This window comes from Calonectris borealis, chromosome 3, assembly GCF_964195595.1.
Source record: "Calonectris borealis chromosome 3, bCalBor7.hap1.2, whole genome shotgun sequence".
NCBI lineage: Eukaryota > Metazoa > Chordata > Aves > Procellariiformes > Procellariidae > Calonectris > Calonectris borealis.
In genome coordinates, this window is record NC_134314.1 from 50,107,227 (window position 1) to 50,251,405 (window position 144,179).

At 40.0% G+C, this 144,179-nt stretch overlaps 1 protein-coding gene across 2 annotated transcripts; it reads right to left on the reverse strand.

Moving 5' to 3' along the window:
• Positions 1-590: 590 nt before the first annotated feature.
• On the reverse strand, positions 591-118,111 carry PREP (prolyl endopeptidase). Of its 2 annotated transcripts, none has more exons than XM_075145580.1 (15): positions 117,867-118,111; positions 116,446-116,520; positions 109,485-109,618; positions 106,325-106,455; positions 103,540-103,749; positions 102,185-102,306; positions 89,631-89,736; positions 57,194-57,385; positions 47,268-47,465; positions 43,497-43,600; positions 18,801-18,937; positions 12,678-12,772; positions 9,612-9,743; positions 4,634-4,790; positions 591-2,256 (listed from the first exon to the last, which is right to left on the reverse strand). In XM_075145580.1, exons 1-15 carry the CDS (start codon positions 118,092-118,094, stop codon positions 1,962-1,964), a joined length of 2,316 nt encoding a protein of 771 aa, XP_075001681.1. In that variant the 5' UTR covers positions 118,095-118,111; the 3' UTR covers positions 591-1,961. The 2 variants fall into 2 exon arrangements, with proteins under 2 accessions (XP_075001681.1, XP_075001682.1); XM_075145581.1 differs by lacking the exon at positions 117,867-118,111 and adding an exon at positions 116,696-117,715.
• Positions 118,112-144,179: the final 26,068 nt, after the last annotated feature.

Sequence of the window (144,179 nt, forward strand, 5' to 3'; positions counted from 1 at the left end):
CGAACGCCTGAGGACCATGTTTTCCACGCATCCGATCCTGCAAAGCTCTGGTCTCAGAGGTGAAGCTCTGCCCTCTTGATGATACTGTAACATTCAATCAAAGGCCAGATGCTGCAACTGTGAGGTGTTCCAAGTGGAGATGGCACTGCTTTACGTGCTTTGTTTCTGCCATGCAGGCAAACTGTTGAAAATTCCCAGGTGATCACAGAAAGCAGTTCACATACCTCTGGGAAAAGGGGGGTGCTGAACCTGAACCCTGTTTTCACAGTCTGGAGGGTAAAAAAAAAAACCAAAACCAACCCTCCGTCAACTTTCTATTCTGATTGTTTAATTCAATGCTGTGATCAGAATGCATCAGTCCACAAAGTATCTAGTAAAACTGTAATGCCCATGGGTCACAGATAAACCCCAGATCACATACAGGTTTTAGGTGTGGTATTTCATAGGAAAGCAGAAATCCCTTTTTCTTTTTTTTTTTTTCTTCCCCTAAAATCAACTTATGTATAATAAGGGCCTGGGAGGGATGATCCCTCCTGGATTGCAGAGGGAATCAGCAGAAGCCCCAGAGCATGAGAGAAACACAGAGTGAATCTGGTGCAAATTTATTTTTAATTTTGCTGCTGTTTACAGCAGCATTTTAAAATTACATTTAAACACAGGTTTAAATACCACTCCCTCCTCTTCCTGGGCTGAGACACTGTTTGCTTAGAGATGAAATTCCTGAGCCCAGTGTTAAAATACAGGCCTTAGGTCTAAGTATGAATATAATGACGAGCATGATTCTGGAAGAATGTATCAGTTTATCCAAAACTGAGAAGCAGCAGTGTTTTATGGCGGGGCAACAAGACTAGTAACAATTGGTAGAATGCTTTTTTGCTTTGCAAAATCAAACCCCAATTGCTGCAGTGCATCAGAGTTTAGACAGCTAGTAGGCAAATACTCGCATCTACTTTATAGCTCTACAGCCCAGATGGGAAAGATATGAAATGGCAGTTCAAATACTGTGCCGTGTCAAATCATTAGGGAGTCTGACTATGAGCTCTTGTTGTTCTGCAGCCAGAACTAGGTTATACACGTATGTTCAGATTTTGGCTTGTTAGAGAACATTCTGTCAAAAGCATCAGGAAAAACTGAACTTGAACAATCTGGACAAAGCTGTGGTTTTGGGTTGGGTTTTTTTTTTTTTTAAACCAGTGTCTGGTCTACCCTTCAGAAATAGTTAAAGAGCTAACAGCAGATGGGTTGTTGGAAAGTATCTGTATACCTGGACTGAGATTACAGTCAGAATTTAAGAATTCTTCAAGTTTTCCAAGCTCTAATTTTCTCTTCTGTGTGGAAATAAATGACAGAAGAGAAAACTGGTGACATTTTGAAGTCTCTTTGAAAAGAAAGAACAATTTAGCAACATCATTATTATAGACTGTAACACACTTACGAACAGCATGTAATATAAGCTTTTTAATAATATTTGACTTAATTACCCAGATTACTGTCTCTTCAGTATTTCATGGTTATCACTGAACACCTTCAATTTACATTCTTAAATAAATTACTGTGTAAATAAAGTATGCTCAGAGTTCTTGGATGTGGACAGTACTTACATTTAATTACAGATGATCTGGATATGTTTATAGGTGCAAAATACATTAAAATTGTTTACAGGAAATAAGCTCAACTAGCACTAACTCTGGAAACTAAATGTTCACAACAGTACTGACAGTAGCTCAGCTATTTATTTGAACATGCTTTTCAAAATGTACTTTGGATCGCAGTAGAAAAGAAATTCAAAGAAATGCCAAAAAGAGGGAAGCACAGAAGATCAAAACTCCATAGCAGGTTGGATCAATAAAATATTAAACTGCAGTCCTTAAATGTAAGTACTACACCAAGTAGTAGTCTGGTTGGTCTTAAATGGTGTTAAAGCCCTTGTTTTCTAAAGTAGACAGTAATAAGCATTTTGCCTATTCAATCCAATCAAGATTTAGGCATCGTGCTATAAAAGCAAACATATCTGACACTTCTTCTATAACTTTAGCAGTTGGCTTTCCTGCTCCGTGCCCAGCCTTGGTGTCAACATGGATAAGAAGTGGATTGGTTTGTTTACGGCTTCGGCCCACAACATATTGCAGAGTAGCGATAAACTTCAGTGAATGTAGAGGGACCACACGATCGTCGTGGTCTGCTGTGAGAAGCAGTGTAGAGGGATACTGGATGCCATCTTCTTCTGGTAGTTTGATATTGTGAAGTGGAGAGTACCTGAGAAGAGCACACAAATGTTTACATATTTTTTCTTCAAGACCCAACAAGAAAGTCCTCTCATACCGGAATTGTCAGAGTGACATTTTATAGCGCTCAGAATACTACAGTTCTCAGTTGCATAGATCAGAATTGCACTACTGGCAACTGATACGTGGTATGGGCCACAGATCTCTGTCTCTGTGAAATGTGAAGCAAGTACATGTCTTTAATTTCAGAGAGATATATGCATACATCTCACAGAAATGCCAAAAATATCAGGAACGGGCAGCAGGGAAACTGCAGCAAAAGATGTCAAGTCCATAGCAGGATCCATCCTGCTGGGAAACAGGGAAATCGAGACTTTTTCCCAGGATATGTATGTAGTCCAGGTATGCATGTGGATGGCTTCTTCCCATGCAAATTTGGAAACAGTCTCTGATGGTAAGCCACAAGTGCTGTACAGTTACTAAATTTGCTCCCTCCAATATTTAGGCCACCTTTGAACATGCATGTACTCTGAGGGAACACCATGCAGGAAACTGAAAGGAGAACTGTAAGTCTTCCTGCTTTTGATAGATACCTTGATTCCTATTTTTTGAGCAATGAATAATCTAACTTTCAAAATTTGCTTTCTTTGCAGGAGAATTTACATCTTTTAGCTACTGTAACGTAACATAACGTAAAAGGTGTATCTACATATCTCAACACAAACTACTCTTCAGTATTAGAAATTAAATGTAATAGTAAGTCACAAAGAATTCCATCTAACCATTTCATACTTCATTTAGACAAAGCTACACCTAGGAAGAATGTTACATTCCTTAAATCAAGAGTAGGATACTATTTCCCCCCCCTATTTCATGACAGGAAATACAGAAGGAAATTTTGCTTTATTTTTGAATGAATTTCCCACTTGGAGGAGTACCCATTAAGTAAGTCCAAATTATTTTTAAGAACATGTGACAATATCTGAATGTCTAACCTAACAGATTTCCTGGCTTCCTCATTTTCATCTAAGGAACAATGTAAGTGGATTTGCAGACTATGATTTGTTTTGAAAAGAAGTTAAATGATTGTCACTACATGCCACTCTAGTTGCCTTATGTATTTTTTGGGGGCAACATCTAAGCAACATTACATATGTATCTTCCTACATTTGATACGCAATTGCCAGCTGTTGAAAAGGAGGCAAAGAAATATTTCAGGTATTGCTATATAAGATGTTTCTAAACTACGCATTAAGATTTTGTGAGTAAGCATGTGTGTAAGTAGGTATGGAGTGACTCCTTCCTCCAGATGCTTTTCTCCTAATCACAAAATGAATTAAAAACTTTGCTTCTACTTTACCTCTTCAGAATATCTGAATTCAGAGATGTGCAGGCAAGTTTCAGTGTCCAAAACCATGAAGATTATTTGGATCATTTTTGTAACAGTTAATCTTTTATCTATTATCTAAGATCTAAGTTATCTATTGACAAAAGATGAATTATGAAATTTGTTAATTGTTTTGTGCACTATATTTACAAAAACGTGTTTGTCATTGAAAGCTTAAATTAGACAACTAGAGGTTTTGAAACAACCTAGTTACAATGGGCCCAAGTTATCATCTAGTATTTGGACCTGACATTGATTTTTTTTTTTTTTTTTTAATAAATGCTTTAGATCAAGTTAGATCTCAGTATACTCGTAGCACATGTACTTTTTAATATCTAAACACTCTATTAAATTTCAGACCAGCCAAATTGTTTAGTGTGTTGAAGCATTCTCCTGGAATGTCCATCTTTATTATTAAAGGAATACAATTACAATAACAGAAGACGACGTTCCAGAAAAATATTTTAAAATGATGGCACTTATTCTAACACACTCATTATTAGCCATATCCAATGTGCAGATCATTTCTGTTCTCACATAGCTATCCCTCTCGTCTCTTTTTAAATTATCTTTCCAGACCTCTCAGCAAGGAGTTAAGAAATGAATTAATATCCTGTTATGGTCTACTGCCATTCAGTTCCTACAAATAAATCCCATTCACATGTAAAATATAATTCACAATGGTGGTTGTCTCTCCCCCATTGTAAAAAATATGATTTATGTAGTGGTTCACTTGAGAATATTCTGTTGTGACAGCCTAAAGGAGTCCTTATTCAGAAAGAAAACTTTATGAGTTGTTAAAGCTGCTAGTAGAACAAGGTCTTTGAAAATATGAGCAGTTGACTCAACCGGGTTTTGAAGATAGTCTTTCATGCAAAACCGACTTGTAAGGAAATGCTGAGCTCCCCAAATCCAGCGTGGGAAAGGAAGAAATAATTCTTAGAATAGATTTTGATCATGACAACCTGAAACTGTGCAGACTATGCATTTTAACAACATAGAAGTATTTAAAGGCACTTACTTGCACAGCCATTCAAACTGCTCTTTACAGTCGGAGCAACCGTAGTCAGTGGTCCAAGCATGGCCAATGGTGTACTTGTGGAACTTGAGCATGTCCATCACTCCCACTTGGGCAATAGCACAACCAAATAGGTCGGGGCGCTGATTAGCACAGGCAGCTTCGACAGGAAAACAACTCTATTAGTATTCGTATCTTAAAGAATTAAGCTCAGCAGTGAAAGGTCCACTGCTAAGTTCATGAAAGACCAACTTCCAAAAAGCTGTCTTTTATAAACTCAAAGTTTCTTTTTAAAAAAAAAAAGTAAAACTGTTAAGTTAAAACAATGTGAGAAGAAATATAGATTACCATATAATTCCTGCAGCCAAAAAACTTCAGTACAAAATACCTGATATAAACCCAATTGCACTGGGAGAAGACTGCCAGTGAATATGAAGTCAAATAGACTTTTAAGCAAAACTGAAAGCAAATACACAAATGGATAAAAATTGTAACTCCCAAAGATGGTACGTTCAAAAGAGCTTAAGAGCCATTTCCCTGTTCTCCAGGCACCGAACATGCTGTTCTTTGAAAACTGCCTTCCAAACTAGCAAACTGGGTTTAAAGGAGAAATGTGTTTTTAAAATATGTGAGCTTTTGGACTACTGAATTGAAGTTTCCTAAACCATTCACTATCTAAACTTTTAATATTAGTATCAACAAAGAAAAGGGCATTAAGGAGCAAAAGCCCTCCATTTATTGATGAATGTTTTCTTCCATAATTACTACGTAAACCCATATGAAAAGAGTTTTGATAAAAGCAGACTACTACAAAATCAGAGGAATAACCTCATTTTAATAAAGCAAATTACAGTTGTATTTTCTTTTTTTATTATTTCCATCTTCCTACTACTGGAAGGGACAATTTCTTTAAGAATAATGCTTGCCTCATATATTTTAAAAATAACCACAGTAGGCCCACACTAGCAGAGTGTTCAATTTATAAGAGTGGCAACTGGCAGATGCTCTGGGAAAAGGCATTAAGCAAATACTGGGACATACTTCCTGTACATATCAGCTTTTGAACTACTTGTTTAAGTTTTCCCTGAGTTGGAGTTATCTCCAGCAATCCTGTCAAACAGCCATCAAAACACATATCCTCCGTAAATACATCTGTTTCCTCTCTTAATGTTTATTCATCTAGTGTTCATCATATCCTGTAGCAGTAAGCTCTTCAATTCCAATTTCTGTTGCTTGATTCACATCTGTTGCCTGGTGATTTTACAAATTCCCCCACTTTTTTTGAATTTTAAGAAATAAGAGCACTGAGATTTTCACATAAATACTACAGTGGATCCCAGAATCCCTTTCTTAATTCAGTGCTAATCACTGTGCATCCACACGTAGGTATCTTCTTTCCCAAATTCTTGTATCTCCTCATTTTTGTCCATTGTGAAAATGGATCATTTATTCCCATTCTTTGCCTCCTGCTAACCAGGATATTGCTATGACACGACCTTGCTTCCAAGCTCAGCAAGAACTTTCTTGCATAGCCTTATGCGAGGGACCTTGTCAAAAGCTTTTGAAAAATCCAAGAATAACTCCTCACCTAGATCACTGTTACAAGCACCATACGCTGCCTGACTTCTTCAAATAGCTCTATTAGATTTGCAAGATGTAACTTCAGCCTGCAAAATTCTTCCTTATATGTCAACTATTATTTATTGGTTTCAGTTGGTTTGCCCATTAGAGAAGTCAGATTTACTCATCTGCAGCTTGTAGATCACCATGAACCACTTAAAAATTGGCATTACACTTGTCCCCTTCTGTTCCTCAGATATTCAGGCTCAGTAGCCTGCAATTTCATATTGGAGTTCACTTAGGATCTTGCGTGTGCACCATCTGGTCCTGGCAACGCACTACTTTTCATTTGATTGATTTATTCCAAAACCTCCTCTGCTGATGCTTCAGCTTGAGTCAGCTCCTCAGAGTATTCCCCATGAAGAGAGACTCTGGTGCAGGGAACTCCCCATGCTCCTCAGGAGGGAACATCAATACAAATAGACATTTAGTTGTTCTGCTCTGCAATTATCTTTCTTTAGTGCTCCTTTTACACCTCACTAACCTGCAAGTCCCACAGATGCTCTGGCCGGCTTCCTGCTTCTGATGTGCATAGGAAGCTTTCATTGCTAATCTTTATATTGGAAGCAATTTGCTCATCAGTCTCCTGTGGTCTGTCAGTCCCTGTCAGAGTTTATGCTCTACCCTATTTTCTTCATTTGAAGGTGATTTCTATTTTCTGAAGGATGCGCTTTTACTTCTGGTCATCTCTGATACGTAACTATGCTAACTCTTCCTGGGTCTCTTCTGAGCCATTTTCATAAGGTATATATAGTGCCTTAAATAGCTGCCATGTAAAAGCTCTTTATCCTGTTAGCTGAAGCTTTTGATCAGATCCCTCCCCTGCATGTTATTTCCTTTTATGAACATAAATTATATTCTGGTAGGAAAAAAAGCGAAAACAACTATCATAACATTTAATTTTAGTACTCTTTATTGCAGAGTGTCTCTTGAAGCACTGGGTGTTGCTCAGGATTTTATAAAAAATTGCTGCTCCTAGTTCCCTAAATAGTTACTTCAGTAAGAAATCACTTACGGAGACACTCATCCACTCCCACTGCACCCCTTTAATTAGCTATAATACTTAATTATATGCATTAATAAACTGTAATCTGGAACAACAATTTATTCATGACTTTTACTTGGAGCTTTAAAATTCAATACAAAAGTAAGATTTCAAAACCTCAGAACTGTTTGTCTAAGCAAACATGAGAGGTCAAACACTGCGTTTCCATGAAGGAGGTTTTCAGCTGACAGCTGTGCTGCTCTACTCGGCTTCGGGATCACACTGCAGGACAAGGAAGTCTTGTTTTGCAGTTGAATGAGGCAAGAGCTCAGGGCTCTGCACTCCTCAGAGACACCTCCTGTTAGTCAGACTAAAAGGAAACAGGATTTTGGAAGAGTGACAATACTCTTCCTTGTCAGTTTTTTCTTCAATAAATTAGAACTGAGAAAATCTGGCAGTGGGTTTTGCACCTAAAATATGAGTTATGCTCTCTAGTGTTGCATGAACAACTATTGCAAAATTTAGTTCTGCTTTGATGAAAAAGCACTTACAAGAATTTCCTAAGTTCACCTAATTTTACCCAGTCAAGGAAAATCCCTATCTGCCTCATCAAGAGCGTGGAAATCAAACTGGATTGTAATCCATCTGCGAGTGCAAGGGAAGGTTTCTAAAAACAGGTTTTTCAGAGCAGGGAGGTCTAGATTCCTCACACCTGTCTCCTACTGGAATAACGTACGCTCTCCAGATGTCAGTCACTTCCCCTTACCTAAACAAGGAGCTCAGCTGACTTGTTCAGCCAGAAACACAGTTTTTTTGATGACTAAAGCTGGGTAGGATGAATCTCATCTTGACTGAAACTGAAGTCCATGTAACCATAAAATAGTATTTTCAGAAGCTATGTAACATGTTGAAAGTTTAACTGCATTTCCAAACATATATATACACACACATAAAATTGACTTATGCAATGCTTGCACTCCCAATGGTGTGCAAACCCTTTAATCCTTTACCATATTCATCCATTTCTATTGGTGCTCTTATTTACAATGCACAAATACCTCCTGCCACCTGTAACCGAGAAGCATATAAGCAGAAAGCAAAAATACAACTTTACATGTACTTGTTATTTATCTTTAAAACAATTGCTTTTTAAAAATAAGAATGCAGGAATAGCCAAGATGGCTTAGACCAAAGATCTGTATAACTCCAAATCCTGTTTCTTATGCTGGATGCTAGTTCACTGAAAAATAAAATAAAATCAATAGAGCCAGTATTCAGCAGCAGATAAATAGGGAGGAGTATAAAAAGAAGAGCAAGCAAAAAGTGGGCCTAGTAAATCTGCTCATTTTCTATAAACCAGTGGTTTATGAACCTGAAATGCCTTTTTTTTTTTCTTCTCACGAGTGGCTCAGCTCTGTCATACTGTCACATGGCTTTCATGCTGTTCAAAAAAAATACAAGCAAACCCCAATTTATTCATTTGTTTCCTTCTCCTTTCAAAATTGAACAAAATCACCTCCCTTTTTCTTCTACTACTTTCAGATACAGGAATTTAATCAGAAATAAATTTTGTAGCTCTTTAAATACTGCTTAGACTATGAGACATTTTTGTGACAAGCTTTTCTGTTTAAGAGGCGGCTATTAATTTCCTTGAATTTAAGAACACAGCAATGAATTATATGTGAGCAAGATGCATTTGTAACAAAGTGCTACATTTATATAGTCCCTCAAAAGCTCATGACTTTTTCAAGTAGCTGTACTTCTATTTTTTCGTTTCTCACCAGAGACATTCATGATTTTATTTGTGGTCATGTTTTAACTACACAATGAAAGTAGAGTTAAATTGTTACGTGTCCCTGTACAAAGGCTTTAAACGCAGAACTGTCATGTTTTCATTTGCCCTCTAAGAACAAGAATGCATGACTACAAAACAGTGAATGAGAAACTGATGAAGGATTGCAGGACATGGGATTCTGGCTTACGCTACAGACCACACAAAGTTTACTGATGCTACATAACAGATTTCTGGTTATTCAGTAATTATTTTGTAATGGTTAGCCTTAAGAAAGAAAAATCAAAAACCAAATGTTTTTTAAAGCATTCTTACTTACTGTGTGATTCTACCACAGGGTTAGCTTTACCACACAAGACAGTAATTTTAAGTACGGCTTTTAACAGTCAGCCTTTGCTAGAGACTGCAGAATCCCAATGTCCTATGCAAACAGCAAATGAAATACAATTGTATATATTTAACACCTGGTATATATTAATGTATTGACATTCTGGCAACTTTTGAAAAGAGGACCTCATAAATTTTTGTCTGGTTACTTTGATAAACCCAGCACCAAACCCAGGAAATATATGAGCAGTTCTTACCGACTAAGAGACCCCCATTTGAGCCTCCATTAATAGTCAGCTTCTTTGGGGATGTGTAGCCTTCCTTGATGAGGTATTTGGCAGCACACTGAAAGTCATCAAAGCAATTTTGTTTGTTGGCCAAGATACCACCTAGCACACAAATAAAAAAAAAAATCAGTTGATGCCATAAAATCCATTTGATACCATCTCGTCAGAAAAACATGTGTGCAAAAATACCTGGGAACAATTCCAGTTTCATGAACATTTTAATAATTGATGCAGCTCAGAAAAACAGCGAAAATGAAAGATTCTGTCAACACAGAGAGGCTATAAGATGGTTCTGTCGATAACTCTAATGCTTTCAGAAACTCTGAATAATATATACCTATACTGTGGAGTGAGTGCCAGGTAATGTTCCTAACCAGTAAAATTAAAGCTAAAAGCTTTGCATTGCAAAATACATACAAAATGACCACATACAATCCACTTGAGGTTTGATCTAATGGGACTTTAATAGCATTAAACTCAGTGACAGTTTCTTAAGGCAATAAAGTTTCAACTTATAAAATAAGCTATATAAAACAAGCACTTCTAATTTCCTGGACATAGAATATGTGGCTGGTAATTTACTTTTTTTCCTATTAGTTGTTTTCAAATCAGGTGATATATAGCTATGGTCAAAAAGGGACTTCAGACTTGCATCTAGGTTTGAAATTTTATTAACTATCAATATGGAAATCCTTAAGATGCTGCCATCCTGTTGAACAGAATTCCAAACATGATCAGATGTATGAGGAATAAATCATGACTGAAAATGTAGGTCCAGATGACCTAATTGGTAAGACTTCCAGTTCTCAAAACAAAAAGTTTTGCAGGGTGGGATAGGAAAGGAAACGGATGGTTTTGCCCTACAATCTTTCAGCTATTTGAGCAGAAGAATATCAACCTAGAGAACTCTCAGCTGACCAAATCTCATAATCTTCCCGCTTTGGATGCTTGTTTGGGAAGAGACTAAAACTGGCTTCTCCTCGAAGGTTATCCTACCTTCAGACCTGGTATGTTCTTTCTCAGGCATTAACTGTGAGTAAGAAATGGGAACTAGGAAGAAAATCCTCATACTCCTGTAGCAAAGGCTGTGGTCCAGCCAGGTAAGAGGGACTCAGTGGATGCAGAAGTGGAACTCCAGTTCCTTCTACTTTGTTTAAAAGCTTAGTTTATTCTAAGCTAATTGCGTAAGGTTCCCACTATGGTCCAGGACAATTAATTCTACCCTAAAATAAGTGAGATGAGCTACAATCTGGAGGTGTCTTTTTATCTCCATTGTCCACCCAGTAATCCTAGACACCCAGCTTACACTGGATGCTTCGTTTCTATGTTGCAAAAGTTTGGTAAGACAACTCTGACATTTAGTCATACAGATCTTGTAGAAGTGGGACCAGTAAATTTTTAATTTTTAAATTTTTTTAACAAATACACATCATTCTCACATTAACAAGACCATTGGAGAGAGATATACTGGGACAATGAAAAAGTCTTCAAACGTGTGGCAATAAAGGAGAAATAAATCTTACTCTTTGCTCAAAGTTCTGGTCTGGTGTAAGGTCAGAATCCTATCTATACAATTAAACCTACGTAAACAGACTTCTGTAATTGCTTCTGGAATTAACAAAGAACAGATACATATCTTATTATGCAACAGCAATGAAAGACTTGGATCAAAATTAAGCAGGAAATAGGTGGACCAAAGCAGCATTATCATATTAAGATAAATTTTATTAAAAACTATTACAAAGCAATTGGCAAATTAAAATTAATGAAGGATACTTCATCTTTAGCAATAATATCCTGTATCTGCAAGCATATATAGCTTCTATTTATGAAACTATTACATATTTAACTCAATTGTGAGGAAATGACCCAGACAAAAAGTTACCGCAGATGAAATAGTAAAACCAAGATGTAATGATCTGGGAATACTGTTTCGTTTGATAAAAAGTTATAATTAACTACTCCCATAGCAAATTGCTGCATCATAAACACCATGGTTTTGGTGCATTTGCCTTGCTGACAACATCCCCAGCAACTTATCCACCAGATTCTTGGGATATGAATAACACGTCACCATTAAATAATGATGGGTATGTTACAGAGATGAGTAGGACTTTTTCCAGCTTTTTCCTCTAGTGAAGGGATGCAGAAAATTGTCAACAATAAGGCAAGTGGACAAAGACAATCAACGGATTAAGACAAGGATTGGATGGGAAAAACATGGAGAGAAATATATCAAAGGTATTAAGAAAAGGGGAAAAGAGATTGACAGGGTTTTGTAGTGAGTGACTTGGTTTCCCTGCAGTATTAAAGTCAGCCTAAAAAAACCAAAAAGGTCAAATGCCTGCCTACAAGAAGTTGGACCCTCTAAGAGAGTGTGGAGGGGATGACATGTCACTGCACTTATGGAGCTGATTGTTTTCATACCAACTTCAATCACATTCACTAAATATAAAAAAAGGGTCTATTCATAACTTGTGCAAAAACGATCCGGAAGAATTACATTCTGAACTCAAAAGTTCACACCATCTATAAGGTTCTGCAAATGGTTTATTTTTTTTGTGTGATACCAAGAAAGTCTAAATAGCCAATGCTGTTGTCTTGGGGATCTAGAATTGTGGGGCCATGTGCACCTGCAAATAATGAAGGAGGTATGTGAAAGCAAGACAGGTCTCCTGCAATATAGACAGACATTTTTTTGAAAATCAGTTCAAGATAAATAGCTGCATTTTCAGATCCTTAAGTCTAGGGAACTTGATCTTGCTTAAAAAAAATGCAATAATTTTCTTGGAAAATACTGTGTTTGTGCAAAACCATTTTTAAGTAGGTTGGACAAATTAAAACAATCTAATGAAAACCATCCGATAACACTGGACAACTTACAGATCTAACATACAAGTAAGGAAAAAATTTACTTTTCTACAGAATAAGTAAAAGGCAAAAGGAGATGTAAGTATGGAAGAGGGAGTGAAGAGAAAAAGTTGTCATTTTCATTGCTAAGCCTGCAGTTTTGTTCCTCTACTTTGACTGATTTACCTTTGTGCCAGGTCTCTCCATATTCACCACCACCCCTGATGTTCGCCACCGCTAGAACACCCCCTAGATGTCGCACAAAAATAAGTCTTGACACACTGAAAAAGCAAACAGATAGAGGATTATTTTTAATTTCCAGTTTTTATATCCCTACCACTTTTACAAAAATACTTTGAGGGAAAGATCTCTCCCAAAATCAATGATGAAATCGTGAATGAAGTCCCCCCTTGATGGCAAACATGAGTAGCCAGGCTTTTTTCAATGGTTATCCATGGAAATAAAACCCTCTGCAGCCTCGGGATAGGGAGGAACCAGTGCTGGTCCATTCTTCCTCCTTCAGTTCTGCACTTCGGAGGAGAGTGGCCAGTGGTTCTGCCTAACAGAAGACCTCCCAGGACATGCCACCATTTTTTTTTTATCATCTTCAAAGCCTTCAGTGTGGGGACTAGAGCTATGCAGCACTACTGGATTCTCTGCTTTTTCAGAGAGGAAAGGAAGGCTTAGCTCAAATGAAAAAACCAAAGAATTAAGACTTAAGATCAGCACTTCATCTTTGTTTATGAGCAGGTATTTTCAACTTCCGCTTAATGTAGGTTTTTTTGGACCTTTATAAAACTGTGTTTGCAAGGAAAAACTCTGCTTCTACCATTGTTTTGTGTCAGGGTCTGCAATCAAATTCTGGCCAATCCCCTTCTTATTTATTTTCCACTTGCATTGCTAAATACAAAACAAATAGTAAAAAATAAAATTACAAGTTCTGCCTTCCCTAGCATCTCTAGAAACTGGCTGAAAGCTAAAGTAGCATAAATTTTTTTTAAATGTCGAACTGCAAAAGTATCAAAGCTACTGCTATCTTTTTAAAGGGGACTGAAGTAATTTAAATCATATTTGACAATTAAGAAGAGAGATAGATCTCTGATCTGTTGAGGCAGTAGCTTAACATTAGCAGAAGCTCCAGATGGCAAACCACACATATGCCAAGGAGACCAGTAAAATATTAAAATTTCATCCCAACAAGTCTTCTTTTTTCCTCTAGTAGGTTTAAATTTCTTATTTACTTGAAATCTTTGCTCATGCAAGAAACCACTGCCTGCAGAAATTAATCCTATTCAAACACAAGAGCAAGAATTGGGCCTTTTTACCTTTAAGTCCCCCTACTTCTTATCAGAAATGTCCTGAAAGGCAGTAGTCCTACAGTGTGTCTCATGTGGATGTAGTATCAAAACCGGTAAATTTTTTGTACCTCCCAAAGCAATTATCTATGTACTGGCATTTGTTCTTGAGAGTATATACCAAGGATTAAGGAAACAAAAAGAAAAGCAGGAGGATGACTGGTAAGACATTTCTGTATTTTCATAACCCATCAAAGGAAAAACTTTCCACCTAGGCTGGTTATCTGTGGCCATCAGATGGCTCAGGAAGCATGAATTACCTCTGCTTCCGTAAAATCAATTCTGAAGTCCATCACTGTGAATTGTATTTTCCTTAGATTGCTGTGACATGCTGATCAGATGCAAGATTGATATTCTATAAGCACACTGTGCAAAGCCCAAAGAGCATTATTCTGCTAAACTCCAGGATGCCTAATTTTGACAGGTTGCTACACAGCTACTGTGGAGTAGCCTGACAGTAGGCTGCCTCATGAGATTGTGGCTTCTTAATTTTTGGTATGTTAGAGCCACAAAATCTCCCAGAATATTCTGCACTTCTTTTCCCTGTCTCTGTCCCAAACAAAATCAATAGAAACTTTTTGGTCCAAACTTACTTGATCTCCTAGTAATCAAAGGTAGCAAGTATAGGAATTGCAGGTAAGGTAGGAGCTTGCTACCCAAATATATTACCTGAGAATATTTAAAAAAAAATTCCAAAATAGAGTCCATCCTCTTCCATCTGCTGAAAAAAACTGTGCCCGTCTGAGGGATCAGCATATTTAACTAGCAAAGAATATGTGAGCAACACAAAACCAAAGTATTGAATGTATCCTATCCTGCCCACGGACTCCTTTAACAGAGACGGTACCTTGATGATAATTTTTGGAGGGGTCTAAGTGACTTAGGAACTCATAGGATATGCAGTACTCTTCTTATAGGAAGCTAATCCCCATTTCCACAAGCAAACAATTTTTCTGTCACACAGACCCTCAATGGGATAAAGTCCAGAGTCTGGTAACAATCATTATATTGCTCAACTTATAAGTAAGGTTTAGTGTATCTGTGCTCACTCTCAGCAATACCATTGGGATTTCAGATAACATTACCCCATATACCCCAACATATACATCTAGTAATGTCACTGCCAATGACTATTAATTAATACCCACTCCGGTATGGTCAGTAGTAAAGTGAGTCCGGACCCTAACTTGACCAATACTTTGAGGTAGATGGGCCTAAAGCTTATAATAAGCTTTCTCAAAGTGACTTTTAAGGTCAAGGAACCAGGTTTTATAAATATATAATCACGACTCATTAACTTTTAAAAAAAGTGAAAATTCCAAGTGATCAGACAGCACAAAATTTGAGTTTCATACACAACCCTGCTACTGCCTCCTGTGTTCTTCCAGGTGGGTTCTTGCTTTCAGATTTGATTTCAAGTCAACTTCGTGTCTGAGTCACAGCAAACTGCCCAGTTGCCCTGGATGCCTACAAAACGGCTCGTTCTGCAGAGGAAAGTCTGTCTCCCTGCTCTTCCCAACAGCCTCTACAGCCTTTTGCTCATTATCCCTGTTTTCGCTTCTCTCCTGGGAGCAGCATAAAGAAAGAGAGTAAAGGAAAAGGCAATAGGGTCAGGAAGGAGCCAGCGGAGGGAGCAGAAGATAGTCCCTTCCCTGGAGAGCTAATTCCAGACCCTATCACTCTTAAGGAGCATAACACAAAAAATAAGGAAACAGGTATTGTTTTTTACAGTATAGAATAACGTGAGGAGCTGTGCTTCAAGGAGCAAGAATGCTTTCCCAGAATTACTGATCTGCTGTCAGGTATTACAGCTGACAGAGAAATGCAGGCTAGTGCACTGGTGATGGGGAAAAAACCCTGAGTCACTGGACTTGGTTGCTTGCTTGGCTTTTGTGGAGCAGGAGGGCGTGCTACCAAAGTAACCGAAAAGGGTAATCTTGCAGGCTGCACCCGAGGCTGCTGTGTTGCCTGACCTTTCTGTGGGCTTACAGTCTCTCCCTGCACCACCTCTTTGCTTAAAGGCTTGGCACAACCTGGCACAATCAGCTGTATTCCAGGATGCTGTAGAAATTGCTTCTCCTGTACCCACACGGGCACATACAGAACAGTGAAGGGAAACACGCTGGTTCCTGCAGGGTAATTAGCTGAACCTGAGGCATTAGTGGTGGGTTTGTGATGGCGCTTCCCCAGCAGCTCTGCCAAGCCACTGGTGTCCGTTCCATCAGCCTTAACTTGCACTCGCTATGCAGGCTGTATAATTAATGACAGTGTTCTAGTGAGCACCGTACTCAAAATGCTACCAAATGCAGCTCTTCAGTCCAGAGGAGCGTATAAAAGATGCATGCTTGCATTCAAAAATAAACCACTACTGTAACCGACTTAATGACTTTGTCCTATGATTCGCATAGTTATTTCTGGATCCTCTAACCTGTTGGTTTGTTTCTATTGCTTTTGGTGAAAAAGATTTTATTTTCATTTTTTGCGTTAGAGAATATATGAAAAGCAACATCAGTTTTTGAATTAAGCAGAAATAAGGTCCCCAAGCCAGAGCGTTGTCTCATGTTAACAGGTGCGAAATACCAGTGAGAAAACATTGTATTGGCTTGAAGAAATACAGGACAGAAACAAACCACTGGAAAGGAGAAGGTGGAATGCTTTGTGAAAAGTTGTAAGAGCCTTAAGTTCAAATAAAAAAAATCAGGAATATTTATCCAGGAACTTGTTTGTTTGTTTGTTTGAAAGGTAAGTAGGCTACTACTTGGTTGCATTTCCATAGCCATGTCTCGCCTCAGGATCAGGTGAACTATGTGGCAAGCCTCAGCCTTGACCATCCTGTGGCTGCTTTCTAGCACTTGCGCCTGTGGTCTTCCACAAAAAATGGCTGAGTCGTGGTGTTGGGCTGTGGCTGGAGCAGCACTTGGACCTGGGAACTACTTGTGGAATATTGCAGTACATAGTAACAGGGATGCAGTCAAACTTTACTTGAATCTGCCAGATAAAGGGGGAACTAGATGTCCTGTCTTTCTGGCATAAATTCTCTATTACAATTTCCTTTCCCTGATGTTACCTGCCTACTTTTGGAACACACTTCCCCACCGAGTACTCAATTCTCAGGTTATTAACCATAAAGACAAATTTGAAGGCTTTGGCTTTTCTTATTTTTCTTTTAGAAAGGCTGAGAAGGGATATGTTGATATTACAGGGAGAGAAGGAGGAGGGAGGTGTGGCCAATCATGTTTTATTTACATTGTCAGTGAGATAATGTGTTTTGATCTGGAGGTGACTGATAGTTCTCTGTGCATTTACTTTTAAGGGACTGTTACAGATTCATATTCTTATTTTATGAACTATATAATAAAGGTTTCACAGGGTTCAGGAAGACATAGGTCACTGCTCCGACCTCCCATCTTCCTCTCTTCTGACTGTCAGCTGCACCCTTCTGCTGCTGTTTGCTGGACTCCTACGAGAGTCGATTTTTAACTTGCCAAAAGGCAGAAAATCACCTACCCCTTTTTGTTGGGATAGTTTTCTGCCATTCTTGTGAGGTAAATCAGCTTAGCAAAGGTTCCAGCAAGGACCAGGGCCAATGAACAGGAGGTGGAAGGAAGCACCATGAGATACCTTCTCCTTTTGCCAGCAGCCAGCTTGTGTCAGCTCTGCAGTATGTGAAATTTTATCTTAAATCAATCGATACATAATATTTACTTTAAAAAAGAAAACATGATAAGTTTTATCACAGTTTTCAGCATCTACAATAAACTGTAATAAATCAGTGCTTGAGCCTAATCTAAAAAGGAATTTAAAAACTATTCTGGTTATATAATTGTGTCTCTCAAAACCACAGGAAATTAAAAATGTAGCTTTACAAGGCAGATAAAAACCACTCAAATAATCATGGAACACAAGATGGGAGGTCCATTGTCAGACAAGGTATTTGCTAGAAAGGACGAGAAACTGTAAATGCTAATTAGAAATACAATCACAGTGACCTGGAAGAGCGAGAATTACGAAGGATTCTCGAAGTGTGCTGACTCTAAAGCAAACCTGATAGCACCTAAACTTAATAGGATGGTTTCATAATAAATTATTTTTGTGTTGGTGAGCTGCTCTTCTACTATCTGAAAAACTGCTCTCCATTCAGTCCTTTGCATTTCTATTTTCCCCTGCCTCACCCAGGAGCATTTCTTACGTATTACAGACAATCACTGCCTCTTGGTAAGTCTATTCAAATACCCTTGCTGAGGAAATTAGCCTTTTCTTTAAAGAGATCATCTATTCAATAAAGCTTATGGCTTTTGAGGGCTACAAATCCTGTTTTGCACACAGCATTTTTGGTTTACAATCCATTGCTTTGCTTATGCAGAGCCCATATCACGTGCATCTCAAGACAATCATCTTTCCTCTTTCCTGATTATATGGGAACACAGTAGGATTTTGCTTCTGACGTAATCTCCTCAAAAGTATAATATGAAAATACAGCTAAATTTCAATTATTTACATTAAACAAATACTCGATTTTCTATAATATTTAGACATAAGTAATTGTATAACTTAGAAAAAAGAAAACTTCCTATGTTACTAGTTCAGCAGAGGGCTCAAATACTTGCTTAATGTAAATACGTCCATATGCTTTTCTGTTGAGCTCAGTGACAAAGCAGGAAGAGGTGAAGGTGTAATCCAAAGGGCAGGGTGCCTGCTGTAAACCTCAGAAGAGCACAGCGCTTCTCTGCTCCGACAGAGATTTCTTCTGTGACCCTGGGCAAAACCCTTGAATTCAGAACTAACAAAGACAAATGATGCCTGGTCACTGATGTGCAGTCCTTATGGCCCCCATCTTGCGTCTCAGGGACCCTAAATGCATTACTCTGTCAGATCCATAGTCCACCCTGCCCTCAATCTGTGACAGTTGTTAATACCAGATACTTCAGAAGAAGGTATAAATTACCCTGCTTACCTGTAGCTTGGTGTAATTGATATGTTGAAACCTCCATATCCATACAAGAAGGCAGGATGAGAACCATCCAATTTAACTCCTTTCTTGTGAATAATAAACATTGGGATCTTAGTACCATCTTTGCTAGGGTAGAAAACCTAAGACGAGAGAAAAAGAAATCTGAAATGCTGTTAGTGTTGTAACTCTCCACAACTACTGTTAACAAGAATCAGAGGCGATCACCTCCATGGTGCCCAGTGGGTAAAACTTTACGAGCAATCTGCACCAATTGCCCAGGTCAGGCTCAGTAATGGCCATCACCCGCTTGGTTGCTTAATAGCTCTAGAAAACCTATCAATACAAAAGGTATGACAGTATCATTTTTACGTATCTTATCCACCAATTCTACATACAAGGGGGTTTAAGAAAATGCTACAAAACCAATACCATTCTCTGCAAGGGAAGACTGGCATTGTGAAAACACAAGAACTGCATGGTCCATCACATATGAAAGCAGCGAAGACTGAGCTGGCAAGGAGAATGAACCGAACTAAAATCAGACTTCCAATCTAAAATTATAATTTCTAAAAATTTCTCCTTTTTAAAAATTCAAAATTTCAGACACTAGAGAACAGTGGACAGAGAAGAAAGAAACTCATGGTAGGGTGGTGACTTAGTGAGACCCCCCATTAAACATTACATTGTTTTGGATAACAGAGAGCTGTGTTACTACCAAATAAATATGTAAAACTCTCTGAAGATGTGGTCTTGTACCGCTGAAATCACAGAGAATTCCTTTATATCAGTTGATGCAGCAGTCTTTGCTTGTGAAAACATAAATTTAATCACAAGCAGAAGGCCAAAGATATTTAAAAAGTCACAGTATTTTGGTTTTAGTATTAATACATCGGCATTAACAACATTTCTCAACGGAGTCACTCCACACACCAGATTCAAGTCAAAAGAGTAAACTTTGAATAGCTGAAGACACTGTTTCTTACTAAGCCGTGTGAAAACAGCAAAAAGCTGACTACTCAACACTTGCACACGCAGCACGAATTCACCAGAGCAACTCAGTATCCAGCAAAAGTGGACTAAGCATTGGCCAGTCTTTCCAGGTTATGTCAATGACCACTGCACCCCATCAGGGTAGTAACATAAGCCACGACAGAAACTTTCACAGCACTCAGTGCATTTTCAGGCACTACCTAGTAGCTAGAACCAGGAGCCCTAATGCTGCAGAACCCCCAAACCCATTCAGCAAGACAACGGAACTACCCGCTGGCTTTCAGGAAATCAGCTCCCAAAACACCAAGTATCCACATAGTACATGCTTTCATATGTCTTTCTGTTACTGCCACGGCACTGGGTGAACTTAAAAGCTAAATTCCATGTACACAAACATAGACTGCACTTGCTTAACACAGTTCCCATATCTTGTTGTTTTGATGCATGTACCTGCCTGCACGCTCTAATTTAGGATCCAGTGTGTCTTATTTTGCCAGTCAAGCAAAACACGTGGATGTGAATGCAGTTTACTGCTTGTTGTAAAGTGCTGGTTAGCTGCTTTTCGTTGCTTTGGTTTCAGCATCATTATTTGCAGCTTCTAGTCTAATTAGAACAAAGAAGTAGTAAATGAAGAATGAAATTCTTATCATTTTGTTGTATGTTTACAACCTCTGTGCTTTTAAAGGAAATAGACCTACCATACTTTATAAAGCACACGATCAACAGGATCTATTTTTATAACACATGAACACCAACAGTAATATGAACCTGCGCAACACATTTATTCTGAGCATTGCCTGTAATGTGAAACGTATATCCACATGGCATGTTGAAAACAAAATAATCACATTTAATTTTAGTTTAATCATTGCTAAGGAAATGTGAGAAATTTCAAATGAAACCACGTGTACCTCTGAAGGCTTCACCAAAACCTGTACACATATTCCAGATGAAATTCAGTATATCACAGTTCCCAGCAGATAGGAAAATTCAGAACAAAAGCCTGAAGGCATTTTTACACAGATGAAATCACTGTTTCCAACTACTTCCACAACTGTATCTTTACTGACAAAGCGCTCATCAGAACTCACTGCAGTAGAATACAAAGGATTTTCATTATAAATATTTAGCTGAACACTATGAACAAATAAAATATCTGATGGACAGGAGAACTGCTGAGGCTGGTGAGGAGGAGTTCCAGAGAGACTCCTCTCTAAAATGCCATCCATCATCTTCAGTTGTTGCTGGCAATTCACACAAAGTGAGCACCTGGCTCTCCTATGTTGGCCAGTCCTTTCCTGATGATCAAAGGATGCCACTAATTTTCCTGCTTCTTTCTGAACAAGCTTTTTTTTTTTAGACAACTCTCTGAAACTGACTTCAGTAGGGCTTTTATCATCATCAGTTGAGATTAAATAACATGCTATTAAATGAAAACTCAACAAAAAAAGATGCATGTCAAGGTGACATTTGCAATTTAAGAGTTTTCACTCCTATCTTTGCTAAAATAATGATTACCTCTCCCTCCAAGATGAACAAACGGGAGGGGGGTAGAAATCAATTCAGTGAGACACCAAGATATGTGAAGCTATTTGAGCTTCTCCAAATAGACTATTTTTCAACAACTGATTCAATCTCACCTTTAAATTAGGTGTTATCTCTGAAGCAAGTCCAATGGTTTATTCATGTAACCAATAAAGGGACGTGCTTCTAATCTCAAAGATTAAGGTAAACTGGAAAGGGCAAGCCCTAAAAAGAAGAATTTCCCAAGATGGTATTTCATGCCTAATTTTAGAAGCTGTCAGCTTTTACAGGAGTAAATGCTCATAAAAGGGTACTATCATTTTCTGCTTTATCACAGATAGGAGTGATCCACTTGTACCGGTCACATTATATTACTCACTGCTCATGTATTTTCAAATAAAGACTCGTGTCACTACAGCCATTAGCACATATAAGAAGAGGACAAATTAGCAAAGTGATTTGGGAGAGAAAAGGATGGAGAACAATGCTTCAGACATATTATTATGAATGCTGAAACTCACCATTCAAGGAGGGACATGCTAAAAATAAATATTTTCAGCCTCTAGGAATGCACCAGCAATGCTGTGTGGCTGACAGGGCACTCCTGCTGCATGCAACCCTTCGTGCTATTCTAGGAGCATACCGCTGGAGCAGTACAGCAGCCCTGAAATAGTTGTAGCTAACTTCGGCTCACACTGAAGTCCCTACCTGTCACACAGCAGAGGGGTCTCAGTGCCAGAAAGAATCACTTTCAATTCAGATGCCTGAGGCATGAATTTATAGTCCCTATTCTTCTTATGACCCAGGGAGAAAGCAACACTGTTCGCACAATTACGCATTATTATAAACTATGTGAAGATTAAGCTATATAAGCTACACATACAACAATCTTAGTCATCTTTCTTTAGTGCATACACAAATATTTATAGGGTGGTGGGGTTTTTTTTTTGTGGTTGGTTTGTTTTTTTTTTTTTTAATGTACCATTTGAAAGCAATTTACACTCCATTTTCACCTAAAAAAGACAATGGAAGTTTACTTCCAAGACAGTTTACAGAATAAGTTTTACAAGTAAATATAGTTAATGTCTGTGTATAGGATTTGTAAATTTACTTAGGAGTTTAGGATAAAAAAGTTCTGTACATTCACTACTGTGGAGGTCTTTGTCCTCCTAATTACTATTTGCTTTAAACGTGCAGTATTTATATTAGGTGAATCTTCACTCAGGGAAGAGGGGAACAATCAGCCAGCATTGTAGACACAGACCTAAATTCAGAAAGACTCTAAGTTTATCCACTTCTGCCTCCCCATCTCAAGTCACCAAGAGGCAAAACTAAGTATTTTAGCTTTTGAAAACTTAAGAGGATTTGAAAGAGAGAGGTTGAAGACAAAGTTTTTCTTTCATTTGTCTATAGAGATAATATAGCCAGACATTGAGACTTACACACAGAACTAAAAATAAATTTGGCAATCATCCACTATGCACTTCTTTTGTGAGTAAACATGAAATCAGCATCTTTGAATATTCAAAGGAAGTGATACAATCATCACAACAAATAAATAAATAAAACTAATCTGCCTGAATACTCACATTGTGCCACATAATTAAAAATACCTAAAACTACTGAAATTGAATAGAAACTTAAATTTTTAAAAATTGAAAAACTCAGCAATTTGTGAGTTTTCAGTTTCACTTTCTCTCCCTTTCGGAAATGTTTTCTCTGTTTGTATAACAGAGAGATTAAAAGATGTATGTAATTACAATTGTTAGGGGAAAAAAATGCATGTACATCTGAAATCATCTTACTTTTACAAAACCAAAAATCCTTCTAAGCAAAAACCAACCCCAAACTTGTATAGATTTAAAATTAACCTTATAAAGGTAAGATTCAACACAGGTTTTGAAATACTGCTGTAAAACACAAATAAAAAATAATCTTATCCACACAGGTCTAATGCATATATTATTAAGCTGTGAACAATACCTGAATGTCTAGAATCCTTTTATAATTTTTCTGACTCGCTCATTAATGGCAGAGAGAATGAAAATCCAATTAAAAAGCAATTAGTTTGGCTTTTCACAAAGAATTATTTCCTGAAGATAATACATGAATTTTACATGTGAAAAGAAACTTTCTGGGACTTGAAAACACCCCCTAAGTCACAGTAGGCTAATTATTCTTAGAAAGCCACTAGTGATTCTAAAAATGTCTCTCTCAACCTCTCTTTCAAGATGAGGTACTACATACCAGAGATATAAATTCTTTCCATGTCTTCGTGTGCTTGATCAAAACCAGGTAAGAATTACACTTGTCATTAGATTGCCATCCACTGTGTGAAATGCCAAAGAACTTTACAAAGAACAACTAAAAAGGCATATAAATCATGCTGGAATACTCCTTATTAAAAATGCGTGTTCAATAATTTAGGTTTAATAACACTATTAAAACGCCTTTAAAATGAGTTTTGTTCCAATGTCTTCTATATAGTTTTACTGAGATAATTCCTTTTCATTGGAAACAAATACAGGATGTAGCAGTCTTGTGAAATTTAGCAATTGTTTTCTGCTTCTAGGTAAGAGCGGCTGCCCTCACACACGGCTGCTGTGATTCCACTAGCAGCCACCACAAAGTTACAAGCAGCGCTAGAGAAGCACAGTATCCTGTCGAGTCCTAGCAGACACAGGTGCGAGCGAAGCACGCATGGCTGCTTTGAGCAGTCGATCAAAGGGAACGACTACTTCAGCTTTTATTTCCTGGAACTGCATTTCAAGCATCCAGTTTCACATAAAGTATTGCCTTCATTGAGTGTGAAATGAAGACTTCTCATCACGCTTACATCAACATTTGCGTTTCGAGATTTGGGGAAGAAAAGCATAAGGAATTCGTAGTAAATTACTTAATGTCGCTCATGTTTTCCCAAACGTCGCAAATGCTTTGTGAAAGGCTCACCAGTTTAAAAATCCCACACAACTATCTTCGAAAGATGTCTGGAAGAGTAAACTTAAGGCAGTAGTCCCTGGGGAAAGTTTCTTACACAGACAGTGGCATCAGGGTGTTCAAACCTGTAAGTACAGAGGTAATGGCGCCTAAGGCTGGACAATGCTATACAGCAACACCTCCCACTGACAAGTCCGAATAGCTGCTACTCTGTGCTTCAGGAAGGCAAGTCACAAAGACCCTGCTTTCACACCAGCAAGTCTGAACTCTTCCGCATTGGCAGGCAGGGAGAAATCCTCTCCTTGAGATGCCAGGGCAGAAATCTCATTGATTCGAAAAGAATCATGCACTGCTGTGCACACCACCTCCCCACAGCCCATTCAATCCCTCATTGCCTCTGACCTTACAAAAAACCTGATACAACTAGTCTGGGGCTAAAGACTATATAGCATATCACAAGCAAAATGCATTATTTATTGCAGCAGTAGCACAGACCCAAGTATAAGACCACCAGTGGCCCCATGGACAGCTTTGCCAGCCAGCCAGTGGCTACCTGTAAGAGCAGCTCTTACTAACCACCAGTTTTTGTATTCCCATATAGAGGATGAGCCAGAAGTCAGGAGAAGTGATAGAGAACTATTACCACTACACAGCAAATCCACGGGATCTGAGGTTTCCTTTCTTCAGAGGGGAATCCTCATCAATCTTCTTTAAGCCTCTTAAATTAGCTTCAAAGTAATTCTGTGCGGGTTGCAAAGCTTACTTAATATAGAACTGGACAGGGGCCAAAGTAACTTAGTACAGTAAAAATTCATGCAGGTAAAACCCAGAAAGAAGAACACCCACTACAGACATTTGCAAAAGCACTACAAAAATAATCAAGAAACCTTTTAGAAGAAATTGTTTCACCACCCACCCACCGGGACAAAAAGCAGCCTCATGTTGAAGACGGTCTTTTAGAAGAAATGCATCCTTGCTAAGTTCAGCTGCCTAGCTGCAAGTGTCTACAAGGAGGTATCTCACAGGGTGGTGGGAGAAGGGAGGGGAAGGCAAGCGAAAAATATGGCTGAAAGTTCAGAAATCCTGCAGGACTGGCATGGCAGAAATTGCTTTTAAATCACACTTTTTTAGATTAATTAAAAGGCAGCATTCCCTTTACATAAAGCCTCAGTGATAAATGGCATCCAATGAGACCTCTCTACTCCACTTTTGCAACCTGAAAGTTTTGTCTCTTCTTTAAATGTTTATCCTCTGCCCCTTTCAGTGTGATCTCAGAGCTTCCTGAAGCAGAATAATTAGATCTGCCATGTACAGTTATTCCCTTTCTTTCATCAATTTGCCTTGAAAAAACTTAGTATACAGTGTAGAGACAGATAGATATCAGATAGGTAACATTTACCTTTTGAGTTAAATATACATTATAGTCATGTTAAACAGAAAAAAGTCCCAGGGACAAAGTTACAGACTCTCTCTTGAATTACCTCTGTGCTTACACATTCAAGAACTATATTACTATGAAGTAGTATAGCAAGAGATAAGCAAAGGGCTGTCTCAATTGAAGTAGCACGCTGTTATAAATAAAAGCATAAATAACAGCTGGTGGCTAAGTGCAATTTCTTTTCATCAAATTAAGCTTTACTTCATTGGGAACTTCATTGTGAAAACTGCTCTGACAGGAGGCAACTCACTGTAATAGTGTGTAGGCATTAGAAAGCAAACACCACTCATCTTCACCATGCTGGAAATCAGTTCAAGTTGTAATGAAAAATGCTGTAAGAATAAAAATGTAGAGACAACTTACCACGGGGTAAGCAAGGGGAAGAACTTACCTTATGCAAGCCACTCCACAACAACTATTCTTATTTACAGTTTTATGCTGTGGAAGGTACACACATCTAATTCAACACGCTGAGAAAGAGATATATTCACTCAAACAGCAACTGGCTAATTCAGCTTTTCTGTTTCTGACTCCATCTTGCTCAAGACTTGCTTCGCTGTTGAGCTTCAGAAAGATGACACAACCCCTGTTGGTTTTTCTCCCTAGCACAAGGGCATCTATATGGTTCAGGGTGCTCAGATTTCACCTATAAACCTGTATCTAAAAATTCTCGCACAGAACAAATTCAGTCTTGACACTGGTGATGTCAAGTGCCCAGCTTGTGTCAAAGTCCCAACGGGACCCACATATTCCACTTACATTGCCAAGAAGCTTTATTTATGACTTTCAATAGCTGGACAATTTCAGAGCGCTCTGCTCTCTTTTCCTTAGAGAATCATATCCTGTTTATAGATGCCAAGTTGGCTACCCAAAACCAGAGGCGCTATAAATCACTAAACACCTACAAAAATTCTGCATATGGTTAGTACAATATTGAAAAAATAGCTGATACTCTTCATTCCTACTCTGGTTTGAAAAGAAACAGAGATCATCTACACTGGACAACTCATGTTTCAAAATCAGTCCCAGATCACTAATCCTGTGAATATTTGTTCTGAAGAACTTACTGAAATAAACAGATCACTTAAAAGTATTGTGAAGCACTTCCATGTGCAGTCTCTCACTCAAATTATAGCTACAAATAATTTAATTTCTGAGATTTAAGCTTGAATTTAAAGTTACCCATTTGTGCCCCTACATGATTAAAAAAACCCAAAATGGCAGCAGAAGAAAAAAGCCCTTGAGAATGGTCAAGGATAAACTAGTCCTAGAAAATATCTGAGGTGCTAGCTTAGAAGAAAATAATTCTAAGGATCAGATGCTATCAATTTCAACAGTTGTGTCTTGGTGATCACCTCCTTGCTGTGGAGACAGTTCTTCAGGCTCACCTATTGTTTTCAGATTTGCAGTACTCATGGTACAATGAGGAAAAATCACCCAGCGAGTAGCAGGAAGTAGAAGAGAATGATGAGAATGAGTTTTTGTGACACTGTTGTAGCAGTACTTAGGGAAAAAATTAAACCAAAACTAGTATAAAGCAACCCAGGAAAAATTTCACTTGATGGTGTAATTTCCAGACAGACATCATAACAAGACTAAGGTACGGAACAGGAACAGCACAAAGCATGCTGCTGCATCCCTGTAATACTGTTGGAACTCTTTTTTTTTTTTTTAAAGCCATAAGACTAAGGACAGCTTGCAGCAATCTCTTCTTTCTTGGGCAAAACGTGAACAAGACAGCAAAATTCCACAAACTTTTATCAGTCACAGGAAATTTAACTGCTAATAGTCACACTCAACAGCTCAAACAGCAGTTCAAAAAACACCAGTAAGTGGACGAAAAAAGTCAGGGATGTTCCTATTGGTAAAAGATTCCCTGATTTTAGGCATTCTACCACCACGCTTTGAAGCTTTTCTGCATTTTGTCTATTCTCAGCCATTAGCAGCGATCACTGTGCAGTATTACTTTCAAAAATAATTGACAAATTGCCTGAAAAGCAAGCAGTTCAGGGAGCTGTCAGGGAGAATTTATGTAGCAATTTTTCCCTGTCTGTGAGAACAGCAAGACAGAACTAAGGAAATCATCTATTTCTTGACAGCATTCAGCTACTCAGACCATAGGACTTGCTTTGAGAAACCTGGTCTACTGGGGCTGATGGGGTCCATCTGTCAGAGAAGGGGAAGACCATCTTCGGTCATAGGCTTGCCAAGCTGGTGAAGAGGGCTTTAAACTAAAGCTGCCAGGGGAGGGGAACCTCAATCCATCCCACTCCTACCAGTTCGATGCCAGTGCCAGCAATAGATGCCCAGAGCCTGGAGAAAGATCACAGATCAGCAGGAGAGCACCTGAGGAGCAGCACAAAGGAACTCCAGCCAGTAAGACAGCTTCATCGGAGGCCCAACTTAAAAGCCTCTATGCAAACGCACATAGCATGGGGAATAAACAAGAGGAGTTAGAGACATGCACACACCTGCAGGGCTACGATCTTATTGGCATCATGGAGATGTGGTGGGATGGCTCCTATGATTGGAGTTTGGAATGGAAGGACACAGGCTCTTTAGGAAGGACAGACAGGGGAGGCGAGGCGGGGGTGTCGCCCTCTATGTCAATGATCCGCTGGAGTGCATGGAGCTCCGCCTGGGGATGGATGAGGAGTCGACCGAGAGCTTATGGGTCAGGATTAAAGGGAGGGCAGGGACAGGTGACATTACGGTGGGGATCTGCTACAGGCCACCCGACCAGGGAGACTGAGCGGATGAGGCCCTCTATAGACAGATAGGAGCAGCCTCACGTTCACAAGCCCTGGTCCTCATGGGGGACTTCAACCACCCCGACATCTGTTGGAGGGACAACACGGCAAAGCATAAGCAATCCGAGAGGTTCCTGGAATGCATCAATGATAACTTCCTTCTCCAAGTGGTAGAGGATCCAATGAGGAGAGGTGCTATGCTGGACCTTGTTCTCACCAACAAGGAGGGGATGGTGGGGAATGCGAAGCTCAAGGGCAGCCTTGGCTGCAGTGACCATGAAATGGTGGAGTTCAAGATCCTTAGGGCACTGAGGAGGGCGCATAGCAAGCTCACTACCCTGGACTTCAGGAGAGCAGACTTTGGCCTCTTCAAGGATCTGCTTGGTAGAGTGCCATGGGACAAAGCCCTGGAGGGAAGAGGGCCCCAAGAAAGCTGGTTAATATTCAAGGATCACCTCTTCCAAGCCCAGGAGCGATGTGTCCCAACAAAGAGGAAGTCAGGCAAAAACGCCAGGAGGCCTGCATGGATGAACAAGGAGCTCCTGGACACACTCAAACACAAAAAGGAAGCCTACAGAGGGTGGAAGCAAAGACAGGTAGCCTGGGAGGAATACAAAGAAATTGTCTGAGTGGCCAGGCATCAGGTTAGGAAACCTAAAGCCCTGATAGAATTAAATCTGGCCAGGGACGTTTTTGGGCCAACAAAAAAAGCTTCTATAGGTACGTCAGGGATAAAAGGAAGACTAGGGAAAATGTGGGCCCTCTCCGGAACGAAACAGGAGAACTGGTTAGCTGGGATCTGGAGAAGGCGGAGGTACTCAATGACTTCTTTGCCTCAGTCTTCACTGGCAAGTGCTCAAGCCTCACTGCCCAAGCCACAGAAGGCAAAGAATGAAGAGCCGTTGACTGTAGGAGAAGATCAGGTTCAAGACCATCTAAGGAACCTGAAGGTGCACAAGTCCATGGCACCTGATGACATCCATCCGCAGGTCCTGAGGGAACTGGTGGATGAAGTTGCTAAGCCACTATCCATCGTATTTGAGAAGTCGTGGCAGACCGGTGAAGTTCCCACTGACTGGAAAAGGGGAAACATAACTCCCATTTTTAAAAAGGGAGAAAAGGAAGACCTGGGGAACCACTGTAGTCTCAATTCTGTGCCTGGGAAGATCATGGAACAGATCCTCCTGGAAGCTATGCTAAGGTACATGGAGGACAGGGAGATGATTCGACACAGCCAGCATGGCTTCACCAAGGGTAAGTCCTGCCTGACCAACCTAGTGGCCTTCTATGATGGAGTGACTACATCAGTGGACATGGGAAGAGCTCCAGAAGTCATCTACCTGGACCTCTGTAAGGCCTTTGACACGGGCCCCCACAACATCCTTCTCTCTAAACTGAAGAGAGATGGATTTGATGGGTGGACTGTCCGGTGGGTGAGGAACTGGTTGGATGGTCGCATCCAGAGGGTAGTGGCCAACAGCTCAATGTCCAGATGGAGACTGGTGACAAGCGGTGTCCCTCAAGGGTCCATACTGGGACCGGTACTGTTTAATATCTTCATCAATGACATAGATATAGTGGGATCAAGTGCACCCTCAGCAAGTTTGCAGGCGACACCAAGCTGAGAGGTGCGGTCGACACGCCTGAGGGACGGGATGCCATCCAGAGGGTCCTGGACAAGCTCAAGAAGTGGCCCCGTGTGAACTTCATGAGGTTCAACAAGGCCAAGTGCAAGGTCCTGCACTTGGGTTGGGGCAACCCCCAGTATCAATACAGGCTGGGGGATGAAGGGATTGAGAGCAGCCCTGCCGAGAAGGACCTGGGGGTACTGGTGGATAAAAAGCTGGACATGAGCCAGCAATGTGCACTCGCAGCCCAGATGGCCAACCGTAGCCTGGGCTGCATCAAAAGAAGCATGACCAGCAGGTCAAGGGAGGTGATTCTGCCTCTCTACTCACCTCTGGTGGGACCCCACCTGGAGTACTGCATCCAGCTCTGGAGCCCTCAGCACAGGAAAGAGATGGACCTGTTGGAATGGGTCCAGAGGAGGGTCACGAAGACGACTGGGGGATGGAACGCCTCTCCTATGAAGAAAGGCTGAGAAAGTTGGGGCTATTCAGACTGGAGAAGAGAAGGCTTTGGGGAGACCTTGTTGCAGCCTTTACTTAAAGGGGGCTTGTAAGAAAGATGGGGACAGACTTTTTAGCAGGGCCTGTTGCGACAGGACAAGGGGGAATGGTTTTAAACTGAGAGAGGGTAGATTTAGGCTAGATATAAGGAAGAAATGTTTTACAATGAGGGTGGTGAAACACTGGCACAGGTTGCCCAGAGAGGTGGTAGATGTCCCATCCCTGGAAACATTCAAGGTCAGGTTGGACAGGGCTCTGAGCAACCTGATCTGGTTGAAGATGTCCCTGTCCATGGCAGGGGGAGTGGACTAGGTGACCTTTAAAGGTCCCTTCCAACCCAAACTGTTCTATGATTCTGTGATTCATCTACACAGTTGAAAAACTAGTTACTATGAATAGTAACGATATTTCTAGGAGGCTTCCCTTGTCTCATAAATTTCCTGGGACATGCCTCAAGGACAGAGCAGAAATAATTAATCTAAGGAAAGAGGATATTCTATCAGTACCTCTGGGCAGTGTTGATAAAATCAAATCAAATGCTAAATGAAGATGCAAACTAGATTACCCTTAATAAAATTGCGCACTGATGAATTTGTACTGGATCACAGGCAGACAAAAGCCCACAGAAAAAAACCCACATAATTAGTTTCCTGTGTGGAAATTGAACTGCTACCTCCCTTCCTTTTCATTGGAAAAAACATTCTTTCAGAATGCCCCAAGATTTCATAATTTTAAAATTTTTACTCCTTCTGATTTTATACCGAGGGACAAGAGAGAAGTCTCCTGAATGACCTCCCTCATATGAGTGTTCCACGTACACAAGTTGATAACTGCATCCCTGGATACTTATGAAAGCCCTTTGTGTTTAATTTGTCCTCTCTCTTCACCACTGAATGACAATTTTAGGGGGAAAAGAAAAAGCCAAACCTGTCTAGATAAAAAGCTATTGACTAAGAAGCTTTTTTAGCTCTACCTTACAAGTTATTATTATTACAAATTTTTTCTGTGTTTGGTATAAATGGAGACTATGCCGTTTGAAAGTATCCAGCAACACCAACATATTATAAAGAGGTTTGACTGTGCCACAGAACGCTGATAAAAGGTAAACCTTTGAGAGGTTCTCCAAAACCCCCTCATTTCTATTTAGTAAAAATTATTTTCTCAGTACAAACTGAACTGCTCATAACTGTTATATGACCATCTTGGTTAATCATGTTCACAGTGAAAGCAAGAGTTGTAGTTTTAGTTTACAAGGCTATAATTTGCTTCCCTTTTTTCCCTTAAATTGCAAACTCTGCTCCAACCGGTGGCCACACAGCCTCATTTACTTTGCAGAGGCTCCTGGGTTATGAACAATTTAGTTACACTAAGCCTGAATGAAGATCCCACCAACATTTGAAATTGCTATTTTCCATTAATAGTCACTGCTCTCAACTCTACTAATCTGTTTTCCACCAGTGATGAATGTTAATTAACAACAACAACAACAAAAATCCTAATCCACCAAGCAGCTTTGGCCCTGGGTGAAGACAGCAAGTAGAATTTTATTGTGCTGCTGTGATATATATTAGAAGTTTATCTGGATTTTTCATTAGTCTTAAATATTACCAATTATAATTTGTTTTTTTCTCCTGTATGTAGTTAATGCATAGTTATCATTATTAATCTTCCAAATGCATAATTTGTTTCTCTGTCCTGCTTTCAAGCTATGGTTGGTAAGGGCCCTGTGATGGCCTGCATTTGTATGCTATCCAGCACACTGGTGAATGTGGTCCATGACTAAGACTCCAAAATGCTGCGATAACACAAGTAAATAAAGGAGCAACAACCTTCTATTTTGTTCTCTGCAGGCTGCTGTACTACCTTAAACCTCTTTGTATCAATTGTATGCCAAGCCTAATAAATGACTGCATAAACCAGTTACCAACTTGTGTGTGCTTGGAGGCCTGCAGCTCTGAAACACAAACCTCCCAGCTCTGCCAGAGCCGTTTCTATTCTGAAAACACCCCAGTTCCCTGGTAGCCTACAGGGACACCATTCAGAATGAGAGATGCATCCACTGTAAAGTATTTAAATGGAATATGGAGCTGCGGGGAAGCTTAATTGCTAACAGGAAACACTGAGGCACTGCAGAAAAGAGGGGACAAGGGAGGGCTTTTTGGAAGGAGAAACAAACAGAAGGCAAAACTACCCAAAAAAGTAAAATGCAATCCAGTAAGGCGAGAAATGCAACATACTGTACTCTGATAGGTGCAGTCACCTACAGGATAGGGAACAACTGACAAAAAAAAAATTCAGAAAAGTATCTTGGAGTTATAGTACACACCAAACTGAACTTGAACAAATAACGAATTGTTAGGGAAAAGGCAAACCCTATACTGGGACATATAAGCCGAAGTCTCACCTGCAAGACGTATGAAGTAATGCTTTCTGCTGTATTCAACATCTGCAAAGCCTCAGCTAGAGTGCTGTGTTCAGTTTAAAACATGGCACCTCATATGGTGTCCATCTAAAGAGATTCCGGGGAAAGAATGAAGAGTGACAGGAGGCCCAGAAAATACAATCCGGTAGAAAAACTGGACAGAGTGCAGGTTTGTGGTTTTTTTTTTTTTTTTTAAGTCTAAAGGAAAAAAAAAAATCGCAGGGACACATAGTGAGTGTCTGTAAATATGCAGAAGTTTCCTGTAACTAGAATTACCTGTCTTCCACGTCTGTGAGGGACACAAAGCAATGCATTTCAACTGCGGCAAGGGAATGTAGGTGAGACCCTGTGGCGGACCCCCTCCTCCCTGCAAAAGCTTTTTAACAGTAAATATGGTGAGACACTGGGACAGATTGCCTAGGGACACTGAAGGCTTTTAAGCACAAGGCAGGAATGGTACAGGCAGAAGTGACCTGCCACAGAGCCCAGGACAGATCAGCATGCTCTAGCCTTGGTAGCCATGATGGCCAGATTTGGCTCATGGGTACATGCCCATGTCACCACCACCTCCAACCACATTCAGGCACTGAGTTTCTTCCCTTTCCCAGTTTTTCTGTCCCTTGGTTATTACAGCAGCTCTGCCACGAGTTTTTCTGTTCCCGACTGCAACATCACCTGCTGGCAGTAACAGCTGGCTCCTCTCTTCTTGCAGGAAAAGCCAGTATCCTACCTCTTGGACTGCAATGGATTAGATTATCTTTTGAGATTGCTTTTACCCATGTTTTATATGATTTCAAGAAGAGAAGCTTCAAAAGTAGAAGCAGAGAAGACAAAGAGACTGAAAGAGAACAAGTGCCTCCCTTCTCCCTGCCTTCTACCTTTCAAAACCGTGATTGTCTGAGAGATGTGGAGGCCATCCAGGGAGTTTACATATATAATAAAATTTACAGGAACAACTGGTGAGAATAGAGATGCATTCAAAAATCCACCACTTGCATTCAGAATTTGTACTAGTTAAATTTCAGAAAATGCTTTAAATTTTTAAATATTAAAAACGTAAATGTTAAAATTAAAAACAAAAAGAAAATCTTTTAAAACTTGCCCATACATATTACAGATGTGTAAACACCTATAAACAGAGTGCACAATATTTTATTCTCAAGTAGCATGGCTTCACTAACAAGTAAACAACTCTAATTACTATCGTTCTGCAAATCTGCTCGAATTTAAAAAACATCCCATGGCAGACACAGATATATACCTGATATATAACTCTTAACAAATTTAAGTCCCCTTCTTTGGAAACCCAATGACTACTCAAGAGACTTACATGACACTGCTAGCACAATACAACCAGAATAGTCTGGTTGTCTCGATGGCCTGGTAAAGGAATTCAATGCGTTTCCCTGCTAGATCAATGGCTTGAATGCTGGCCCACACCAGTGATGGCTGACAAGTGCAGTCATCTAATAATCTTTTGCCAGCTGTGTGAATAAAACCAATGATTGTGGTCCCAGAGCAATCTGTCCTCAATGCAGCATTATCATCACAATTTAACACCCTCCTGGGCAGGCTCCATGAGGCAAAGTAATGGGTGGGCAGATGGTTAGAAAAATTCCCACACTTGCAGAGGAGCGCTCTCATTCTGAACAATGCTAGCACGCCAAAGTTTGACATTTAGCCTCAAAAAAGGGACAGAGAAAAGTGGTAGCTACCACTTCTTTCTTTCAGTAGAGGACTATACATGCAGTCCTTAGTGTGCTGAAATTTTCCATTTTTATGACTGCTTCATCTGAGCAAGAATTGAACAGCCACAAAGCAGCTTTGGAGCCATTTTTTTGTGGAAGCATCCTGTGTGTTTGATCCTCCACCACTGATGGAATTGGCTGTTCAATCTGCACTATACACGACACACAAACACTATACTGACCAAAAGACAGCATTTTGTCAGCATATAATACTATTAGAGATATCGAGAGTGGGGGCTTTTTATTGATGCTGAAGTTCTATGAACTGCTACTTGTGTAAGACTAACAACTGGCGTGATTAAGTTTTCAAACCACATCTGAAGACTCAACTCTGAGAATCAGCAAAAAGAGGAGTAGCAAACCACTGCCATTAGAACAGCAAACCATCAAAACATATCCCCAGTGCAACACCTCATCAATGTGCAACCACGGACAAATTTCATTCTGAATGCTTCTGCTCCTGTAGAATGAAGCTAATAATACTCACTTACCTTTGAGAAATAACACTGATATGCTTATACAAAAGGGAGAAGAAAAGTTGAAAGATTCCCACTGAGAATCATTAAATAGAATTCTTACTAATCTTGTGAGTAAGGGAGTTAATTAAAATAGTAATGTGTTCATGGTTGATTACTGGAGGTGAAATCAATCAAAGGAGTGAATATGGAGAAAAAAGAGAAGGGAAGATATCTTCAGTGATTTGTTTAGAAAGAGGACAAGAAATGAGCATTTTCACAACATTCTCATTTTAATCTCTCTATATCAGCAAAGAATCTACCTACTGAGATTCCTGAAGGCTTAAACACACATGTTCATTTAATGTGTCCAAGTGAGTGACTTTTTAATCGTTTTCCTGATGGCAAAATGTATTTTACCATTTATTGTAAAAATTAAAACTATTTTTTATTCACAATTAACAATACAAACATTTAAGACACGGGAGGCTGTAAAACAATCCTTTAAGCTCCATTACAATTGCTTGAGCTCTTGTTTAAAACTCCTGTGTGTAAAAAGGGATTCTCTACACTATGTTCAATGGTTACAGCTCTGTTTTAATCCATGTTACTTCACCTTGTGTTTAAGGAATTCTGAGAAAGAATGCAGCTTGGGATCAAGTATGCCAACTAACAGCTTCACTCACTAGAAAAGTGGAAAACAAACCACTGCGAATTCAAACAAAAGTTCTACTGTGTAAGGCATAAGAATAATATTTCACAATGCGTTTTAGTTAAACTACTAAGCAATCACTTCTCTTGTAGGCTTAAAACGAATGTTTTTATAATGTCTTGAGCATGAAGGTTCTACAGATTCTAACGTTTTAAGAAGCTCTTCAATTCCCTTCACACTTAGCAGAAAAATAAACTATCTAATATTAAAAACTTGGAACTAGTGAAACACAAAGCCTGTATGATGATCCAAATGAGCACAGAGTCTGGTATTTTAGTATTATCCCCCACACTGTGTGGTCTGGTATTGTGCTAATTCTTCCTAAGAGCAGTTCTGTACTCTTCCATCCCAAACCACATTTCCATTGTTCTGCATTCTGCTGAACAAAAGCTCCCAACATCCTAAACTATGCAGCAATCCTCTGCATAGAGGGGATAAGAAGGGGATAAAGCAACCCCAGACATTTAGACCTTAAAGCAGGATTTAAATTAGATCAGTGAGGAAAGCAATACAAAATCCTATCACTTCATTCTCTTACTTGGAATACAGAGATCTGGTTCCTACTCTAGACACTTAAAGAATATCACGGTCTGCCAGGATTACTGGTGTGAATTATCTGAAGTGCATTGAATGGGGCTGCTTAAATATAATGGGTGTAGAGTCAACTGCTACTCCTATGCTCAGACATAAGGATTTCAAAGTTCAAGAGCCTGTAAGGTCATTATGGGAAATCCTTCACTTGATACTCTTCTAGACATGAAGTCCTTCACACCAACAATTTCCCCCCTTAAAATGCAGTGTACTGTGGCTGCAAATACGTAACATACTTAATATACAATCTCTTGGCTTTCAAGAAATACAGGGCCTTAAAACTAGAGGACTATATTTTCAGCTAGTGTTTCTTCACTGACCTGCAATTAGAAGAGGTAATGGCAGATTAAAGTGGTGTTTGTAACAACCACGTGCCAAGGGTGTAAGATGCTAAATTCACATCGGCAAACAGCCAATACTGCCACAGTTGTCACTATGATTTTGTTCATGTCCTCCAGAGTAAGACTGTTGTCTTGGTGCCAAAATCACAGCCATTGCCAAAACACTGGCAGAGATCAGAGCTGAAGACTTCAGTCTTCTTCCTGGGAGCTCTGATGGAAGCAGCTCAAAGCTCATTTCCCATCTGCAAGAGGGCAGGTGTCTGCCACACTGTGGCAAGCACTAAAACTGGTGCGTTTCTTCACATTCCGCGCGCACCCCCCGCCCCAATATTTCTTCAGTTTCTTCCTCACTGCAATATGGAACCACAAGGAAATAAAAGGAACAAAAAACAATAAGCGTCTTGTTTCCCCCAAATATTAATTCTACCCTCCTATCCCATGAGATCGAGGCAGGATTCAAACCCCAAACACTGTTAGAAGCAAGAAAGTCCATCTCCTCAAAAATCAATCCCCTTTTGGCTCTGCTGAATTCTCAGGAGGGGGAAGAAAAGGATGCCAAAACAATTTACTCCCCTGAAGAAAAGGGGAGAATTCTTTGTCTCTGCTCAGAATCAATGCAAAAATACACACTTCTCTTCTCTGTATGAGAGTGCTTTTTCTCAACAGAGATAAATTCAGAGCTACTGAATTTCTCTCCAAACTCCAGTGATCTATTCATATATACTTAGATAAGAGAAAGAAACAACAGTAAGACCATCTCTAAATCCATGCTGAAAAAAGTGATAATATCAGCTCTTGCATTGCTAAGCAGGTTAAGCTTACTACAGCTTTCACAGGATGTTGCTTTCCTCCGCTGCCCTCTGTTACTTTTTATTTTAATGAGGGAATCTAATGCTCATGGAACGACACCTCCAGCAATGGCGAGATCCAGGAATAGCGTGGGCAGGTGCTGTGCAGAAGTTTCTCCCACAACTTTGCCAATCAACCTCAAGCCTGACTCATCTTCTCTCAGCGTTGTATTTTCCTGAAACAGAGATTAACCGCTGTGCCAAACTGTACGGTGTAAAGTTCCGCTAGGAATTAGAATTGACTGCAGACAAATTTTCCCTATCGATGACTCATAACTTGGAATCAGTGCTGTAAGGGCTTGAAGATGGGGGTGAAAGACTGAACAATAAAACAATAAACTTCCCATGAAAATTACTTCACCTATAAAAATAATTTCTGCAAAAGAAAGAGGAGGAAATTCATCCCAGCCTCAAGAAAAGAAACACCCTTTTCAAGACTTGTCCTTCTTTCAACTCTGCAACAATATCTAAACAGCAACTGCTTTTAAATCAAACTAAGCTGTAAAACAATGTTGTGTTACGAATTTCACCGTTCTTCTGCAAGAGCTAATCCAAAGTGCATCTGTCAATAGCAACATCTATTTTTGGTTCACCTCAAACTATTTTAAGGACAGTACTGGAAGGTATTCAAAGAATGGCAAAAGGAGCCAAACAACATTTTTATTGCTGCAGTTTCAACACTTATAATCCTACATATCAGCCTAAAAGTAGGTGAGTTGTGAGCCAGGCCAGAAGACTGCTTATCTATGATTAAGTGTCACTGTGAGGTGTTAATATGGAGAGGCATATAAGAACTTAGTGGCAAGTTTGTAAAGATAAAACAAAGGTTTTTTATTTAAAGCAGCAGTTGAGTTATTTATGCAGTAAACAGCTTAGTGCTGTTTGTAAGTTCCTGCAAAAGTGTTTCTTCCTCCTGTAAAACCCACCCCAGGCTATTTCCTGAAAAAAGTCTGTCATTGTGATGGATGGAAGCGTGCAAGGAAGCAAAGACAAACTTCAAGAAGCGTTTGGTAGAGGAAAAGTTATTAACGCAACTTAGTATATCATTTAACAAAAGTAGCCAGGATAAATTTTTGAACTGTGGCAAGCATTTTTATCAGTCTGACTTTTTCATGAAGGTCAGACAGAGTCTTTCAAGGTAAGGGCATATGCACAAGCTACTGCACAGTAAGTTAGACTATGTACTTGCAGGGTGTCACACAGAGCCAACAACCTACGGGCACGCTCTTACCCTGGTGGAAATGTCAGGTACGCTGAAACAGCTCTCCTTTCAGTGCAAGGTAAGTTGGCTGATTTGTTCTTACTTTGGGCTGCCAAAGGGTAAGAACTTAACCTCAGGTACTACAAAGCAGCTGCTCTACCATAAATTTACTTAGTGTGGTAAACTTTATCACTGGTCCACACTTGCACTGCACAGCATCTATGAAATACTGTAAAGCAGATCCAAAAGAGCAAAAAACAGGCACTGTGGCATTTTCCAATTGCCATTAATTCAGGTTTCATATACACATGACACCTTATGCCTCAGTTCAAATCTTCTTAACTCAGTTATGTTCAAAGACTACTAAAGAACAACAACTCATTAAAGTTTCATATCTGCTACACAGACAAAGCTAGGAAGATTGCTAGTCTTAGAGGTATTTCTTCATGTGTATGAGAATAAAGGAAGAACCTTGGCAAGAGACCTGCCTTTCATTAAGAACATGGATCAGGACAGAGCCAGCAACATTTTTCTTTACTACTTAGTAATTCTGATGGAAAATAGAATTATGAAATAAATTCTGCACTGTTGTTCATTCTCCTGTAATCAGCAATCTTTGCCTATTCTCAGTATATTTCTTGCATTCTTAATTTTGAGTTTCTTTCACAATTCCCTATAATGTTGACCGAGTTTTGCAATGGCTATGCAACGCCTTCATCTAGGTTGACAGCCATTTATAAACTGCTTTGATAAGCTGCCATCTCCCTTTCCCTCTTCCAAGCAGAAGCACCATCAAGGGTCCAAGCGGGACCCCACAAATGGAAACGAGGACTGGAGTCTGGCAGAAGTATGTAGCACTGGCAGACTGAGTTACTACAAAGGTGACCAGGCAGTCCCAGCTCTGGCCCTGACAAACAGCCTCTTTCACAGCTCAGCTGAGATTTCTCCATGGATCTGAATGATATGGGAACCTAATTTCCAGATGTTGCCACACCAAGATCACTTGTTGATAAAAGGCAAAACTGGATGAGTGGTGAGCCAGAGTGCTCTTTATAAGCACTGATCCCAGCATAACTACACAGGTCACATTTCCCTAGAGCTGGTACTGGAGCAGGAGTAAGGAGAAAAGCAGGATCAGTGATACTGACTTCCACCCCATTACAGCTCAGTGGTGAAGCCCTGCCAGTGATTTAGTGAAGGTGAAGGTTTCCAAGGGCATAGCAACAGCATGCTTCCTCCTTGAAATTATTTGTATTACTGTTCTACTTTACCTTAATTTAGCATGTAATTGATTTAAATGTAAAATGAGATTTTGTTTTTCCAGACATTTATTTCATAAAATTTGATTTACTAGAAAAATACATTATTTCTAATTTATGGCAACCCCTTCTAAACCCTTTTTAATTACATGGGTATTTGTGTTCCATTATTATCCTTGATGGCAGTATTACAATTGTACCAAGTTCTTTCCTAAAGAGAATGCCATTTTCTTTCTCTTCTTCAGCTCACTATGCCCTGAAGTTATCCTGCGGAAGTCCCTTAATGAATTTGAGTGAAGCAGTAAAAACACATTATCTGTGAGAACACTTCCAGCAAAGTGTCCTCTACAACACTCTTATTTCTGTCTGGAGATGCAGAGACAAACAGATGGGGCTGTTTACAACCACCTCATGCACACACACTACTGTCTTTATGCTTTTAGAGAATCTGCCCTGTGTATGTGCCAGAGGCAAAATTAAAAATAAGAGATGAAGCAAAATATCTAATCTCCCTTCAAAGACTCCAAGCCATGCTGTCACACTGTTGCTTAACTCTATCTCTTAGGTCCTTTCACCTTTTTCCAGGCTAGACTTATTTAAATTTCACTTTAGGCACTGGATCTATTCTCTGTCTCCTTCTATTCCACTCATCTCTCTTTCTCCCCTCTATTCCACTCTTACTCTTCAGATGCAAAATCCTACATATAAAATAATTAATTCACCCTCCAGCATTTCTTGTATAAATTGCAGGTATTAAATATGCTAAGCATCAAAATATAACAACTGTTTTTCTAGACTCTTAATTATTTTGGTTGAGTCACCATCCCTGGAGGTATTTAAAAGACATATAGATGTGGCACTTATGGACATGGTTTAGTGGTGGACTTGGCGGTGTTAGGTTTTACAGTTGGACTCGATGATCTTAAAGGTCTTTCCCAACCTAAATGATTCTATGACTCTATGTTTTCAACAAATTTCTATGAACTTCCTCTAGAAGTTCCGTATCTTCCTTAAAGTCCTGACCAGGGCATAGTATTTTATCAGGGGCTTACCAAAGCTGTGTTTAGTGGAAAGATCACTTACTACTTAAAATGTATATTTAGCATGATCTTTTTAGTCACGATACTTGTTATGAGGACAAAGCAGTTGGCTAAGAAGAGCCCTGTATTTTCCTGAACCTGTTCCATATCATCTGTAGCTTACACTGTTTTCCATAGGAATAATTTCTCTTAACTTTATAAGCCTTAAACTTAGCTAATTCTTATACACTTCACTTACATGTGAGGAGTAGGCACCTCCAAAGGAGTCTCCACGCTACTAAACTGAGGTATCTGCCTGAGCCGTTGGTGCACCTACAATATCATTTCAGCTCAAAACAAAAGTGTGGTTCTAAAGCCACAACAGAGAGGTTTCAGTGTATGCAGACTGAATTCCTTCTGGATGAAACAGTAGCAGATACACTCCAGGAGTACACCAAAAGTACTTCAACCGATAATGGCAATTCGGTTGACAGGACAGCACTACAGCTAGTCCAAAGTAAAACCCTCAGAACGGACATTGGATCCTCAGCACAACCCATTTCACTCCTGCAATTATTATGCCACACTGCTTGTTACTGTAGATGCAGCTTACGGCCTTCCAGGGATTGCAAAGGGAGCTCTGGGAGACCAGCTGACACAACCTACCTGATTTCAGATTCTGAAGTGGGATAAATCCCTCCCTGGTTCCCAGATGTCTTACCCTTGCTTGGCTATACTGAAATGCAGATTGTCATAATGGGACCATTTAACAAGCAGTTCACACTGTTATAAATCAGTAACCTGCTGTCCTTACTTTATTATCTGCCAATCTTTGTTGACTCCAAATACTTTATCAGCAAAGATTTTACTGTCTAGATTCCTGAGGAATTTACTGAACAGCATTAGATCTCACTCATTTCTCTCCATGTTCACGTCTCACAGAACCCGTTTGTAGATCATCCATGTCTGTAATTTTAACTCCACTACAATTTTAACTGTGCAAACTTTTAAATCCAGGGGCCTTTGTTTTATCAAGGCAAAAAGCCTCTCAGAAAATTTGAGCCTTTGATGGCTTTATAAACCATCCATGCAATCTTGCCCTCCCAAGAGGCAGCAGGCATATTTGACCACACCTGTTTTTCATGAAACCATGCTACATAGGACAAATATGTTTGTCTTTTAATTCTTTATTCATGGAGTACCAATGAATCATTAGAGCCTTGGGAAACAGTTAAAACAGAGTATTAATGCAGTGCTCATCTACTATTTATGAAGTACTGAAGCAATATGCCATGGATCCAGATCCTATAGTACTAGGTAGCATATAGATAGAATGGAAGGGTCCATGCCCCAAATCCTTTAAACATCTAATACTAAAAGCTGTTAGACCTGTACAATAATTGCTTCATGGGGTTTTACATTAGAAATGTTAATTACATACATGTATGTATTTTAAATTGCTTTTATCTTTTGTTCCTTGTTCTAGTTGTTCCAGCACTGCAAGCAAAGGGTCTAATCCTGCTCTTACGAAAATCAGAATGAGTTGCTCCAAGTGTGCACTGGAGCATTAATGAACACAATATACCATGGCACTCCTTGGAAAGGTGGACAGAATGGGAAATTCTTACACAGCCTGAATGAACATGATTTTTCTGTTCACATCACTAGATATTTTCCTGCTTTCCTTCCAAGTAATCATGGTTAAGAACTTTCATAGTTCTATGGCAGATTTCATATTTGATGCCAGCTACAAATGAATCAATGCATTTTCTTCTTTCCTTCCAATTTCTTCTAGAGGTCTTAATAGAGATCCACAGTATGAACTTGTGGCAAAAATCATCACTATTTTTATACAAGAGTGGTGGGGACAGAAGTCTTTTACCTATTGTTGCCACTTCCCACAGTGGGCCCCGGAATACTGTGGAAGTGCTGGGAAGAACTGGCTATTCCCAGTTTCCTCTATTTCTCCACTGCCTCTTAAGCCTTGCCCTATCACACACTTGCCTACTGGAGCCATGCCCAGTTGCCCTGGTGGAAGAAATATATAAACATGGAAAAGTGGCAACTTGATGTTAAAACAAATATCAAAGAATACCATAACATGGGAAAAAATCATATTGCCTCATAATATAAGATGACTGAGGATTGCGTCTGCCCCGTTACTTGCAGTGGCATCTTCCAATCTCTCTAACAAGACTTGGTGGAATTCCTTCAGAGCGCACACAGACTTGCAACCCAGGAGCTAATCAAAGCACTCTCACCTTAAGAAAATCACACTTGGCTAAAACTCTTGCATAAGTGATTACAGCAACACAGCAGAATTCATGTTTATTACCTGAATTGTCTGGTAAACTGAAGGATCAAATCCTTTCACAGTCACCTCCCGGAAAACTCTTGGCTCCAGTTCCTCTTTGGTCAGATCACAGTGATATATAATACCTAAAACAGAGTGCAAGTTTGTCAGCTTAGTGTACGTCCATCATTAAAAGGATGCCGGTTTAGGTACTGTGATGGAGCAATGAATGGCAAAGGTAACTCAGCAGGGTGAAAAACGGTAGCTCCAGACACATTCTTTCAGTTAATAAATAATTTAACACATACATATATGCACTTCATCTAGGAAGGGTGCAAAGGCTTTCTGTACAGAAAGAATAATTCTCACCGCCCATACAAAGCCAGGTATCCAAAGTGGGTTAAGCAAAATGGAAAAAAGGGTTTTCATAAAGTTACACAGCACTTATTGAGAATGATAATGTTTGAAGAAATAAGTATAAAATCCATTTTAAAACATCTCCTCTAGAACCATCAGACTGAGAATAAATATATCAAGAATTTCATTCAGGTCACCATTTTTCTCTTTATAATAAAATATTTTGAAATTACAATACAAACAGGCCCCCAGATAACAGAAAGAGCTGAGCATCCACTTGAAATTGTGACAAACTAGCACAGGTTACCTATGTAACTGAACAGAATTTGGTCTCATATAATTTATTTTACATCCTGATCCTGCAGGTTTGAACAACTTCACTTGCTTGAGTTGCACCTATGATTTCCAAAGGATTGTGCACATGAGAAAATTAATGTCTATAAGCAGTACAAAACTTCTAGGTTGCAGCAGAGGCAGAATCACAGAGACTGTAGCAATCTAGACACTACACAGATATAGAAGAATTTTGCATTTATAGACTATAAATCGCATTTCCTGTCATTCAACCCTAATAACATTTGAGCGTGTGCCACACAGTATGACTATTGTTTTGTTTGCACACTGGTTAATATACTACAAAATCCTAATATTCATAGATATACTATAGATACATATGATACATAAAACTAACCTCAGTGTTAATTATTCTTTGTTTTTCTGCTTTACAATAAGCTGGTGTCTGTAGAATTTTAAATGTATATCAGGGAAAAGAACACTAAGAGTTAAGGCCACAAGCCCTCAATGTAATAAAATTAACCAGGGTGGACAGGACTTGATTGAAATATTGCTGTATTGTGTAAATTTTAGATACTTTCAGGAAACCAGAAGTAATTATTACAGAGGTTATAGCTATAAAAAATTATATTGAAACATGAAATAATGAGGAAACATGTCTGATACAAGGGAGCTACCTCATTAAATCACTTTTATAGACTGTGGAAAATCAAAGATACAGATCGGCAAAGGAACACAAATGAAAACCAACATTTCTAATAACTGATAAAGCCTCTTTCTGCAATGGTGAATTAATAGGGGAATAAAAGTAGGACTACTCTAATCTGCTGGGAATTTTTTTTCTTCATTTGTCACAAAGTGACTAGCAAGCCTAATGCAGGGTGACAGGTACAAACAAGCATTAAAGCAGCACATCCCTTAAAGATTAGGATCCAGAAAGTGATGCAAAAGCACAAAAGAAGGCACACCAGGTGGTCACAGGCAGAGCAGTCATTTGACACATATACAGCTGCCCAAGCTGGATAATGTATTGGCAAACATTACACACAGAGCAGGCAGAACAGCTGCATATTAGGAAACCACATGATGAAGCATAAGCATCATAGACTGCATTTCAGGAGTCAATCAACCTAATATTACCTTAACATGCAACTGAACCCCTGGTACTGCATCTCTTGTTCTGTCATATTTTTAGCAGCATGGGAGTTAATATCCAAAAACATAGTAATGTTGAGGCCTGCACTCTTTTGCTGGGTGCTAAATAAATGCAAAACACTAGAGTGCTCACTTAAGCATCTGACTGGAGTAGACAGCAGGGATAACCATATTTTTCAGAGAATAGCAGAAATTATTTTTATGGTGTCAGCATCTATGGTTTTAGAAGTGCTTTATTCATTATTTCATATATATGTTTACTATCACTTTTGCTGTAGGTATTAAACACCAGTATGTTAATTTGTTTCTCATTAGAAAAAAATATAGTGCAACTTAATACAAGTGCAAATTATATTGATTTCTAATAGTAAAGTAGGAAGATTTAAGTTAACCAAGGACCATCCCTATACCTTTTGTCAGGTTATTTTACTGATAGGGTGAATGGAGGTTGCACACAAATTAAAAAATATCCACACACCTCCCTAAAAATTACCTCTCTGGTCTGCTTTCCTCACCCTTTCCTTATTCACATACATTCTACCTGCATTTCTTCCCTTCCTCTTTCTTCTAGATTCCAGGTCGCTCTGCCCCAGTTAACAGAGCTACACTATGGTGAATTCTCTGTAGATGCTAAGCACGTGGATGAAAAGGAGAAAAAAATCTGCCTAAGCAACCAGCAGGCAGTGAGAGCAGCCATTGCTGGCTGGCTGGCAAGCCAGGGGCTAAAACAGATCTCAGGACTCTTCCCCTCCACATATTTAGGAGCTGCAGAGACTCTACTGGCTCAGCTGATATGAACGGTGCAGGCTTATAAGACTGGCAACTTCTGGCACACGAGGTGGGATGTGAGCAAGTAAACTATCTGAACCATCAAGCTGGGATGAAGTTAGAGGTAAAAGCAAGAGTATCCTCAAGCTTCTCCCCAGATGCAATGGCTGCAATGATCTGAATGTTGTTTAAATGTTTGTTTAAAAAAGGAACTGGAAACATAATATATCTTATTTCTGGTTACGTAAACAGTAAGATAGTAATAGGAAATTCATCACACACATCTGCTAAGCTTGAAACATAATTTTGATAATTTGACACAACCCTTTCTAGCAAAACCAACAAACCTATCAAAACTATTATACAGCCATTTTGCAATGTGGCTGTGCTCTAACTGAAACAGACCAAAAATATATGTCAGATGCTATAAGAACATTTTTGATCATCTTATGATTCATGATCACTCACAACCCTGGAAGAAGATAAAGATTCTGGAGCCTATCTCCCCTCTCCATATTTGAATCCTGTCCTGTATTAGCCCTATTGATTGTTTGGGCCATAAAGAAAGAAAGAAAGGGGAAAAAAAAAAAAAGAGAACAGCAAATACATTTTCTTGTCATATACTAGCTTGACAATTGCATAAAAACTCCCCTCCTATTCAAAATCCTGGAATACTTATTGGTGTGCCACACCCATATTACGTAATGCTTTGGACAGCTCTGGCTTTTCAGGATTGTACAAAGAGGATTCCTACAGCAATCCAACACCACCAAGTGTTGTAAGGACAGATAAGGATGTTGTAAGGATGCTCTAATGAGGCTATGCATAAATGAATCACAAAGCTGTCAGAGAAAGAATTTTTGTGACTTTTATTAATGTTCTTCAAAATTGTGATGAAAATCACATTAAATACATGAACAATTGTCTTCAACAGAGTTTGTGAACTTACATCTTGCTGTATGAAGCAAGAGCTTTGAGAATGCTACAATTTCATCTCTACTACAAGCCAGTCTTGAGTAATTTCTCAATGCAGGTGTCTCAAATATTAGTAGGCATATTATTCAGGCTTCATGGATCACGGACTGGTACATTTTGAAGTGCACAACCACTACTTACTACATGGGGGGAAGCAGTTTTATCTGCATCTTAGACATACCTAATAACTACCAAACAACAGAAAATGAGAAAGATATTGTTCCCAGGAAAAGGAACAATAACTGACAGAAAAAACAATCTTACCTGGAGATAAAAAGGAAGTAAACTGATAGAATATTTCAGTGTCCTTCTTTTGGCCACTATATCCCACAATACTGCCAACCTCTAGGGGGAAAGTCTTGAGATGTGCACCAGTAGCTAGATCATGAAGTTGCAGGATATTCTTCACATCATGCAGATAGCACAAAACCAGGAAGTTGGACCTCACACAAGCAACCCATTCTGCAGAGTGTGGAAAAGAAAAACAAAGCCACAGAAAATAAAAAAAAAAAAGTAAGAAAGAAAACACTCAGACATAAACTGATTCTAAAATTCTTCAGCATACCTAAATACATGCACCAAAATTTCTGACATGCATTGAATTTAACTCTTAAATCTTTAGAAGTCACCTGCCTTCTGAAACAAAAAAATGAATCCAAAAGTAAAGGCTGACATTCTTTGGAAATGCACCAACCATGCCACTTGAAGCTGATCTTATGCAGACGCAGGAATAAAGAATTGCTTAACCAAGATGCTTATGCATTTGGGGTGCTTATAGATCAATACTGCTCTTAAATATCACATATTTCAATGCAAAGCCCAAGCAAAACATTGATATTTGCCAGCAGTACTTATAGAAATGCATGAAAATCAAAATAATCATTATGATTTAGACTCAAGCTAAACTAGTAAGAACAAAAAGACATGTGATGCTGTATTGCACATTAAAGTACAGAACCTAGAGGTTACTATTCATCTTGTTTTTATTGCTTAAGTATTCAGGAGGCTATTCTCGGAAGCAAGCTCTACTGGGTGTAAGAAAAAGGCTATTCTGAGGTGATATCCTCAACACGCCACTTTCAGAAAACCCACATTTATTCAAGAAGCTAGTGTTGTTAAACAGCATTCTTGAGACTCTAAGGTAGTAGGAAGAGGATACAGCACAGTGAACTCAATCTGGCAAAAGGACCCTGGAACAAAGCTCTCTGCAGAGGTTCATTTCCTTTATGCCTCTCCTGACAGTCCTGGGCCCCCGCAGAGCTGCCCACCTCGGCTGTGCAGCTGTGCAGGAATGAGAGCTTCTGCTTCACAGAACCTTTCACATTCTGAGTTTGTTCCTCAGAAGAATTAAAGAAAAAACCACCAAAGATATGTGAACTTTTTCATGGAATGCTAATTTTTTTAATTGAACTTCGGAAAATCCAAACTGATTAAAAAAAAAAAAGGTCTGGGCTGGCAATTTCTGCAAAAATCCCTGCGGTTCTACTGATCATCTCACTTCAGTCCACATCTTTATATCCTGTGAAGTGTAAAAACTCTTCAGGGCTCCAGTTCACCCAGAATATATCACATAACATATTCTCTTCTGTCTCCTGTGCCATTGGCTTTAGATCTTTAGTGACAAGTCTATTTATTTACTCATGCAGACAGGAAAAAGAATGAAAGCTCTTCATCTCTCAGTATTTCTGTCATTTAGGAAACGGGTTACCCTATTTTGCAAAAAAAGTATTTCAAGTTCTTCTCATTAATTCACAAATCAAATACAAACTAGACAAAATACAAACAAGGTTAAAAGTCAAGAAAAAAGTATCTGGAAGGAGAGAATGAGGGATTTTTTTTTATTTGTAGGACTAGGTGAGTTGGTGATTCTTGTCCTCTTCCAACTATGTATGTGCAACTTCTGCCCTGACAAGTCAGACTGGAAACCTAAATCATGGACAAGGTATCAGCATTGGACAATGCCTTCTCTTATCTGCTGGAAGCAAAAAAGAAAAAGATGGACTCAAATGAGCAAGAAAAATCAGGCAGGACTGACTGGGGCATGCTGTAATGTCAAAGTAGCACTGTGAGATGGGGAGTTTAAAATGCCAACATCGGAGGAAAAAACATAGAAAATAAAACAGAAGCAAGGCAAAATTTACTAAATTTCAGTTTTACACTATTTTATATTGCTCACATTTTAACAGTTCTTTCCAGTTTCCCCAAAGCCCTATAAAACCAAGTAATTTGAATTCACAGAGTTGCACTGAAGACAGTCTTATAAATGCGTCTTTGCACATTCAGGTTCCAGAAAAAAAGTATCATGTGCCACTTCCATTAAGGGTAAAAAGCTCTTCCTGAATTGAAGGTCAAAACTCATTATTCTGTAACACTTAGCTTCTTTAACAGTCCCTGCTTTCATCTACAGTTCAGGTCTGTCACGCCTCCCTAGAGCTCGAAGACCTTCAAATCCTAATAGCTCGATAGTCTACTTTCCTTTTAGCTTGTCCTGAAGGACCAGTGAAATTTAACACTAGTCTGACTTTCTAGCCATATGAATTTATGCTACATAAACACCAAAATAAAGCTTTATTACTCCCCTCTTCCCAAAGACCACCACTGATATCTTTTCCCCCCAGACTAACTCCCTCATGAGCTTCTAGCCTAAATCCGGGAATTTTCAAACCAAAGCAATACTAATTGAAATTTCAACCATGAAGCCATGACCTGAAATAATAACATACAGCACAACATAACACTGTTTATAAATCAGTAATTGATGTGTAATTTTAGCTCTGGAGTGACTTAGATTTCTTAAGTGAGGCTGGAGAACAGAATAAACTTTGTAAGTTTAATTGTTATATGCAGTTATGTATTTTGAAATATAGAATCATTCTTGGCTGTATGAACAGGGGGAATATGCAGTCATTTAAAATATTTATTACATTGTCATTGCACAAATCTGCCAACATTCACATGTGTAACTGGTTTATTAACACAAAATATGAATTTAAAAAACAGCAGCCCTACAGTAACACACCATTTTTGCCTGCAGAATTAACTGCTTTGCAATAAGTATGAGATCCCATGAACTCCATTGGTATTCTCAGTAACATCTGTAACTGAAATGTCCAGTTTTACTCTCGAAATTTCCTGACATTTAAAGTTTCACAAAATGGATTAGAGACACTCTCAGATCAACTTCAAATGTATATAACATGTAGTGTTGCTTCAGCAAAAATACTACTTAAGCAATCATTATTTTAAAATTAAATTGTGATGACCCTTGATTCCTCACTAATCACTTGATGAAGCATTGCAGTTTAATGGATGTTTTCATTAAAAGTCAAGGTACATTATTACTTCAACTTGCATATTACAAAGAGATATTACTCTTTTATTAAAAAGATTCAATTGCCCAGGGATAAAGCTGCTGGCTTATGTGGGGATTCCTGCTATTGAAGAGCTTGCCTAGGAAGCAGCAATATTAACTCTCCATCACCCTTTTGGTTTACAAATTAGATGCTCTCAGCAAGGTGAAGGTAACAGATGAGAAGACAACGCAAAATGTTTTTAAAACTTTCCATGAGCTTTCCATACAGCTTCTGTGTATAATACCTATATTATAACTGGTTTCGGTACATTGCTAACTGCCTCCAAAACTACAAAGAAATGCAAAAATCAAAACAGAACAAAACACTGAAGCAGACTATAAAGAGCAGAAGAAAAAAAAGACACTAAGAACCAACACTTATATACATAGCAAGCTAAAACAATGCTGAATTATTAACAAGAGCTATTTTTTGACTGCAAGCTACAAGCTGAGTCTCTGTTACTCCCATGCTCGGCACTGAGAACTGCAGATACTGTCAAGTTTGTTGCAGTAGCAGTCAGCCTCCTTGGTTTTGCCCATGCTTTGCAGAACGCATCCTGCATGCCTCTGTACTTCCTGGAAGCTTTTAAGATTGTGTGCTTGCAAACTTCACGTGACTAAAAGCTAAGCTTGACACCATTGCTGTAGGCTCCCTTTATAGACAATGGGCAAAAATAAGCATCTTTCGAATGCAGTTCACCCAATTATTTTGGATACCCTGTACTGAGATACTGTGAATTGCTTGCTGAGCAGTTTCACTCACACAAGTATTTTTTTAAAAAAGCTAACCATCCCAGACCTCTCCAATGTATAAAGTCAGTTTATTTTCAGTTAATACCAATGAACAGAGCAGTTATTCTCACAGTTACACCTAAACCTATCAACTGTTCTCCAGCATACTTACAATCCACCTACTTACAATACCCATCAAGCAAAGGATTTATTTTACTAAACAATAAACATGTAGAGGTTGCCTTTTCCAACCTCTACAACTCTTGGCTCAGGCATCAGAGAGAGATGGACACACTTGGATGCACTCATAGGTACTGAAAGCAGGTGTGAAGAATTATCCTTGGTACTGCCCATTTCTCTCTGAAGATGAGCGATCACTTTGATGACTACAACAGGTTACACACAATTCTTCAATAGCTAAATTTGAGCTAGAGGAATTATACTTCTTAACAAGGCTAGAAAACTGAGCTCAACCATCTCTAGAAGAAATGGTCTAGTTCAACCTTTCAGAAATTAATATACTGCTACTTTCCAAAAACTATTTTATTTTGACAGCTTTCATTAGTAGCAAAGGCATGCCACTAACTCGACACCTGCAATGTTGCTATGAACAACTTATGAAATAGATTCAGGAAAAAAAAAAAAGGTTGAATCCTCACAGCAAACATCTGTGCCACTAATCTTAATTTCTTACGACAGTTCTGACACTTCATTTCTGCAGCAGTAACTACAGCATGTTAAGTGTCCAACTGTACAAACATGCTTTGACAGATGCAGGCTGAAATGTTGATGGAGAAGAACATGCCAAGCTAGAAGAGCTAGGTAGCCATAAGCCCTCAGCAGAAACTGCTGAGTTACTTGCTGTACTATGTGCTTGTGTGTCCACTCAACAAAGAATGAATATATTTTAATGGACTGTCAAAGCTTAGCTGGAAAATAAACCTGGAAGGTCATTTTGGTTTCTTTGGTCATCACAGACAGCAACCATAAACATCAGTGTCTCTGCAGATTAACAGGTATCCATGCTGATCTCAATAAAAACGACCTGTAACCACCACTCAAGGCTACTTATGGGTAGACTTGCAAGCAAAGCATGAGCAATTTACAGAATAAAACATGAATCATTCTGAAACATGTGCGTAAATGTTGACGAGCCCTCACAACATATGAAAAGGCATGTATCTTCTCTCTGAGACGCCATCCTCAGTGACAGCCTGCCATGTTTAAGTTAAAGGAAAAGCTCCAATCAACTTCAACAAGACAAGAATTTTATACCCCACATACTCTCAGTATGGAGAAACAGTGAGGGGGGCTGGCAAAGCTCTTCTGAAGCTGCAAACCTCAGGAACAACGCTTTCTTAAGTAACCTACAGGCTTTACTCATCTGTGACTGATGCAGGTTTTCCATGGTAAACAATTAAACAGAGCCACAAAAGCCTTACCAGGGCAGCAGAATAAAACTTTCAGTCAAGGACATGCATCTGGACCATATCCCTTCCCCATGTCCCCAGTGACCGAGGGACTGTAGCTGGCTTGGCCAGATCTTAGGGAGTGCTTTTTCTTGCTGGGAAACACTGGAACTAAGCCACATCCCAGGTTTTTTTTATGCATTTCACAGTAGAAGCTTATCAATCTGATTGTTTGCGTTGCAGCCAATTTCGTCACCTCTGCCACACTTCTGTGCTAGCCGCCTCTACAGGGTGCTTCCTCTGGGCTATACATAGAAGGTCACACGACTGCTCCTCAGAACAGCCACACAATCCCTCACATACCCACTTTGCAAGCAAAACTCCCAAGAGCGTAAAGCTCTGGGTACTCTGAAAAACACCACATGGTAACGGAGAGCACAAGCTTGCTGATGACTGAGATGAACATGAGGGATTACTCACACCCATGTACATCCTTGTCATTCAGGATCAACAATTTTGTGGTACTCATTCCAGACTTTCCCTCCTGGTTTCACTACAGTGCCGAAAGATAACTATTTATGTTGCAATGCATTTGATGATTCTGGGTGGTTGCTCAGTATATTGTCTCCACACTGTATTTTCCACTTACTTGAATGTAAGTCACATTCAAAAGAATTAAATAAAATCTGAAAGAATGCCTGGGACTTTTTTTACTTAATGCTGTACTTCAGGTGTGGATAGGACAGTGTCCCAAAATCTGGCTTTAAAGTTTAAATTTGTAAAAATTCAGCTAGAAATCTTTGTCACACTGCTGCAACATAACAACATTTTAGTTGCAGTAACTCCTCTCCCCAAAGTCCTAAGCATTTATGAATTAGCTAGCAGGTTAAAGGTATGAAGAAAAATACTATTTTTCACTTGGAGTGCACATTCTAGCTGAGGGAAGGAAGCATTTTGCATGCACTGAGTTTAGGTGCGAAGACGTGTACAAGCTACAGGAGCATTGCTAGCTTTGCCCCTGCTTGTTAAATGGCCAACTGAGATTCAAGGAATTGTTCAAGATCACTCACCTCATCTACGACACATTCAGGAATATGTCTTATTTATCAGCTCTCCCTACCCAAGAGATCTGTTCTGTTTTTCTTTTCATTGTCAGAAGTACAGGGCTGGATAGAACTGCTACTCTCAAGCTGCCCTACTCCACCAGTACTGGGCACTTTTGGAGGGGGTCACAGTTCTCAGAATTAATCATTTAACTTTCTAAAGACAGCAGATTCATCTTATGCCTTAGAACTAGGGTCACAGTGTCTGTAATGATCAGTGTGCATTTACGGTTTCAAAGCTGCCTTTTAACTAATTCAGCACACCCACTTGCAGCTATGTGATCATTTAAACCACTCCTTCAACATTAGATGTGAATCTCTCCTATGGTTCTATTTTAGACTCCCTGAAAATTAAAGTAACACTTTATAAACAAACTCCAAAGGAGGGGGAAATAAGTCTCATCACACCCCAATACGTTCTGAGGCCCCCCTTAAATTTCATTTTAAAATAGCTGTCATTTATTTCTTCCCCTCAGCTCACAGAGTAGAGATCTAAATTTACCTCAACTCTGCATGAAATCCCTGCTGAGAGTTGTAAAATGAGGTGCGTGTACAACCTCACTGCAGGAATATGTCTTGGTTTTTTCCCTGTATTTCCCGAATAAGCTCATTTATAAACAGTTCTGAAAACAAAAAGGTCGAAGGCAATAAAAAAGTCTATCTTGAAGAATATGTTGTAGAAACCAAATGACATTCACACCTTGTAGGCATGCATGTTTATTTCTTGGTTAGATTTTATTAGCTATAGCATCTTCCCTAAGAATGCTTTATGATACTTTGTGGAATTTCTCTTTTTGCCATTGGTGGACACTGGCAGAGCTTCATAATTCTTAATCCTGAATTTATTATACACAAATAAATCTATTTCTGTATGTGCATGGTGCAGCTTTTATGAAACTGAATCTAAGTTCCCATATAGAAATGAAGAAGGCTATGGCTACCCAGGCAGATCACACCACAGTAGGGGACTTTTGAGCTGAGTATCTATATATTCCAGTAAAAAACATTTGTGACCTAGAGCATCACTAACTATAATATTTATAAAGACATTCTAATACAGCTAATTACATCTGGGTAAAGAGTCACTCCCACACATATGTAAAATTGGACAAGCAGCAATACTTATTTACCCTTTGAATCACTGCTGTCCTAGCTTTTGCAGAAGGCGTTTCATTACATTATCATCTCTGGATCACTCAAAATCAAATTCACTTGACTGCGAGGTTTTCAGGACAATGAATTATTAACTGCCTTCTGCTATAATTATGTCTTTCTAAACCAAATCTTGGAATGATTAAAACAACATGACATAGAGACTGGCTTGCTTAGCGACTTCATCAAGTGAACAAGCGTGTTTTTTATTTATTCAGGGCTACAACCTCCTGAATATGATAAAACTCCCTTACCTTGGTGCTGAGGATACAACACTAATTTGCAAGTGTCACAAAGCAGCAACTGAAAAATTTAAACTTTACTGTAGCACTAACATCTACGTATAACTCATCTTCTTATGAAGACACTTTCATTTGTTAATTTAATCCAATTCCTTTACGTACCACTCCAAAAAAAACTAGGCAGAGAAGTGGACATATGATAGCTTATTCTGGCTTCACATTCAAATACAGCAGAAGCTTAATGACACACAACAGACTCCTGAAAGTCACTCTGATGGTTTTATATGACATATTATGTTTGCCTTCACGTGTTTAAGAGCTGAATGCCTGTTGCGTTTACAGTCTGAAGGCCAGTGCCCTCAGCAAAGCCATTTATCTGAACTTTCCATTTTCTAAATGCAGTTCTTGTTATGTTTGTATAGTCAAGGCTGTCACATATAATCCATTAAAGCAGTGTTGCATGCGTTAAATTTTTTTTTGCATGTGCACAAACATGAACTCAGCACAACTTTGCCTTTAGAATGAAAATAAAATGGAGTTGAGCTAAATACTGCAGTGTAGCGAAGAGCAGATGTGGCCTTTATCTTACTGGGAAGGAATATATAGTCAATGCTTATACAGCCACTGGTCAAAGCTCCTTTGGTTGCCTAGATCATATCTCAGGTAAATCCACACATGGTAACCACACTTCATGTCAATCACATGTTTCTGTCCCATTCTATTTGGACACTCATCATCTGCAAGTCAATTCTTCAACTTGGTCCCACTTTATAAATTGCTGTTCCTCATAACTTAAGCATGGCTTCACAGACTGTCAGCAAATTCACACGCAATCAGAAATTAGAATTGGAAGCAATTTTTCACTTACACCTATTATTTATTCTCCGCTTAGGACTTGAATCATAGAATCATAGAATGGTTTGGGTTGGAAGGGACCTTTAAAGGTCATCTAGTCCAACCACCCGCAATGAGCAGGGACAAGGTAAAGGTACCTCATTTAAGATGCAGGTGGTTCCTGATTCAAAAAGTTCACAATCTTAAGAAAAAGATATGCGTCATCAAGCTCTATTTTGCTACTGTTATGTTTACCAAAATTCTTGCCATACTCTAGACCCCCAGTCGTTTGCAACAATCCTGGGCATGCTCAGAATCACCATTTATGTCACACTGGGGACATACCTTGTCTAGGCTGTGGCAGAAATCATGCATTGTGAAATGGAGACAGAAATTAAGATTTTTTTTTTAGATGTCTTGAAAAGCAAGATCTTAAGAGGAATTTGAAAGAGTAGTCAAATAGGTTTGTTTTAGTGAGGAGAGACAGAAGTTACTGAATATACACAAATCAATCACACACACAGAGAATTCTACTCCTCTACAAAGCAGCTCTTCACCGGAAAAGTAGCAAACGTGAATGAATTTGTATAAAGATGGATTAACAAAAAAAAAATTTAGAGTCTTTTTGAATAGCTGTAGTTATGCTAGTCGGATAATTCATAATTGTATTTGGTACTGTATGGAGAACAGATTACATAAATGTACACAAAGCATCTGTCAGAAACAGTTCAGAGAAGGTTCTTCTGTATTATCTGAAACTAATTCTAAGTTTCAATGGAATTTTCCCAAAAATGATGGTATTAAAAAAATACACCTTTATTTTAATTATATCAAAACCAAAGATTTATGCTTTGAACTTGATTTTATTCTTAGAGAATTCCATGCCCTTCAACTTTCCTAAGGCTTTTTTCAAGTGTTGTCTACTCCTCTTATCCCAGGAACAACAGAAAATCCTGTCTCAAACTCTGACCAACTCTGTTCATAGTGTGCTGCACTACTGCCAGACTTGCTCTTTCCCTTCCTTCTGCTTACAAAGTCCCTCTTGCTGTAATCCTTGTCTGTCTAGTAAATGTTTACTACACTGACATGAAGCAGGAAAATACTTTCCCCTCACTTCCTACAAACAGAACTAAAACAAGGATAGATGAAGCAACTTCACTATGGCCACACAGGATGTTAGAGAGAGAGAGAGAAACGGACCCTAGATCTATCGAGCCTCAGCAAGTCTTTTAATCGCAAATCCTAAACAAAGTTTAAACACAGGAAAAAACTAAGAAGGTCTGTACAAGATCATTCAATAAACTAATTACTGAATTAATTTGAAAAAAGCAGAACTGAAAGTCTTTTACTTGATATGAACTCATACCTAGAACATCTCTTTCATGTTCAGGGACGAGAACTTTCCATTTGGATTCCTCTGGGTCACTGAAGTCAATGTTGATTAACCGGTAATTTGGAGAATGGCGGTTTGTCTTGAAAGTGAACACTGTTCCTTCATTGGTGACATACTCATACTCGGCCTCGAAGTTATCTATCAGCTTCACCCATTGAAGAATTCCTGCAAGATTAAACATATAATGTAATTTCTTCACCTCCTGAAACAAAACCTGTTAACACCCAAGGGCAAGGTCTTCCTGACAATTGCTGTAGGCTCCTTCTTGAACAATGGCAGTGACCAGAAGAGGTACAGCTATGGAAAGGGCTGAATATGTACTAAGTATTAAGAACTTACAAAGAATTCTCCACACTAATAGGCTGCAGTGGAAAAATGCCAGTTCACGGACATGTTAACATACTGGTTTTGAGGAATTTCTAGCAAAATACACCCAGAATATTGACAGAACTATGTCTAGCATTTCACCAGCTTTCCTAAGGGGCTGCTGGAAAGCTCAGATGTTTGCTACAGAGGTGCTTCTACCACACTGACTGCCGTGGAGCCAACACTGCCAAGCACACCAGGTTCTTGCCAACGGAGCTCACAAGCCCCCACTTATACAGACTTCTTAGAATGGGGAGTTGCAGCTGAGTCAAAAGACTCTGCACTAAGCTTTCAAGCGCAATTTTATTTTTAATAGCTTTTTTAAAATTACTGTTTAATTATAAAATAAATTATTATTCTTTTTTTTCTTTCTGCAAAAAAAATTACTTTTTCTTGAAGTGGAAAGTTTTCCATCCTCCTTAAAAGCCTAGAACCTCCCACAGAATAGAAATGATGCTATTTGAATGAGTACAATAAAACTTCAATATCAGGAATTTCCCTGTCAATTCAGAAACATTCCTGAAGCGCTGTTCTGCAGAAGCTTGTCATCACCAAAGGACAACTACAGACAGTTAGCTAAAATGTTAACTTCTGGGTTTGCGAAGAATGAAATTGCATTTTCCCTATCAACCTTCTAGAATATCACGCTCACTAATAGAAGCGCACTTCTCTCAAACATGAATTGCCTCAGTTTACTCACGCTGTACCACAGTCTTAGTATTGACTCAACCTGGAGTTGGGACTGAAAGACTCCACTACTTTTTATTCACAGTTTACTGTTTTGCAATAGGTTTAGGGGCCAATAGAAAGAAAAAGCAAGGCTAGATCAGATCTGTAATATGCTTGTTATACCTACAACCCAACATATCAACCAAACTTACGCATCATACATTAGCTATGCTGAAAAATCAGAATCCTTATTAATACGTGAAATTAAAGCTTTTATAACTTAAAATAACATTTGGCGCACTCTGCCTCTTTCCTAAAACTAAAGGCTGGGTCTTTGTTTTTAAGTATAAACAAATAAACTGTGCATAAATCTGTTCATGAAACTCTATAATGTAATGTTTGCGTCAATAAAACAGCTCATCAGCTTACTTTATAATATTAAAAGCTGAGCAGAATAATGGAAGTAGATCATAGCTGAGCTGTAATTACTGTAAGCTTAAAAAAAAGAAAAGAATAATTGAGGAAGCAGTGAGATGGCTAAGGTCATTTTAAACCCATTAAATGTAATAAGAAAGTATAGCCAGGCCTAGTACATTCATAAAGCTCATATCTCTTAATTGCCGTTTTGGTTTAAGGAAAACTTCCCTGTCTCTTCATGCAAAGTGATAGATTAGCCAATTAAATTCTACTTTTCATACTGCTGTAATACAAACTTTCCAGACAATCCAGTCAACTTAGTATCCTGTCTCTGAGTGAACCAATTGCACGTTAAATCTTGATTTTCGCTGAGGTCCAAAGTTTTGTCCCTCTGAAGAGATTTCATGTTGAAGAAAAATCCTGCTAGGTCCCTCCAGTTGCTCAGAGTTCTATAGAGAAAACCTGCTTTGATGCCCAGTAAAAGAAAGAAAATCCAGCCTACAGTGAACTCTGATATACACCAGTGAAACTGTTTTAAGATCTCAAGTCACATGCACAAGCGTTTTAGCAAATAAAAAACTTAACTGCAGTGTAACACCGTAACAATATTGGAACATTTGTATTTTAGTATCTGACAGAATGAAACCATCCTACTAAAGAAGAACAAGACTTCATAAAAAGGAATCCCCAGACTGTTGAAAAAAAAAAACCACCACTTTTTAAATGGTAAATGTGCACAATAACTGTAGTCTCCATGATTGCAACAGAAGTTGGATTCTGTGAAGAAAAAGGACAATAATGTGACATTAGGGATTTACATTGCTGCCTTGCAACTCATTCATCCACTCCCAAATGAACAGCTAGCAAAACAGTGAAAGGGTTGATATTCTACAGGGATACACTAAGCTGTTATTACAAAATCAAGAGCATTCATCTTGTTAAAGTGCATGTTATATAGTTCTTAGAAGACAAATATTGCAGATGAATTACCTCTAAACCATTGTCTCACTGAAGTGGTTAAATACGCCAATATCTAGTCTAAGTCTATCTAGGCGGTAACGAGGCAATTACAAGCAGCTGAAAGAGACCATTACATCAGGTACATCACTACCACACAGAGTATGTGCTGTAGTTTTCCAGTGAGAGGAAGAAACCCTTTACAATGAGACAGATACCAGACATAAGAGGATGCATCTTTATGGCTGGTGGCAGCTGATCCAGTTGTGGCCCAAGACTGAAAGGACGTTTGTTCTAGCATTGCCTTAGATCACCCTGTTTAGCTCTCTCCTTTGGACTAGAAACAACAACCTGGTAACCAGCACGGCCAGTTCACTGGGCACTAATATGGCTGAAAACTGATGGGGGGTGGGAAACCATTTATCCCCAGGTCACACCAGTGGCAGCACAAGGGAGGGGCAGGCCCATGCAGCTTACTAGCGTGGCACTGCCCACTTACCGAGCACTCTAGCCTTGTTGCCAAGTTGAGCTAACAGCTACTCATTGCCACAGAGGAGTCCGTCCTTCATCACATTGCTCCTAGCCTTCATCACATAGCTCCTTCTGTTTTGCTCACCTGCCCCGGTAGTGAGCTGGTTCAGTGAGCCAAATGACTAAAAAAAAAATTGTGCCACAAAATAAAGTTTTCTCTTTTGCTGCCTGAACCAGCTCACTGTTCGGGCAGAGGAGTGCCACTACATACAAGGCAGCCAGCATGCACACAGCAGCAGCAGAGAGAGAGGCTGAAGAGGAGCAACAACATTTTTCATTACCAGTGAGCCATAAGATAAGCTCGACTGCAGCAAAACTGCACCCTCCCATTTCTCCCTCCATCAGCGTGTCTCCTCCTTCATGCTTGGTTTGGCATTTGCCCGAGTGAATAGTAAAGCTGATTAAATTAGCTTACCTAGAAGAAAACTAATCTCTATTTTACAGGTTTTTTTTCCCCGTGACAGATCAGTGAGTTCAATCACCTAACCACAGGGTCAGACCAGTGAAGAGGCTGACTGACTCAAGAGGAAGGGATGGTGTTAGGTAATCCAGAGCATGAGAAGATAGATGGGACATCTCTCCTTTCCATGGCAGCAACCGCTTAGCCTGGCTCTGCTTGTCTCATAAAACTCCTCTCTTCAGTACCCAAAAAACCCAGGGGAATGGACAAGGCAGATTTTTATTAAAGACAGCACATTACACCAGGAGGAGAGTTTGCTTGAATGAACATAATTTGAAGTATAAAGCACACCTCGTCAAAGATTCTGTCTTTCTGTAAGTGTCAGGAATACATCTACAAGTCTGTCTAGATAGACATGCATTTCCAATTCAAACTCTGTGCAAGTAGATTAAGCATAACTCTTCTTTTTCTTCATGTCTGTCTTTTGTTTGCAAGTGTGACTACTGAGTACTAGGAAAGGTATCTGTGTGCAGCTTTCACCTGGCCAGAATTTAGGATGGATGATTCTGCAGTAACTAGTTAAACATTCAAAAGCATGGGGAACTATGTACTGAGGGCCTCCAGCAGTGCTCGCTTCCTTACAGCACGTTCTCTGTACGTGAGGAACAGAGCATACTCTTACAGATGCTGAATGAGCTGGGCTGAGAGCTGTTATCTAAGCATCAGAAGAGAATGTTCCAGTGATCAGAGGTAAGCAAAAAAGTGGTTTAGCATGCAGTGCAGATATGGGAAAGTGCGCTTGATCATGGAGGACCCTCATTATAACTTCTGGAAGAATAATAAAGATATCTACACACAATCTAGATGGGACAACACAAAGCCTCCCAAGTAACTTGTTGCAACACTAAGTCATGTGCACCAGTTCCCAAGTGACCTGAGAAAGTCAGTGAAGGTATCAACAAATATACAGCCATAGTCAAAAAACCTGATGCCTTACTTAAAGTGCATACAGCTAAGGAAATACAGAGATGAACTATGTGGTTTCACTAAGACAACAGGCATCTGGAAAGGGCTCTGCAGGGGTGGATGACTGACAGTCTTCCCAAGAGCTAGACAAGATGCAGGAAAGAGAGGTTCAAAATAGACCAGAAGTAATGATAAAAGGCCTAAAACCTAGTTTTCATATAAAATGACCTATGAAAATACCTTATGCCTTACATTAGAGAAAAGATAAGTACACAGAGCATGATAAAGTGTACAAAACAATGCATGATTGGGAGCTGTGGTGCCCAAACCTTTTGTCAGAGCAAGGATGCTGGTCCCAGACAGGTCATAGAACACCATAGTTCTCCACCGCATCATGAAGACTCATGTAATCAGCACACCCATTCTTACCAAATGAGGTACATGCATACATCCCATCATACGGCCGGATGGACACTCACTTGCTGGTTACACACCTGACCAAAAGTGAATGTGTGCACGGTGTCATGTGGCATGCATGTATCTATCCAGTTATGGAAACAGGAGAGGGACTACAGAGTCTCAGAAACAAGGAATGGTCTGTTGACCCCCAAACAGTTCATGCAAACCAGTTCCTCCTCACCTCTGAAGCCCTCCAGCAAAAAGGGCACCAAGGTCCATGAATGGGAGGTTGGTTACCATGATCTAGAGGCAGGTGAAGGACTCTTGCTTCAGACTCAAACCCAGAACAAACAGCCTCTCAGTAACAAAAAGAACAGTACATCTGAAAGTTATGACTTTAAAAAGCCCTCCAAAAACAAGGCAAAGGATGGGCACTCAGTTCATTCTTCTTTAAAAGAAAGGAGGGCAGGTTGGAGGTGAAGAACTGGATCTTGATAGAGATTTGCAGGTTTAACCAGCAGCCCTCTGAGAATGTCTGTCTTTGAGGAAAGCCATTGAGAAGTGGCATTTGTAGTCCAGGCTCCCTTATCCTTAACACCAGAGCCACTGAAGACTTCAATTTAATCTACATAAGCATACAATGAGACAGATTTATTATACATGGGAAAAGCATGAGGTTGAGGATCTTGACAGTTTACTGTATACTGCTGCTATAACCTAATCCTTTTCTTTGCCAGTCCTTTCACTAAAACACATTGCTGAAGAGCTATAGATGCTTTTGCCTATATGCACTTTATACCAGCCAGTTATCCATCATCAAATAATTGCATTACAATAGGAACTGCAGGTAGAGGATTTATAACCTTTATTCGGTGGACAATAAAGCCACACCACATAACAGAAAAACATAATCCTACAGAGCTGGCCCTTCTTCTACAATGTTTAAGACAAAAGCAACATAGAATGCACAGACAGAATTTGTAAACAAAATTTTTGGATCCATAGAAGATCAAAAGGGAAATTATATCAGTAAGCATCACAGATTAAGCCCTCAATCTTGTACTGGCCTCTGAACGTAGCAACACATTCGTTTGTCTGCTGAGAGCTCTCTCTGTGATGAAGCAGGTTTGTGGCTGAACGATGACAACTACAGGAGAAGGAAAAGCTAATTTGAACAAACTGATTGTAACAGCAAGAATGATCACAGAAAGCCAGACAGAGAGGATAGAGTGGCTGAGAGTCACTGTTCATCAGTTCACAAAATATTCTCAATACTTCCTTCCATATTTCACGTTTCATGGAAAGGCCAAAAAATCCATTTGTGGTAAATAACCTCTCGACTGTGCCGGCTGGAGAGACAGGGCTTAGTAATCAGCTAATTGTAGGGTTTTTTATCTGATGTTGTGGAGAAAAGTTTTATGGACAAGGTAAACACTCTGATTTGGCTTTTTTCATATACTTTAGCAGTCAAAACTATCAGATGAAGATGCAAGCGTTAACCTCTATAAATTTATATTCTGTTCTAACTTGTCAATTATATTTTTTGTAAGACAGTTTTTCTGGAAATGGGAGAGAATGCTCAGGAAGTGAACAAAGAAGTTCGGCTCATAACGATGGGACAGGCTTTCTACCCAAAAAAGACATGCCAAATTTCATTACAGTACAAGCATTAAGCAGGTAAACTTTTACTCAAGGAAAGATCACGATTTTTCAACACTTAGATTTTACTCTGAATTGATTTTTCAGGGAGGCACTGGAAGATAAGCACATAATGTGTTTGTCTCTGAATCATAACTGGAATGTTAAAAAGATTTGAAAAAAACCAAACCCATCAACCCAGCCAGTTATCTTCAGCCTTAACAACTGAGCCTCCAACTTAGCTAGAGATATTACTTTCTAAATTGAATTAATTTTGATAGCTGCTCATCAGTTATTTGGAATTCAGTTTGCCTTTCATCTTAAAGATGATAATTTGCTCAATGATTTCAATAAGGAAGATTTTTTAAACAGAGTGAAAATACAAATCAAACAAAAAATGCCTTTAAATCTAATCTGCTCACAGAAAAGCCTTAAAAACAGTGTCATTTTGGTTTGGGGGGAAGGGGGGAAAGGGGGGGGGGGAGAGAGAGATCCACCTTGAGTATCTACATGCAAAACTGTAACTTTAGAGGATATGGGGTTTATGTATGTATGTTTTACACTACAATTATAACACGTCCACCTCCTAAACTTGAATGATCAATGTATTCAGTACTACCAGCATGGGAGACAGAAGAGAGAGAAACATGCTGGTTTAGTTCAATGCTTTGCTACTGACAGATTAATCAACATATGCATCTATACAACAGCACATCCTAGGACATAAGAGGACAGTAACTTCACAGCCTTAACACTTTCAGTTCCAAAAAACTGGACACTGCCAAAAAGCCTTATAAAAGCAGAAGTCACATAGGTACATGCATTATTAAGCGCTTTCAACTTATTTACTTACTTTCATTTTCTATGTTTTCCCCATTCATTTAAGAGTCAAAGTACACACTTTACTGAAAATGTTATAAACAGAAATGAATGTGTCTCTATATTAGGTCTTAAATCCTGTGAAGATAAAAATCTCATTTTTTAGTTGTCATACTATTTCCTTCTTACCTCACTGTATTTTTAAGGTAAATTTTACAAAGTCTCTGCATCTACTCTTTGAACTCTGGATTTTTTTTTTCATCTTTATTTCTAGAAGGAAATAAATAGTTAAACTCTACAATTTAAGACTCTGTTAGTGTTCTTTCTTTTTCAGTATCAGGAAAATGGATTAAAATCACTCATTCCCTCATAATTTCTGCTTTTTATATGTTTCCCACTGAAGAGAAACTCTTACTCCCCAGATTTTATTTTTGTAAAGAATCATCTGCATCCTTTATAGATTCCATTTTCCAGTATTAACTTATCTACATAGCCTGTAGTACATTTAAAATGGCTTAAAATTTACAATACACAGGTATACATATATTTATATATATTTATACCTCTCTATATATGGACATATATATACATGTCAAGTTTTGAACACCTTTGCTATAGCAGAAAAATATCTTTTGCCCTTGGACTGTCAGTCACTAACTGAAAATTTGTTCCAATTGCTAGTGGTACCCGGCAACCTCTTTCCATTTCTGCAAATCTTAATCACAGTATACATAAAGCCTTTCATCACAGGGGAAAAAAAAACAACCCAAATCTCACGGTGAAATTTAAACTTTGTCTAGTAGTCACATCTCCTTTTAGTATTCTCCCATTTATATTTTCTATTTTCCTTTCCTGGATTTACCCTATACACTGTAACAGGCAACGTTCAACTACTGCATGTCACTTGGCCGTAATTCCCTACAAGTACTTATTTAATGTATTCTCCCTATATTTCTTATCATATCAGAGAGCATCCTGTAACTCACACTGATGACTGCTGGATATTTAGATATAACAGAGGATCCAGTATTAGGCTGCTGTCATTTTTCAGAGTATGTTAAAACAATTTTAGTTTGCTTTAGGATAGCTACAGTACACAGCTTTCAAGTAGTGATGTACAGCACCTTCCTATGTGAAATGAGAGCCGAGAAGAACAGATCATGGCTATACATTGATGCACTGTGCCCATCCCTCCAGTCTGTCTCAGCGACTCTATCCTGAAAGCACAAAAGTACCCAAGAACCTCAGTGCTTAGGAGGTTTCTACCAGCTAGAGTATGTCTAATCGAAATAGTTTTACTTCACCTGCAAACCTTGAGCCACCACACTGATGTTAACATCTTGCTTCCTACTTCTCCTGTCAGCAGCTGCATCAACTGTGAATCTTCACTTGATTTGGACCTTCCAACTGCTGAAGACTTTTCTTCAGAAATACTCTGAAATTATGAGTCAGCTACCCTGTTCTACAGACATTACTCCTTCTGACTTTGCTCCACCAGCAGCTTTCTTAAAAAAGAAGCAAACAAAACAAATAAAAAAACCCAATCCCACAACCAACCTAACTGCAAAACATAAGAGGCTGACAGATCATGCTTGTGTGTAAATAGCTAGCTATTCCTCCCTACGTTTTATTCTCTATATTTGGTATCTAGTAAAGAATTGATTAGTCTAACAATTAACTAATTCAGTTGGACATAAAAAAAAAGTATTTTTAAAGAAAAACACAGTGCTGTTTCTGCTGTTTCCAATGTCAAAAACTTTTTTTTTTAACCTCAGTATTTCTGCACTTGTTACTGCGGATACCAAAGAAAGTTGAAATTCTTTTTTAAAATAATATGAAAAGTTTTATCCCTACTATAAAATTTCACATCATTTGTCACCAGAGAAGAGACCTATGAGGACAGGAACCACAAGATACTTAGGATGACAACAGTTTATATAGTTGTCATCCTTTTCTGGTGTCCCAGAACACTAACAAAAACAAACAAACAAGGTGGTAGTGGTGAATATGCTGACTGAAAGAAGCTTATAACCTGCAAAAGTAACAATTATGTTGACAGGCAGATGAAGGTTAATCTTTTAATTTTCACCACTGCTACTTGTACCAGTCATCAGTTTAATTGCACAAGGTTGCATGGTTGAGGGTGCAGTCACCATATAAAAAGCACCTGAGTTTTCACGCAGAAGCACATTTTCATTGCTGAATACTGGCTCACTAAAGGAAGTCAGATCCAACAGACTTCTATTCAAGAGACTCCTCAGACCCTGGAAATCCATACAGTCAAAGGCTTCCAAATTTCAAGTATCCTCTACGAAACGAGGTTTTGAAAACTGAGCATTTACTCCGGAGTTTGCCACAGTACAAATCCACAATAGTTTTTACGTTCAATAGAAGACAGATAATCTCACAGTGTGCTTCAAATTGGAAGAGACTGTTTCAGGAGCCCCAGTGATATGTTCATAACGTATCCTGGGAAATGAATGGCAGAACGCAGCCCTTCACTCAGACATCTACTTCCACATCAGAATCTAACTTCTTTTTGAATCATGCAATACTCAGCTTGCTCTCAAGCTCTTGCTCTGAGCCAGGCAGCTACGCAAACGAACTCAGGGGGTTTTTGCCTCCTTCTTCTTCACAGCCACAAATATTTAATTAAGTGTCTCACTCTGGTCTCCAAAGGCAAGAGAGGTTTTCCACAATTCGGACTTTCTTTGAAAGTAAGATCTCTTAATCTTTTGGGACCTGACTTCACTTATGAACGTCTGCTGGAGGGAATACTGGAGAGGAGATATTAAGAGGTCCCTGAAAGGAATGCGACTGTTGTGTTTGAACTGAGAAGGCTCTCAGTGCCACTCATCCTGCAGATGATGGATGATGGCTACTCAATGATCATGGAAAGCTAATGTATTTGCAATTTAAAAAATAAATAAATGGAAGGAGGCAAAATTTATTCCTTTGAGTTAAAAAGTTCAGACATGTCAAGATCTATCAAAGATTAGCCCATAAGAAAGAAATCAAGCACTTTTATGAGGAGAGATTTCTCCATCAGTTTCAAGGCTTCTGTTTTACTTCCATTTGGATGATCACTCAAAAGACAGGAGAAGAGAATATATATGCTTTGTTTTGTGAGTTATAGCTTATGCCCTCATGCAGTAGAACACAGCAACAGAAAAACAGGAACCAAAGGTGATCTCTCTCTCATGCCACACTCTCTAATATACACAAAGAAAAGCACAAATACATAATCTAAAAAATAACTTCATTGTGAATACTATTTATAAATGTAATGTCCAGTCAGACAGTAGCAGCATGAAGATCTCCTTGCTCAAATTAATAGCAAGCTATTTAATTTTATTGCTAATGATTTGCCTCCAATTAAAAAAAAAAATTACATTGAAAGCAAAACTCTTTGGAATTGCCATTTAAGGGATATGAAAGTGTTTTCTTAAAGTAAACACTCTATTGTTGAGGCTTCCACGTATTTTCCAAGACTCAGCTGATTTTTTGTCCCTATTTGTTAGGGAACTAGGATATAATGGTCTTGTTTCAATATTGATTTTTGAAAGTTTTTTTTTTTTAAAGTTACTTCAATTACAGAACAGTCTTTCAAAAAAAGAAGAGTACTCTCCCTCCCACCACATTCTACTTTCTAGCTGATGTCTACTGATTCCTCATTATACTTTTTCTCTTGTTCATTTTCATTACAAAGGTTTTGATCCACTTCTTCAGCCTACGCGGCACATACTGACTCAGCCTTTTGATTTTACTGTATACAGCACTGTTCATTGCGCTTTTTTTTTTTTTTTTTTAGAGAGAGCCTTATAAATTGCAAGACTAAACTAAAATACAAAAGGCCAGATAATCCTATTTTCAACAGGAAGTGGACAAATGTCACCTTTGTTTTTCCACCTGCCCTGAAGCCACATACATGCTTTCTTCAGTACAGGGGGAAAAAAAGAACAACTTTCTAAACAAAGGAACAAAATAAAAATTCTTATGGCTGATAACCCTGGTCTTAAATTCCTTCTTGCAACCTGTCTCTGCCAGTCTAGTACAAAGCAGTTCCAGCTGACAATGACTAAGCAACCAGCAGGTTGTGAACTTCAGTTTTTGCTCAATTTTTATTGCAGCTTTCCAAGCCAGTGGTTCTCAAATATTTCATACTAGCGCCTCTTCCCGAATACGTGTCCTCCCATCACTTCCCACTATTTCCACCAGACACAAACTGCCCATCTCCAAGCAGCCCAGTACCCAAGCATAAGAGCCCCTACCACTGTCCTCTCTCCCCAAATTCCTTGTACCTCCAATTTATACAAACCTGTGTTTAGCTTCTAGCCAGTGCAATCCCTTCCAATCCAACAACCCAGGCTGTGCTTTCCAACGAGCCATCCCTCTCAACTTTTTGCATTCCAGAAGTCACAGCAGCCTTTCACAGTTTCTATGTGCCCAGAGGTTATAACGAGAGCTACCTCTTCTGCTCCCCATGCTGCCTTATATCCCTCCTTTTTCCCCTCTATTCTCATGCTTCAGCTCCCCCAGGAAGAGGAAAGCGGGGCTCTGCCCAGAGCTCTGAGTCAGTTACTCATAAATCAGCTCTATGGTACTCACAACAAGCGGATCCCGATTTTTTTATTAGGCTTTCCAGCTGCTACCACAATACAAAATAAAGAAAAAGGTCAATATTAAGAACAACTTCAACAAGACCAATGTCATGTTGGTTTAAGTTCATAGCCAAAAGCTTTCATTTATTTCTTGTTGCACACCAACAGATTTGTGCTAAATCCCCTTCCCCGCACCAAACCACACATTCAAGAGAATAAATAGTCAAGGCGGACAATCTAATCAAAAAGAAACAATCTCATTTCTCAAGAAAAGGGAAAACCAAAATTATTACCAGGCACAGAAACAGTAAGAGACATGCTACAGAAAAAGCACCGCTGGGTTTTTGTTTGGTTTGGGTTTTTTTGGTGGTTTTTTTGTGTTGCTGTTTTTTTGGTTTTGGTGGGTTTTTTTTTTTGTTTTTTTTTTTTTAAGGTGTACAACAAGGTTTGCTAATATATAATTGCTTGATTACTGTATATCTGGCTGTTTGGCTAATATGAGGCATTTTCAGGTATACCAAGAATAATAGTTAAGCAAAGTGATTAATGAGAGAAGTTTTCTTGTTTGACTGGTTCAACACACAAGCAAACTTGAGTGCAGTCTGTATTCTGGAAGACAAGTTTGATAAAATAGCTACTAAAAAATTGTGCCTTACAATGCTCAGCTACTGGGAAAATGTGTGTGTTTGTTTTTTAAAGAAATACTTAGCATTAGATCACCTTTAAATGTTTGTTATAAGAGTCAAGACTTGAAAATCCTACTTGTAGTTTGGCAAGGTAAGTAGGGAAATCTGGAGTCTTGAATGAGGGATAACCTGGACATGAACCCGCAGTGCTGTCCTTCCTGAGAAAATGTACAGCTGTTACACCTCTGCTACTGAAATTTCATAAAGCAAAATTAAACTGTATTAGTTGGTTCAGTGACTGACAAAGAGTGGTGAAATCCTGACAAGAATCCCATCATTTTAATTTTCCCTCATCTTTCTAAATCCCACCCCATAAGCAACCAAAGAGGCAAGCATGAAGGGAAAAGCCCCCATATCCACAGCTACTTGAAGGAAAGTATAGCAAGGGAGTTCCCCCAAAAGCTTGAAGAACAGCCCGGCTGTCTTCTCCCAGTATTGTCTTGCCACAATATTGTGAATTATGAGGTATCTAGTCTTAAGGAATGAAGTACTTGCAAAACACTTTGATATGAGATAATACAAGCTTTTTTTTAAAGTGTATTTGGTTAAGTTAGTTGTAAACATAAAATTCCAACCGATAAACCTAGTCATTTCTAACATGAAGTGTTTTGTGGTAAAAACTAAGCCGTAAACTGGGTTAACCTAGTGGGGATTCACAAGATGCATGTGGGAGTAGTGGAGTAGGGGAAACAATATCCCCCAAACCTCTTATCTTTTCAGACTAATTTAAAATTCTCATAAAAAAATAGTTATGTATTTGTCATAAGTTACTTATCACAGTGATTTTCTATTCTAAAAAGGAGCGTTCTTGGCACAAATAGCTCACAATGGCCCACTTAAAAATCTACCAAACAACCTGAATATTTGAAGAGGAAAATGACTCAGTCTGTATACAGTATAAAGATTGTGAAGGGGGGAAGGGAAACATGAAAAACATTTTAGCTAATCTGGGAAGCAGAAAAGATGCTCAGATGCTCCCTATAATGTTCGTGGAAAGAAACAGAAACACTGCTGTGTAGGTTATCTTCCAAGGAAAACAAACTGACAAGGATTATTACAGAAGATTGCACTGCAAATTCAATTAACCTGTGGCTGTTGACAAAATATCATGAATAATCACATATAGTAAAGGGGGAAGGGCTATCTGACACACTTAAAGTTTCAAGTGTAGAAATAAACAAGTCAAATCCTTCAAATTTCTTAAACATTTAGAAGTAGTCTACTCCCATTTATTAGATGTGATCTCCACTCAGAGTGAAGATCATTTCCTCCCCAACACAGGGCAAGTTAACTTCCACTGTCCACAGACACTGAGACATATCAAGAATCAATGAATGCACAAGATACAACTGCCCTTAGTACAGCAGAACTAATAAAATGTCATGCTTGCACAGAGTCTTTAATGATATCATTATCTCCTCGCTTATAATTTAAATTGAGTACATGCAAAGAGAGTCCACAACTCATGCTGTGCAGGAAGTTAATGAAATGCATTAACTCAAGATTACTAAAGCAATAATGAAGTGGCAAATATTGGGCAAACCACATTTCATAAAAAGATAACTTGCAAGAAAGTTAAGCCAAAGGTCCTCTACATCAAAGCAATTTACTTTGGATTGGTTGACATCTAGAATACTGTACGGAAATGCACAGAAGTGACAGAGGTCCCAGCAGATGATTTCCACAAGGAACATGTTTTCCCCAAGTACTTAAAATGTCACTTTTTAGATTCCGATTTGATTAAAATATATATAATATCTAAGATAAGAAACTCAGCTGAAGGCAAAGTATGGAGTGAATACAGAGTCTCACCCCAAGAGACAACATCCACAGTCAAAGCAAAGACATAGTATGTGCTCTCCACGCTAGGCCATTCTGGGAAAAACACCACCTCCTTGCATATTTTGTGATACCTGAGAGAGGTAGCTACTTATTGAACATGGAGTGCCTACATCCCATGTAGTTTCAACCTCGTCTCTCTCACCTCAACACTGCCTATTTCCTAATTTCAGTAGCTCAGTAGGCAGGTTATCATGCATCCTTTTCTGTGTGGTCCCTGTCTCTGTCTGAATTTTATAGAATGGAAATGTAGCTCAGGACTGCAGGTTCCATGGGGTAGCAAAGAATCTGAAAGATAAATATTGAAATATTTCAGTGTTGTAATGTCCAGATCATGTTACAGATATATCCAATATGGAACAAAACATGGAAATATATATTATATTCCTTATTTGTAAGTACAGCAGTACAGCAATCCTTCACTAGCATGATGACTGAAGATGACTTCCATTCTTGGAAAGGAAGCATCACATTCTGTGAAAAAAATGGAAATTATTTAAAACAACAAAGATAACCAAAAGGTAAGTGAGCTAAAACCTAAGTCAGATGCCTCAAAACAACAAGGCATTTTGATTGAGCATCACTGTTTACCAAACTCTTAGTCAGAAAAGACCAATGGGGTAAAGAAGAACTTAAAGGAGCCACAAAAAAACCCAACACCATCTGGGATGAGAGACAGAGGAACAGCGACAATATTGTTCTGCTGCTTTGGAAAGCAAAGCATTGTTCCTACTACTTATAGATTGCTAGCAAAAAGGAGTGAACTTTTTATTTCATTCTATTCTATTTCTTGCTGATTCTTGTGGGACAATCTTCCCTTTCAGCCTGTAAGATAGAAAAGCTGCAGATTTACTTACTTATTTGTATTGTCTAATATCCAGTAAAAACAGGACAGGCACGTAATTGATCATAAATATGAAAAAAGTTCACAATTTAAGGAGGCAAGAAAGGTTTTACAGCTTTGTTTTTTTCAATTGGATATGCTTATCCTATTGCATTAATCGTTTCAAAACAGCCAGAAACTAATGAATTTAATTTGAAATTAAGAAGGAATTCTTTTTCTTGCTATAAAAACATGCTATACGTAAATAAAAGTAAAAAGGAAAGACTACACATTCCTTCTATCTGCTGAGGAAAGAAATATCTGAACTCCTGTAAGCCTGTTACGGGCTATACTGTGTTGCTTAATAATTCCCACAGTAGCTGACTCATCCCTGAATTCACAGTCATCTTCTGAGTTCTGTCAGGCAGATATTTGATAAGTGTTTTTCATTTCCACACATGAAACATACCGTTTTATTTTGCATTCCTGTTTCTTCTTTCTTTTCCCAAGATGGATCCCCCCCACCACTTCTCTACTCTATCCTGAAAATATAAGCAAAATAATTCAACCGGATATTGTGTTGCTTGAGGGAAAATGATAAATGAATTTTTTTTTTGGTCTTTCAGACCAACAAAATAAAACTTTGCTCTGAGCAAGCAGGTCTCTTAACATATAGGTAAAAAAGTTTCAAAAAAATTGTACCACATTTCTAACATACACTGAGAAACAAATCTCACAAATGAGCTAGCCAACCTTAACTCTAACAACCCTCCCTAAGTACAGCATATCTACCCTACTGCAATGAGAAACTGCAATGTAATTTTCTAACCTATGACTTTACAATATAAATAAATTCAGAACTACGGGAAATCAGTTGATACCAGACTTGAAATATACTCCACAAGAGTATAATCCCCTCCTATATGCCAATCTGTGTGCTGAATTAGACTAGTTCAACTAAAACAAACACACACCCAAAGATGACTATAATAATGAAAAACTATATCATAATCTCTATACATGACAGAGAAGACTTAAAGTTGTATATGCTCATATGAAATCTGCCATATCCCAACCTCCACGTATGTCCAGTGTAGTATTGTCATATTGCATGGGATTTTCCAAATTTTTTTTCTTAAGGCCTTCTTAAACCTGAAGGTGCACAAGTCCATGGCACCCGAGGAGATACATCCACAGGTCCCGAGAGAACTGGCGGATGAAGTTGCTAAGCCACTATCCATCGTATTTGAGAAGTCGTGGCAGACCGATGAAGTTCCCACTGACTGGAAAAGGGGAAACATAACCCCCTTTTTGAAAGGGAAAAAAGGAAGATCTGGGGAACCATAGGCCAGTCAGTCCCACCTCTGTGCCTGGGAAGATCATGGACCAGATCCTCCTGGAAGCTATGCTAAGGTACATGGAGGACAGGGAGGTGATTCGACACAGTCAGCATGGCTTCACCAAGGGCAAGTCCTGCCTGACCAACCTAGTGGCCTTCTATGATGGAGTGACTACATCAGTGGACTACATCCAGATGTCGTCTGTCTGGACCTCTGTAAGGCCTTTGACACGGGCCCCCACAACATCCTTCTCTCTAAACTGGAGAGAGATGGATTTGATGGGTGGACTGTCCGGTGGGTGAGGAACTGGTTGGATGGTCGCATCCAGAGGGTAGTGGCCAACAGCTCAATGTCCAGATGGAGATTGGTGACAAGCGGTGTCCCTCAAGGGTCCATACTGGGACCGGTACTGTTTAATATCTTCATCAATGACATAGTGGGATCAAGTGCACGCTCAGCAAGTTTGCAGGCGACACCAAGCTGAGAGGTGCGGTCGACATGCCTGAGGGATGGGATGCCATCCAGAGGGACCTGGACAAGCTCAAGAAGTGGGCCCATGTGAACCTCATGAGGTTCAACAAGGCCAAGTGCAAGGTCCTGCACCTGGGTAGGGGCAACCCCCAGTATCAATACAGGCTGGGGGATGAAGGGAATGAGAGCAGCCCTGCCGAGAAGGACCTGGGGGTACTGGTGGATGAAAAGCTGGACATGAGCCAGTAATGTGCACTCGCAGCCCAGAAAGCCAACCGTAGCCTGGGCTGCATCAAAAGAAGCATGACCAGCAGGTCGAGGGAGGTGATTCTGCCCCTCTACTCTGCTCTGGTGGGACCTCACTGGGAGTACTGCATCCAGCTCTGGAGCCCTCAGCACAGGAAAGAGATGGACCTGTTGGAATGGGTCCAGAGGAGGGTCACGAAGACGACTGGGGGATGGAATGCCTCTCCTATGAAGAAAGGCTGAGAGAGTTGGGGCTATTCAGCCTGGAGAAGAGAAGGCTGCGGGGAGACCTTATTGCAGCCTTTCAGGGGGCTTGTAAGAAAGACGGGGACAGACTTTTTAGCAGGGCCTGTTGCGACAGGACAAGGGGGAATGGTTTTAAACTGAGAGAGGGTAGATTTAGACGAGATATAAGGAAGAAATGTTTTACAATGAGGGTGGTGAAACACTGGAACAGGTTGCCCAGAGAGGTGGTAGATGCCCCATCCCTGGAAACATTCAAGGTCAGGTTGGACGGGGCTCTGAGCAACCTGATCTAGTTGAAGATGTCCCTACCCATGGCAGGGGGGGTGGACTAGATGACCTTTAAAAGTCCCTTCCAACCAAAACTTGATTCTATAAAATGAGAAAAATGATAAAAGCCATTACTATTTCTAAATAAGCTGTACAGCACACCATCAAAGGGATCCAAACTATGAATCATTTAATGGCAACACAAATGTCTTTCACTTAATACAAAGGCCTCAACATGGAAACCAGAACATTATTATTCAGTATACCTATAAAATGTCTGGGATAGGAATAGTTTATTACCTTGATGCCTCTGCAGTTAAGGGAAGCCCTACCTTTTGTTTTGCTCCATCTAGACCAGAGAAGTCAGATCTGCCTATTCATCCTTCAGCCTTGCCGCTACAGCCAGGATGCTGCTGTAGAGCAACATACTCAGTACATTGAGCATGTGAGCTTCTACAGTGGTAGTGTGGCTTTAGTCCTTAAGTACACGCACATGCACTTATTATTTTTGACCCGCTGCTCAAACAGCATTTCAATTCTGATGTATCTCAAAGAAATTTAACAGGATAAAGGACACTCCTATAACCAGCCTGTGTTAGATTTTAAAGGACAGATCCAAACACTGGAAGTGTCATAAGGAACATGGGTATCAGGAGTCTATTACAGAAGGAGGGGAAAAAAAAGGGGCGGGGGGGAACAAAAGACAATCTAAATACAGAATTACTACAAGACCATTTATAATACCAGAAAAACAGTCGTGTCCCTTCAATTTTGAGGTACATTCCATATATTAGGGCCTTTCCCTTAATTACCAGCTCTTATTTTTTCTCTTCTCATTACAAAACCATAGTCCTGTCTCTGGCATATTTGATAGCAGCTTTCTTTGGTCAACCAACTTCAACAATCCAGTAACTAGTTTAGTCAATATCACCTTAACATGGTGTTAAAAAATAAATAAATAAAAATACAATGACCATCTTCTCAGCTTCCAGTTGCAAATTCAGACTCTTTGAACATGTCTTTCCTCAGTGAGCACCTCTAGGATGTAAAGGCATTTTGATAGAAATAATCAGAGCCTCTCTTTCTAATCTAATGTTATTTCACCTCTTCTTTAAGTTCATTAAATTGGAGTTTCACTGTCAAAGCACTCTGTCATTAGAATATACAAGAAGCATCTATATCAGATATGTTATCTGCTAGATCCTAGGCTACCTATAATATCCTAACATTTTCTTTAATTTTTCAATTTCCCTCATTCCCTCTTTGCCAGTCAGTACAATTTCTGAAATAACTAATACTCTGCAACTAATAACTAATAGTCCTGCAACTAGTTCTCTTTTTTTGAGATCTTCTTTCACGAACACCTGTGTCTTAACCAGCTAATTTTCTCTCTCACCTCAGCTTTGTACTTTTTTCAAATGCCACGGGAGGAATGTTCCTGTTTTAATTTTTGAAAGTGGCTTTCAGTTTTGTGGTCTTTTCTTTCCCTCCCTTTAATTTTAGAAGCACGTGAGCTAACAGCCATGGGCACCCTCTGCAATCAGCAGAAGTCCACACCTGTCCAGAGGACTACGTGTATTCCACACGGACTGAATCATCCTGAAGACTCTTCATTTCACACAGACTCTTTCCGCATAATAGCTACAGCGGGAGCACAGGAACGCAGAAGCCTCAGCTAATGGTCTAAACAGGCAAATTCAGTCCATCATGTCCTCTAACATATCGAGGGTCTGGAAGTGATTCTCACTACCTCCAACACAGAATTCAGCAATGACCAAATTCCTGCAACACAGCGTAATCTAAGAAAATTCATTAATCAACCCGTCCACACTTTGGATCTCTCAGCAGTCAATGATGCAACTAGCTATCAGATGAGCTTAATGAACATGTGACTTAGAGCAACTGAGCCTTGTTATTACATACACAATCTACATCTCAGTTAATAGCCCATTCAAGAAAATGGGTGTACAAATTTAAAAACAAACAGAACTACCCTATTTGTCCACCCTATGCATCCTTTAAATCATACACCACCACATCAGCTAAAACTGCATTACTATGATATGCCAGTCTATTTTCCCAGTTATAGCAGTCGTACTTTATTTCAATTCTGATAACACACTTGTCTAACATACTATTTATTGATCTATGACTTACAGTTGTTACCTCTGGGAAAAGTCAGAATAGAAAACAGGCTGTTTAAGAAGCTCTCTAGAAACTTAGCTGTGTTTATTACTGCTCCTTCTAATTCATGGATCGGTTCTGAAACTGCCATCTCGGGTCGCTACAATCCCCCGTGATGACAAAGTCCTGCTGAACACAATAACAATCTGACTAAACAAATGCACAGGAAGGGTGCCTCTTAAAAGTCCTCTTAAAAGACTACAAAGCATAATCAGAATCTTGTATGCAATGAAGAGACTCTTAAGTCTCTGAGCCCTGGAACTAATGGAGCCTGGTGTACAGATGTGTATAAAGTTAGTCGACATTTTAACTCAATTTACATTAAGATTCAGCATAAGCAGGATGTCATCTTATTATTCATCAGAGAATTCAGAGAAGAGAGCTGTTAAGAATGCCACAACTGAAGGACAAATTTCCATTGACTTTCATGTCTCAGATAATCCACAGAGGACAGAACCTTGACTGAAAGTGCCTTAAGTCTAATAAGGCAAAAATTTCTTCTGAAGCCTTCTCCACACCTCAGGCATCCATAATATTGCTCATCTGAGTGAATCTTCAAGGTATAACAAGATCAAGCTTATGCCACAGCCCTTACTTAACAGCTTCTCATCTCTCCCTGGCCACCTGACCTCCCATGTATTTTTCCGAGGGTTGCAGCATTGGGACTCCTACCTCTCTATCACGATTGAATTTGGGAGTCAATGGTTCAAAAAGCAAAGTGGTATTAAGCGTCTCTTATTTCCATAAAAAACAGGCTGCAAGTAAGGAACAGAAGACATCCATCCATACAGATCCATTAGAGAAACTAATGATTCAGCAGCTATTCTAGGTTGTCTCATCCTGTACTACTGCTGTACTGTTATCCACCTGACTAAGCAGGGCAAAAGTATCCTTGCAGGCTGACCAACCTAGTAAGCAGAGCTTTAAACTAGAAACGACACAGGAGAAAGATTCTATAACAAACAAGTAAGGAAGTTGTGGATGGGGTAGGCAAGCCAAGGGCCTGGGTGACAGGAACAGAAGGGACAGAGCAATCGACAGAACAGAGCTGAAGTAGAATCTCTCCAACCGTAGGCATGTAAAGAAGGAAGTGCCTGCAGAACAGCCTCATGGAGAAAACTCTCAAATCTCTACTGGGGAATCAGCATGCTTGGGTGCCTGCCTGAACTGCCTCTACACTGATGCACACAACAGGGGGAACAAACAGGAGGAGTTAGAAGTCTGGGTGCAGTTTCTGGGCTATGACCTCATTGGGATCACAGAGCACGATGGGATAGCTCACAGGACTGGAGTGCTGCAATGGATGGATAAAGGCTTTTTAGGCAGGACAGGCTGGGAAGGCGAGGAGGGGAGTTGCCCTTTAGGTGAAAAAGCAGCTGGAATTCATGGAGCTCTGCCTTGGGACGGGTCAGGAGCCAGTCAGGAACTTAAGGGTCAAGATTAGCAGGCAGACCAACACGGGTACTACTGTAGTGAGTATATGCTATACACTTCCTGATCAGGAAGAAATAGTAGATGATGCCTTCTTCAGACAACTGGAAGAAGCCTCAAGTTCACAGGCCCTACTCCTCATGGTGGAAATTTCAACCACTGTGATATCTGCTGGAAGGACAATGCAGCAGGGCTCAACCAATCTAGGAGAATTCTAGAGTGCCTTGACTTTTTCAAGGCACTTGAAGAATTCAAGGCACATTCTTCAAATCACTTCCCAAGGTGATCAAGAAGCCAAAGAAAGAAAGGTGCTCTGCTTGACCCAATACTTACAAACAAGGAAGAACTGGTTGTGCATATGGAAGTTGCAGGCAGCCTTGGCTCAAGTTTGGTTGGAGACAAGTCACTAGTGGTGTACCACAGGGGTTGATACTGGGGCCAATACTCTTTAACATCTTCATTAATGACCTGGATGCTGGGAAAGTGTGCACCCTCAGCAAGGTTACAGATGATACAAAACTGGGGGGGAGCAGTTGATAAACCAGATTGTTGTGGTGCCATTCAGAGTGATCAGGACAGGCTGGTGAACTGGGCTGAAAGGAATCTCATGCAGTTCAACAGGAGGAAAAACAAAGTCCTGCATATAGGGAAGAATAACCCCAGGCACAAGTACACACTGGGAGCTGAGTGGCTGGAAAGCAGCTCTGCAGAAAAGGATTTCCGAGTCCTGCTGGACAAGCAGCTGACCATGAGCCACCAACGTGCCCTTGTATCAAAGAAAGCCAACAGCATCCTGTGCTGCACTAAGAAGAATGTTACCAGCAGGTCAAGGGGGGTGACTCCTCCTCTCTACTCAGCACTGATGAGGCCACATCTTGAGTGCTATATCCAGTTCCAGTCTCCTCAGTACAAGAAAGGTACGGACTTACTGGAGCAAGCCCAGCACAGGGCCACAATGATGATTAAGGGACTGGAGTATATATGAGAAGACACTGAGAAAGCTCCAACTTTTCAGTCTGGACAAGAAGAGGCTCGGGAGGATCTTATCAACGTGTATAAATACCTGATGGGACGGAATAAAGAAGAGGGAGCCAGACTTTTCTCAGTAACGCACACTGACAGAGCAAGAGGCAATGGGCACAATAAAATAGGAGATGCAATCAGAACACAAGAAAACACTTTTTAATGTGGGGTGGTCAAACACTGGCACCAGGTTGCTCAGAGAGGTTGTGGAGAATATCTGCAGAAATATTCAAAACCCAATCAGACACGTTCCTGGGCAACCCATTCTAGCTGAGCCTGCCTGAGCAAAGGGGTGGACTAGATGATCTCAAGTGGTCCCTTCCAACCTAAACAATTCTTTACCTCACAAATTAGTGCTTGGTGAAAGATATCAGACATGCACATACAGAAGGAGAGATGGAGACTGTCTTTTAAGTTTATCTCTCTGTTTCCTTAAGACAATTTTTTGATAGAAATTATTACAGTCATTACCATCATACTAATATTTCTGCCATTCCTGTTTTGTGACCACTGCTCATAACTTTCATTCAGGCAAATTGCAACTGTACTGCTTTTCTCACTTGTGTCTATCACTCATCATTGCCATCTCCTCGGTTCTTGAATAGTTCAGCTGGAAACATGTCATGACAAGAAGTCTATACTCAATGCCAGGTAATTCACATCCCTAGCTGTAGAAGAAATTGACACTGTCGTGGTTTAACCCCAGCCAGCAAAAATGAACCCCACGCAGCCGCTCGCTCACCCCTCCCCCCCCCCGGTGGGATGGGGGAGAGAATCGGGAGGGCACAAGTAGGAAAGCTCCCGGGTTGAGATAAAAACAGTTTAATAATTGAAATAAAACGAAGTAGAACAGTAATAATAACAATGAGAACAACAACAATAACAGAATACACAAAACAGGCAATGCACAACACAACCGCTCACCGACCGTGTGTCACGAACGGGGGGGCGAGCCCCCCCACACACCTGGTTTTTATACTGAGCATGATGTCACATGGTATAGAATACCCCATTGGCCAGCTGGGTCCACCACCCCGGCTGTGCTCCCCCCTCCCGGTGCAAGCATCACCCAGCAACAGCCAAAGCATCAATGGGCCATCAACGCTCCTTTCACACCGAACCCAAAACACAGCACACCCCCCAAGCTACTGGGAAGAAAGTTAACCCTGTCCCAACTGGAACCACGACAGACACAAAACAGGCTGCTGTGTGAAATCAACCTGGAGATATATATATAGAGATATATATAGATATATAAGTATATAAAAGAGGTGGGGCACAGGCCTGAAGCACTGCTGCATGATTTCTGCACTATTTAACAGCTAGCGCAACCCCCATCACATTTTAGTCTGTGCAAATTAGCAGACAGTATGTGGTCACAGTTTGGGGGACAGTATTTGCCAAAATCATTCCCAACAGGCAACATAGTTATGATATCTTGGAGGAAAAGAGCTTTGACACACAGAAGTGAGCTGGCATGTACCTCTTAGCTTCAGCGTGAGAGTACAGGCTGTGGCCAAACTGCTCTGTACAGACACAGCCCCTGAGTTACAGGCAGCGTACCCCATCCCTATGACGAAGCAGTGGAAAGCCTGAACACGTGCTTCGATCAGCCAGAAGATCTGAAGGGCTCGGGACTTCCAGCAGGAGGATGGTACTGACAACACCACAAATACAAATTATGGCTACATTGCTCCTTCCCTGCTTTTGGTTGCGAATTCTGTGCCAGGTCTCTGTTTCAGCAAGAGCAAAAGGGAGTAGAGGGTATGCTGACTGGGACCTTCGCAGAGGGCTGCCAAATATTTCAGACTCATTTTCTCCTTTTCAGGAAATACAATATAAAAGGTACGGATTATACAGTGATGTAAGATGGGAGCTGCCTTTCTGCTGCTGCCTTCAGTTCATTTTTTAACCTGTGAGGATAGCAATAATTAATTATGCTGCTTGTTTGTAAGACTTTATCAAGAAAATCTGTTTATTAAATGCATTTAGAAGTGTTATTAGGATAATTGGAACCCAACTGCTCTGGAAATAGGATTTTTGTCAGTTTTGGAGATCACTACTGATTAAGAGGCACACTATGAAAATGTACCACGTTATTCTTTGAAGAGGCCAAATATATTTTCTTCTGTTCTCTCACTGCTCCCTAACATGTGGTGTTTTTCAGCTTATATTTTCATTTTCTATAAAATAAGAATGAAGACACTTCGGGATTGGACAAGATCAAATTATAATTATGAACTTTCAAAACACATTAAATACTGAAAAATCAGATCATTTGGATCCAACTTTGGAAGAGACTATAATTACTGGTTTTTTCACTGTTTTAATGAACCAGACTATTAGATAAGGTATGAAATAACAAATGGTAATAAATTCTACCACTGAAGACACTATGCAATGAAGACATCTCTTAACTAATCAAACTAAATCTGGATGAAATCAATTTAAGATACTCATCTGTCCTACAGAATTAATAACCATTCAGGTTTAGGAGAAGGAAAAAAAAAATCTAATTTCGTTCAGGGAATGGTATTGATGACAGATGTGTTATTGCTAAGAGAAATTTCTTTGCACAGTCTTCACCAAATAGAGCAACTTAGTGCTTCTTTTTGGGTAAGACTGGATTGTTTTCAAGAAACTACATTTTTCAATTTGTCACATGCCTATTGACTCATTTAAGGCTTCAATAGACCCTGGATTGTGAACTCTCTGGAGTATTTATTCAGTACCCCTAACGCAAGTTTTAATCTTAAGGACTGAGTCCTAAAACAACCAAAGTTAAAAAACAAAAAAACAAACAACTATTACTGCCACATTAACTCTGTCTAGAAATTAAAACCATCATCAGTACAGTAACAGTTAAATGCTGAAGTGTGACACTAAAGAAGTCAACTCTAAAGCTGTGAAACATACCTCACCATAATAAACATAAGAAATTAGGCAAGAAGTTAATCTTACTCTAAGGAAAGTATTAGTCTTAAGGAAACTAACATAGAAGTTACTATCAACACTGCAAAAAGATTCAATAATTAAAACATCTGATGCATCTTAGGTAAGAAATAAACCACCAGTTTTTCAATATAGTATATCAGGACACACTTGGACCTAGGTCTGATGCAACTTTTTGGTTATATTTTGTTATCTTGTCCTGACATCCTTCCCACTGAAAGAGACATTATGCAGAATCTTCTAATCCAAACTCTGCCGCAGGTATAAAAGAAGAGAAGGCTGTTTAGGGAACGTGCACACACACACACTCACTCTTTCAATATACCCTGCTATTTTCACCCCTTCCTCTACAAATTTACATCTAATCTACAAATAGAGAAGACTTTCTCCTCTTCTTCTAGTCTTTGGCTATTATAGTTCATAACATGAAAGAGAGACACTTCCCCACCTCCCATCTCCAAGAAATTCTTTCTGCTTTTTCAGAAGCAGAAAGTGTCAATAACAGCATTTATTTTTAGTTTTCAGAACTCATTTTCTTTGCTTTTGAACCACCAAAACATACACAGGTGTAAACAAGTAATTGCACTAATTTTTTAAAAATCAAATTATTCCACGTTACTTTTCTTAAATCATGAAATATGGATATTTATCTCCCAAGTAAAAAGGTAAGTTTCTCTATCTTGGGAATAAACTATTGACCTATAACCATAAGGAATTGCATTTCACAGACATCCCTGCAGTTTTCCTATAGACAAAAACCTGGCATTTTGGCAGTCAGTACTGAGGTTGCAACGCTGAACTTCATGACTTCTTCACAGCCATTTGTTAGCAAGTGGGCCAAATAAGCAGCCTGTATCGTTGCAACCATCATCTCTAAGAAATAGTAACAGAACTACACTTAACTCCACAAGGCCCTCAGTATATCAGAAGGAGAAGAAATTAACTCTTCAATGGTCATCTATCTTCACTATTGCTAGCCCTTGTTCTCGTGGGGGACTTCAACTTTCCGGACGTCTGCTGGAAATACAATACAGCAGAGAGGAAACCGTCTAGGTTCCTGAAGTGTGTGGAAGATAACTTCCTGACACAGCTGGTAAGTGAGCCTACCAGGGGAGGTGCCTCACTTGACCTGCTGTTCACAGAGAAGGACTGGTGGGAGATGTGGTGGTCGGAGGTCGGCTTGGGCTTAGCGACCATGAAATGATAGAATTCTCGATACTTGGTGAAGTAAGGAGGGGGGCCAGCAAAACCGCTACCATGGACTTCCGGAGGGCGGACTTTGGCCTGCTCAGGACACTGGTTGAGAGGGTCCCTTGGGAGACAGTCCTGAAGGGCAAAGGGGTCCAGGAAGGCTGGACGTTCTTCAAGAGGGAAGTCTTAAAGGCGCAGGAGCAGGCTGTCCCCATGTGCCGTAAGAAGAACGGGCGGGAAAGACGACCGGCCTGGCTGAGTGGGGAGCTCTGGCTGGGACTCCAAAAAAGAAAGGAGAGTTTATCACTTGTGGAAGAAGGGGCAGGCAACTCAAGAAGAGTACAGGGATCTCGTTAGGTCGTGCAGAGAGGAAATTAGAAAGGCAAAAGCCCAGCTAGAACTCAACCTGGCCACCGTCGTAAGAGACAACAAAAAATGTTTTTACAAGTATATTAATGACAAAAAGAAAGCCAAGGAGAATCTTCATCCTTTATTGGATGCGGGAGGGAACATTGCCACCGAGGACAATGTGGTGGACTCAAAGCCCTGTTTCTGAAAGGCTGCACGCAGCTTGAGGATGAAGCTCTGAAATACATTGGTGCACATTGTCCCGAACTGGTGACTTTAAACCTTCAAACATGCTTACAAATAACAGATGATGGTCTCATTACAATATGCAGAGGATGCCACAAGTTACAATCCTTGTGTGCTTCAGGCTGCTCTAACATTACAGGTGCCATCTTGAATGCCCTGGGACAGAACAGCCCAAGGCTTAGAATATTAGAAGTTGCAAGGTGTTCTCAACTTGGTTGAGGTACTTAATGCCTTCTTTGCCTCAATCTTTAATAGTCAGACCAGTTACCCTCACGGTATTCAGCCCCCTGAGCTGGAAGACAGGGATGGCAAGCAGGATAAACCCCCCATAATCCAAGAGGATGAAGTTAATGACCTGCTATGCCACCTGGACGTTCACAAGTCTATGGGGCCAGATAGGATCCACCTGAGGGTACTGAGGGAGCTGGCGGAGGAGCTTGCCAAGCCACTCTCCATCATTTACCAGCAGTCCTGGTTAACTGGGGAGGTCCTGGATGACTGGAGGCTTGCCAATGTGATGCCCATCTACAAGAAGGGCTGGAAGGAGGATCCAGGGAACTACAGGCCGGTCAGCCTGACCTCGGTGCTGGGGAAGATTATGGAGCGGTTCGTCTTAAGGGCGCTCACAAGCCACGTGTGGGACAACCAGCGGATCAGGCCCAGCCAGCACGGGTTCATGGAAGGCAGGTCCTGCTTGACCAACCTGATCTCCTTCTATGACCAGGTGACCCGCCTCATGGATGAGGGAAAGGCTGTGGATGTGGTCTACTTGGACTTCAGTAAAGCCTTTGACACTGTCTCCCATAACATTGTCCTAGAGAAGCTGGCGGCTCACGGCCTAGACAGGTGCACTCTTTGCTGGGTAAAAAATTGGCTGGACGGCCGAGCCCAGAGAGTTGTGGTCAATGGAGTTAAATCCAGTTGGCGGCCGGTCACGAGCGGTGTTCCCCAGGGCTCAGTACTGGGGCCGGTCCTGTTCAATATCTTTATCAATGATCTGGACGAGGGGATCGAGTGCTCCCTCAGTAAGTTTGCAGATGACACCAAGCTGGGCGGGAGTGTTGATCTGCTGGAGGGTAGGAAGGCTCTGCAGAGGGACCTGGACAGGCTGCATCGATGGGCCGAGGCAACTGTATGAGGTTCAACAAGGCCAAGGGCCGGGTCCTGCACTTCGGCCACAACAACCCCAGGCAACGCTACAGGCTTGGGGAAGAGTGGCTGGAAAGCTGCCCAGAGGAAAAGGACCTGGGGGTGCTGGTCGACAGCCAGCTGAACATGAGCCAGCAGTGTGCCCAGGTGGCCAAGAAGGCCAACGGCATCCTGGCCTGTATCAGAAATAGTGTGGCCAGCAGGAGCAGGGAGGTGATCGTGCCCCTGTACTCGGCACTGGTGAGGCCGCACCTCGAATCCTGTGTTCAGTTTTGGGCCCCTCACTACAAGAAGGACATGGAGGTGCTGGAGCGTGTCCAGAGGAGGGCAACGAAGCTGGTGAAGGGCCTGGAGCACAAGCCTTCTGAGGAGCGGCTGAGGGAACTGGGACTGTTTAGCCTGGAGAAGAGGAGGCTGAGGGGAGACCTCATTGCGCTCTACAACTACCTGAAAGGAGGTTGTAGCAAGGTGGGTGTTGGTCTCTTCTCCCAAGTAACCAGCGATAGGACAAGAGGAAATGGCCTCAAGTTGCGCCAAGGGAGGTTTAGCCTGGACATTAGGAAAAATTTCTTTACTGAAAGAGTGATCAAGCCTTGGAACAGGCTGCCCAGGGAAGTGGTTGAGTCACCATCCCTGGAAGTATTTAAAAGACGTGTAGATGAGGCGCTTAGGGACATGGTTTAGTAGGCATGGTTGTGTTGAGTTGATGGTTGGACTCGATGATCTTAGAGGTCTTTTCCAACCTTAATGATTCTACGATTCTATGACTACGGGAACATGTTCTTTTTAAAGAAAATTGTTTAAGCGACTAAGAAATTTGATTACCTCCTGTCAAAGGAAAAGAATGCACTGCTAGCAATCAAAAAATCGAGAAGGGTGCCCCTAAGTTAGTTAACATGACATTTTGAAATAGGTTTTTCAGGTAGTAAGTCACAGATGAGAATCAGTTCTTTGCATTTTTGTGCAATTCTGAGTTACAGAAAATTCCTTAACTCGTGGTTTTTACATGTAGCATTTCAAACTATGCAGCGGTATATTTACCTTGAGACAGAAAGTATTTTAAAACAGAGAAGTTCACAATTACATGATTGAAACATTATTTTATAAACAATACATGCTACAGAGCAGCTTTAAAAACAATCTGTTGAAGCGTGTCATTCTATAATTAGGGTTTTGCCACAAACTTCATAAGAATTAGAATCTCATCCATTAACTTTTGCTTAGCAGTTGCTTTTACTTCCTCACAAAGAAATATGTGGTGTAAGTAACAGATGCCATGTAAAATATTACTGCCTGCTACCTTTCAAAAAGGTCTCATTGCCTTTTGTATTTGATGTCCTCTGAGTAAGTCTAAAGAAGGTTCAGACTTGAAAAATCTAAAGCATAAAAAGAAAATTTTCTAAAGAACTAGTGTATTCTTGGACAATCTGGATAAAAGACCAAGTACGGAAGAAAAAAAATGTGTCTGAAAATCTAATTATTTATCTATATCAAGTACCATCTAGGACACTGGGAAAACACTAGCTAGCCTACTTTTCTTTCCTTTATATTTTTTTCAAAACTAAGGTGAGGTATTCTGAACACTAGACTGGATTTTATAACAAACAGAACATTGTAAACAGGTTAAATAAAAAGGCTCAGATAAACATTCAATAGTTCTGAAGGAGGAAAATGGCAAGAAGTATCCTAGATGTCATCAAAGGTATGAGGTCTACTCATAAATAAAGTCTATTCTAAAAGACAGAAGGATAATGTAATACGTTTTAAAAGTACAGATACTTTTCTAAGACACTTTATTGTCCTTACACTTCATAACAAGTGGTATGGTTTGATACTTACATAGACCCTTGTACTGAACACTGCATTCTATAGACAGTGTAACAAAAGCCGGTATTTTTGTATCTCATGGTTTTGTTAAGAATGTGTTTCTGTTTTACATAATTCTCTAAGCATTGCTTAATCTTAATCCACCTGAACATACCTTGAGATATTACTGAGCATTCTCTACAAATTGGCAGTTAAATGCAAGTCTTAAGTCAAGAAATAGACTTGCCATTAAACTCTGTTGTTTTAGAACTGCTTATTTACTTGTCTAAACCAGCTTAAAAAATGAAATTTGGCATTCATTTCTCCTAACTTCATAAGTTCTAACTTCATAACTTCTACACTTGCTGTCCTAGAAAAAGTTCTAACTTCATAACTTCTACACTTGCTGTCCTAGAAAATTACAAATTGAACTGAAATGACACTTCTTGTGGTCTAGACTGATAGAGCCAAGAATTAAGCTTACATATATTACGGCTTGTTCAACTTTATTGTCTCCGTCCACCAAAGGCTGAAGGACCAGTGGTTCAGGATGTTCACAATTGAATGGAAGATCGACTCTAGGAAACATCCCAGATGTTTACTGTTAGATCTGTGCTTACTAACATGGAGGTAGAAAGACACGGGTAAAGATAAGAGTCTTTGTACTAAAAATGCATGTGGCAGCTTAGTGAGACAGATATGGAGAGTTTCTAAGTTTATAAAATAGAGAATTTGTGCAAGCAAATAGTTACAGCTAGATCTTTCCTTTTATATGCAAAAAGGGAGAATTTGGAGGGATTGAACAACTCCCACTCAACAACAAACAAATAGGAAGGCAAGTCAAAGATGTGTTCAGAGAAAAACTTGTTTAAAGAAGCATTTTCAAGCCCAGAAACAGTTAAACTGTAGGTCTACCTTATACCAACTAGTACAAAATAGAAGCTTCCTCCATGGTCTTTCAAGGTTCCATGCTAGTATTCTCTTCAAGGCTGTCCAGTGTATCTACAAATGGGAGGGCGAATATGGGAGGAGCGCCATGCTTTTTACGTATTCCCTCTCTAGCTGGAAAGTGTCAACTTAAATGATAAATTGCATTGTCATTCACAAAAATGCTTCACTGTACTCAACAGTTTTAGCTACACAGTTTTATGTTTGTAATAAAGTTGCATGGAAAGCATCTGTAATAATTTTGATTAGGCCTGCCATTTTCTACATTCAAGAGGACATTAAACAACTACTCAGCTGTTGTCCAAGACCAGTTTAGAAGTAATTAAGAAACATACTTTATAAAAGGAGAGAGTGACATGCCCACAAAACAAAATCAATAATCCCCCAGAAAGGAGTATAAAACTGTTAACTATCATCACTAACACTAAACTCACCAAAATTCAAAATATCGTACTAAGACTTGTGGATGAACTAAGGGAAGACCACATAACCATATAGTATAATAAAAGGCAGTGAGAAACAAAACTATACACCCTGTATTGCAGAGCTGCTATCAGTTCTAATCATGCTCATAAGCCTTGAATATTCTCTTTATGGGCAAGAAAACAAGTTTCTTGAGATCCAATATTTAACAAGGAGCTACTGCAGTATTTATTTCTGAAGTTTTTGAAGACAGAAGCCACAAATAATCAAAAAGAGCTAAGTTGTGTTCTACGCAAAGCGCATTTTGAGGAAGAGAATTCAATAATCCAGTACTCTGGAAATACAAAACCACCGATCAGTAAAACAACTAACTATGCCAACCATCAACAATAGCCATATGGAGCAAAGTATCTACGCTTTCAGCCCATACCATTGAGGCTAAAAAGCCAAATACACAAAAGCCAAAGGCTAATTTCCAACTAGAAGGCAAGGAAGAAGCAGTTCATGAATGGGTATTTGAAACATGAGTAGATACTTCTACTGTAATAATAATGATGCTACAAAGCAGTTATATTACTAAAATATTAGAGGATTTTTGTTCATTTCCTGTGGAGAAAAAAATAATGTTACCTATAAACCAGGTACTTTTTTTAAAAAGGGGAGATCAGTGCTTGAAGGGAGATGTATGAATTTTTAAAATGTAAAAAAAATTAAACGTGGAAAAGTACTAGTGATGTAGAAAGAAATGGAACATATACTGGTAAGGCTGCTTATATTATCTCAATTTTTCCTTGTGACCGTTTAAATAAACTACAGAACTAAGAATGGAGTATTCCATCTACTGATACATAACAGAAAATGGAATGCTAACAGCAGCAGTGCATATTTTCTCATATTCTCTGCATTAGAAAAAAAGAGAAGAGGTTAAGCAATACACATATTTAAATATATATATTTAAACATAAAGTATTTAAAGTCTTACATTGTCTTAAAATGAAGCAGAAGTTACAAAGCAAGAAAACACATACCTGATATACCCTGAGACTCTGTCTGTAGATCACAGTACCACAGTCTGTTGACTGGATCACACCCTTCTCGGATAGACAGCAAGACATATCGACCATCGTCCGATACCTGTAAGAAGTTACAGAAAAATCAAAGACAATTCATCCTCTGGGAAAAAAAAAAAATCCAACCTGAAAACTTAGTCCCTAAACCCCTAGCAAAAAATAAATTGATGCTACAGTTAGTTGAGTGAACAGATGTGTATGAAATATGAGAACTTGCCAAGAACCCACACTCATTGCTTACACCAACAAATAACATAAGTCTGCTGACATTTCAGGAGATCAAAATCGAACAGCATTATCTGTTTATTCCTGCCGTGAATTAAAAAACCGAAAGTCTATGATTATTAAAAGTATTCCAGCTAAAAAGGTATCTAAATGAGTCAGGGTGGATATCTGCTCCACCGTGGACCTGCAGGAGGACAACCTGCTTCACCATGGTCTTCTCCACAGGCTGCAAGGGAATCTCCGCTCTGGCACCTGGAGCACCTCCTCCCTCTCCTCCTTCACTGACGTTGGTGTCTGCAGAGTTGTTTCTCTCACATATTCTCACTCTTCTCTCACAGCTGCTGTGCAGCGTTTTTTGCCTTTTCTAAAATGTGTTATTACAGAGGTGCTACCAGCATCGCTGATGGGCTCAGTTTTGGGCAGTGGCGGGTCCGTCTTGGAGCCAGGTGGAACTGGCTCTGTCTGACATGGGCGAGCCCTGGCCTCTTTGCACAGAAGCCACGCCTCCAGCCCGCCTGGTACCAAAACCTTGCCGTATAAACCCCATACAACAACTAATGTACAGCACTAACCTGACATTTCAGTAACTAAGAATGGACTCAGTATAAACAGTCTAAAACTACCTGTTGGCAAGAAGAAAAAAAAAACACACCACCAAAAACCATATTAAAAATATCTCACAGTCAATGCCTTCAACATGAAGAAGTTTAACTGAATCCACTATGTTGAAGATACAGCAGTGGTTAGTCCTGTGATCAACTAGATTGCCAGGCTCCTACTGAACTACAGTACTCAAAAAGAACTCTCCTACATCAATTAAAACATAGCTTTATGTTGCTCGACAGAAATTTCTCAAAAAACTACAAGGCAGCCACATCTGGTGATGTAGGTGCCCAGTTTCTCTCTAGCCACTGACTATAACGTCAGCATTCAAATCCAATGTTAAATTGTGCAAGGGTATTTGCTAACTTAGCCATCTTTGTCAAGACACAATGGTGCGACCAGTGGCTTTTGTCCAAACAAAACTTAAGAGTTTCTTGTAAAGATGACATCAAAACTTCTGAACCTGAACTTCCAAACTCCTTTATCAAGGTATCAATTCCATGCAAAAGGAAATTTACCTCCCCTCTCCCAAATCCTATGGAAATAAATGGAGCCCAGCAGTGACTCAACAAGGACCAGTGACATGTATCTCTTTGAAAATCAGTAATTTGGGATATACATATTAATTCAGGTATTTTAAGCGATGCAGAGGTGTACCAGGACTGCGCTTGTTTATCAATCAAAGGAAAAACTGTGTTGCTGAAACTGCTAATACTTGAGCGAAAGAGGCATTTATCTCAGCCAAGTCTTTATTTTGACCCCTGTGTAAGCACTCCTTTTTTGACTATGTAACCTGTCAGCTAAACTGAACCTACAGAAAACAGTTTGTCTTAAAATGGGCCCTCAGTGCATCTTACAGGTCTACATAAGCTGACTGCTGCCTCCTCTACACAAGGAGGTCTCCTCACCATGCCTCCTCTCTCTACCAACTCCAACGTGGTCAGTGTTTGAGCCTGTGAATATCCTAGATATGCTGAAACCCAGGTTCATCAAACGACTCTAGATTCACACTCTTGGTGAATTAAGGCCTGTAAGATCATTTTGCTGATGCATGCACACCTCTACACAGGCCATCACAGTACTATGTACAAAGCAGTAGAGTTTAATTAGAACAATACCTGTTGTTTGAATGGGAGAACCAAAATTTAGTTGCTTACAATGGCATGACAGTGAAAACCATCAAGTCAGCACTCAGCATATGGCAAACATGCTCGCTCTGCATAGCTCCTCTGTCAATCTATTTTTTAAAAGAAAAAGCTGAATACTCACCTACTTAATACAGTATGACATAAAACACAAAAAATTATCCAAGTGGTAGAGGTTAGCTTTGGATTTCTGGCTGACTTGTTCCAAGGAGCTTCCAAAGGTATCTGCTAAAAGTCCTCTCAGAGGTGCAAAAAGGCTGGCAACTTGGTCTGCGTGAATGAGAGTCACTTAATTCACAGCAGATTTTCCCTCAAGTCCTCAAGTGATGGAATTAATAAGGTGTGTTTTCTGTCATAAAGCAGTATGAAATTTCTTAGAAGCCATCCAAGCTGGTAATTTTAAGGGTACTTTTGCTTATTGTGGCAAACTAAGTGACACTTACAGAGTTTTCATTTTTGCCATTTTCTGTAGGTTTACACACACAAAAATCTAATGCTGCTGTTAAATGAACATTATAAGCTACAATCACATTATAATTTCCCGATGAAGCTTCTTGGTTTGCCTTTGCACGTGCATGCACACACAGGATAAAATTTCCAAAATGGTGTCTACTGGTACATAAAGTCATCTATGAATCCTTCTTTCTACTCAGGCTTTGCAAACATACTCTGTTTCCTGGCAAAGCTTTTGAAAGTGCAAGTCCATCAAGGAAAGGCAGGAAGTAACAGGAAGTCATCAACTTAAAGTTTCCCTCTCCTGACTGAGCATATTCCAAAATTATCAGATTTAGATGTTTTATTAACAGCTGATACAGAAGGCTGTTTCCTGTCCACATGCTTATGTGACAATATCTAACGGAAATTTAAACCTCTGATCACAAAATATGAATCTCAGTTCTGGAAACTTTCCATTTGGCCCTAAACACATCTTCAAAAAAATTCTTATTCATATATTGTAGTTATTTCTTAGATTTACTTTGGTTAATATCCATAACATTAGTTGTGCAAAATATCTGTAGAATTAGTTATGCAAAATGAATTTCAGAAGAATTAGCCCCTAACTATACTGCTATTCAAACAGATCCACAGTTTTGCAGACACAAGAAAGGAACTTAATAGAATACAGAGCCAAATCTCAGTATATGAAAGCTAACAAAAAAACCCAACAAGGAAACAGCCCTCAAAAAAACCAAACAAAAAAAATCCCAAATGAGTGTTTCCAAGTTGTATTTTTTACAAGCATTTTGTCAACAACTAATTATACCACTAAAAGAAGTGCATACAACTGAAAACAAATAGAAATAACACGTAAGACACGTAAGACAAACAAATAGAAAATAACACGTAAGATTCCTACAAAAAAAAAAAAACACACACAAAAAAACCCCCAAAACCAACAACCCATTACATGAAACAGCTAAGATAGCTTTAAAAGGGCAGCCTGCAAAATTGAGACATTCCTCGTTCCAAGATGGGAGTATATCCAGAAATGGAAATCAAAATTAGGTGATCTTTTTTGAAAGAAGCATCTTCACTGTTTTTAGACAAACATTAACTGCAGGTGTCAGCTTTAATTAAACTAGTGACTGCAATATGCTGCGTAAACAACTGTTCATACTTGTAAAAGCACCAAGTTTCCCTCTCTTCCTCACCAGCTCATAAAACATGTTAAATAATTGCAAGTGGTATATACAAATATAAATTTCAGTTAACTCAAGAGTATGACACACAAAATTATTTAGTCGTAGTCACAACCCACACAAATTTGTTCTTTGATGCTGTGAGTTAACGGTTAACAGAAGACTGCTTGCTTTATCCAAGAAAGAAAACTTATTTGCAAATTTCTGATGTTGTTGCAAGGGCAGTTCAGAACCTCTGATGACAGCAAATCTGAGTACATCTAATGAGTTTTTCCCTTCACATTCCCAGCTGGACTACTGAAGAGTTGATAGCAGTTTATGTTTAATTTGAAGTAGGAATTCCCAATGCATATTGCTGGTGGGATGCCAATTAGGTCTGTCTCTATCACTGTTCTTACATCAGTGAGTTCTACAACCCAAAGGAATTTGACAGAAACAGGACAAGACACTGTTGACTGCAGCATGCTAAAAAGTTTAGTATTACACCGCAGATTTAGACATCCACAAAGTTACAGTTTGATAAGCAAATATTGGTAGCAGTACCAGCGTATGCAGTCTCCACCTCTAGCTCTTCCTACTGGTATGGTTGCTTCTATCGATGCAAGTTCATTCTCCTAAGTCATGTCAGTACAAGCATTTACCATTTGTGTGGTAAACGAGACTGGTGAGCTGATCCAGCTGAAAAAATAGCATGTTAAAAAACCAAACCAACAAAAAATAAAAATGGAAAAAAGGAAAAGAAAAAAAAGAAGAATCATCCAGGAAAAAACAAAACAAAGAAGAATCCATGAGGGGAAAAAAAAAAAGCACAATAAAAAAGAAAAAGAATAAAAGAAAAAGTCCCTCTGCCAGATTAGTATCTCAGCCAGTTCACTGTGCAGTTGCACAAATGGTTGAGCTAACACACTGCACCAAGCAGCTGGAAACATGAATAATAGGTGCAGAGATTGCTTAAGGCAGCTCAGATGGCAGTACTGACGAATGTGTAATCATGGCCTGAATGCCACTGACTATTCTATATCGTAAACAAACAGGAGCCTGGGTTTCAGAACAGCAAAAGGAAATAGGATTTCCCAACTATCATTTGTGTTATTCTTATGCCGCTACATCATCTTCACGAGCTGAACTGCAGTGCTTGCTCTTGGCCCACAGACTTATGAACTGAAATTTCATACCGGCATTTCACTCAAATCTTAGAATGCATTCATGGTTCAGCATAAGGGAGACAGCTGTAATGTCAGAACTGACAGCTTGGAACAGAATTAAATTCTCCTGGTTTCCCACATTCAAGCTGAAAAGGAAACACATCTCAAGAATTTCTGGGAGACATGTGGAATGCTAGTCAGTGCACATTTCTCACATTAAAATAATTGATATCATTTCAAACAACACCCACTGGTAAAAGGTAAGGAGGTTATAAAGCAACTGAACATCTTAAAATTTCATTTAGGTCCTGTCAAAATAGGACAGGAGAAATCCTGTAGCCTTTCAAATGGAGCTTTTAAACACCTTCAGCATAACGATGATTTTATTGGCATAACACGGTACTAATCCCTAACTCAGCTAGTAAAAGAAGGATTATTTCAAAGAGCTGATGTTGGTATATAGTTTGTAGTTTCACTGCTGCCATTCAGCCACTTGGCAATTTTTAATTTATGAGATCTGTTATTTCTGAAATATTTGCTGTGACCATCTTCACACCATACAAACATACAGAAGTATCATTACGATAGCTGTGCTCACAAGTACTATTCTACTTAGTCTTTCAAGGGTCAAACCCTTTGAAGTAAAATCTTTATAGAGAAGTTTTGGTTTATAGTGGAGTATTTTTTGGTTTTTACTAGCAATTTTGTTTCAATGTTACCTGTTCTCTTCATTTTGATGAAAAGTAACCACTGCTTAGAAAAACATTAACAGATGAAATAGTTTACCTGTAACTTCAATAAATCAATGGACGTCAAAGGAAGAAAAATTATTTAAAACCTAATTAGTAAAAGGAGTTTCCCAACTACTTAATTTTTTTCTTTAATTACAGAATATAGTTAATTCATCATACAAGCCATATGAGGAACCCCAAAGGATTATATGTTCTGCGTTTATAATAGCAGTAACCATCTATGATGATCCACAGCAAAAGTGAAGTTAAATATTTTGTCTACTAGCAGCACATTTCAGACCAAAAATTCATACATAATTAAACAAAAAAAGGAGAACAATGAACAGGAGAAGTCTGTCGGGTTTTTAGACTTCCTGGCTTTATGTATTACTCCTCAACTAAAATGTCAATAGGACAGACATTAAAGTGCTTTGCTTCCAAGTAAAGTGCATGACAGCAACCCCAGTGAATATTAATGCTAGTTCTTTGAATACTACGTGGGTAGTCACGACTGCAAGATTCAGGATAAGGAAGAGCTTTCTATTTTTAGTTCACAACTAGGGGCCCTTTGAGTGCACAGTATTATATTCAGGCAACTATATACACACATCATTCCTTTTTAAGCTAACCAATTAGAAGTTTTACCACCTTTGCCCTTTTTATTATCAAGGTGCAAAAGAACTAATCACTGTATAATTTGTTTCTGCATTACAAGATATTAAAAATTAAACAAGTGAAATTCAGTTATTAGATAATATGGCCCGTGTTGAGGAAAAGATAAACAGTCGTCTTTAACTGCAGATGTTACACTATTATAACCTACAACCTGATCTGCAGCTGCGATTATTTTACAAACTACTGCTCTTCATACACTAGTGTCCGTTGCATATGAAACAATGACAGTTGTTGCTATCTAATGCATTTCCAATAAAACAAAGCAAATGAATCACACACAAAAAAATCAAAGCTCACAAAATCACAGACAGAATCAAAGCTTTCAAACAGAGCCAAGTGGTCAAACTAGTAACCAGACTGGGAAGATCAAATCATCCAGAGAAGGCAAGATGGGTGGCAATAAGGATGCAACATGCAATGCATGGCATTAATTACTAAGAATTAAAACCTCAGAGCATCAATAACCTGCATTTTAAAACTCCTACAATTGTCACTATGTTATGTATATAACAGTTTAAAACTACCCAGAGTGACTGACTGGAATTTTTTTTTTTTTTTTAATATTCATTTAGGAATGTACCCAGCCACCACAATAAAACAGACTAGTAACAGCGATTACTTCCTAAACTTTAGGTACATGCTGCACAAAGATTTTTGCAAAACACCACTGAACCTGAATATGATTTGACCAAGAATCATCTACATGGAAGAGACATTTCAGATTGAGGCAGAAGTTACCTGCCTTGCGTTACGTAGCAATATTCTAAAGCTTCGTATCAGATGAATAAAGTAACACACAACACAAGCCTTCTACAGAGAAAACAGTAAAAGTTCCTGTAGAATTTGCCGAAACATTTGGTCAGTAAAAGATGAGAGCAATTACGCTGTCTGAACAGCCTGAAGTGTTCTAATGTCATAGATGTGCACATGCTCCTGTGCCACAAAGTTCTGCTTGCATGACGACAAAGTCAAGAACCCCAACTGTAATCTCTCAGCCTTTCAAAATCTGCTTTTATTAACTTGCTATTTTCTTCCCCAGAACAGGAAACAGTTTTTCATAAGGTAAAATGATCTTGAAGGGTTTGAGGTTTTTTGGGAGGGGGGTGTGTGTAATGAAAGGAACAAAAAGCTATGTTCTGACATTATCTTTGCAGTGGTGCTAGAAAGTCACTGAAGCTTGCATATAGCTCCTATCACATTTTATGTTCTAGCAGTCTTTTGAGAACATGAGGACTGGGGCAAGAACTCCCTTTCACTAAGCAACCTCTTGGGACTGTCTGCACAATCCAAGGCCTCTGAAGCTGGTACTCTAACACTGCAAATGCTTTGTTTTGTTTTCTATTTACATCATCCTGGTTTGATCAACTAGATTTTGAAGACCTAATGATGGTTGATCACAGGAATGCATTTCAGGATCAGGTCGAACAGAAACCACTTACTACATTCTGAGGAGCAGGCCTGACATACTCGATGCAAGACATGGACTGATTGTATGTAAACATGCTGATGTGCTCTCTCCATGCATTCCCTAGATTAGAAAAATTGCTTTGGGCATTAATTCAATTTCCTTATTCCAGGCAGGTTTTTATTCTTTGATTTCAGATACAATGTGCTGGTATAAAGAGCATTTCTATTCTGACCACACCCTTCTGAGCCTCTGCTAAGCCTGGGGTTGAAGGAGACCTACCAAAGCCAGAAAACTGGGACTTTGACCAGTTTTGACCCAGTCATGCTTATGACTGTTTCAATTGTAACAGGACAGGAGACAGCCTTGTTCAGAAGAACACAGCAATATGTACCTGCATTTTTACATGCATTCTCTTTCTTAAATCTAGCACAGAGCAAAATCAGTAGCCTTCTGAGGTGACAGACAAACATCACATACATTTTTCCTGTAGCTTTCGGCTTGCTTTTGAGTGCTATGAAAGCACCAAAGCATCAGGAACTTGGCTATGTAAGAGATTACCATCTAGCATTGCCCCATGTGCAGCCAGAAAGATTGCCTGCCTGTTTCTTAATGCTAAAATTCTCCAGACCTATTGCCAGGGCTGAAAAAAGATATTCATAGTAGGCTTCTATTCCAGATTCAGCCTTGACAAAGATAGTATAAGGCTTTAGAAAAATTCTCACAGCCCTGTTTAGTCCAGCAGCAAGTCTCACTTCAGCAAACTGACAATGTTTTGAGCCCTTCCCCTTCATGCTGCTCACTCTTCCTCTGTGGATGCTGCCCTTCCACGTTCCTGCAGTGAAAATACACCATAGCCAGCGCATATCTGGCACAGCTTACTCCTCTGTGCTCCGAATTTCATTTGCAAGATCACCTGCCTGTTTGAGAACCACTGATGTTAACTGACAGCTCTAAACATTAAAAAAAAAAAATTTATTGTCAGTTCAGGGACTGTGCACTGTGTTTGTTAGACAACAACATGAAAAATTGTATTTGTTTTACTGCTGGCAGAACTGGGATAGTAGGGTTCCCCCCACGCCCTCCTTTCTCTCCTGTTTACTTTCCTGCCAGTACCGTAGGGACTTTTAACACTACTAGCTGTGAAAGGCTCTTATATAACTTATTGTTTAACTTTGAGAATAACAGTCTGGCTGTGAAACAGAGATATGCTCTATGAGTCTGGAGAGGAAGCAAGAACAGGCCACTTAAGCAGAGAAGCATGGGAAGCTCCTCTTTTCAGAGAGTAGCTATGACATTGCCAAGGTTTTAAAAAATCTTCATACCAGACTGCCCTCTACTGGGATGTTATTCAAATAAACTCCATCCCTGCTCTTCCCAACTCCTCCACCATCCTAGAATGTGTACCAGAAATACATATGCTTTTTCTAGACTAATGAAAAGATTTGAGAGCCTCTTTCTCAAAATTTATATATCTGACTAACAATAAACAGATTTTTTTTCCCCTCACAAGCAATCCATGCAAGTGAGGAGTTGGAAATGCATCTATATTTCTATGTCAACACCATTTTCAGCACCACAGATTTTGTTTAAACCAAGCATATTTGGGGCTGGTGTTGAATGTGTAATGAGGAAAAAAAAAAACCTGAGCTATTTTCTTGCATGTTGTTTTGTAAATGTATTAAGCTGACAAAATTTTACACAACCTTCTTTTGTCCTAATCAGTGACCTAGTTTCTTCTCTCCATTGAAAATACACACCACACTGACTCCCTACAGTGCACCTGAGATTACTTATTTTTTTGAAGTATCATCACAACATTATTACTTCTGCAGTCTCTGAAGGACCTCCTTGTCAGGTGCTTTTCACTTGCAAGTAAGGTATTTCTCTCCGTCAACCCAACCATTGTGAGACCTGCAAATTCTGCCCTAAACCTAAGTATGGAAGTTCAAGTTCTGCCCTATAGAGAAAGGTTTGGTAGTTGAGACTAGACCACCCACACCATAATCCAACTGTCTTTACTGGAGCTTGTGTAAAACATAAGAGAACCCAAATGTCTTTACCTATTTGGCCCAGCAAGGCCCTGTAAAATAGAAACATTTGTTTATTAATCTGAAAGGAATGAATGAAAGCGGACTTTCATAAAATGATGAGCTGTGCAAAGCTGTATTTTAAAATCTGTGGCAGCATATTAGTACCAACTAAGAATATTCAGGACAGTGTCAATAAGCTGCATAAATTGATTTTTACTAAAGATATTTTAATTTTTCCCCGATTACTTTGTGGTCTTCCACTTTCTCAAACACATACTTCAAAAAAATTGACTAGAAAACTTGTCTGAATGGCCTTAGAAGAAGATTTTTGACCTATTGCACAAGGATGAAACCACATTTTGCAATTGCATTGTTTTGGTTTGTTGTTTTTTTTTTTTAATTGCAGAATATGTTTTTTTTGACCATTAAAGACCATTTTTCATTACTATCAGGATGAGAGAGCCACATTTTACAGCTGGAGCTCACAGCACAACACCAGAATATCAGCTGTTTTAAAGTACTTTCACTTAGATAAGCTCATGATTATTTACCAAGGTGGATCTCTGCTTTACCACTCCTCCTTAAAACAGCTTTTCTTCTTAAATACCAACATCTCTGGAAGTTTATGCCTCCTAGAGGTCAAGAAAACAATCATAAGCAGCCACATAGATTTATTAAACAAGAACCCACAGTAGTGAGGTGTTTCTCTATTCACTGCCCTCCCCACTTTCCCAATACTTATGTGGCTTCAGAATGTAGCTGTGCTACATTCTATTATTGTCCTATTCTACAGCAAGAGTTATTACTACCAGTCCCTTCTTCCCACCCCAAAGACCTTTTGATCATTTAATATAAGGGTTATATATTCTCATTAATCACAAAAATTGCCTGAGACATTTGGTATCAGGAAAAAAGATACTTCTTTTATATTTAAGGCTGCCTCAACCTTTTTTTTCAAAATAGAAGAGCCAGGAGTTGCAGGATGCTGCTTCTCTGCACTCTGGCAAAGCAAACTCTTTGCTACTCACTACAAGCACTGTACTATGAATTCTCTTCCATGGTCCTCCTCATATTCGGTTCTGTATTTCTGATCTTGAAATGCTCCAGCCCTGCTTCTTCAACTTAGATAAGAAAAGGCTCTGTTAGTGTGCCATTATCTCAAAGAAGGTTTTGCTATCTATAAGACAAAAGTACCTCTGCACCTAATACAGAAGATAAAATTTCCACGGGATTTAATACCATCTGAGACTGCAAACTTTCACTACCCTAAAAAGCTGTATAGTCTCATGAATCAGACTGCAACAGCCCTCCCCCACGGAAAATGAATTTGCCTTCACAACAACATGTGTAGTTTGGCTCACGACACTGCAAAGCAGTAATAATCACTCATGTGAATCAGTGGATACATTGCCATGAGACATCTGTCACCAACTGAAAGCCCTTTTATTTACGGAACTAGGGAAAAGTAAGGATAATGATTTCCAAATTCCATTTTATTGCCAATTAAACTCAACAGAACTGACTAGTTTTTGAACAGTAAAAAAAAATTCCAAAGCCCCATTTGCAAGTTTACACTGATATTCAGGTCAGTTATTAAAGGTATGTTTCATGAATACATGAGATTATGTACAAAAGGTTCTGTTTATACACAGAACCTACAGATAAGTCTGATTTGTATAGAGAAAGCTCAGTGTGGTCACTTTGCTGGGGAGCCTTTCACATTCTCACTCACTGTCTCATTTTGAATCCCGCTGTTCAAATTCTTTGAAAGAACCTTTCTTTTCTGGCAGTCCACAGAAAAGAAACCTCCAACATTTTCACGGGTTGATGTGTTGAAAAGTGAGCACAGACTGATGATTAAATTTTTAAAAAGAGGTACTCCCAGGGAAAAGTAGTTTAGGAACTGAATACGCCAAATCAGGGTAAAAATAATTCATATTTATCAAAAGTGTCAGACCAAAAGAGACCCTGTATAGAAACAAAATGTACTGATTAAACATAGTAGCTAGGAGAGCACAAAGAATTACAACAGGTTTTTATCCACTAGAAAAATATCAGTTCCCTGATAAACAGAATAACCACCAGTACACTCCAACAGCACTTAGAACAGTGCACTCAATCAAACACTGTTAAATCTAACATGAGGAGTAAAACACGCATTAATTACAAAACTTAGGGTCTTTTGAATCATTCATGTAGGGAAGAACAGAGCATGGTTACCTATCATTTTGGTTCACTGGGACTTTGTACAATATAGTAGTAGTAGTAGTAGTTCAACAAAATAAGCTGAAGAAATCAATTCCAGCAGTCACTTGTTCCATCTCCAGTAACACAGTCCACACCATATTTGTGCTGATAAAACTTGTTGTGGGGAAACTTAAGTGTCTCCAATTCCGCACACAGTATTAACAGATTTTAACCTGTATGTCTCCATTCTTCAAGTAAGTAGAACAGACATATTTCATTTTCAGGAAAGACATCACGAAAATAAATATAAACAAAATAAATACATGGCAGGGGATATCCAGACATGCTGATCATTGGAATAAGCTTTTTGTGCAGAAAGTGAATGCTAGGGCTCAACACTGACTAAGAAGAAACAAGAACAGTGACACACTGTCTATCAAATGATCCTTCTCTGTCCTGGAATGTACATCAGGCAGAATGCCCTCAATGAAATAAAAGGGTATGCAATTGTGTCATTACAGGCTTGAGGACTGATTTAAAACAAACTAGACAGTCTTATTTTCAGCAATTCTTAATCAATGATTCTTAGTTCAATGGTCAGCTCTGCAACACTAATAAAAAGCATTCTTTTAACAAAATGTTTTCCACCTTATACCTACTACCAGTTGTTAGAATCTGAAAAACTGAACATAATGATGACAAGCTTCAGGGTGTTTATCATACCTCAGCTCCACCCATCCATTTTGGTTCATTGGGAAATTCAGCACATAGGATATCTTCTGACTGGTTAGTTCCTAATACATGATAATGCAGCTTTTGGTGCAGATTAGTGGAGGTCTCAGTGCCTAGAGAATTGCACATATTTAAATCAATTAGTTCTCAAAGAAATCCAACAACAACCAAATAAAATGTTTAGAAACTTCTGTATCCCTTTGCATATAAAATAGAAGAGTAATTCAGCAGAGAGAACTATGAATGGTTCCAGCCTATAACCATTCCCCATCAAACAAACACCCCCCTCCACAACAAAATAAAATTTCAAACCACACTGCAAACCTGTTCAAACAGTTACTATTTCCTTTTATTGCTGATAATACATTCTTCAAATGTGAAGATTTATCTTTTCAAGCTTTGCTTTCTAGAAATACTAAGCAAAGAAAAACAACAATCCCTGCCACCCTCTAATGATGTTTTTGCTCCCATTTCACCCTGGGCAACTAAGGGGAGATTTATTGCTAGTTAACATTCCTAGAAACCTTCATACTTCCATTCGCTGAAAATAAGTATTTTAAAGCACTGCATAAGGTGCTACTTAATTTTTTTTTTTTAAATTTTGCTCTTGCAATGTTTTCCAACACTTCAGCTTCTGAACTACAAACATGTTTAAAAGTAAAAAAAACACAAGGTGGGTATCTAATTTGCAAGTTTGGCAAAATGATAGGCTGCAAAAGCAAATACAGAGGCAAAATTCAGGCTCTCTCCAAGGTTTAACAAAGAGCACAGCTCCAGAAGAAACTTTTCAGTAGCACTGCCTTGTAAGAAGAGCTGCTAAATTCCTTCCCTATTGACGCTCCTCAGCACTTTATTCCACTTTGTGTGCTGCTCCTTGAGTTTTGCTAGCATAAACATTTTGTGTTGCTGTGCTGTGAACAACAGATGAATTAATCTGGTTGAATAACAAAAACCTTATGCCCCAGATTGCTATTCATCAGGTCAACCTCTCAAGCCAGTTCACCTAGGCCCACACAAATGCATAAGGGGAAGAGATCTACGTAAGCTGTCGCTAGACATCAAATTCCAGCCAGTAACACCCTGTATGAAAGCTAAGTAAATCATTGTAGAGAAAAAGAAAAGGAGCAGCAGACTTTAAGAGAAAGACAGGGACGGGAAGACAAGAGGATACTCACACTAAGTGAGTATAGGCTTTGGTCATACAAGACAATCTGATATCTAATTGTATAAACTAGTATAGCTAGTTATTTCAGTATAAACTAGTAGAGCTAATTATTTGTTGCACCAATTTACTGAAAAGGTCATTTTGCTTCTCTATAGCATGCAATTAGTACAGCCATACTTACCATCACTTTTTCCATCTTGTTTTGGATAGCAGTTATAGAACATGCCTTTTCCATCATGGGTCCATGCCATGCAACTGAATTTAACTCTCTCCAGTGTATCTGGAAGATCCTCAGGACCTTCTACTTTCATAAACTTGATAGTAACCCAATCAGAGCCACTAGAACTCAAGCCATACGCAAAGTATTCACCATCTTCACTGAATGCATAACCTAGGAAATTGGAACCAAACAAGATAAAGTAAGAACCAGCACAAGGAATCACTATTTTCAAAAAAGCATTTGCTATCTTGCCACACAGTTTTTTATTATTTACTACACACTAGCCAAATCCCAATGAAAGAGTGGTGAAATTGGGAAAGTAGTTAAAAGAACTGTGTTCACCGAATGCTGAGAGAAAGAGGTTTATTTTCTAAAAGACAGTGCAAGCAACTACATCTGCTATCATTTGGGATTCACAGCATCTTTCTAGTCTCTGTGGACTTCTCAAGTAGTTCACAGATCTGAGTTTAGGCATGCATACTCAGTAAGTATGTTCAGTAACATCGCTTATGCCTAACATCTGAATTACGATTGAGATTCTTCTACTTCCCTGAGTTTGGAGGGAAGAGGTGGAGACTGAAAAGGCACACAGGTAGAGAACTTAAAGTGAGATTTTAAGAGAGAAACAGTATCAAAATAGTCAACAGAAATTGAGATGCAAGCAATGCACCCTGAAATAAAGCAAACACCACTGCAATATAGGAGTCAATGAAAACTAGACCCTGCAAAGCCCTGAAGACTGAAGTCACTGGAAAAATTTGCCACTATCACACAAATGGATTAATCACCAGTATTATCAGCTAAGACCTCTGATACATATGTCGCTTTATCCAAACTGTGAGGAAAACATGATTCTGAAAAAAATTCAGAAGAGCTTCCATCATAGTTGATAAGGATCAAATTCACTCTTGCAAATCAATTCAAGTGAAGAGACTGAAGTATCATAGGCCTGTACAGACTTGAAATAACTACTGAAAAAACCACAGAAAAAAGTTGCATTTCACAGAAATCATATGTTTGAGAGACACCACTGTGCCACCCTAACGTATTCTCCCCCATAAGAACATAAGAGTGGCCATTCTGATTCAGAACAAGATTCCACCTAGCTGTCCTCAGGAGTAGTCACAAGGAGATGCCTACAAGAGTAAGGAGAATGCAAGCACATGTAGTATTTCCCTCAAATAGTCTTACAGCCTCTAACCATTTATAGCTTAGAAGACTTCTTTTGCATGAAGCAGTTGGTTAATAATCCTCAATGCTTCCCTCCTCCTTGACCTTGTCCAGCTTCCCTTTAAACCCACAGTAAGTTTTTTGCACCACCAACGTCCATTGGTAAGGGGTTCTATAAATCTACTTCTTCTGGTATGAACCACCACCTTCTTTTGTTTGCTTTGGACTCGACTCCCACTGCCTTCATTTGATATCCCCTTATTCTTGTAATAGAAAAAATGTCGACTAACCAATCCGTGTTCACTCTCCCCATGCTACTGCATGCCACAAATGATTCTGTAGACCTCTATTATATCCCTGCTAAATTGTCCCTTTTCCAAGCTGATTGATCTGGGCAGACTCAATTGTTCCTGACCTTTGCTCTGTACCTTTGATTGTTCCTACTGCCCTCCTCTGAACTGTATTTCCCCTTGGAGCTGAGGGGACAGGAACTATATTTAATATTCAACGCTACTGTATAAACCCCTGGGTTGCTAATGTAATGGTACTTTCTGTTTTGTTCTCTATCTCCTTCTTAATCGTTTCTGACATTGGATGTGCTGGTTCGGCTGCTACCGAGAACCAGGCTGACATTTTCATGGAACTATTACAGCCTAAGAATTGTTCCCAAGCGGTCATGGTCAGCTTAGAGTTCATTCCATCCATTCCTCTACAAATGAGGTTAGGATTGTTTGTCCCCTGTGCATCACTTAATTTATCTGCACAGAGACTTTTACCTGTTAATGTATTGCCCACTCACTATCACTAAGGTCTTCCTGCAGCTCTTCACAATCATTCTTCAGCCTTTACCTGGAATAACTTTGTAGCGTCGCCAAACTCTGTCACCTCACTGCTCACTCCTTTTTCTAATATATATGAACATACTGAACAGTGCAAGCCCTAGCATAATCCCTGACAGAACTCTACTGGTGATTTCCACTTTGGGAGCCGACCAGTTATTCCTGTCCCTGCCTTTAAATCAATTATTTATCAACACCAGGAGTTTCCTGTCTTGTTCCAAGTGCATTTGGAAAGAGACTTTGTCTCTTAGAAATACAAAAAGATTATATGAACCCAATTCCTTATATCCATAGTTTAAGGCAGAACTTCTCACTAAAAAAAGCCGTATTGATATTTTTCAAATAGCTTTCACACTTAAAGAAGCATCCACTAATTCTGTCCTCTGTTTTTATTAACTGGCCTTGAACAGACTTAAAGGACTTCTAAGTCCAAGAGACTTGCTTCTACAATAAGCCAATAGGGAGTGGGAAAATGGACAGCTAACACAAATTAAAGCCCTAGTGAACACAAGTATTTTGTGATTCTCCTAAAAGTTAATGCTACGTTCCTTCACAGTCTCTTACTTCAACTTGCTGGCTTGTGTTAAAGATACAAAATACAATTTTAAGAGGATTAGTGACTACTTTGATTAAAACAAGCCTCTCTAGCCATACTTGTATAGGTGAAGAGCTGGAAACCATTTCCCACTTTTGCTGAAGACCCAGACTTATTCAGCAGGAACTGCAGCCTTACTAACCTCGTAAAGCCACAGTGCCATCGTCAGAAAGCTTATTTGGATCAAGAAAAACTTTGGCATCGGCATCCAAGGAGTCTTGTACATATAAGACGCGCTGGTTCTGCAGTCCTGTATTGTAGAAGTGAAAATACCTAAAAGAACACAAGAGGATAAAATAAGTAGGAAGAACTCAGATGTTCAGTTAGGCAAACAAGAAAAACTTGTATGAGATTATCATGAAGTGAATAAAAGACAGACAAATATATAAGGGAAACACAAGCTTCACAGTAGAGTAGGAATCATGACTTCCCCTGTGGCCGTCAGGGATTTAACCGTCCTCTGTAGGTGCCTTTCTCTCCCTCTTAGTACAGAGGAAGGCCAGACACCAATTTCAAGACTCTAAAAATGAGAGGAATCTCATCCCAATGTGATATAGATTGTATAGAGGATATTGTAGGATGCATCCAAAATACCTTTTAAAAATAAAAGCTGCATTTGCCACAGTGTGTTTCAAACAAAGCTAAGTATACTATAAACTCTACATAACTGTCTGTGCTAAACAGCTCTGGCAGCCTTAGCGTTTCTCTGTTACAAGTATTGCCACAGGTTCCCACCCGCTACGTTCTAAGCTTTGTCATTCATATAGCTGCTTTCAATCTGTATCGGGTGGCAGACAGATGTTCAAATGAAACAGAACTGAAATTGTTTCATCTGTATTTCCCAATATCCATAAAACTCTGTGCGTTTTGAAAAAGTTGTAGGAACAGAGAATTACAGAATTCTCTTTAGTGAGGGATATTCTTCACACCAGAAGACACTACAGAGTGCAAAGAAATTAATAACCGTATTCTATGCAATTCATAGGTACTACACTTTTCCTCCTTCATAGGACTTTTGAGTTTTACTACACAAACCTGTGACTTAAATCACACAGCAGCTTCACCTGGGGGAACAGGGGAATTTATGAGGTAATGTTCAAACCTAAACATAAGTTCACACATTCCCTAAGACTGTCCAGTACTTGGATACAAGCTTGGGAGCTGGTAAACCCAGAAAAGGGAACTATACTCACAAAGGCCTGGCTAACAATATGAACTAGTAATATGTTCAAATACTAACATGAATGGTCAGTGAGTGACAAAACCAAAAGATTCAAAGGAACAGAAGAAAAAGATACATAATTTTACATTTGACCATGCATTTTCTAGCCAATTTCACCTCTGCAATGCTGGGTAATGAGCTGGGAAGCAAAGGTCAAACAATATAACAGGCACAGCACCTCCCTGAGCACTCTTCCTTTCTGCAGATTCTACAGAACAGCTCTTTAGACACTGTCCTTTAGCAGCTATTCTTTGGCAGAAAACTGGAGTAATTAAATTTAAGAATTTCTAAGTGTCATGGGAAGTTTAGATAGTTCTTCAAATAGAACTATCCCCAGTTCCTCCCCCCACCCCATACTGAGTGTTACTTAACTTGATAGAGCCCTCTTGATCTCCTCAAACGCCATAATATATGTTTTTTGTATGATTTTTAAACCACTGTGATTTAAGTTCAGCACGTACCAAGAAATAGAGTAACACTCAGAAAAACTAAAAAGACATCTATTAAAATCAAAGTAAAGTGTCCTGAATTAAAGCACATGAAGCTCCTGGCATAAATGTTCTTCCTGGAGGACAGTCAGCTGCAACAAATTAAGACTTTTTCTCTCTAGTGGAGACTATATTCATCACTGCCATGAGCACTTCTGCAACATCAAGCCTTATCAGCATTGAAGATAACCACACCCAGGCATGTTTGCACTGCACAGGGAGAATGGGTCAGAGAATCCAGAGCAGTCACTGACCAGGCCTGCTCCAGAATCAGATTCAGCATAGCTACGTCTGCATGAGCATCACATACAAACTAATAACCTTTGCCTGACTCGCTCAATAAGGCTTAATTCCCCGGATGCAGCACTGTACTAAACAGCCCCACTGCTTCTGGGCTTAAACCTCACACCTCTATACATTGACGTGCTGTGCCACATCAGTGACAACTTAAATCAACATCAGCTTGGGTTCACTCCCCACAATATACTTTCAAAAAAACCCATGTAATACAGACTTTCCCTCCCTTAGTAACAAGTATCCACACCTTCCTCACAGCATAGGACAGATAACTAAAGAGTAGCAGATCTCCCTCGGTATCCGTGCAGAAATCTGAAGGCAATGAGACATTTTCTGCTCTTTCCTGTGGATGACAGTGAAAATATACCTGGCACATCTGGGTGCTCACTCAATGATCAAACAAATTGAAAATACTGAAAAAGACTATTTGTGTTTCCCATGATTAAGAATGGCTGGTTGTTCGCACTACCTCTTTTTCAACTGCTAAAACAATCTTTAGATGTTACTAAGTTAATCAGAATTTTCATCGCTTTACTCTCTTTCTCTAGGAGATTGCTAGTGTTTCTGAAAGAGGTCACATAAAATTGAGTAGCAGCTGCAGTCTCCAGACCTTAGGTAAGCCACATAAGCACCATCTCTTCACCTAGCCACAGCATTAAAACAGGGATACAAGTAGACTAGGTATTGGACTATAGCAGGATTTCTTTATTTCTTAGAAGACAGATCTTTTTGCATCTGTTGCCTTAAGTCCTCCAAATGATTTTTCCTCTATCCCCTGCAGATACAGGAGCCGTTTTTCACAAGGGAATTCCCACTGCTTTTCACTGGCTATGACTAAACAAAAATTCCACTAGCTGCTCAAAGTATGTCCAGCGTAAGAGCAGTATTTTAGTAAATATTTAGAACAACATGCTCATGACAGACTTGTGCTGTTTTCAGGATGAGGAGCCTTCAACTATACTGACAGCAACCAACCCAGAAAGGAACTCCTCAAACTTTTACTTTTACAACAGATATTCTACAAAGTTGTCTGAGTTTTGATAAACTCATAGTTCTTCCTAGCAAAAGAAAAGACGACAAAAGCCCAAGAAGATAATACGACTGGGAATTGGAGACAGTCAAGCATCTTGTGCTCTGCATCATGCAACCATATATATTAACATTGACTTACTTTTCCTACTTCCCAACTATAAAGGAATAAATACAAATATAATTTATAATTTGTTTTCCTAACTAGTAGTTGCTTTTGACTTGCTTCACATTCATCACCACCTACAAAGACATTCCTCACATACCTTTTTCCTTTCTTGAAGTGGCAACTGTACTTAGGATAATCGTAGAGTTCAGTCATTCGTTCTTTGAACAGTCCTCTGACAGGACACTGCTCGAGAAAGGGTACTGTAAGCTTGTTCTGAGCCTCCACAAATGCCTGAAAGAAAACAATCCCCCCCCAAAATACATGAACTCAAGCAGAAATGCATCTTTCCTACAGAAAACACTATTTTCTGAAGCAATGCATCACAGACATCTTTCCCCCCCATATAGGTTGTGTAGAGTCGCACCTGAAGAGTCTTACATACTTATTTGCATTATGCCACAATACTGTAATAAGACTGATCTTATATCTTGCACAACACCTCTCCAGGGCACACACTGGGGTAACCAGTGGTTTGGCCAAAGACAAGCCAGATTCCTGCCATCCCTTCTAAAAAAAACCCCAAACCTCATGCTTTTAAAAACTCTCCTTCTATTTGCCTAAACGGCATAGAAAAGCTAACTTACACTATATACCTAGGAAGTACCTTACTTCACCACAAATATACGATACTCCAATACTCCACGATAAATAAATTAGGAAATGGATAAAGAACAGAGACTCTTTTGCCTATAGACAGCACTATCATTTCAGGAGCTATGAAAGGCTGGAAGATGATACAAAATGTCACGTGCACCATCTGTTCATTCTATTAACATAACACAGAGGATTAGTCCCAGCCACTACTTCTTGGAAAGGCCAAAATACTGTCCACAGATCAGTTCTTAGTTACAAAAGGCATAATACCTAATCTCTGAGAAGAGAACTTTGAGCAGTCTGGTTTCTTCAAAACACTCCACCTCCCAATCACAAACTCTTAACAACACTGGCCAAAACCATTACCACTCCAGCTGTTAGTTAGAGGCTGCCACTCCCATGGCATGCATGGAAAAACTGGTGCTCTCTTGGTGTTTCACCATCCCTATTTATAGCACAGTACATTAACATAAAATTAATACCTAAGCGTCTTAAGGTGAACCACAACTGCTAAGAAGCAGACATGCAGGCTTTTCTGTCTCAAACATGGAGTAGGAAGGACAGGACACAGTGTGTGTGGCTGTAATTCACAGCCAGACGTCGCAATGATGGTTGCAGTACCACTCTCGGACCCCAGCCTCTCGCCTCCAGCCTGCGTCTCCAGATGTCCACTCATCTCTTTGCTTACGCAGGTCTCTTCCCCAGTTGCTTTGAAAGAGGCTATTGTTTCTACCTGTCCTGAATCTGTCACGCAGCAAGCAGATCAACACATGATAACATCTGAGCTACACTTCACCACAGGCCATGACCCACAGCAGCAGCAGGGCTACAATCCATATTCCACAACTTGTGTTTCACAGTTCTTCAGAAAAGCCAGCTGCTGTACAAAAAGAGTACCTGGCACAGATTTACCAATTGCTATCAACGTTTACTCATTTATTAATTCTTCAGATGAAAAAGAGGAAAGAACAGAACATAAAACACTCTCAGTAGCACTTTATAGACATTTCACCTGGCAAGGAGTAAGCACATGGGAGGGAGAGTGTCTCTACTTGCCCTATTTGCCTCGCTGCCATAGGACTGCATAGCCAAGAGCTGCATTACATGCCAAGCTGTGTTTTCAGAGACTTGTCAAGCCAGAAGGTAAAGGAGAAAGTACATTAATTATGGTCAGTCTCCACTTGAGAGGTATTTGTTCATGCCTAACAAAGCATACAGAAACTGATAAGCTTTAAACGTGTGAGTGCAGAATTAGTAATGCCCTAAAAGCATTTGGCTAAGTGCTGAAACGTATTAGTTCAAGAACACGGGGGCTGGTTACAAGCAAGTCACCACTCAAGGATGACACAAGAAAGCAAGCACTACAGCATTGAAAAGGAACAGATACAGAAGGCTAACAAACATGACTTCTGGACCTTTACTCAAAATTAGACTCTACGCATCAGCGAGGATCGAGTCAGGAAATGATCCCCTGAGAAAAAGGAAGAAAAGAGGTGAATGCACTGCCAAGGGAAGGCCAATTTTTGCTTCTGTTCTCCCTTTGAGGATCTTACTGGCATAGACAGCTTTAACACCCAGCACGGCAGCACAGCACATCCCAGTGGTAGCCTCCACACTGTACCACTATAACAGTTTCCCCCCCGCCCCATCAGATGATGAAAGAACTTAATCAAATCTACCCAAGAATTATGTGTATCTGAATTTGTTTTCTCTAAATGGAAACACGTGAATTTCAAAGACCACATACACAAATATCTAGACAGTGTATGCTACACAAAGAAACTAACCATTCAAAGTGCTATGACATTTTCAGAGAAAAGATGTCTTATAAAAACATGTATAAATCCATCCATTGTTCTGGAAGGGCAAAAGCACTTTTCAGTTGCATTTAGTGGACAGAAACTGCCACACATCTTTGTTTCATCTATCAATATATGTGACCAAAATGGTAACGTTGCTGCAAGAGTATACTGGAACTGTATGTTACTCACTGTTAACTCCAGTCACATCTTACCACATCTGCTTTCATTACTGGTATTCAAAGAGGAGACACAAACTTTTCTTTACAAGCATTCGTTGCCCAAGACCATGCTTACATACTATTGCACTCACAACTGAATCACTAGTAATTTTGCTTTTACAGGGACTTAATATATTTTTCCCATTTCCACTTAGTATGCACCAAAGACTCTAAGACTATTTGTAAAAGGGAATGCCACTGCTATCTAAAAAAGGAGATAGGAATTACAGGTTTTTGAAAGAGTTCCACTGAGAAGAATCCAATCCAGTTTGGAAACTCACTGTTCTTACACCTTTGAACACAAGGTTGCACTCATGTTCAAAAAGCAATACATAATTGAAATACTGCTCTAGGTAAAATACAGGAACAGCTGTTGTCAGCAGAAATGCTCACAGTAAACAATTCCATCCACCACGCTGGGCTAAACAGATGCCACCCAGGCTACAGGGCTAACAGTAACTCTCTGTACATCTTCATGAGCCTACAGAGAAAGATTCCTATTTCACCTGTAGAAATCTGCATCTGACAATCTTTCGTAAGTCTTGAACCAGGACAGAATTTGCTAGCAGGAGAAAGGACAGAATAAGGATCCAAGTAAGGCATATGCTTATGGGTGTCTCAGAAACTAAGGTAATTTGAAAAGCAAAAGAATTTCTAAAGTGTTGTGCTAAGAGTAGAGATGTTCTACTCGAGGCTGAAGTGTTTGGCCGTTACTTGAGCAGGCCAATTGTTATTTTTCAAAAAAGTATAACTAAATTTCATAACTAAACCACATGCCACGAAATTTTTAACCCTGCTTTGTTACAACCTATCAGCTTTCTACATGCCACTAAGCTATTCTCTCAACAAGATAATGATTTCCACTCACAGTATACTTTCCAAGTCTTAGGATAGAAAATATTTTAACATTACCAGTGCTTGCTATTAATCTATAAAGTATTTACAGTTTGTTTAATAGTTACCCCCAAAATCTTCATATATATCTTCTCAGTAAAAGGTAGTTCAATGCAACTCCTACAAGAAGGCACATTCCTTTTTTTAAGTATTACAAAATAAAACTAAGCAGATTTCTGGTGGCTTGCCTCTTAGCATTTACTTTAGTATTTAGCAAAGAAAAATTTAAAGTGCAATGGGAAATTTATCAAAACATGTGAATGAAACACTGGTCAATAATAACTACAAATCCATTTAACTGTAGTTTTGAGAGTTTCAATTCTAGTCTTAATCCAAACATACACCTGTTCATAATACCACACATATGGAACAAGATCATCTTGGTGACCTGGCTGAAAAGTTTCTAGACCTATTTGACTTTCACCTAATTAAAGTAGACTGCGGGCTGCTAGAAGAGGAAGGATCCCATTCCTGAACCATCTTAGTTCCAACTACCACATGGTCTTGGGGTGACCTAGATTAAGCATGTGTGCCAACAGAAAACTAATCCACCAAAGGCTTCCCCTCCAGAACATCACCTTGTGATGGCTATACCCATGCAAAGGAGGGACAGAAACATTCAAGTCAGTGCACGAAGGAGGAGGGAGGGTAGAGAGAAACCACAGAACCACCTGACTTAATGGAAACCTGCAAACTACAGTGGATCAGGTACAGTACCATCTGCACTCTACTCTCATTGCAAAAATACCTGATTAAACCAATTACAAAAAAAATCCCGCCCTTCTATGTTCATTTGTTTGTAAGCTTCTAACTAGCAGAGCCCACAAGATCATTTGGACTAGCCACAGAAAAAATGAGTATGATTCTTTATACTCATAGCTGTTGTGGATAATTTCTTTCAGTCCCAGTCCTGTTAACCCTACAGTGGACATCAGGTGAAACTACCATGAAAATTCCAGAGTTAAAACAAATCTCACTTGCCTGTGCTTCTTTCTCCATGCTTCAATCGTAAACTTGATGTTTCTCTGACTCACATCAACAGAGGAACAAAGTGAGGGCTACCCATTTAGTTTCTATGACCACACCAATGCTTGACATGACTATTCCTGCTAAGTCTAGAAAAGTAGAATTCCAACATATTTGTGTATCTACTCAACAGCACACACCGAATAATTTTGACTGCTTGCATGTAAGAAAAGATTCCTAACTTAATAAATGGATGGTGTTCAGTCTTCACTCTTGGCATAAACCAGAATTTTCACTGTTATATATACTCAAATCAAGCAAGCATGTTGTAAACAGGAACCGAATAGGGGCTCTTTCACTACAGATGCACGTGGATGCCCAAGGAATTCTTCTAGTTCTGCACTTAACATGCAGAAAATTAAAGGTAGCCTATTGTTGGAGGTGTACACAGGATATTTTTACTTTTCCCCAAAACAAATGGAGGTTGGGATATTAAGGAATGCATAAAGAGAGCGAGCAACTTGGAGGAAGAATGGGAAGGACACAGGTCTCAAGGTCAGTGACTTGAAGGCTTGAAAAGTATACAAAGCACACTCCAAATTCTCTCTGAAGCCTGCACAGTCATTCAATTGCCTCTATACCAGTGTCTGGTTATTCTTTGATCTGGTAGGTACAGAATGGCTATTCTGCAGGAGTCCTGCAAACTATCTCAAGAACTTGAAGATAAAACTATTAAGAAAAGCTAGCAAGAAGGAGCAGCCATCAGCAACCTCTGCTGGGCAGCACAAAGAAATGAGTGATAATGCAGATGAAAGGAGTTTAGCACTTCAAGATTATTTTTTTCTGACCTCTTCTATGAAAGAGGTAGAACAGCAAAATACTTGAATTCCCTTTGTTCAGTAACTCCTGGAACTTCGGAAAAAGATGACATACTCACATACTTATACACACAAGAACTCTCTCCACTCTTTGCATCATACTACTACTGCACTGCGAAATTCTGCCAAGGCATGTGTTTTTTTAGAATGTAGGCAAGTAAGATTTAACAGTATTTTCATTCCACCAATGTGACCTCCTGTGTCTGGGCTGCTGCATTTTTATGTGGATGTTATAATCCCCCATTCCTTATTTTCCTATATAAACTACAACCTCTGGAGAATGAGATTCACCCTCCTCCAACTGTTCTCACTCAACCTGTTCACAGTATGTGGTGAGAGTACTGAACACAGGGACACAAAAAGTCAGGTCTTGGCATTTTCTCAATCCCAACTCTTCCATAGGATCCCAAAAACCACTTTAATAGGTATTTGTAAGGCACCTATAAAAGAAAGACATAACCATACCTCCCCCCACACATATATCCCTCTGAATTTGGCACAAAACTCACCTATGTGTACCGTTTCTTAAGGACGCCAGAATCAAAAAAATCAAAATACTCCCAACTTACTAAATATCTAATTTTCAATGTTAATGTCCATGGCAGAGTTTTTCACTAAAACCTGATCCCAAATGAACCTTTTTAATCCACGAGTCTTTATATATACATGCTGATAGAAAGCAGGGAATGGGATCCTAACTGTACACATTTTATCTTGCTCTTGACAGTTACAGTAAGTTCTATTCAACCATCCTCCAGCTCACCAAGATGTATTATGTAAGCACATGCATGAGAGAACCTAGAAAGAATTTCACTAATGGAAAGTCACCTTGCAGGATATTTTTAAATGGAGATCCTGCACTCCATCATCTTTCTGACACAATCATGCATACTAGATAGACGCCAGTGGTTTAGAGCTGGAACTACAGTTATCACAAAGTTATTAGCCATTACAGAGGAAATCTCCTCCACACTGCCACCTACCACTTTCTGGCCACCACCTCTGCAACTCCCTATGCCATGAATATCAGAGGTACTGGCTCACAGTCATACTTTATTATTTTTCAGGATTCTTTCTTAGCGAAAGACGAGTTCCAGCAGTACAATCTAGCTACACCAGACTGCATGCTGAAAACACTGCAACATCTGCAATCTGTAATAAAAGCCACTAACAAAGCCTGACTTCAGGAGGAAAATGTTGTGGTTTTTTTGTTTTGGGTTTTTTTTCCCCCCCTCAAAAAAAGGGTTAAAAAAAAATGTATTCACACGTTTTGTCACTATACAAAGAAAGCAAGCCAAAGGAGTTTTCTTTCTACCCTTTCTTAACTATTTTATTATGGCAATTTTAGATGTACTTAGGACAGTGGATAAAGTGCTCTAAAATCAGTGTTTCACTTCAGTGTGACACCACCACCTGGAGCATTCGAATTGTCTGAGAAAAACAGATGCAAGATAAAGAGGGCCTTAGTCTTCCAAATTGTGTGATCTAGGTTATACCAAGTGTTCCAGTCTTTCCCCCATTAACACAAAGGTACAAAATAATGGCATTGCTGTTGGTGCCATAAGATATCACAAGAACTACACCTACATTCACTATGTAAGTTTTCAAAAAGTATTGGCAGGTCCTTCAAAAACAGAGTACCCATGCACCTAATCTATAAAAGAGAACCGTGTCAAAACAGCCATTCCCGCACAAAGAAAGGTTACCTTCGTCTGTTCACTATCGGGATCTTCAAGCCAGCAGTATGGGTCGCTTATTTTACTCCCATGGTAATCCAACACCTGAATTTATAAAAGACAATACTTTAAAAAAGACATGCACACAAGCAAACTCTATTCATCAAGGAATGATAGTCATCAAGATGAAGGGTATTTGGAATTTCACAAGGCATACAGCACTAAGAAGCAAAGGAAGAGAAAAGCAACACCTTGCTCCCAGGTGAGTTGCTAATATTACCATTCTTTGGTGATGGCATCAAGACAGCAGAGTTGTCCTCAGAAAAAACACAGAGCACCAGAGAAATGCAGAACGTGAACATAAATTCCTTCCACAAGATAGGGTAGTAAAGTAATTAAAAAAAAAAACCAAACCCACCACAAAACCCCCCCAAAAAACAAACAACCCCAACGCCCTCCAAATCCAGGTGTTCAAGTCAAATCACAAAACCTCATTACTGGATGCACCCAAAATGTAGTTCTGGTTATGCAACTAACTGTCTCCGGTTTAGCCCTCCCTACTATTGCTGCTCACAAACATGTGAGTAAAGTACATATATAAATTAAAAAAAAAAAAAAAACCACCAACACAAAAAACTAACCCACGTGGTTGAATTTACCTGCTTCCTTCCTCCAATATACAAAATAAGACTAGATACCTGCTGTTAGGAGTTGCATAGTTCAGCCTTTCACTCAACTGTGAAAGTAAATACCTAAGTTTTTCCAGTGTTGGCTCATGTCGGCAAACATTTTGGTCTAAAAGTGATGTTAGTTTTGTAATTAATTCCAGGGCTGGCGCCTAAAGCACAGCCCTTTGCGGCAGGAGAAGAAAACTGAATCCATTTTAGCCAAACTTATGCAGCCATCCTTGCGTATCAAGTTGCGGTCGGAACACAAGGAGCCAAGACTACCTTACAGATGTGCCGTCATACAAAAATAGACTACTAGTTCCCCTGCATGCTGCTCCGGCCCAGGCGGCGGCCTGGATTTCCCAGACAGACGCAGCGGGACTACAAGCTCCGGGATTCGCACCCCCGACTCGGCACGGCCGGGAGAGGGGCCTCCCCCGGCTCAGCCGGGCAGCAGCCCGCCCCGGGCGGCGGCCTTGGCCCCGCGCAGGCGGGACGTGCCCGCAGGCACCGGCACAACGGCCACAGATCCCGCGTTTCACAAGCCCCCAGCAGCCGCCACGGCCCACAGGCGTTAAAACCCCAGACCCTTTAAACGGAGCAGGTCGGACTTTTAACGGCCGAAGCCGAACAAAGCCCTGAAAGCCGAGAAGCCGCTAACCCCCTCGAGGCGGCCCGCGGCCCCCCGCAGCACCGAGGGGGCTGGCGAGGGAGGCTGCCCCCGCGGCCGGGCCCGGCAGCCGCCACACGCCGGCGGGCTGCCCCCGCGAGGGCCATACTCACGGCGCTCTCGTCGCGGTACACCTCGGGGTACTGGAAGGCCTGCATGGCGGGCGGCGGCGAGAGGCGGGAAGAAGAGGAAGAGAAGGATGAGGAGGAGGAGGAGGATGAAACGAGGCGCGGAGGCGGCCGCGGGGCTGGGGCTGGGGCTGGGGCTGGGGCTGGGGCCGTGGCGGCGGCGGCAGCCGGCAGCAGGCGTGCAGCGCGGCCCAGGCGGAACGGCGCCGCCATACGACCCGCCCCCTGCCGACGAGCCACCCCCCACCCCGGCCAAGAGAGGGCCGCCGCCGGCGGGCCGAGTCGCACAGCGCCCCCTGCAGGGAGCCGCCACACAGGCACCGGCTGGCCGCAGAGAGCCGCGCAGGCGGCACCGGGACGGGGCGGGCGGCGGTGCCGGCCTTGCGCTGTGCTCGCCCCTCCTGGCGCACCCTGCTCGGGCGGAGGAGTTGTTTCCCCTCCCCCGCCCGGCGAACGGGTTTCACCTTCCTTATAGTAAATGCTTTAAAAAACCCCATAATTAGTGGGTTTTGATTGTGGGGTTGTTTTCCTCTTAGCTCCCCCACCTTGACGCAGGGTCTGGGGAGAGGCTCAGGCCCGGCCCCGAGAGCTCCCCTCTGCGCTGCCCGGCCACAGCGGCCATTAACCAGTTGGGATGGAGGCTTTAGCGTGCTTCCATCAAACATGCTTCCCCGCAAGCTGCCGGAGACTCCGCTTCACCCTAACAGTGAAGGCCAAGTTGGCCACCAAGTCCCGGTGAGGACGGCCGCTCCAGCACACCGGCCCGGCTGCCAGGCACTCGTCCTGCTCGCCCCTGGTGTCACGGGCTGCGGTCCCTCGCCAGCACGGGCTCTGGTCTGCACAGCTGGTCTGGGTGAAAGTGCACCCACTAAAGGTGTTTCGGGTGTTTTGGGATGACCTCAGGGTCATCAGCCAGGCATTTATTTTACAATAGGGTTTCCTGGGCCGGAAAACTTATGTTTTTCCTTCCAGGTAGTGGCCCAGTGGATCCTTGTGTCACGAAAACACTGGAAACATGCAAGGGACGGGTTGTCCTTTGGCTACAGCATGGCTAAACTGCTTTTCTTCCAAACAGTTCTTGTTTCAGAGTTACCACCACCAGCCCTCACCAAGTCATCCTGTCAGCCTGGTGAGGACTTCACCGTAGCTTAAACTCGTGTGTACGTGTGGTGCCTGGCACCAGTGGGAGACGAGGAGGTTTGCAGGCAGTGGTGTTTAAAAGTCCCATCAGCCCGAAGAGTGTTCACAGTTGTGAATAAAGTAACCGCCTGGAATGACAATGATCTAAAACATTTCAGAAATGGCATTAAATGTTTATAGTTACCAGCTCAGAAATGTGCCTTGATTGCTTACTCTTAATGAAAAGAGTTACCACTTCTAATTGGGCATCCTGTGAGGAGGTTGAGGGTTGTGTGCGTATGAGGAAATAAGCCAGCCCCATAATGATCACTGTTACTAAGTGACATAACTGCGTTCATCAGCTTCATTTACATCCTAAACAACGCCTGCGTGGCTTCTTGTCTCTTGTCCCTTCTCTTTTGGTCATTTTTCCTTCTTACCTTGTTTCTCTATGAATTTCTCTTTGGAAGGCTGGAGCATAGCTGCCGACTACACCTTTTGTTATAGCCCTCAAGAACATGCAACCAGCAAGGTGGCTAATGGAAATGCCTTGACATGCCCAATGCTGATAAAAGCTTGCTAACTGTCTGAGCAACTTGCTCGGGTAAATACTGGCAGGCAAAGGCTGCCATGTTTCTGTCTAGAGCTTCCCGGACAGAAGTACATATGTACATGAGCTGGTATCATATGGAGAATTATTAGCTCAACGCTTTTGTAAAGCATTCAGCTTGGCTGTGTGCGACACAAACATACTGCATGTGCACAGTATATCTGAGAGTTTTGAGCGGTCTCGACTGCAAATTCACTTCATACACAGCACAGGCCTTGCATCTGATTCAAAACTGCAGTTTGCCTGAAGAAAACATCTTATTTTTCAGCCCAAAGATGTCCAGGATGAAAGTATTTTACATTTGTCCAGAATTTCTGGATGTTTAGCAGCTCGGTCAGGCCTGCATGTAGCTCTGACTGAGCAGCCGTACATCCAAATATCCTGGGCATTTCCATAGCGTCTCTGTAGATCGGGTTTATGCTGTAAAAGCAGCCAGGCCAAGGTGTGCTGGAAGTTTTGGGCAAATGTGCTTTACCCGCATGAAGAGGTCTGATCTGCCGGGTGAGGGCAGCCTGACTGCACACCACTGTGCCGCTGGCACAGAGCGGAGCCCGTATTTTCCAGGCTTCAGCAACCCTTTCAATCCAGGGCACGGTAATTCCTGAATGGGCTGGCAAGCATCCAGTAATCACAGTAATTATCCATTACAATACCTTCCAATTCATCCTGGATACAGACAAGGCGGGAATATACAAAGAAACCCAAGTTGTCCAAGATAAGAGCTTTGGGGCTGTATTTTACAAGCAGTAATTTTCTTTCAAAGGTGAGCACCAGGGACAGAAAGTGAATTTTCTCTTTACTGTAAAGTTCTCCTTTGTTTCTTATGGGGGGGGGAGCAGGGAAGGATCACATGTGAACAACAGCAAGAGCAGCACATCTACGCTGTCAGAACTTTTCTTATCAGAAAAGCAGCTAATACAGGTTACATAGTGTTGAAAACACTGCCCAAAACATGTTTTTCTTACCAGGGACCATGCACTCTCTGTACAAATGAAAAGGAGTGCAGTGTGCAGTCTGTTAACAGAAATACTTATTACGAAAGGTGTAGCAATCTTCTCCCTTTTTGAGTATGTTCGCTTAACACAAAGTTAAAAGTGATTAGTGTTAGGACTGTACCATAACGGAAAATTTGAAGCCTATCTTAATTGTTAGTGTTGTAGCAGCAAGTACAATTCTATTAAAATTTTACCTTTTCTTGGGTCTAGCCAACCCCAGCCGAGTTCAGATATGATATTTGCTGAGTTTTGAGGATAAGCTGCTGAGTAAGCAAAAAAAATCTCTTCCTATATTTGAAAAAAAAAGTTTGAAAATCTCTCGGTAGTCTTTATCATCTTATCGCACTCCCATGTTAGCATGAATCTGATCATTTGAAAAACACATACTGGTCTCTGCTGATATTAATTATACTTCTGCTGATCATCCAGTCATTAGCAAATCTCTTTCAGCTTACTCAGCATCTCCGCAATGACTCACTGCAAGTAGCGTATTGACTCAGTAGGAAGTGACCTCATCGTCCTTGTCAGGGAAGATCTGACAAAAAACCTAGCAGCAAATTTTGTTTTTACCTTCCCTTTTCGTCCTTTTCCCAACCTCACTCCACAATTATGACTTTGCAAGGACTGGAAACTTTTCTGCTATAGCAAGATGGCAGGTCTGTATCTTTACTCCTGTTTTCTTATATATTTTTTTATTTCATTTACCTAATTGTAAGACACCAGTTCTGCTGTTCAGATATTTATCGACAGGTGTCAGCAGAACCTCAGTCTTTCACTGTCAGGAGCATGTGCTGAGGTGTACAAATAACTCGAGTTTCAGAGGAATGTGACTCTGAAAGTGTCTGCTCTGCTGGATTTCTATTTTGGAAGCACTGACTCAAGAGCCGAAGTCCTGTTGATTTTCAGTGAATCTGTGATTCCTGAATTATGTTCATCTACTGTACGTATTAATTATGAAAATTGTGTACTGTTTATGGGTAATTGAAGGGTTGCTTGTTTTTTGAGCTGAATTATGAAGTAGCTTACGTAACATAAAATATGGTTTTATTATCTCAGTTACAGAAACTTCGACATGATGTAGGTCTGGTCGATATTTGAAAGTACAATCAAGCAAAGCAATATTTCATTGTGGTAAACCGCTCTGCGCACCATGGGACAGGATGGGTGCACTGAAGTCAGTGGCATGCTGCAGAATCATGCTCTGGTTTGCCCTGGGGTTGTGCATTGGTATGCTTGCACTCCTGGTGCTGTGAAGTCAATTAAGCGATGTAGGGATGTCCACATGGGGAGTTAGTATGGAATAGCAATTACAAAGTAGTATTTCAAAGTATTTCATCAGGTAGGCAATCTAAACCATGATTATGGTATGATAAACATACCTAAACTGACGTATGAGTATCAACACGCAGATCATAGTATAACTACACCCAATTAAAAATAACTTTTCTTTGAAGGATTTTTTTCAGATAGATGAAGGTTAAGGTGTTTTAGGCTCACCTTTTCCTTCTGCAGTGACCTTCTTTTTGAAGTGAAGAATGAACAAAATTCTAATCCTACAAGAGGCTGATGACTACATTTTTTTAATTTGACGCTTTGTTTTTATTCTTCAATTTTTAACTGATAACAGTTGGCTATTAAAAGAAGGATTTGCCCAATGCTAGAGGTCTCGTAGGAAAATCTGAGCCCTTGTGTCCCTGGGTAGATAGTCAATACTCAGCTTTCACTGAATTTGGTGTGTTTGGGTCTTTTAATAACTTACGAGGGAGACCTCCAGTGTTTGCAAGGTTAGGTACTGTCTACGTGTGTACCAGATCGCTGTGTATTCCTGACACCTAGGTTATATTTACTTCAGCATTTCTGGGAATGTATCCTAATCTTGTACAATTCATCTGGGACTCCATGGCTCGTGTATTTTGCTGTCCTTCTTAAGAAGGCTCTTGCAGAAAATTTAGAAGGGTTTGAACTTTCCTTGCTACACAGTATTTAACAGGGGAAAAGGGTGTGACATAAAGCCGAACACAGTCAATAGAAGTTTTTCTATCTACTTTTTTCCCACCTATTTCACTGATCTTTGAATCAACCCTTCCTTCATCTGCTCCCACCAAACATCACTCTGCAAAAAGAACTATCTTTATAAGCATCATTTTCTGTCTAATGAAATGATATTCATTCTTTTGTGTGGAAAGGTAGCAAATCCGTATTAATAAAATGGAAAGAGAAGTGCTTATTTTTGTGAGTTTGCTTTTGCCTTTATGAACTACCCTTTTTTTTGTTGTATGCTGCAAAAATACTTTATAAGCTAATTCCTGTCTTCAGGCATCAAAACCAGCTAAGATAACTTTTACATTGAAAAGGATGACAATATAAATAATTCTTACATGGCAGTATCTGAAAATGGAGATATGTATGAATTAGAAGGAGGCTTTTTATTCTTTTCAGTTCTGAAAATGTAAGGATAATAATTTTCTTGTGTAAGGATAATAATTTTCTTGCTTTGGATGAAATCTTCTCCCTATTGAAGTCAAAGGAAGTTTTGTCACTGATTTCAAGAGGGTAGGAATGTCACCCCTAATCTTGGCAGCGAGTGAAACAGAAGGCAGCTTCCTGTTAACAGCTTATGACTTGACAGAATTTGAAATACACTAAACATAGGGAAACTGATATATTTTTCTTGGAAAGGAAAACAGTTTTAGCTCCTTTTAAAGGACTCCACATCTAGAAATATCTTCTTCTGCAGTCATCATCTACCCGTGTTTAATACATTTCAAATACATGTGTTCAAATGGCTTAGAAATAGAGCTTTCTATTGTGCATCAGAAAACATTTGGTTTGGGTTATAACACTATAGAAACGATAGATCTCTGCAGAAAAAATAAACTTTAGAGTCAGAGCACCAGAAATGTGATTCCAAGCAAAACTTACACATGCCTTTGAGAAGAACCTCTCGATAGATGGGAAAAAGAAAGAAAGAAAACTGTGTGCAATTCAGTGACCACCAAATCTGAAATGCAAACGACATTGGACAATGTGCTAGGTCATCACACACAGTAGTGCTCTAGCCACCCTATATAACAACTCATTTAAAATATTGCCACTACAACTCCACAATGGAGACAAAAATGAGAAGAAAGAAAAAATTTCAATTCCAGAAGTGCCTTTGAAGAAAGGTACCAAATTTTGGTAGACGCTAAATAATTGTATTTGTAAAGAATCCTTTTTTTTTTTTTTTAACATTCAGGGATAACTTTAGCCTCTCCTCTAAAGGAGCATGAATTAACCTAGTCCGGTAACTGAATAACATATTCCCAACGTTTGTGTAGCTGAATGTGAAATGTCTGAAAAGTTCTGGTACTGCAGTGCCTGTGCAATTCAGACATGGACCAGGGCTTCGCTGTGCCCTATTCCACACATGCCCAAGTGGTAAAGATGCTCGATGCATTTATGATCTAAGGTTTACGATCAAAGTAGAAAACCCAAAACAGCAGGTAGCTACATTCAGGGATGTGGAGGAAAATAATACGACGTTACTGGTCATTGCATATATACCACTTGCAGTGAGCCGGCAACCTGTTTTTTGCAGACAGTGGGGAAAAAGGAAAGCTCCCGGGGAAATTTTGAAGGTGCCTGATGGCAGAGTGCTGTATATTTTTACAGAGATCTCCTCCCAGGCTGGAAGGGCAGTGGGGGAAGAGGACACTACTGGTGTGAAAGGTTTACGAATGTGCGATGACAGCTGGTGCCGTGAATTATCAGAGATGGTAGCGTGGCTGCAATCTGCACAGGGGAGAATTATGCCGTGCTTGATGACGGGGAGCTGGAGGAAACCCGCTTACAGCTGTGGGCACAGAGGAAAGAGAGGGAAATGCGCTCTGTCAAGACCAGGGAGAAGCATCTTGTGGGAACAGAAAGGCGAAAGGATGAAAGCCGGACTAGTAATTTTAGCTGCATGGAAGTATGAGGTCATAGCTTTGAAGTTTTATGTATCAGGATTTACACAGAGCCTTGATATGAGAAGCCGAGGCGGAGAAAGTCCCAGTCTGAAGGTGCTGACAAGTTCAAGGCCCAAGCAGCGGACGGGGCCAGTGATGTTAGCCACAGTGACTGGAAAAAGCAGCAGCAAGGAGAGCTTAGAAGACAGATTAAGAGCTCTGGTGAGCCATACTGAGCTTGAGCCGATGGCGAGACGTTCAGAGAGAAGCAGGCTGAGCTTTGGGCTTGGACAGAAGGGAGCATACGGGTGGATTTGAGTCATCAGCGCGAGCAGTTGGGCTTGTGTTTACAGACAGCTTCCCCGGAGAGGGGGTGCCCTCTCCAAGGGGAGGAGGGAAGGCGACCAAGGGCAGAGCCCTTTGGGGGCCACTGAAAGCTGGAGAAAAACGAGGGCATGTTATTCTCCTGTTCCAGCATGTGATTTGTTGATAATAAAAGCTTTTAATAACTGATTTTAAATCCTACTACCAAAACTTTTAAAGACATAGATTCTAATGTAGCGTGGAGCTGGTACAGAAGCCCTACATGCTTTACTGAGTAAATAGTCACGTTTGGAGATGAATTTTAAGTTTCTCAAGTTACAACAATATTACTGAAAACAAATGCCTTTTAAATATTTTGTTATTTCCTTCTCCTGGATGAGCGTGCAGGAATTTCAAAGGAGCAGAATTTCAAAGGTCCGATAGATATTAGAACAAGTTTAACATTTTTTTTCACCTGGAAATTTTAATGAGATTTTTGCAAGCTTTTTTTTTTTTTAATTTTTCTATTCATAGGGGTTTGAATTCTGACAGAAAATGAGGGGAAGGAGAAATTGAGATAAATTTTGTGAAAATCAATTCCTTTTCTGAACATTTTATTAGATGTTCTTCCTTTGCCTTCAGTCTAGGCAGGGGAAGCATCCTTTTCACTGACTGGAACAGGTTTCTGAGCACAGCTAGGAAACGTGGAGCAAGTCAAAGAAATTGCAGAAATAGGTATGACACATTTAGGTGGAAGAAAATTCCACAAAAAAATCCTCACGGACTTTCCTCTAATTCATGTAATCCAATTGATCTAGTTCATTTTTACCTCCTGGTGGGAGTCCTATTCTAAACCCTGCACATGCCTGAGAGTCATCAAAAGGCTCAGGACAAGGCCAAGGTAGACCAAGACCTCTGCCCTACAACTTTATGGACCTACTATTCCAAAGCACTGCTGAAATTACCCAGGTCAGAAGGACCCTTTATGCGTCTTGGGAAAAAATTTTAAATCAGCATTTGTGCTAAATAACAGTGATGTGTCCTGCTTCCCCTTGCCCCATTCCTCTCATATGTAGTGGCATGGTGAAGTCAATATTCAGCAACCATTTCTGCCGTCTAGCTTCTGTAGAAACAACAGGCCACTGCTGCAGGTTATTTGATCCCTTACAAAAATTATTTAATTATCCATGGTTAAATATTCCAGAGGAAATAAAAGTACCTGGGAAAGAAACTTAAAGGAGAGAAAAGCAAGAATTAAAGACTGGGAGACCACATCTTCTTCTGCAAGAAGGGTCTTGCTTGCCTGGTAGACTTCCTTTGATCTCTAATTAAGTTAGATGTTAGTGTTGTAGTAGGCTTTTTTTGATCCCTAATTATGTTAGATATTATGTTGTTGATGTTAGTGCTGTAAATAACCCCTCTCTGAATTCACTAATTAAATCTTTTAATATTATTCATTCCCTCCTAACAAAACTTACTTCAGTAATTAAAAATATGATGGTAATTTATTCTGGCTGTATGACTATTTTGTTCAGATATTTATTTAAATAATTGTATTTTATTACAACCTCACAAAAATTCATCCTCATCATTTAATTAGAGATGTATGTGAAAAGCCAAGAGGTATTTGGAGTTAGGCTGTGTTTGTTCGCTTTATTTATGCCCTTACTCTTGCGAACTTCAGGGTATTTACAAAGGTATAAAGGGTAATAGTTGTTACCACACCAAGTAAAACTTGCAAAATATCTCCGTTTGCTTCATGATAAGCACGTTATCTAAATCTTGTAAGCACTAAAGAGATCAGAGAAAGAAATGTACCTTTCTCTTGTGTAATGCTACCTGGATTTTCTTTTTGTCTTGTAGGAGACTGGCATGTTGCTGTAAACCAGCCTTCTTAATCACTTGTGCACTTACTGCCCTTAACCGATACCACCGCTGCACCTGATACCATACAGACAAAACCGCAGGCACATGGGAATAGACACATTTCTACACAGCTCTTAGGACTTCTCTTTTACCGGAGCTAACTGAAGGTTGCTGCCTATGTAAGGTCTTTGCTCGTGCTGGCAGGTCGCGATTCGAGCTGGCGGGTTTCGGCCAAAGAGACATCGGGGCATCAGGTAATTAGGGGGAATAACAGACTTGCTCCAAGGCTCAACCCTTTTTAAAAAGCACAGTAAATTTAGTAACTGTGCCCTTACACCTACTAAAGAAACTGAACTGGCCTTCTAGCTTCAGGATAATAAACCTAACAGCCCCATTTCCTGGAGGGTGCTGAAAATAAATGAAGCCCGCCCGCCTCGTTCCAGGGAGTGGAAAAGTTGGCAATCGGTCTTCTCCAAGGGAAAACAAACAGAACCAGTCCCTTGGTCCCAAACACAGGAGATCCCTCCCTTTTCTCCTTGCAGAAGAGCACAGGGCTGAAACCATGTTTCAGCTGAGTTAAAATAACCCTTTTTTCTTCCCTGGAGGCTGCCTGATATGCAAGTAAGACGCTGCGCCAACCACCGGGCTGGCGCAGGCGGTTTGCCTGCTGAGCCACCCACTTCCTCTGGTCCACCGCAGCGGGGGGAGGCCGAGCCCCCCTTACTTACTCCTGCTAATTTCTCCTTTTCGGGAGGATTTGCTCACCAGCGGGGAGAGGGACTTAGTGATCACAGGCAATGCTACACCTGAGACTGACACTTCATAGGTCATGTAGAAAGAGATTTATCCATGTCTGACCTGTTACCATCCAACCAGTCAAGCCCCCCTCATAATCTGTCCCTGAACGGGCAGGATCAAGTTTGGAAGGACAGCGAGGAAATGATGAAGAGAGCCTTCATCCCCCAGCTCCCTGGGGCTCTGCCTTAAAAACCACCCAACCAGCCCATGGCTTTCACAACTGCACTAGTCCAACCAACTGGTGGGCTCATGCCCACGGGCAGCTCTTCTGCGGTACCTCATGGTTCTGTTACTCCACCAGGCTCTTGCCTTTCCTCGCATACATCTGAAAGACATCTTCACAATATGTAAGCAGAAATCTCATGATACCTTGTGCTGTGTTATAGTGAACCACTTGAAGATCCTTCCCCAGTGACGCAGGGAGGAGCCCACCCATTCTAGAAAAACAGGAAATTCTGGAATGGCACAACTGGAGGACCATCAGCAGGTCCTTGGTCCAGCTTGTGCCTCCACTACAAAGCAGGTGATGAGTTACTAGCAGGAGTGAACACAGAACCAGGTTTCCAGCCCATATACCTAAATCCTTCTGCCGCCAACACTCAATTTAACGCTGCAGCAGAGACATCTTGCATTGTCTTACTATTAATCTTGCAGAATCCCATACTCCCCAACATGCATGCACCAAAAGCTTGTTTACCAGTACATAATACACTGTCCAAGATGGTAAAAAATGCCCATGGACTCGGGTCCTCTCCTCCCTTTCCCCTGCCCTTGCGTATCTGCACACTCAGCGCTTCCCTCAATATAGCATGAAGATCTTCCTCTAGGTTTGCTTTGCTTGCTTATCATAGTCTCAAGAGTTAGTACTATGCAAAGTTAAAATCTGTTGAGCACAAGGGCATTTGACCCTGACCACAACCTGCTGTTCCTTTAACAAACAATTAAGACATTCCATGTGTGACTAAATTTGAAAGTAAACCCAAGAATTAATCTGCTTGTTTTAAATAGGGATATAAATAAGAACCAGCCCAGCCATTGCCCGAGAGATAAGCCAAAACTTTGAGGTTCAATAAAAGTTCAGTCGCTTCCGTAGTTTCTTAGGCAGGATTTGTTGGGTCTTTATTTAGGGCATAGGGTCTTAATTTAGGGAAAAGGTCTTTATTTAGGGTTTTTAGGGAATACAGTGTCCCCCTGAAGCTTGGAGTATGTGTCCTCATTTCTATTTGAGTAACAGTTTCCTCTGGGTATGGATGATACTAAAGGAAAATAGCATAGCCAAATCCATTCTTGCCTAGCACAGATAGTATTTTTGCAGGACTTCTAGTTCTAGTGTGCAGTAGCAAGAAACAAAATAGTTATAAAGATATCTGCATAACTGCACTATCTGTATCTATCCCATGATTTGTGAGAGAAGAGAATGCAGTCAGCATTTAAATCAGGCTTGGCATAGAGGCTTGGCTGATATAATACAGCTTAGCCTTTTAAAAAGATATTACAAACAAAAAAAAACCAATACCAAATTTTTAAGTTAGTGGCACCTTGCTTGATCGTTAAAATGATAAGGATCTTATATAAAATGGTATATTAGATCCTTGAATAAGCTAAGTAAAATACATCTTCTAGATGTTCATATATTTCCATGTTACAGTTTTGGATCATATAATTTAGGAAAACATAAAATAGTTTCAATGCTCTATCCAGGTAAAAATGCTATAATAAAACCAGCATGTAGCAGGAGAACTATTAAAGTAGCTTTTTAGCATAAAAAGGCAGAAAAATAGATGGAAGGAGAATTTTTGTTTAGCTTAATAGAGTGAAGTTAACAACATCAGTGATAAAGTTATGAGATCATGGAAAGTGACTATACCCACACATTTTTCGAGGTGATATGGAGTGCGGAGAGTTCATTTTTCAGGGTTTGTAGGTTGAAGGTTATATATTAACCACTAACCTAACTGATAACTCTATGGACAGAGTCCGTTTTTCTATGTAATATGGCCTCACTTGTCCCATGCATAATGTTTTATGAGAGCTCTAAAATTTATGCTCACAGTGTTTTCTTGCAAATTATTTTCCATGTAGGTCAATAGAGACTTTCCTAAAGGATTCAGCAAAATATCTGAGGATTTTTATGTAGATTAAATGAAACCTTACATGAAAACTGCTTTAAAGAGGAGTTTTACTTCAGAATACCAAAGTGATCAAGTATTCCTATTACTGTTGCAAAATGAATTTGGAAGAGCACTGATGTCTGCCTAAGAATCGCACACTGCAGCCTATCACTGCGGTGTAAAGCTTAAATACTTCAAGGTGTTTAAGTACCTAAGAAGTATCATGATTTCAGAGGGAATGGGTGCATGAGCATCTTTGAAATCTTAGTGCCCTCTGCATAAAATCAAGAACAGTAGCAAGGTCAAGGGGATTTCACGATGTTTCTGGCAACTCTCCTTTTTGAGAGATACTTTCTCAGAGTAGCAGAGAAATTGTTAATTCCTCTGAAGTTGCTAGTTTAAAATTCTATTTTATTAGCAGAAGAAGGTAAGCACATTGTTAGAGCAATTCTTATAATGGTAAGATTTTTTTGAAAAAGGGAAGCTTTCATGCAACATTTTAAAGAGATGGTTCATGGCAGTATCAGGAGCGTCCAATGAAAGTCAGAAGATCCATTTGTTCTGTAAAACACAGGAAAAAATGTATGCATACAATAGTATCATTTTCTTTCAAGTTAAAATCATTAGTGTCTCATGCTACAAGTGAACTAAAATCATGTGGCCGTTACAATAACTTATCGCTCAAATGCAACACTGCAGTATCAATATTGAATTATATTGCCCTGTAAATCCTTCGTGATAGTTTTTTTGCAACCTTATGTAAATCAAGTGAACACATACTATTCATTGACAAGTGTTTAATTTTATTTCTTCAAAACATTCATTCTCAACTTCATCAATTTTTATGTCTCTTTATTCACAGACATGCTATGAAAGTGTTTCAAACACCATGATGTTGAGATTTTCTATTATTGGTAAAAAAGAATGATAGGTCTTTTTCTGAAATCAAAAGGATTCAAAGCACTTCAATGACTGTATGTGCAAGACAAATGTACTGAATCTTTTGACTCACCCATTTGTTCCCATTTCACCATCCTAATTAATTTTCATTACATGGCATATTTGATTAACCATAGATTCTATATTTATATGTGCCTGCTGTTTCAAATCTATCAAATAACTAGTACTGTGATATTTTAGCAGTATTTTCAAAACAAATCAGCCCCATGACTCTGATTGCTTCTCCCCAAATTTCTGTTTTTCCAAGAAATTTCAAATTGACAACTTTTCCACAATGAAAACCAAACGTCAAAATGTAAAAGTATTTGCCCTAAAAAAAGTGTTATTTTATAACTAGCGACTGTAACTTTCCTTTAGAATTATTTTAAAAATGCATTTCTTCTCTGTAAGAGGTAAGAAGTATGTTACGTTTTCACTCAACCGAGGCAACAGTTGCCTTTTTGAAAAGCTTCAAAACCAAAACCTTTACAACGTTTTAATTAACTTCAGAGAAATCGTATCTTTTGATTTCCTGAAAACTCACTTAAAAAGGCAGATAATACCTTCTTGTTTGATTTTTGCCTGCTTTGAGGAGGTTCCTAAAGATCAGAAAGTTTAGAGGTCAACGAGATGATCTGACCCTTAGTAAGTGAACCCCTAATTATTCCAAACGACTGAGGCACTGGGGATCTGGGATCTTCATTATTCTCTGAAACACAGTGTTTCCACTGAGCTCTGTTGAGAGATCTCTTTCCTCAATCAGCTCTTTGCCTGCCCGGCAATTCTATACTCTACATTCTTGTTCTACAGACAGCACAAAATCCGTCAAATGAAATATAAACTTGTTATTTGTTATCATATTTTTTTACTACAAATGACATAGTGCACATGACACAATTTTAAAATAGCACTAGAAACTATTATATTCCGCTTCCAAAAATGAGGCTGTCTGAAGCCCTCAGACACTGGCAATGTCTTTTCAAAACCTTCTGGAGCTTGATCCAAAGCCAGTTGAAGTTAATGAGACATTTTCCACTGACTTAAAAATGTGATTCCTCAGAGTGCAATACACGTTGCATGTTACAAAGAAATAGGTGCATTTTACTTTCAGGCTTTTTAGGGAGCTGTGATGTTTGGGGTTTTTTTAAACAAGCAGTTTAAAGGCTTGATCCAAAGTCCGCTGGTCTCAGAAGGCTGAATTAAGCTGAAAATTCTGTTCTATGGCTATAAAATATTTCACCAAGGTAAAATGAAACTCATAAATCCTCCCATCGCTTACCTGGCTGACTAGTTTTTTCCTCATCCTGCCTTGCCCCTCTATGGAATATAAGCTGAGAGATGCCCATGGTTGCAAAGAAAGACCCTCGTACTGAGAGGTGTTGTTTATAGTTAGATTTAAGGACTGTGATCTGTGCTTCCGAGCTGTAATGATTAACGTTACGATAATGCAAAGGTTTCAGGCTCTAGACCCCCTTTTCTTTGGGTCTTATCTGGACAAAATATTTCTGTCCCAGATTTTGAGAGATGCCGATTATTTTAAGAGATTTTATTACACATCAGCCCGGTTAAAAATGAGTAAGAATTGAGGATTTCATTCAGTAAAAATAGTGACTGACCAAAAGGGAGCTCCGGCCAGGAGCTCTGCTTGAGTTAAATGTGACATTATTCTACATCTCTATTGCTGTACACCTCAGTGAAATGGCTTAGCCTTATTGTAAAGAAGCAGCCGTATTTCTGTCTTTCACCCATTTTTATTGCAGGTTCCTATCTTTTAAGTTTGATTTGTATGGCTGCACTGTCTGCTGTGTGCTAGTGTCCCCACAGGACCCTTTGTTTCCTACCTTTGAAAACATTCAAAACAAACAAGACCCTTTCTCTTCCCATAGACAGTACACGTAATATTAACTGTTATCTACCTGTGATAAGCAGAGCAGTATCATTTTACATGACTTGAAAGGGCCATCCATATCGTCAGGCACAATTAACTTGTCTTACTCTCACAAAACGGGCTGGGGGAGGTAACTAAGAGGCTGTACTTCTTCACATGCCTCAGAAAACAGTTCCGGGATGAGGGGATGGCCAAAAGATAGAAAAAACTTCCAAACAAGAAACACAACGGGCTCTGTATTGAGATCACAAGAAGCTGTGCTGCACCTTCTTGATGTGATACCTTCTGCTGTGTCTGTGTGTGTATTCACTGGAGATGATCAGTCGCATACGAGTTTGAACAAGTCTAGCTGCAAGGTTTAACTTGTTATTTATCCCACTTTTAAAGAAAGCAAACTGCAAAAAAGTTTGTGGAAAACAGAGTGGATTTCAGTGAAAGTTGTTTTGAGGATCTAGCCAGACGACAATAAAATGTGTGCTGATATCTTGCAGAACTGGCACCGTTTTTCTATTTTGTTTCTGGTTTGACAGCCTACCTAGATCAGAACAGCAAACTAAGAATGAACGGTAACTCCAGTTCTCTGAAGGAGGCTTTCACACCCTACGTACTAGCTCTTCCTCAGTTCTCAGAACGAGTAAGTTTAACAAGGACCCTGCTTTGAGCAGAAAATGTCCAGGGAACACATTATGTAGAGAATGATGGTTGTAATTTAGCATGTTAGCATATCCCCTCTGAGTCAGCACTGAATCAGTGTCCCAACTGATGTTTAGGGTAGTGGTATGCTATGGAGGATGCCATCATTCAGATTAAATGACGGTGACCGCTTGGGCTGTGGAGAATTGCATAGCACTTGTCACAATAACACAGCTATTAAATGTGTGACGTGACCAAATGCCAAATCAAAGTATTGCTCTAGCCACATATATTATTCCTGCAATTAAATGAAATATATTTCACTTCCTGTCTTAAATAACCAGGTAGTGCTGCTGCCAACAAGGTGCTGAGTTTCAACAGAAGAACGACTGACTGTCAATAATACATCACTGTGCCCTGTAGAGTTTTTTTCTAAAATGCTTTAGAATCCTTTAGGGGAAAGCATCCTGGTTACTGTGATTTTTTTGCTATTAATAACATGGCAAGTTTGAATGTGCCGTTTTCTTTTTATGACTAATCTAAAAATCTTTACAATGTCAATCATTTTGTCTCTTTTCCCAGTTTAATATACATATATAGGGAGAGATGGCCAGAAGAAAGTTAATCTTTCTTACTCATATAAAATTTAAAATAGAAAAATAACAGAGAAATGCCTGGTTTTCCATATTTTTACAAAAAAGAGTATAAAATCTGTAGACTTCTTTTCTTCAGTAGAAAAAAAGATTTTGAAAAGGAAGAGAAAGTCTTCCCACATGATTTCTGTCCCCTTTAAATTATTTCCCAATGATGGAATCATTCCTATGTGTATTTTCCCCTTGATAAGAAAAGGAAAGTTGGAAATGCTTCAGCCTTCCATTTTGATTTCTTACACAATGATTAAAGATAAACTGGCATGTTTTGGTGAAGAAATCAAAACGTCCTTTCCTCCTGCTCTCCTGCGGCGTCAAATTTTTGCCAGCTCTTCGCTGAGCGAACGCAGCCTGCTTGAGTAATCGGGCGGTTCACGGGGGTTTAAAATAGGAAGCTGAGGAGAGCGAGTGTTGTCCGTAAGGGAGAGAGGAGTGGCAGGGGGGCGGCGCGGGGGTGTCTCGGAGCACCGCTGCAGACGGACCAGCTCTGTCGGTGCTGGCAGCCGATGGCTGCTGTAACGTGAAGCTCGCGAAAGGTCAGCGGCCGCGCTCTGTAGTCTGCTCTCTGCCTATCTGTGCCATCTCTTGAAATAACAGCCACTTCCAGGACTCCTTCGCTTCTTCCCCCTCTGGCCCCGGCATCCCCTCCCTCCCTGTCCCTCTCTGGCACACATCCTTCAGCACCACTCTCTTTTCTTCCTTCAGCTTTTCCTGTTGTCATCACAAAGACCTCTATGTCCTTTATTGTCCTGTGCCCTCTCCTGGCCTGGCTCAAAGGCTATCTCTGGCTCCGGAGATAAAGTCTCCGCGAAGAAAAAGATGGAGATTTAATTTAGGGAAAAAAAAAATGTAAAGGGTTAAGAAAAAGAAACGCTGGTGCCCTGTTTGGGGGACAAGTCCACTGCCGCTGTAACTTAGTCAGATAGGTAAATACAAAACTTGCCTTTAATCAACTACTTTCTCATTATCGTACCCAAACTTTGTGAATTTCCTGAACAATCTATTTATGACCTGTTCCCTTGAAACTTGGAAGCAGTTCATTTGAGAGAAGCTTCCATATTACTCTGCCAAGAGAATTACCAAAATAGACCTGCGGTATTGTTATTTTTGAGGATTTGTGACCCTTCATTCGTTTGTTTGTTTTAGAGGGATTTTTTTGTTTGAAGCCATTTTGTCTTGCTGACAATGAAAGTTGAAAGGGGTGTTTCAAGTAATAAAGAAGTAGCTGTTTATGTTTGCAGTGCAAATAATTTCAGAAGGACCTGCGTAGCTGATAGAACGAGAGTTCACGTTACTGCTATAACGCACTATTATGTGATATATCAGCTAATATGTACTGTACCAAGAAACTTCACTAACCTGGAGCTGGAACCTAGGATGGCAATTTGCTACGTGCTTTTAGGACACAAAGTCCTGCTCAAATTCCCTTCCGAAATGAGGGCACTGTCTCCGCTGCAAGAGCTCTGCCTGGGGCTGCGGGGCCACGCGCAGCTCCTTTTCCCATGGGTTTTCTCACAGACGTGCGAGCAACAGGTTTTAGCTGCGGGGAGAGTTTTTGCCACTAGCAAGGCCTCCTTGACACCCACTCAGATAAGGGGCACCAGCCTGGTAACTGGCAGGTGAAGGGAAGACAGGCTTTGCTGTTCACAGACACCAGTCCTGTGCAAATTAGATGTCTGTCTGTAGAGAGATGTGTGCACTGGGGTAAGAACCTGAGTTCCTTGTCTCGACTGTGCGTGTGGCAGGGAGAGTGCCATGTGCGCTGTCACACCAACGCACTGACGTCGTTCAGGTGTAATAACAACCTCTTCTCTCCCTTGCTTTGCTAAATCGTTTTACTGCAATACTGCACAAACACAGGGAAAAATCTGTGGCATCCAAATCCCGTGCCTACCCAAAGAATATTTCACATTTGGAAAAAAGCAAGCAAGCAAAACAGGTGAAGATTATTAACATAATAGAAATATGATGAGCAGCGCACAGAATTTTACAGACTCTGTCATTAGCTGTTCCCCAGTGCCTGCTGAAATATTTTACCAGGGTCTCAAAGGAAATTCAGTTACGATTAGTTTAAATAAAGAAGACAGTAGGACCTATTTTAAAAGAATGTATTTGTAGCTGGCAAATGTTTCTAGGACTGACAGATTACTTCTAAAAATTTCCATGCAATTTGCCACAATGCTGTTCATGGATCCAAAAAGACATGTAAGCTTGTACAGACAGATGAATCACAATAAACTTTCAAAAATCTATGCTGAAGCTACATTACAATTTAGGAGCATCCTTATATCCACTCTACTGAAGACACCAAATCTTATCCAAGCATCTTCCTCAACCCTGAGTACCTGCAGCCTGCTTCAGGACTGAGGATGTAAGGAGTGCTCTGAACACATATTAAGCACGTTTTAAAAAATACTGTACATACACAAGTTGCCTTCTCAAACAGCATGATACCTATTAATCAGCAACTCGTTTGCATTGCTTGTTCTTTAGTTTAGTTTTGAAGCTCCTAACACCCAAGGCAAATCTCAGCTCAAGACTTACAGACGTGGTGTGTCCTTCCTGACTTGTGAAAGAAAGTTCCACTGTGGGACCTCTGAACTGAAATTGCCAATATTTCACTCAGAGAACAAGTATTCCTTGCCCTTAACAAACGCATAGTTTGATGGTCAGCACTGAAGACATCTGACTATACCATAGTCAAATATCATTAGATAAACACCCCGCTTGTAAATCTGGAGGAGTTGTATGCCATTTACAAGCTCATCTACTTGAAAGTAATATTTTAGATCCAGAAAAACCTACTTTTTCAAACATTGATTTGTTAAAATTATGGATTATTCCATAATTCCAGTGAATAGATGTGCTTATAGGGATATGCATGCATTTCTGTTCCCCGGACACTGTGTTTAGCATTTAAAAATTATGACCAAGGCATTGTTGTCTCCACTGAGAGAAGTGGTAGGATTTCAGGTAAATGAATTAAACTGATATCTCACTGGAGGAAGTCCTAATCTTTACATCTCTTCCACCTTTCTTTCACACTATTATTGCCAGAATAGCCCATTTATTGGACAGGACAAATTATGAGTAAAGAGTGATTGATCTGAAATAAAGCCGTGACAGAAATTATGTGAATAGATGGCGGAAAGTAATTTGATGACTTTGTAGCCATAGTGAATAATTTTCTTGGCTTTAATAGGTTGATTCAGACTGCGATCTAGAAATATTGTTAAAGTCCTGCTCATCCTAAATGACAACACAGCCATTTTTTTGTCATCTCTGGCCAGTGAAGAGTTTCCATCTGATCTCAGTAGATGATGACCTGACTTTGCTTATTTATGTCCTTTAGCTGGGGTACAGCAAGGTGATGTACACAGGCTTTTGATGCTGAAGAAACTTCAAAAGGCACAGGACACTACAGCACATAGGTTATCTGAAGCTATTGAAATCCTTTTTTTCTCCCAGCTTCTGCAAACCGTTATGTGCACAACCCAAAAGCTCCTCATGGGTGAAGACCATGGTGAGCAAAAAGTTTCCTCTGCTTCAGTGAAACTATGTGTAATAAGGATGACAATCTTTGCAGAAGACAAATAGTCAGACTCATGAATAAACTCCTGTGGCATCTGCAGATTACCATAAATTCCACCAACTTACCTTCCAAGTGTCTGGCACATTGGGGCCCATTTCTTGGACCTTGCCTGCCCTACAGTAACTACTTATATTTAGAACAGATATTAGAAAACATTTTCCAACTGTTGAAACAGTCGGTTCTGAAATGGTCTTCCTAACAAAATTGTGGGAGAAAGAATCCAAAATTACTTTTAAGATGAGTTTATGGATGGGATTATATGGCAAGATACAATGAAGCCAGCATACAGATTAATGTTTGAGCCATCAGTCTTTGGTTGTTTCTTTTTTGGGCCGTCTGATCAGCACGGAAAGTAGATGTGATCTCTGTTGTTCATGAGATGAGTTGTGTCACATTAACGTAAGGCTTCATGTTTCTGCTGGCCACCTGCAGAGACCAAAGATTTTTTCTCTCTTCTTTGATATTAAACTTGGCTCCCAGTTTGTTTTGATTTTAAAATAATTTCTTCTTGCTTCCTTCTGCAGCAATAAACATTGTCTACAGTGAGACCAAGGATATCATGCAGGATGTGCTGGGGCTCCAACCTGGTGCATAAAGTAATCACCAGATTTGGGATGAGGAACACGTTTTCCCTCATGCCATACTGGTGAGGCCCATAGGTGTTTGGGAGGCAGTGGGGGCTTCTTTACAGAGGGGCAAATAAATAATTTCCTGTGACCCTGTGAGCAAGCCAAACAGCAAACATAAACAGGACGTTGTCAGTGATCTTGATTTCTCTTGCTCCCTTCTTGTGGCACTACGCAGTCCCACAAGAATCTTCACAAATCTTTTTTCTGTGGTATGCCGGGAAATACATGGCTTGTGGTAGATGGAGACATGTGGAATACATGTGCTCGGCATCCTTTTAGGCATGTTCTCCGTATCCCAGTCTGTGGGATAGTCTTAGATTCCACATAGTAATGTGTATATTAAAAAAACAAATGAAAGGCAAAAAAAGGCCAGAACTCTGTACCAAAACCAAACAATTCACTGTGTGCCTCTCCTCCTGGGGAGCGGACGAGAAAACAAACAGTATCTGATAGACACTAGCCGTGCTACTTAATGGATTAATGACAACTACTTGCAAACTTCTGATGATTGAGCTGTAAGGCTCCAAATCACAGACTGGAATAAAGTAAGGTAAAGTAATACAGGCAAGTAGAGATTTCACTGTGTAACACCATAAATATTTTTAGCATGTTAAGCATAAATTTCCTTCAATTATTTGGATAGGGGAACCCAAAAGTAAATGTCATTATTAATGTTCACAGTGTGTGTATCTAAAATGTGTTATTTATTGAACATTTATACTATGAACAAGTGTACTTACAGACACTTAGTGTAAAGTGTTACTGTCTGCTAAAGATCTCTTCACTTAATGTTTGTAGAGTCCTGAGTGGTTTGCAAGTCAATTAAACACTGATGGAACAGAGATAAACACTTCCTATTGAGAAATGTCACATCAGTCTTTCTGCTTCATTTCATTGTGTCATTTAATGCACTGGAAGGCATTCAAGTGACAGAGCACTAGCTATGATACCATGGCACAGGCTACATAACATCCTGAGGCACGTGCAGGTGGGTCAACAGTACAGTAGTCGTACCAGCGGGCTCAGAGAGCAGAGAGAAGCTGTCATGTGTTTACTTTTAGGGCACGCTAACATGCAGCCAGAGTCTTGATAAACGGATTTTCTCTCATGCATTACTTCTGAGCAGCAGCATGCAGGCATATGCAATTCAACACCCAGTAGCTCTCCCTTCCTTGAAAATTAAGGAGTCTGGCAGCCAGCGTTGTCAGGATCCTTTTAGGATTAGGTTTCCTCTTGCTTTCTACAAATAGCAATGTTAGCAAACACTGTCACTCTGCTCTACATGACACATTACTCACATTGTTCAGGATAATAGATAAAGCACTGGAGTTTCAGGAGTGCTTAAAGAATTGCAGTTCAGTTAATGCTTGCAATTTTTCAAACAGCTGCAATACCTACCTATTATCAATTGTCTTTATGAAGAGCTCAAGAGGCCTTGTTTTCCCAAGAGCTATGTAGTTACAATGAAGGTAAAAGCATGCCTGGTGAGCAGAGAAATCATATGTCCCTATTTTAATATGAGGCCTCATGAATTTGGTTTCAAAATACTTGAAAGCTTCCAGATTTTTATTTCATTGTTGGGACACTCTGCTATTGTTGCTAGCATATTGTTTGATAACAGTAGAATCTATGTTCAGAGTTGACTTAGAATTCATTTCTATCTTGAGGACTATGTTTTATTCAAGTATAAATGCTGGAAGAAGTATACACTGGTATTTAGAAGTATTTTGTGAGATAAACACGGAAAAAAAGAAGAGAAGAAAGCTCAATGCATTTGGCAACTATTAGATTTTGTCTTGTTCCTCAAGTAAATGTTGGTGTCATGTGATTCATACTTTATGGTAAATTAATGCAGCACCCCGAAATAGAAATAAGTAAGTCTCCAGTTCTCAGAAATGTGCATGTGTTAACGTTGAATCAGGGCTTGGCCACAATACCACTGGCACACATGAAAGAAGTGTCCTTTTGTCTTCTACGGGGATGTCTTTGGAACTGTATTTTGAAAATACCGTACAGCTTGTAGCTGCAGCAAACCAAAGAGTGCTAGCTAGCCTGCATAGGCAGGAATGAAACTTGCTGCATTTCCTAATCAAAACAGTGACACAATCTTTTCTCAGTTCCCAACTAATGGTGCTAAGCATCCTTCCCACCGCGACTGAACCACGCTTCCAGCAGGAGGTGCATTAGATGGAAGAGGGACATGGGTCCCTCTTTTCCACGGGTGCCTTTGCTCACAGAGAGCACCTTAATTTGACCTTGATTATTTTTATACATTCATGGCCCTTTTTTGTGTTGCTTTTTAAATACAAAAATAGAAATTAAATTGGAATCAGGAAAATGTGGTTGAAAAGAACTGGAGACTTCAGTTCACTTTCTGGTTTTGGGAAAACAACAAGACATGAAAAGATAAAAAGAGAAATATGTATAGAAAACCAAAGACGGGTTTGTGTGTATTTCTTGTCACTCTACTGTATACAAGGGAAAGTCATTAAGGTTACGAGTCATGACAGTTCTTCTTGATGATAAAATTGCTTTGTCAACAAAAGGGCTGAGTATATAAGAGTATCATATATCATCTCCTGCTCTTTCTGTCTATATATTATATGCTTGCTCGCCTAAGTATAATAAACCCCTAAAATTTACAGCTTCTTCCAGGATTTTTATGTAAAGTTAACTGAAAACAGATTTTATTTGGAAAAAGAAAACAAAACACACTACAGTGTTTGCAACCAAAATGCTTCAGCTTTGGAGTCAGTTCTCTGAAGAGAGAAGGAAGGTTCTCAGTGAACCGCTGCTGCTGGGGCTTTCGGCTGCGGGACCCTGTTCCCAAGGCTCTTTGGCAGATGGGAATACCCCATCCCCCCTGCTGCATGTCCTCCTCAGGACAGCACAGCATCAGGTGTTTTCTTATTTACTCTCCTTTTGTACCTTTGGCTTGACCTGTCGTAGCTCATCCTGACTCATCTCCAGCAGGAAGGGTGGAGGTTTATGTCTCCCAGAAGAACCGATCTGGTGGTTACAGGGCTCTTCTGGGATGTGGGAATTCTGGAGTCAAGCCCTCTGAGGCTGAGGATATAAGCCAGATTTCCTGCTTCCTGGATGAGGGGACTATGGCATCATGCACAAGGTGAGCACGGGTACTTTCTTCTTCATCCAAGCTTAAGGAAATACAGAGCATGACATTGCTTCCCTGAGCACAGAAAAGCATTTGAGGCTCTGAAGCCCAATTTCACAAGGGTGCCAAATCCAAGCAAGAGAAAAATATTCCTGCCTCCTCTTTTTTCAGTGCTTATTATAGTCCGACTCGGAAGCCCTGTCATGCTGAGTCGAGCACTCAGCTGGGAATTAATTCTTGGGTGCTCACCTCTCTCCATTCAGCCTCCTAGGTACCTCACCCGGCATCGTGAAGTCCCCCTCCACGGGGGGGGGGTCCAGCCTGTTGTGTGGATTATTGCAAGGCTGAAATTCCTTCCGGCACCTGGGCCTTAAGACTGTTCTGCTTAAGCAATGGTTGCTTAGCATTGGTGTGGGCCGGCTGCTTCAGTGCATTCTTGTTCTGTCGTGGACAACACATGCCATCAAGTGCTGAAGGTTGCCAGGAGGTCACCTAGGAGGGCATTTGGGTATGGATGAGTCCAGGTATGGATACAGATGGTCACAGAGCTGTAGCGAGAGGCTCTCAGATCTTCAGTAACAGGACCTGCAGGAGCCTATAGGAGTCAAAACAGAAATTGCTGTCTTTCCATGTGAAGGAGCTACTCCATTAGCCACATGAAAAAAATGAGCTCTTCTTTCCAGCGCAGGCCACCTATTAGAAAGCAACATTAAGTCAATACACTGTTAAAACTTTATAACACACTAACATGAAGATTGTTGGGAAACCAGATGAAATTCTTTTGAAATTGCTTGGGGTGGAGACACTACACTACACTAAACATAAAGATAAGAACACACATGAAGGGAAATTATCAGAGAGCTTAGATCAAAATACTAAGTATTATAACATCTTGAAACAGGCAGCATCTCCCAGGAGTTTCACCAAGAGCCTGGATTTTTTGTCTGAGGGAAAAAGGAAGTGTGAAATAAAACCAGAGCAAACTAACAGATCTGTAGTATAATGCTGCAGCAAGCCAGTCCTTGGGCAGCATCTCAAACTGAAGCTAGTGAGCCCAGACTCGCTGCCCCGCAGAGTGCGCGACGTGAGTGAACAAGGCACGGGGTGAGCTGCCCTTTCGTACCTTAAAGCCTGCCCAGCTTAACCTTCTAAATTGCCACTGTGGTAGTATGGCAGCTTAAAATATATCTTTCCGGGTTCCTTACGTGCGTTGCCCTGAGAGTTACTCTTGAGGCTAATGGAAGGCAGGAAGTTAGGTGCTGTTATTTTTTTCCATGTGTATATAAAGCTTGATAGACTAAACTAGCAGGGTCAACAATAGGCGAAATTAAAACAGTTCTAAAAATGAACTAGACAAGAGGAAACGATTACAGGGCTGCTATTTGGAGGAAACAAGCACTGGGTGGTTCAGTCGCTAACACAATGAAGGAGACAGCCCACGATGGTGCTTCTAAACCCTTCCCGGTCTGGTATTCCCAAACTGTCCAGTTGTTTACTTGCCTGGAACGCCGCCACAGACACATCCTGATAGGTTAGAAGCAATCCTCGGCGATTGCTGTGAGAAATAGGAAGCGGGCAGAGAGGGCAGCAGTAAGCGACGACTGCTCATTTGAGGAGCCAAGCAGCGAGTACTTTCGTCTCCCCGAGTTGTCTGAGGCAACGCCTTCGGTCAAAAAATAACTCCAGGAGGTATCATGGGCTGCAGAAAGCATCATCAGATAACCTTCACGATCCCTCAGGTCTGCTTTTAAGATGTCAAAGTGTTTGGGAGTATTCCTGCTGCCATACCCTGAAATCATTAAAGTGATATTAATTGATGGGGAAAAAAGACCCAACCCTAAGCGAAATGCACTGACCGCGAACTCAGAGGACTTGTCCTGGTTTTTGTGCTGACATAGACTTACACTGCATCCTTGGGTGTCTCAGCTTCCCGCCTGGGCATTGCTTCCTTTCTCCTCGCCCTTTGAATGACACATTTCAGCTGCATGGGGTTTGTGGCAGGGACTGTCTCACACTGGCTGTAGGTACTGAGCATGGAACAGCGATGCCAGGTTGCAGGCTGCCATAACAATAATGAAGAGAGACTCCTGAGTCCATCTGCCTCACTGCTAGTTAATGAATTTATCTGTCAAATTACAGAGCTGTACAATAATCATTGTTTCATTTTTAATGACAGACATGAGCCAGGCTCTCTGATTTCTAATTAAAGGTTAGTGATTAAAAAAAAGTTGTTCTTCCTTTGTTGAAGGCACAGAAATGTCAGAAATGGAAAGTGACAAGAGCCCAACATACATATTTTGCAAATATCCATTAATGAAGCAGGACAAAGAAGAGGGAGAGTTTCTCTGCAGCGTCATTTTTTTCTGCCCTCCCAAAAGGTTTCTAGTAAGTGAGGGTAATTTAAAAACTTTCATTGAAAAGGCTAAATAAAAACTAATGAAGTGCTTTCAAACCTCTGCTCTGGAGAATTTGTGGAAGGCATCGTGCATAGATCCTCGTCTGTCTGGTTTTATCATGTGAGGTGAGAGTGGTGATTTTTTTGAATCCAGAAAACAATGCAGACCACAAGCATGTCATCAGAAACTCACCACATAGTTATTCTTTTTTTCTACAAACATTTTAATTGCAGCTGCAAGAGGCTGAAAAATCCTGCCTGATAAGCGTGCTTTTCTGCTTTAAAAATACAATCGAAAGCATTCTGCTATCAAGCCTACACAAAAGCTCATTAAATTAAATGCTAGGGATTATCTCTGAAGGTAAATGAATATAGAAGGCAGGTGGAGATAATGAAAGTAGGATATTATCCCATTAACATTTGTTCTGTTACTGCACCCACTTTGCTGTCATTTCTCATTAGCATCCTACCAGAAAGCTACAGACTAGCTGGTAACTATAGCAGAGAAAGCGTAGCCTGCCACTCCTGCAGAGCGAGGGAAGGTGCTGACGGCTCCGTGTCAGTCAGGGCAGTAATATGCCGAGGAAAAATGCAAGCTGCAGGTGAGGCTACACAGAGCAGCAAGGTGCCCGATCCGCCCTTCTCAGCAAAGCCAAATGCTGTCAGTGATGCAAGAGCTCTGCTCGGAGCCTGCCAAAAAAATGTACGCTCTTTCAATGTTTCATT

Coding starts and splice junctions, on each gene's coding strand:
- PREP (XM_075145580.1), bottom strand. CDS start 118,094: ATGGCGGCGCCGTTCCGCCTGGGCCGCGCTGCACGCCTGCTGCCGGCT. Junction 116,521..117,866: donor TGTACCGCGACGAGAGCGCC/GTGAGTATGGCC, acceptor TTATAAATTCAG/GTGTTGGATTACCATGGGAG. Junction 102,307..103,539: donor ACAAGATGGAAAAAGTGATG/GTAAGTATGGCT, acceptor GCAATTCTCTAG/GCACTGAGACCTCCACTAAT.